The following is a 111,896-nucleotide window of genomic DNA, read 5'->3' on the forward strand; positions in this document are numbered from 1 at the left end:
CCCTGTACTTTAGCTTGCTGAGGCAAGTGTCCTTTAAAAACCTAAAAAGTCCGAACATAAGGAATTTGACATTTCACCAACCAACCAGACACATTCACATAATCGAAACAGATGTATTTCCGACCAAAAAGACCCAGAGAAGGGCAATTAGCCAACAAGTCATTTTGTCACAGGATTATAGTCAGTAAGATGACCAGCGCTCCTGGCTGGATGCCACCATGCAGGGCTGACACTCTGTCCAGACCCGAGTGGACCCTCCAGGACACCATTAGAGCCCTGGAAGCATTAACAAGCATTAGGACGGTTTCCTGCTTGATGGACATTAGAGGATAATTGCTCTGCTCTGACTGATCTCGTTAGCCAAATGACATAAGCCTGACTTCCTCATAGTGCAGAGAGGAGAAAAAAAAACAATTTGTTGATGGTTCATCATTATAACCAAACTGGAGGAACCAGAGCCTGTACCTAGCAGAACGAGAAGGAGTGGATTGGGTCTTGATATGAGGTTACGTGCTGGTGGTTCTAGTGTGGTTATAAACACAGATACGCGAGGTCAGGACAAGGCCAAATCCAAATCTCACGAAAGAAGGTTGAGATCATTTCTTATTCAACACGCGTGCTCTACATACAGTGAGATCTATATTAACAGCCTCGAGAAGAATGGATACTCAAACCAGGTGTGAAAGGCTGGTGATGGCAGCCTCTGCAGGTGGGAAGGGGACACCCACCAGGGTGGCAGGCTACAGCTGCCAGTGACTGCCAGCCCCCTGAAGCAGTAGATAGGATGTAGGAGCATGCCGCTGGCTGGAAACATTTCACATTTACATTGGCCAAAGGGACTCCAGGCTTTAACCGCGAGCGTGGAGATGAGATCAGCGCTACTATCCTCTTAACAAAACTGGTTGAATCAACATTAATACAGCATCACCTGCTAGCATATTGTGAAATCATTGTGTTGAATTTCTGGTCAAACGTATTTATAAAATGGCATCCATTGCATGCTTTGTAATTCTGAACTACTCGATATTTGACTGAAAGGTCAGTTCACTTCAATGTATCATCAGCATTTTAAGTTAATTAATAGGGTTGAAAGTAATTACAGCCATAGCCCCAAAGGGTAGTGAAGTACATTTTGGTGTCAGACAATGAAAGTGTGAAAAGAAAAAAAAGTTCATGAATCTCAACACCACATAATAATTCATAATACACAAGCATAATCTCTCGTCACAGGTGAATGTTTTGCTGTCCTCACACACTCTCAAAACACCAGAGATTTTAAATGCATTCCTGAGGCTAGTCAGGATAGAATATTTGAACTAGCAATAAAGTGAATTTATCATAATTCATGTGCTGTTCTGGGATGATCTTGGTAGAATGAGATGCAGTGGCATGCTTGTTATCACCCTCCTTATTAGTGCCGTACTTCTGGGGATTGGCCCTGCCAACGGTGTGCTGGAACACAGCGCTAATTAGTGTTGATGGTGTTTTAAGGGTGTTTCGGTGATCATGGTAACCACTGGTAAGACCAAGAGCATCAAGCAAACTATCAGGGCACTGTGGTCATAACCCAAGTTGCCTTTCAATATTCCGTCAATACTAAACTTACATTCGTTATATTGAATGCTTGTGCCTGGAAGTGTTCAAGCTCTTTCCTAATGTCTTCATTTTTATTTATTATCCTTGACAGGCAGGGCTGCATCACGTTAAAAAAACAGGAGTAGCAAAAATCATAACAAATACTTTTTAAGAGTAAAGGGTATTCCAGTGTTTTAAAATGTTTCATTCTGAATAAAGACATGTATTATGTGACACTGGCTGAGTGCATGCTGAGTACTGATTAGTTTAAGCAAGGCTACCAAATGGTAAATCATCCGAGCGCATCTACTTGAACAGTTTCACAACCCTCTTAAAAGCAGCTCCAAGATGCTGACGCGGACATGCTGAAACGTGCATTCTAGGCTTGATGCAGAGCAGCACTTGAGGAGATCCGTCCTGAGTGAGGCGTAGGTCTGTGGTCTGTGGTGGGCTCTCTATGGGGCACGCTTCCTCTGCCCTGCTGTGCCTGTGGTGAGGGCCTGACTCTCAGCGCTAAGGAGTGGCACATGACTTCAGCACTAATGAATGTGTGTGTGTAGGTGGTAGATGCATTAAATCATTTACACAGCAAATTAGATTGTACGAGGGTGGTGATTCTGTCCCAGGAAATGTGCCGGGTTAGGGGCCGTCTGAAATGTGGCGGCAAACATGAAAAACCTGCTCACCTTTGAAATGACTGCAGCTCATGAACTCCATATAGCTTGCTGTGCCTTACATTTCTGCTCTTTTATGTGCTCTCTCTCTCTCTCTCTCTCTCTCTCTCTCTCTCTCTCTCTCATAAACACATACATACACCACCCCACAGAGACGCACACACAAAATGTTGTGATTGCCTCCCTTTTGACGTTCATGTCAAATACATTCATTTGTCCTCCCTCTAGAGTAAAAGGGCAAAATCCACAGTTTGCTGTGTTCGAGCCACACTCATACATCTCAAGGTACCACGGACATCGCCGCGGACACTCGGAGGCCGTCATCGCCCGGTGCGGTGCAAGCCAATTGGCTCTGCAATTGCTGCCACGCCGGTGAGGGGAGCGTCTGTCCCTGAGCAAATTTCGCAGGACCCCTCTGTCCCACTTATGTCAAGAGTCAGCACTCTCGCTTCGAAGGCCAGGAGGACACCGTCCAATAAATCAGGGGATCATAAAGAAAGAGCAGAGGCACGGTGATTTATGCCCTTGGCTTGGACCACCCTGTCTGAACGCCAACCAGGCCACAGTGGTACCAACGGCAGCTGCACAGGGGGGACTTGGCATCCCTCTATGTGGGTCACGCAGAGTTTTATGGAGGACATGAGGCCAAAAATGCAGAGAGGGGACTTCTCTGAAGGTGCCAACCTAAACCAGGTGAAGGTGTTCACTCAGCCAGGAGTGGACAGTGCACACATACAGGACCTGGCATTACCCTTAAGGGTGCGATGTGGGCAGATGAGGCGATAACTAGGGAGTATCCAAGCACAGGAAACACTATTTTGTCCAATAGTTGTGAAGACACAGCGTTAAATTCACATCTTTAGAGAAGTTACGTGAATTGTAATCTCAAAAGGGTCAAAACTGGCGTGATGTAATATTGGTAGTGTACAGTAGATGGTGCTAAAATACACAGGTCACTCTCTCACTCTGTCTCTCTGTCTCTCTCTCTCTCTCTCTTTCTCTCTCTCCACTGCATTATGTCACTCTGCTTTGATGCCAGGTATAAAACAAGAATGTCCATTCACACACACACACACACAAACAAAATATTTGCTTTATGTTATTTGACTGACTGAGATACTCTACTCCATGAAATATCCACCATATCCAGAGGCTGCCAAATACAAAATTAAAGAGGTAGTACAGTCCACATGGTAAAACTTCATGCACAATTCAAAATCATGGCTGTTCTTTTCTTTTGGCAAACTTACTATCAATGTAATTTAGCTGTTTACACCAATAGTTAAAAAGGTCATTTAAAAAGTCATGCAACTCAGAAAGCCTTCAGTGTAAATAACGCTACGTAGCATGCAACAATTTACTCGTGCCATGGCCCTGATAACACTGAAGTCTGTTATTTCAACTTTCAGAGCTTGGTCCGACAGATAAGGCTGATTCGGGTGCCCTTTAAGCCAACGAGGTAGACCCATGCTGGTTTTAATGAGAGACCCATTTCATGCACGGTGGTCTGAAACCCTCGAATACACTCTGAGCCTTTCTTTGCTCACAGTGGTACGTTTTGCTTTCTTTCTTCCTTAACGGTTCCCAGTGTCATGGGATGTGGGGGTGCTCAGATGTCATTAGCAGAGAGAATTCATCAGACGTTGAAACAGAATATGCTCCCTGCTCAGATTGTAATGAATTGAGATTAGGTCTGATTATTATCAGAACCTATTTGTTAGTGGTGCTAATGCCTATGTGAACACCTCCTTCAAGAAACGCTGGAAGCTTCCCAGGCAGAGACGGACTTTCCATCGGGAGGTCTCCATGTGTGGGCTGCTCAGAGAGCTTTCGAAATATAACACCATATAAATATTCAAATATTGAAGCGTTTATTGGCTCACATTGGCTAATTGCATGCCCATCAGCCAATCACGGAAAGTCCCCCCCCCCCCCCCCCCCCCCCATAAGGATATATAAGGATAAACCATAATCACAACAATCGCAAAAATGTTTACTAATGGGTACAAAATGGAGAAAGCTTTTTTAAAAGTGCAAAGGAGGGTCTGAGATAGAATATACTTCAACAATATGCAGAGAATCGTGTACTGCACTGTGAGAGTGAAGAACAGGAGAGCCGAAAAACGTACAGAAAAATGTACGTTCAGAGCGCAGAGTCTTCGATACTTCGATAACTGGCACACGGAGTTCCCACCATATGATTTCAGCGCAGATTTTCCACCTGTGGACAGGTTATACCTGTCGGTGAGTAAAACCCCAGGTCATAGCCAAATCAGCACTGCAGGGTTTGAAAATCGGTGCCATTTGTGAATTGCTCGATGACAGGATCTCGGTGACTCGTCCACAGAAGCAGAGAGCAATAGATCCAGAGTGCTGGGGACATGGCACTAAACAGCTCAGTGAGTGACATGCCAGACGTCTGGAGTCTGGGAAGACCGTGAGGAAGTGGAGACGCACCGCAGACTGAAGAAAGTACTCACCACATTCGGTGTCAAAATCAATATTTCACAGCCATTCAATTTGTGTGAATCATTCAATCATACAACTGAAATTCATCCATGTGTGTATCTATTGTGTGCCAAATACATGAAATCACAAATTACATATAGTTAATGATGTGGTAATAATATAAATTGCATCTTCTGCAAACTAATGCATTAAGTGAATATTGACTGAAGAAGTAAGTGAAAGTAACACCACAGCTGTAACGGTGTAACGGTGCTGCTATAACACCACAGCTGTAACACCACAGCTGTAGCGGTGTAACTGTGCTGCTGTAACACCACAGCTGTAACACCAAAGCTGTAACAGTGTAACGATGCTGCTGTAACACCACAGCTGTAACGGTGTAACGGTGCTGCTGTAACACCACAGCTGTAGCGGTGTAACTGTGCTGCTGTAACACCACAGCTGTAACACCAAAGCTGTAACAGTGTAACGGTGCTGCTGTAACACCACTGCTGTAACACCACAGCTGTAACGGTGCTGCTGTAACACCACAGCTGTAACACCACAGCTGTAGCGGTGTAACTGTGCTGCTGTAACACCACAGCCACATTTTATTACTTTCAAACAAACTCAGACAAGTCAAATGCTCAGACTGTTGCAAGGAACACGCTGACTGAACAGTCGTCTAATAGGCCTGTAGAATCCATCAGCTTTGCAGTGGTGAAAAAGCCCAGGATAATTTATGAGATCTCTGTGTATGGTAATGACACAGACTCAGTGGAATTGCAAGTCATTCGCCTTCATTTGTGAACGTAACTGCTTGCAATTACAGGCTATAAATAATGTCGCACGAATCCACAACAGTGCTTGAAATTCCGATGTGAAATTCTCTCGCACGATTCAGTCGATGGAGGTAATGCAGGTGCGATGGCAGACTGTGTTCAGGTATGTGTTACTGGGACGTACATCAGTACGTAAAGATAATGAAACTGGCGATTTATTCCCGACATGTCAGGATAGATTGTGTGTAGGAGTATCACAACCAAAGACATGTTTCTAATAGCTAAGAGTGGGGGAGCTTCCCTGAATTATTGAGTTTGCCTGTTATTTCTACCATGTCACAACATAATTACTTTCCTAAGGAAAAACAAAACATCATAACAAACGTGTATGACTCATGTATGCTACAGTGTAGAACAAGCTAATTATACTTCAAAATGGCACCTGTGATCCTGTTCTGCAAAACTCCAGTATGACATAATGATAGTCATAGTTATCACCAAAACACACATGTCCAGTCTAGAAAGCTGAGAGTCAAAATGAGAGAAATCAAACTGTGTTCCAGTGTGAGCCTGGAATTGCTATGCTGTGACAAATACTGTTGGTTTTATAGATCATCCATCTACTGCATTAAAAGCAAAAAGTAGCAAAAGCACTATACTCGTTTTTCCCCATGAGGCACAGAGCTGATCATAATGAAAAATAAATCTACACAAAGACACACTCAACCACTAAAATACATGCAATTTCTAATGCATATGAAAATCAATGCAAAATAGTTTTTATATGAACAATTGCCACTTTTGATGATTCACTTGCTAATGGACAGCAGTGCATAGGCGCTCAACTCCGACACAGTTTTCTGGTCGGCAGTCATAATTGCAAAGGCGACGGCCGAGAGATGGATGCGTTTGGTAATGAGTCAGCCATGAAGGCTGTTGCATTATGCAAGAATCAACATGAAGAAAGAGGGACAGCGATTTTACTTTTCTAAATTCCATGAATATATGCATACATAAAAGGTGAATGAATTTGTTCTCCAAACAGGTCATTTCAAAGCTTACAATTTTAGCTTTTGACGTCAAATAACCAAAGAGCTATCTCATGATGTTTCTATTTCGGATCTGACACCTGTAAAAATTGTGTCTCACCTCAAAGCAGTTGAGATAGCGCTTCTAGAAAAGCAGAGCCCCCAAAATTCAAAGACGTCACCATACCGCTTGAGCTCTGGAGCGCTGCGGTGGAATCTGCCCTGAAAAAATCCCAAATCTTTGAATTATTCATTACGTTGAGCTGGAGACAGAAGGACAATGACATGAGTGTTGACTCTCCTGAAGCGCTGAGACGTCTCCCCGTATTAAACTGCTTCTGAACAGTTATGCAGGGTGTGATCAGATGGGGGAGACTTGGGATCAAAATGGTGAGAGAACCTCTTCAATAGTGCATACTGGATCCCAAGAGGCTAAGCGATTAGAAGGGCTGCCAAAAGATTACTGAGGCTAGCTTGGCAAGCCAAGTGTGAGGATGAGAGGATCCTTCATAATGTGAATCTGCATAGTAGTTTTTGTTACTGTATAAATGAAGAAATGTAAAAACATTGGTTAGGGGCCGGACACATTGTCTCTTAAAATGTGTCTGAATTCATTTTTTTAACAATCAACGCCAGATTTGGATGTCAGAATAACTCTATAAAGCTTACAAAAATAGCCGATCAGATAAAGAAGGAAGATAGCTACCGTAGTTCATTGGGCATTTCAGTCTGTGGTATTACCCAGGTCAGGTCCCTCCCATGTAACCAGTCCAGATGTAATCGTGCAATCATCTCAGCACCATCTGAAATACCACTGCAATTCAGTTAGCCCTTAAGAGAGGAAGTAACCCACTGTGATGTGTTCAAGCATCGTAAGGTATGCTAGAGATTGCAGATAAAGATACTCCGTTCAGTCCCTTATGAAGAATTCATGATGGTCTCTCAGCAGGAGTGGACACACGTAAAGTCTTGGTCTGGATGACCAACGGACACCATTATCCCCTCATGACCCCTCTGCTTCGGTCCGCCAGCCAGCAGCGCTGTGGCATCCTGAGCAACTCCATCTCCTGAGGCTGTGACCTTGACCGTCTTGACCGTCTAGAGGCTGGAGTTTTTTTTCTCAACATTTGACATTTTTAAAGGGAAATTTGCAGTGTGCATATGTGTGTGTGTGTGTGTGTGTGTGTGTGTGTGTGTGTGTGTGTGTGTGTGTGTGTGTGTGTCTGCGTGTGAACAGCTCTTATCTCTCCTGTCTTTGATGCTGGTTTATACATCTTCCAGGGCTTGAGATTGATGGACAGAATGGACACATCCCTGTAATTGATCCATTTGTGAGAAAACTGCTTCTATTCATTACAAACTGGCTTTGTGAGACTGTTCCTCAGTTGGGTGGGGGGGGCATTGCTGCAATGATTCAGCCACATTTGAAAGGCATCTGTAAAGTCCATTTTCATATTTGCAGAAATACAGACATACACAGATACACAGACATGCAGGGTCATACAAATTTCACATGTGTACTATATGGTTATTCCTGTATTTCATAAGAATTCTGCTTGTCCTATGTCACACCCACTGTGTTCCTATCCAGTCAGGATATTTATCGAAATGCACATGCACACACCCGTCCTACCCATTCATAATCAACACTGCCTGATACTGATCAAGTCATGAGCAAGTAATTAGTGCATCTGTGTCCTATGTGCACTCTAACCCTGAGCTGACCTCTGTCCACTACTTCACATCACATCACATGATTGACATCCCATGTACATCTAATTACATATGGTTATTACATATGAACATTAAACAGTGCAGACAAAAAGGATTCTAAATACAAGATTCCATTTAGGTTTATTAGATATTGATTGGAGAATTATTTATTGTTTTAGTTGCACATCCATAAGGATAATCAGTTCACAAAACAAATAAATGTAAATATAAATATTGTAAGTACACAATAAATAAATGTAAACTTGCACTGAATAAAAAAAAAAACTCACTGAAAATCAGTGTGCGTTTGAGCTAACCATTTTCTAACCATTTGTCTTAAATGACCTATGTCCTTTCACTTAAAAATTATATATCCTGAGAGACTTTTTTCTGTTCTCTCACTGTCTCAGTGCCCTGAATGTCTAATGGCAAGTCTCTGCACATAATGTGTCTTGCATGAATGAACACAATGCATTCTTCCAGCAACACCCGCAACACTTTAGCCAAAGCTAAGTCATCGTTGCCTTACCGAAGCATCACAGTGTGTCAGTAAAATCTTACCATTTGCATAACACACTAATCAGCAAAACAGAAACAAATGCCTTTGATTGGCCCCACCTTGTGAAGTGTCGACTCCATTGTCAACCCGACCTCAGACTCATTTTCACCACTGGAAAAAAAACCTCAACTGAGTTCCTGGATGACTGGGGGCTGTCCCGCTGCCTCCCCCTGCATACAAATGACCGTCTCCAGCACGTAACTCTGTTTGCCACTGTCAGTGGTGATGAACGTTCCTCCTCCATGTCTGCTCTAAACTGAATGTGAACTCTCCAGAGATCCGTGCTAGATTGAGGGCCGCATTTATCGGCCAATCGACATCAACCCTAAAGAAAACTGTGAGGGAAAATCTTGGTGCACTATTTCATAGGCATGAGGTTGCATAAATGGTCGAATTTGTTTACTGTGAGACAGTAAGGATATCCCAGAATGTGGAAGCTCAATTATTGTAATTTATACTGTTACTTAAATGTTTAGCTTAAAGGCTGTTATTATTTTACATTTTTTACCTTTCCACATAGTACTTAATGGCTGGAGGCTATGAAGCGTTTCCAGCAGGAAACAGAACTCTCGAAGATTATAAGATGGGATCAAACCTGCTCTAAGAGAAAGAGACCAAGGATTCTGAGAACACACAGCAGATGTGCACCCCCGGAATTGTTCTCAGTTGCACATGGTGGACCTGCAGATTCACTACCTGTTGATGAAGTGGAATCTCTTGCAGAATCCTGATGGGGCAGAAAATCGATTGCCAAGAATGGAACAACCACTGGCCCACAGTCGTGATAAATGAAAAATGACCAAGCATTCAATTATGCAGTCTACATACAATCTGCTGACCTGGAGATAGACTACCATCTGGGATTGATGCCAAGGTGACTAAAGGTGTGATACAGGATTATCTGCCTAGATAGTTGCTTGCTTTTCTTGATCAAGGTGATTACTGATAGCACAGAAGTAAATCGTGACTGGGCCACTTGTTTCGCATTTAAAATGCTCTAAATAAAAATTTCTCTGAAATCACAAAAAACATAAAAAAAATTATAAATATGAAACAAATGTTGTTTTGTTTTGATTGTTTGTAAATAGTTTGTGAGTAGTCATTGAAAAATTTAGATTTTTCTTGGGAAACGATTTGAGCCGCACTGAATGAAAGAGAGGCAACCAACCAAACCACTATCTTGCCAAGATGTAAAGCACACAGATCAACAATGCCAAGAGGAAAGGACATCAGGACATCCGAGGACATCAGGAAGAAGGTGGTGACAGCCCATCAGTCTGAGAAAAAACTACAAGACCACCTCCAGAAGATTCCAGCTTCATCCAGCTACTGTAAGACAAATCATTTACAAATGGGGGGACACTCAGCATCACCGCAACTCTGCCCAGAAGTGGAAGGCCATCAAAACCTACACCAAAAAGCACCAGAAAAATAATAATTCAAGCAAAGGCCAACCCACACACCACCTCCAGAGAGTTGCAAACCTCTCTGACTGCATCTGGGATAAGTTTACATGCATCTACAATCAGGCGAAAAATCAATAGACAAGGCATTCATGGGTGAGTTGCTACAAGGAAGTCTCTGCTCTCAAGAAAAAACAAACTTACCTATTTAAACTTTGCCAGAGAGCACTAGGACAAACCAGAGGCTTTCTGGAAGTCCAGTCGCTGGAGTCCAAAATTGAATTATTTGGCCATAATCACTAGTGCCATATTTAGAAAAAAGTCAATACTGTATATAAAGAGAGGAACCTCCTCTCAACAGTGAAGGTGGTGGAAATTTGAAAGTCTGGGTCTGTTTTTCTGCCTTTGGACCTAGACAAAAGGAACCATGGGTCCAGTGTTAGGAACAGCACTCAGTCCCTCCCTCTGACTAATTAGCTGTACCTGCACAGAATCTCTTGCCATCAGTCAGGGAGTTGAAGCCGGGACAGAAATGGAATATGAAACAAGACAACGACCCAAAGTATTCCAGAAAAACTACCAAGGAATGGCTTTAATAGAAAGAAGATTTGAACTCTGAATTGACTCAAAGTCCAGACCTCAATCCCATAGAAATGCTGTGGCAAGATCTGAAGTGGGTGGTACATGTCAGATGTTCCTCAAAATTCTCAGTTCAGCAAGGAGTTCTGCAGGGAGGAATGGGTAAAATCTCAAAAAACACACGCGAGACACTTATTTGTGGTTACAGAAGATGTTTGGTTGCTACAAGGTATTTACCAAAAGAGTTGACATCCTTTTGTAGATTTTCAGGGGGTTTTGAGTGAGAAATTACTTTTGTTGAATTAATAATGAAAAAATTTTTTTTTTTCTGTGTCCCTCATTTGGAAGGTTTGCTTTACAAATTGAGATTTGGATGTTCATTTCAAAAGATAATTAATTAATAGATATATAAAATATTGTAGTAAAGTACACAAAGTGTACAGAGGTTCTTCATTAGCTGTGCAAGCAAAGCGCTTCTTTGAAAAAGGTCCTGCTTTCTCAGAAGTACACTTTGTGTACTTCAATACAATTTTAAATATCTCCAAGTGTCTGCATCAGGTATACTTGCATGGCCAAGACAATCTACTGCAGTTCAAACCGAGCATCCGAATGGGGAAGAAAGGTGATTTAAGTGACTTTGAACGTGACATGGTTGTTTGAGCCAGATAAGCTGGTCTGTGTATTTCAGAAACTGCTGATCTACTGGGATTTTCACGCACAACCATCTCTAGGGTTTACAGAGAAATGTCTGAAAAGAGAAAATATCCAGTGAGTGGCAGTTCTGTGGGCATAAATGCTTTGTTGATGCCAGATGTCAGAGGAGAATGGCCAGATTGGTTCCCTGATTGAATGGCAACAGTAACTTAAATAACCAGTCGATACAACCGAGGTATGCAGAAGAGCATGCAGAAGAGCATCTCTGAAAACACAATTCGTCGAACCTTGAGGTGGATGGGCTACAGCAGCAGAAGACCACACCAGGTGCCACACCTGTCAACTAAGAACAGGAAATTGAGGCTACAATTCGCACAGGCTCAATAGAATTGGACAATAGAAGATTGGAAAAACGTTACCTTGTCTGAGGAGTCTCGATTTCTGCTGCGACATTCTGATGGTAGGGTCCATCCTGTCTTGTATCAACGGTTCAGGCTGGTGGTGGTGGTGCAATGGTGTGGGAGATATTTTCCTGGCACACTTTGGGCCTATTAGTACCAGTTGAGCATCGTGTCAACACCACAGCCTACCTGAGAATTGTTGCTGACCATGTCCATCCTTTTATAACCACAGTGCACCCATCTTATAATTGTTACTTCCAGAAGGATAATGTGCTATGTCAAAAGGCGTGAATCATCTCAGGCTGGTTTCTTGTACACAACAATGAGTTCACTGTACTCGAATGGCCTCCACAATCAATAGAGCACCTTTGGGATGTGGTGGAACGGAAGATTCACATCATGGATGTGCAGCCGACAAATCTGCATGTCAATATGGACCAAACTCTCTGAGGAATGTACAATATATATATAATTATATATATAAATATATATATATATATATATATATATATATATATATATATATATATATATATATATATATATATATATAATTATTAATATTATTATTATTATACAGTATTTTGCCTGGGGATCAACAACTTTTGAACAGACTTGTGCTAATGAAATAAACAAATAAACAAAAACAAAGGAGTATTTTGGCAAATGGACTGAGGTAGCAGATTTTTATTGCCCTTTGCAGTGAAAGCCAGTCAATAAAATCTCTGCACATTGTCATTCTTATCAATATTTAATGCGCAGACATTGAAAGGTCCCTCATACTGGCCTAACCCAAGGCATTCATGACTCCCTCTCTGAAATGTGTCACAGGGAGCAAATAAACAATCTCTGGAGACTTGAGATAGAGGCGTGTGTGTGTGTGTGTGTGTGTGTGTGTGTGTGTGTGTAAGTGTCTGAGTGTGTGTGAGTGTGGATTTCTTTCCTTTCTGGGGTGTGCGGCACTGTGCATATATTTGTTTGCACACATGAGTAATGCCACTTGATCTTCTAACATCAGCCTTGTCTGTATACATAAAACCCGACCAAACCAATTGTATAACTGAAGATTTTGTCGATTAATTAGCTCCAGAGTAGCTGATGCTGGTGTCTGGAGGTAAACCTTCGATCAGTAGGAATGATAAAAGTCCTGTGCTCTTCGGAGTTGACATTGTGGACGCTGACAACAGACGGCACAGTGTATTGTGGCATATCAATTACTAGCTAACGAAAGTGTTTTTACTACCTTATTTTATTACCTTAAGCTTGGGAAAACAACATGTAAGTGGAATGAAATTCAGCAACTTAATTAAACTATGGAGGTTAGACATCAAACTGTAATTGTGTCATAATTTATTATTCCTTTTGATGTACATCAATAAAGACCCCCCAGCCCACCCCCATCTGTCCGTATCTCCAAAGGATGTTATTATAAACGAGCAATCGGAGGAGGAGCAATACGACCCACCTGAGTTTAGGAGACTGTCCAAGCATTGCAGGAATATTATAATTTATCATCAGTACTCAGTGACAGAATTGACCAACAGACAGGGTTTACGTAATGAAGTATAAATTACTCGACCCAAACAAAAAGTTAGTTGTTTAGCCTCGTGTTTGGGAGATATTACCAAACATTAATTTCTCCCCTTATCAATCAGACCCCTGCATTCTGCTGCTGGGAACACGCGAAGTGAAGATCTGAGTGTAATGCTCAGCCCATGTTCTACATCAGTGTCCTTTTGTGGCGGTCCTGGACACACACTCTTCAACAGGTTGTTTTTTCTGCTCCGACTTGAATTATATATGTGCACACTCACTGTAAAACCTCTGCAACAACTTGTATTCAACTGTACAAATTACTGTATATAAGACCAAGAAATATGGAGCAAACATTCAGCCTATATGCAGAGTAGATGCGGTATGTGAATATCGATACTGATCATGCTTATTTGCACCATATATATATATATATATATATATATATATATATATATGAACATTTTATGAGCTAAATATGTCCTTGCAAAATTAAGTGGCTATCTATGCTTGCAAAGGTAATGGAAGTGCCCCTACATGCGGTGAAATTCTACATGGCTGTTCAATGACAAATTAAATTCACCTCCTTCAATTAAATCTAATAATCCCCACTGTTTCCCTGCACTCTGACTCTTTCATCAATGTTTCGGTCCCTATCTCCTTCTTTCAGCAAGGTGGTGACGTACAGTCATGGCGCTGGGTGGCACTTCAGTGTTTCCAGCATCATGAGTGTCTAGCCAACACGTCTTCTGTCTTCATCTCCCTTGTGGGAATGAAGGACCACTGGAAAATTAGCTCTGGATGAGTGGTGAGAATGAATGCCGTGAAATCATTTCTTATCCGTCTGATTTCCAGGGGGACACCTTGTTGTAAACACAGTGATGATGTGGTGAGCACTTCTTGTACATAAATGTAACGATAGTACTAACTTTCAATAGCAGCAGCTTTTAATAAGACAGCATCAGGTCTTATTATGGTTCCTGTTGCAGGTTAGGTAAAAGGTCCAGACCAAAACACTCTGATGGTAATTTATTTCTCCAGTGACTAAATAAGTAAGTAAATAAATAAATGACTCTAATAAAGAAAGAAAATACCCAAAACAAGACGTAATTAAACATCTAAACAAAACTAAAGTGAACTTAATCTAAAACAAATTTCATCTAAAGCAAACCTAATAACAACTACAATTAATTCTGCACTCACCATTCACCCCTATCTGAACTAACAGAGGTCTGCTATTTAAATACCAATCATGCCCTCAGATTGGACTTTCTTAGTAAACAAACAATGCACAACCATGGATGCAAAACCATGTAGAATATTTCTCTGTTGCTGCCCTGATTAACCTCTGCATGTTCATAGCCCGGAATAGACATGAGCTCTGTTACAGTCTCACAGATACTGGTTGGTAAAAGAAACACATATTTACTTTCTTGTTTCTATTGTACAGACTTTACTCTAGTTGTACAAATAAACAAACAAACCCTGACGCCATACACTGGCGAGTGTAGTCCACTCCTTTCAGTCACCACCACGTTTTTGTTCACGCACACATGCAGGACTCTCCTGAAGTCTCATTAGAGTTGTAAATCTGGGAAGACACAACACCAAGGGCCCGGAGGGGTCGTCACTGGGCCCTTGGGTCACGCAGTAATGAGCTGCTAATCATGATCTGGGCTGAGGTCTTTCTGTTTGCTCCATACCTCACCATCCCAAATGTACTCTCAGGCAATCGGTATTACAAAACACAAAGGCAAACTGCGTCAACAGATAAAGGGCAGAACACAGGCAGGAAGCAACGGATCAATAACTCCTGCATTGATCCACATCTCAGAATGCAAAACAGGTGGCGGGTATGGACCACTCATATGAGCCCTGGTGGATGTCGGCTATTAAAATGTGAAGTCGGGGAGATAGAGGACTGCTGATAGATCCATTATGGTAGCTTCATGTTGACAGAGAAAATCATTCACTGTTCCAAATCAAAGGGGATTTCATTTGTCTTAAAGCAAATAAGTTGAACCAATAGGAATTAAATATTTATTTCTGTCTTAAAATGAAATATGCTTCTGTTGCTGACTGTGGAATACGTTTTTAGCACAGTTTTAGCACTGCCAATGGTATTATTTTCACTTGTATGCATACTATGGCTAAAATCACTCAGAGTAGATTCTGGCAAGGAAATATGTGCTGTAGAATATAACAAATGTTTACATCACACAACAAATCATAGTCCAACTCTCAAAGCAAAATATATTAAAATATGAATAATAATGAAACCCAAACACATTGCTAGAATGCCTGGTCCTAATTTAGAATAATGGGTGTTGTTGTATTGCTACAATATCTTAATATATACAGAATGAATGACAAGTGGACATGAGTGAGTCAGTTACGCTTCCAGAAACGAAAGACTCCCACTGACCACTAGGGTCATTTTTATCACATTTCCTTCACAAAGTATAGGATAATAACTTGAGTGATAGCTCAACTACACCGTGCCTTTGAAATGCTTATTTTCTCATTGTTGGTGGTTGTTATTTTCCCTGGTCATGACTGCTGAATTATTAGTTTTTGATTTATAGTCATTGTTGAGGATCCCAGTTGCACTTCCATGGGTTTCCAATCCCATAAATAATCATGTTGGATTAAAATGAGATTAGTGTTGAAGCGCTAATCAGAATCACTGCTCCACCCATTATCAAGTTGCTGGATAGTTCCTACATTGTTCTTGAAGCTGAGGCGGTTCTACTGATTTGGGCGAATCTGTTCCCTCCCTTACTCTCCACAAACCAGATCTGGAGTGTGTCTGGTCTCTAGCACAGAGCTGCGTGAGGAAAATAGAAAATTGAAGTCAAAAGCTGATAGAGGAACACAACTCATCTGAAGTCATCCTCACTGAGTCAGCAGACCTGTGGTTACACTATTGCAGGGTTGCCAACTCTCACGCATTGAGCGTGAGACACACATTTGACCGTCTTCACACGCTCTCACGCCATTTCCGATTTCTCACGCCGAAAAAAAAATCTAGTTTATTTACCTCTGATCCACATCTATGATTCAATGAGTTACTAGTTCGCTCTGGCGCCAACCACTGGTGATATAATACTTAATTTGTGTCCATTTTACGTTCGCCACCCCCCCCCCCCCCATCAAAAATTTACACTCGCCACCTCCTCCAGGTTCAAATCTCACTCCAAGCGATCTTCAAAAGTTGGCAACCCTGTTATTGTTATTGGAATTAAAAGTAAATAAATACATAACATAACAGTAATAAAAAACCAACATTGGAAGGTTTGGTCAGACATTAATGAAGAATTTCAGCATGGAAAGCAAAGGTTCCACAGGGGCCCTTTAATCAAACCCTTGGTTTTAGTGTTGGCCACCACAACGACATGTTGACATTCATCATCAAGACGATATGTTAACAAAGCCCCACATGACAAAGCAAGTCACCCAGCTAGCAGCCTGATTGAGAGTGACATAGCTATGTGATGACATAGCTATGTGATGACATTCACCCGGCCCTATTCTGCAAGAACAGTAGCATTTATTAATAAGAGCAATCATTCTGCCTAGAGAAAAGAAGCCTGTGTGATCTGTGGGATTAGTCTCCCATATGATGATCAATACAACGCTGCACTCGCGTGTAGGTTTTATTCGTCTCGGCTGCACATGACCCGTCTCTCGACAGGCTGTGAGTTGATGTCAGCTCTGCGTTGGGGAGCCAGTGACAGACAGTGGAGATCGGCCGCTCTCGGTCACATGCTGTCGAGCGGCAGATGGAAACACGAGCCTTCCGCACACGAGCCTTCCGCACACTGTGCCGGCTCACTTGTCTCGGCGTGAGGCAGACTGCTGCGCTCGCTTCCCCCGAACAGAGTGCTTTGTTGCGCTCGCTTCTGTTCTGATGTTTCACGAGCATTTACTTGAGAGTTTGCTGGTAATGCCTCTCCCCATAGTTGTTCATTTTCATTATCAATCAATCAACCTTTATTTAAACTCGGAGTACATTGAGGGTGGCCCTCATTTACAATGTAGCGGAGGGAATACATGGGAAAGGGATTATCATAGATAAAAATGTAACATGATTAAAAGACCCAGCATTATAACAAGATGTACAAGATACCATAAGATAAAAAAAAAAAAAAAAAAATTATATCAACTAAAACAGTGACAGGCTGTCTGAAGGTGGTTAGAGACTAGGTGTTTAAAATGACTGAGTGACACCAGCGAGCTGAGTTTTAGAGTTTCCTGTAATGAATTAGCGGGCAGGGATGTTTGTTTCTGACATCAAAACATTATATGGTAAAGTAAAACCAGAATAGCACTGAAAAACTTAATACTGCACAGTTCACTGTTGTAAGTAGATATGTGTGTAATTTATTGTGATTTTTTTCTTTTTTAGACAGACTATGGTTGCTATGGGGCTATGCTAATTGGCCGGGTGGCTAGTGTGATTGGAGTAAGTAGTACTCCATGCTGCTTTTCTGTCTTTGTGTGTGATTAAGTCAATTTAAGACACACATACACACACACACAATGCTCCCTACCAACTCAACAAAATTTAATTAAATCTCCATGAACCCAATTCTGAAACTGATTAAAACTGTCTCTTGGAGGCCAGAAATAACATTCAATGCTAACGCACCTGGCATGGCTGGAATAATCGCTCACTTAAAGCATAAAACATTTGCCCACTGAAAACTCAACATTCATGGTCATCAGAGGCTTTATAGTGAATGCTTTCTTTTTATATACCCGATGCTGCTGATAATTCCACCAACTGTTGCCCTTACTCGTTTTTTATTTTAATGTTAGGTATATGCAAACAAATATCAAAGCAAGCTTATATATATATATATATATATATATATATATATATATATATATATATATATATATATATATATATATATATATATATATATATATATATATATAATATATATACATTATAATTTCTTCTTAACTTATATGTTCAATCACAACAATATTCTTTTGTCCCTTGTAATCAAAGAAATGTTCCATTAAGGGTTCCATTAAGTGTCCCATTCCAATTGAAATCTTCTCTAGTGTTACATGAAAAACTACTAAAGTTGCCGGGATTGGACGCAGCCTTTTTAAAGGACGGCTAATCATGCCCCATCATCCTTTAAATGATGGGTGCCCACTTCAGTCTAGCCCAGTTACGAGAGACTGCATTTACATTTATATTACTTCTATTACATATATTACTTATGAAAGTGCTTTAGTTGTCTACTTAAAGTATCCTTAGCTAATATAAATAAGTTTGAGTCTAAAAATACCCTTAACCGGATACTGGCAGAGCTGAGTGTCAGTGCTAAAATCTCTAATACAATGCTACAGAATACAACAGAAATTGAAAGCAATTATTACACAAGACGGGTGTAGTCCAAATATAAAAACTTTACAAGTGCTTTTAGGCTTAATTAAAACTGCTTTTCAGTTATTTTTGAAAAAGATGTCTTCATTTGGCATTTGTGAGATTCTGGGGTTCATTCCACCAAATAAGTGCTAGAATGGAGAAATGTTTTGCTGCTTGACGCATGAATCTTGAAGGATGGTGGGAAAAACAGATCAGAGATGTACAGATCAGAGTTTGACCAACGCCAATATTTTACCTTATAGGCAAGAATCAGATATTTAAATCTGATACAACCTGCTACAGGAAGCTAGTGAAGTGAATAGAGTATTGGTGTGACTTCAGGGTGAACTTTGAAGACTTGAATGACCACTGAGTCCAGCAGTAACATAATAACCCCAACTGGTCATGGACTGTTGCACCAAGGGTTCTTGCATTCTTGTATGGAGAGATCAACGAGTTGTCAAAGGTTTTGGGGTTGCGTTATAGCTCAGTTGGTGGGTTACCAAGATATGATGTGGGTCAAACATGCCAAGATACAGCTAGAAACCTGCATGTCAGAAGGTGGTAAAGAGTATTAGGAAATCATCAGTATAGTAACTGGCAGGAGAATCCATGGGAGGAGGTTATATGAGCGAGACAACAAGTGTAGAGAGTAAAGTGTCCAGAGAGTGTTGTAGGACACTGGGGAAAAGTCTGCATGGAGACTAAGGGGACACTTTATTCTGTATATTTGGAGGTGGGGACACTTTATTCTGTATATTTGGAGGTGGGGACACTTTATTCTGTATATTTGGAGGTGGGGACACTTTATTCTGTATATTTTTCTGCATATTGTTATTTGCTTTACATTTCCGCTCCAATAACTACTGCATTTAAAGGCCATGCACCCAAACCATTGGTTAAATTTTTAAAAAGCCAGATCGTGTTCCATGGTGTTGGGTAATGTCAAGCCTTAGGCATCAGTATCAGGGGAAAAAAACCTTTCTACTCCAAGTAATGTTATATTTTGAATCGTGCTTATTGGTCTCAAATGTCAACTGTGAGTGGCAGCTAGACCGTCCAAGAATAAAATCTTCACAGGGCACATCCGTAGCACATGTAATAATATGTTATTTATAAAAGCACAAATTCATTTCAAAGTGTTCTTGCCTTCTGCGATGGATAATAATGTGATGCGGTCCCTGCCACTTGTGATCAGACATGTAATCAGGCATGTAATCATTTGCATAAGTATAATTCAAAGGTGCAAGAAAGACTGATACTGAACAATTAAAATCTTTTTTTAACACACCCTAAGAAAGCAAATCTTGCTCTCTCTGTTCAGTGTTGCTAAGGATTACAGCACAACCTAGACTACAATCTTTTGGCTACTTGTTCACTCTCACATTATGGAGCTTCGTAGTCTTGCTGAAATAATTGTCACGGACACTCTTAAACCTCTTTCCCACAATGCTCTATTTCTGTCACAATACTCTTTATAGCAATACACACTATATTCTACTGCATAGGGTTCTCATCAGCATCATTCTTTTTCTCTGCAGTAGACCTTTCTGTATTATTGCCCATATAAAACCTACGAGGGTTACTGCATGTGTTTAGTCTTACGAAAATAAATTTTATACACATTTGAAAACCAAGGAGAACTAGTATTACTGTATGCATTACACGTAATATACTCTGTATGAAGGCTGCAACTATAACTATGTTTCCATTTTCAATAGGGTCTTGTGGACAGGAGGGTCATCTTTGCTTCTTTTAGCCCATAATGCCAAACATGCTGATTCTATCTGAAATAATTCTACATCTGTAACCACTTCATCTGACATCCTCTGTACTGACATAACTGTCACCATTACAATATTGTTCAGCCTACAGGCAGCATCCGCTGGACATTTAAGTTTTAGTTAAAAAAAAACATTTAACCGTAATAAATGAATATTTAGATTATTGATTAAGTCTTTCTACAAATAAATAATTTTCACTAAGACTTTCACTGATGCTTGAAATGGAACATTGTAAATGAGCTATGAGGTGATACCAGCAGTGCAGTTGTAGCTAATCACACGCACCATCACAGCCCTGTTGCTGGAGAACCATCTAGGCCCGCAAGGCCACCGCTCCGTTTAATCCCACTAATTCTCCACACATTGATTCAGCGAGCGTTTATTAAAAAAAATAAAATAAAAAATAATCACAAGCGCCACTGCGTTTGGTGGAGAGTCGTCTCGCAGCAGTAGGGCGCTAGCACGCACCCGTACTCTCATGACAAGTCCTCTATCGGCTTGGGACCTTTCCTTCGTTCCGGCAAAGCGATTCTGGTAATTCTGTTTTCACATTTGCAAAGAAAGAACAGACAATTGATTTTATCAAACGAAAGAAAATCAGAGACAGTAGACAAATGATTGATTTTTCTAATGCTATAAGAATGTACATAGTAATGAGTTATGGGTTTTCTGTTTTCTTCAGGTGTGTGAGCGTTATCGGCGAACAATCTGCTTGGTCGAGCTAAGGATCACCCCTCCCAGGGTGATTCACACCTACGGTTCACCCGACACACCTGTGGTGAAGGAGAGGTGCTGAGACTACGCTTGGTTGGTCCACTGCACATGTCAAGACTCCCTGGAACGCACCATAACGCAGGTATTTGGCTGAACCCTTCAGCTTCGCTGAGATTTCATTTTCTGGAGATTATTTCCTCACTGAAGAATGTGGGGAAGATGACAAAGAAGTGCACAGATCATTAAAGTTGCCCGAGTTCACAAATCATTACCAGGACTCTGCATTTTCATGAAGGATCAACTGTCCTGAGATTCGCAGTGTGGAAGCCGTTGTCAGGATTTCTGAAAACAGTACCTATCTGCGGATGGCTCCTCGGGCCCTATAGACACCATGGTGATCTCAGAACATCTTTTGTGCTCAGCGTGTTATCAGCAGTGGGAAGGAGAGCAATGAGGTTCGCTGTGCAACACAAGAGCATAAAGGAGACCACAGCCTGCAGTAGAAAATTAAACTCCATCTTCCTTTTAGACTTTAATGGTCTCGGGGTTATCGGTGTTGGCATTGCTGTTAACGGGGTAGATATGGTGGATGTTATGAGGTGAAAGGTCACAAGGTGAATGGTTAACTTGTGGAGAAGGAAATGAAATGAGAAGATTTGAAGCTCTAGAGTGAAGTGGGCCATTTCATTATTATGCTTTAGATCACAAGCACAGATATCAGGATTTCACGTGAATCCATTTATTTAGTCTCTAATATGATGCTTTGCTTAATTTGTATTTGTTGTGTTTCATTGTTGCGTTTCATTTATTGGTTGATACACTTGAAAAACAACTTTCAAATTTAGTAAATATGTCAGTAAGAAATTCAGTAAACAGCGCTGCTGAAGAACTTCTGTGACACTGAATTTTCAATACGTACCATTCAACTCCAGAAAACAGCCAAAAGTTCAACAATTCGAACATGCAACATTTCAGAAAATCCTGAAATACAAATATCGAAAATGGACTAACAAGAACAAACCAGGCAAACTGGGGAAATCACACAAGTAACAAAACAACTCAAAATTGCAATCCACAATGAATTGGCAAAACTTCACGAGGACATGCTGGTAGTTCTTAAATAGTCCAGAGTGACTGGCAGTGATGGCGAACAGGTGTATGTGGGTGGAGCCAGTGATCAATGACGTTGGGGGAGGCTCCACAATTAATAAGTGATATCTGTATTGAACTAATTAGTTTCATTTGATTATTTACAAATTAATCGACTAATTTATTTAATTAATCGATGGATAAATAAATACATGTCCGAAATGTTACAATATGATCCTACATGCATTATACATGCATATAACAGCAAAAGCCTAAAGAAAATAATAAAACTTTCATTTGTGGTGTTACTTCTATTGCATATGTCAATATGCATCATTCTTTTAGGACCTGATATAAAAATGCTCGCAACTGCTGGCCGTGTTTGCAGTGCAGATCTTTATTGTGCCATCTCCACCAGCTTTGTAGCCCTGGAAGTGGAAATGGGCCCCCTGGTTCCACTGATGCAGCTGAATAATGACTTGGCTTCACTGATGGTCTTTTTGGTTTTGCTGTGGCTACCCACCGTGTTCGCATTCATCGCCACTTGGACTGGTTTACTGCTTGCACCATGAATAATGCAAACTGGTTATTGCATTCTGATCTGTGTCGTGTCTTCTATAAAGCACATCTTTAGACATATAAAACAAGTAGGTAGGTCTGTGTTCATATACACAGTGGCAAACACTCGTTAGATTACGATTTAAAGTAAAATGCACATATAATTGTTGAAAATGTAGGCTTCACAAGCTATTGAAAGATTGCATTTAGCATATTATGTATTTCTGTGCCCCTTTCGCTGTTAATGGCCATGTTTTGACACAATTAGATCCGACATGGGTTTGCTGTGAAATTGGTCTGTTCTGCCTTGTTGCAAGCACCATTCATAAAAAAACCTTATTTTGATAACTAATAACAAACATTTGTTTTTATATAGGCAGAAAGATAATGGTAGAACATATAACCGGGCTAACCCTATTGTCATTGCTTTGTGTGTCAAGGCCAAGATAAGTGTTTTTACCCATATCAATTCATTTTGGAGTCATTGAAAAGCAGTGACATATTTCACCTTATCTGTCTGCTACCTTATGAAGCATTTCATGCTTTCTATAATAAATTATCTTAACAAATACACATAGAAACCTATTAGCTTGTGTATAAAGAAATTTCAGCAAATTTCAAACGTTATATCTTGCTTCCATACATTATTTTCAGTTATATTCAGTTATGTTCAAGTAAGTGCAAGGGGGAGTGACAGTGAAAAAGCACAAGAACACCAATTTGTGGAACATTCTGGAAGATCTATGCTTTAAGAGTCGTGAGTAATATGTCTCCTCACTCTGTAAACATAGCCCGGTTCATAAATGCGATACATGGGCCAGACTTTCAAGGATGCACGGAGACTGTTGGGAATACAAGTCGTCGTCTCCTCTCTTGTCCTGCAATTCATGTGTGCTGTAAACATTTCTCTCTTCGTGTTTGTCAGACGCTTGTCAGTAATGAATATAAAACAGCAGGGAAGAGACATTTTCTGGCACCTCTGTTTATGTTGCATTGTGTTTGAAATGAAATGATTACAGCGTTGAAAAACTTAAATTCACCATACCGAATTATAAAAATTTATTTCAGGTTGACTTTTAGTAGTAGTAAACTTTAACTGTTGGATGGTGAACAAGGAGCTTTAGTACTTCCTACACAGAGGCCATCTGTGTCTCAGTATAAAGTTTCAGAGCCTTCTGCACATACACATCATACTGAGTAGAGAAACATTTGTCATATATCTATTTAAATGTAGATTTCTGCAACACCTCCAAGAGTGTGATAGATTCTGTGAATGTGTCACCTAAGTGCACCTAAACACCGAAATGGATTCCCATATCTTCCCATATCTCACTTGCTTCGATACTTGCTATACATCTGCCTGTATATAATATCCATCACTGGACGCTTCAGCTGAGCTGAGTATCTAAGTCCTTATACTGCATCACATCTATTTTTTGTGCTGGTCCTCATAAATGAAAGGCAGCTAGAGCCAGTTTACAGACCTAATTCCCCAGCCCAGCGCAAAGCCCATCCATCAGCAGTCCAGGAGTCTCTACACCACCCCCTCCACCACCACCCCCACCTCTCCACCCCCAACCCTCCCCTGCCCCATGTTGATGGTGAGTCTTGGGGGGACCCAGGGGGCCTGATCCAGTGCTAATGACTCAGAGGGAAGGGCAAGATGTGTCTGGGGAAAACAGATTAAAATGAGGCCTGGGGCTGACGCCTGGGGCTGTGTGGCTGTCTGAATATCGTTCGGTATTTACCGAAGAGTCTTCGGCGGCGCTGCGGACAACATCGGGATTGAGGCGCCGAACTTTAAGGATGCCGGAGAGCGTTACCATGCACACGGCAGCACGGGCGAGGTGACTCATTTGAAAGAGGCAGCGTACGAGCGGTTCTTCCTGGACAGGAGAAGGCAGGAAAATGACTAATCCCACTGTCTTGGGGATTTTCATCCTATCCATCATATTGTCTGGCGAGTGACAAGTGAGTCTCTGGGAGAGAAAGAAAGAGAGAAATAGACTCACCACCGTACAGAAAGATGTGTTGTGCACACCAGGATCAAAGGCGTGTGGTGAAGGGTGCATCTCTTGCAATTCTGAAGAAACTTAGAGATGGGTGGATACTGCATCCATCGCAAGGCAAGAAAACCTGTGTCCAGCAATGTACAGCAATACTGATTTCTCATGCAACATTTTGTCTCAGCAAAGGCTCGATATTTCAGACGCGCTACTGTATCTCCTCAGCTGTTCCGTTTCCACTCCAGTAACTATAGAGTGATCCAAACTCAGCCCGAGTCTACTGTGCCAAAGCCCCGATGCTGCCTAACCGCCTCCGCCAAGATCAAGAACACTGACATGGGAGCCTCGCAGAAGCTGAAGGGTAAATCTACTGAGGCCACGCTCTCATTTTCCTGTCAAAATGCACTAAAATAACAAGTTCACTGAAATTCCTGAATGAATAATTGAAAAGCATTCAGTTCTGACAAGGTAGCTGAAGGGCTGGTGTTCCAGAAACCAAAACTATATATCATCGCTGTAGCTGACAATATATTATATTTTCATTCTGGTTACATCAACTAGCCACATCCACTGACACCCCACTGAATGTAGTAATAAAAGATAATTGCTATATAATGTCATAGAAACCCATCATAAGGCATTTTGACAGCACAGACTTCATTTTTCAGCATTTAAACACCTATTTAGCTATTCTATGTTTCAGTAAAGTAAACAAAAGCTGGCCTGAGCCCACGCTCGTGAATCACGACGATCCATCTGCCACACAGGAATTGATGGTTGGGGTGTGTCAGGAAGTGAAGTCATACAGCCGTGCCATACAAAGGCCAATGATGTGTAGTGGTGGCCATACCATCACTGCATCCTCTGGCTGCTGAATGCCTAAAAAAAGGTAAAACCATTTTAATGGCATGTCTCTTCATTTAGGTGACCTGAATGTAATGTAATAGCATTAGCCAAATACTTGAAATGGTCTAGTGTGGAGACCATGGTTCTCTGATCTGCCCAACGACCGGGGGGGGCGCAGTGGTCTCCCCATTTGCTGAATTGACTCTCACCTTATACATATGCCACTCTTTTCGTGTGGGCTGTAAGGGTGTGTGAGAGCCCAGTGACAGAATGAGGGTATAACCCTGTGTAGGCCTGCCCTGCCAAACTCTAACAAGATAGATTACCCCCCTCAAAGTGATGGGCAACCTCTGAGTACACAAATAACATGTGGCCGATTTGCGGTGATGGATTACTTGTCAAATGACATATTGAGCCTGTTCAACATTCAAGGAGGCAAATATAGTTCCCTCCATTCCCCCGGTTTATAGCTTTTTTAGCAGTTTATAGCTGCTACAGCTGTGGTGGCTTTGCTAAAAGCTACAGGCCTCCTACACGGCGTGTGTCATTATTCAGGCCTGATGGTACTTCTGAAGCTTTTTACCTGGCTTTTTTAGGCGGCTGTAAGTGTCAGCAGCTCTGACGGTTTCGCTTGTCTGTAGCTGGTATCAGGGCGTCAGGGCGGCATGATGATTAACTGCTGTATTGGGTTAGTATCTGGGCTCACTGATGTCTTCACAGGGAACTATCGAACAAATGACAGGAGGAGGAGACCCAGTCTGGTGTGGTATATCAGGCAAAGAAATATTATGTGAGTTATTGGGCCACTCATTTAGTCACACTCACACACACACACACACACACACACACACACACATATTCATAAAAAAAAACTGTTACATTTGAATTTGGTTCCTGTTTTGGAAAGTTCCTCAGAAAATAATTGCTCCTCACGATAATAGATAAGCTTCTAATTAGCTCGTTTGTGTTTATAACCTCGAGCATGTGCTTGTAGCCGTCTGAGTACAGCAGTCAGAGGGTTGGAGAGCATCCTGTGAGCACTTCAGTGCCCCTCGTTTGTCTGTGATTTCTTTCCTGTCTCGCTGTGAGGCAGATACATGAGATACAGATGCAGAGACACCAATATCCCTCAGAGCAAGTTGCTGAGTACAGTTTTTCCTCTTCGTCAGTAATAATGGCTTTAGACGAGCAGAGACAAAGGTTCTGACAAACACTGGGCATACAGACTAGAGCTTTAAAAAGCCCAAATCTTTTGAAGGCAACAATAATGTTGCGAATAATAGCAAAATCTAGAGTTCTTCTCATGGGAGATTCTCTGTAGATTTGAACTAAACTGCTTTTCCCGCTCTGTGTCTGTCGTGCCACAGTGACCTTTACCCTCTTTTCAAGGTTATTTTTATACTCTGTGCTATAGCGTAATTCCTTTTTCCTTTTTCTCTTTACTATCCGGCACATCCAGTGGCGCCTGCTTCAAATAATCTCCGCATGTGTAGCTGGGAACAGAGGCGTTTGCTCTCTTGGGTGCACTACATGCACTGTGTCACATGTGTGTGTGTGTGTGTGTGTGTGTGTCCTCAGCACTGTCTCTGTCCCAATGGGTCCTGCTTCAAGGACACAGCCCCATCCGCCTGGCTAAGGGGGGCGCCGGCATTCCGTATTAGCATAATGGGTGTGAAAAACAGCACCTCAGAACAGCTGCTCTTCCGCTCCTGCTGGCCCCCGCCATTCTGGCCCCCGCCATTCTGGGCCCCGCCATTCTGGCCCCCGCCATTCTGGCCCCCACCATTCTGAGCCCCCGCCATTCTGGCCCCCACCATTCTGGGCCCCGCCATTCTGGCCCCCGCCATTCTGGCCCCCACCATTCTGAGCCCCCGCCATTCTGGCCCCCACCATTCTGGGCCCCGCCATTCTGGCCCCCACCATTCTGGGCCCCACCATTCTGGGCCCCTCCATTCTGGGCCCCCACCATTCTTGGCCCCGCCATTCTGGGCCCCCGTCATTCTGGGCCCCACCATTCTGGGCCCCGCCATTCTGGGCCCCACCATTCTGGGCCCCACCATTCTGGACCCCACCATTCTGGGCCCCCACCATTCTGGGCCCCACCATTCTGGCCCCCGCCATTCTGGGCCCGCCATTCTGGGCCCCGCTATTCTTCACTGCTTTGGTTTGGAAGTTGAACATTATTCAATGCGCGGTACTGCTAGGGTTCAAATGTGAGCCCCAACACTGTACAGTCCACTTTGACAACAGAGTCACTCTGAACATCAACAGTACCCATAAACCCTCCTGAGGGCCGGTGTTCTTGCTTTTTGTAAGGAATGCCACCTGATCTGTCTTAATCAACCTCACCTGCCCCTCATTACCACACCCCCTTCAGCCTTACTTAAGCACTTCACCAGCACATCTCAGTTGCGAAGTATTGCCGACTCATGCCGCGTACCAAGCCTTTCTATATCCTGTCTGCTCTCCTGTGTCCTGACCCTCGCTTACGTCCCCGACCTTGTCTCCTGCCTAACCCCTCTGTACCTCCTGACTTCTGCTCCCCCGGTATGACCCTGGACCGTCCTGACCACGCCAAGAGAACGCTGTTACTGACCCTAGTACTCGTGATTCACCTGCCTGTGTTTGTACCAGCGTCTCATTTAAATAAAAGCGGTGTTCTTCCGCATTTGGATCCCTCTCTGCCTGTTCAATACGTTACAGAAATACTTCGCCTTCAAATGGATCCAGCAGAAGCAACCATCGCGACTCTCACTGAAACGGTTCGCCAACTCACGGATATCATACGGAGTCAGGGAATTAACATCGCTGCCCTTCAGGAGGCTGTCTGCCTCGTCACGACCTCTGCTCCCACCTCCGTGAGTGTTCCTGCAGCAGAACCGGAACGCTACGATGGATCTCCTGATCGCTGTCGAAATTTCCTCATGCAATGCTCCATATACTTCACGTATCATCCAGCCCGGTTCCAAGCCGAGTTACACAGAGTCCACTTTATCCTGTCGTTCCTCACGGGAGTAGCAGGCGCCTGGGGTACAGCGTTGTGGGAAAGCCAGGACCCTGCCCTCCAGTCGGAGAGTCAGTTCACCACAGTGTTCCGGGCTGTTTTCGATCATCCCGCGGACGGACGTGATGTGGGAGATCGGCTCTACGAACTCAAACAAGGACAACGCAGTGCTGCCGATTATGCTCGGGAGTTTCGTACGCTAGCTGCAGGAAGCGGTTGGAGTGAGTCTGCCTTGAAAACGGTTTTCCGCCGTGGTCTGCGAGACGACGTCCAGGTTGAACTCGCCTGTCGTAGTGAAGCCCTCACTTTATCAGAGTTTATCCAAGCGTCGATTAACGTTGACAAGTTGTTGTTGACTTACCACTCCAGTAAGACTGACGCTCCTGTCGCTACGTCTGGTGCACCACCTTCCAATGTATGTGCTCCGAGTCTTCGAATGTCAGACGAGTTCGTGCAGCTGGGCAGGTCCCCACTAACATGCCGATTGTTACTGAAGTATAGTCAAGTTAGCTTACCCGTACAAGTATCTTGGGGCGGCATAAATACTAACCTGTCTGCGTTAGTTGATTCGGGTGCAGCGGGCGATTTCATAGACCAGGACCTCGCCTACCACCTACACCTTCCCACTGTACCTATAGATCCCCCCGTGAGAGTGAATTCGCTGAATGGACAGCCTATAGGAGAGGGCGTGATTACGCTACGTACCTGCCCCGTAGAGTTGCGGGTTGGTCTGTTCCATAGTGAAATGAGAGAGTTCTTCCTCATATCCACGCCCCGAGATCCCGTCATACTCGGGTTTCCGTGGCTATCAATGCACGACCCTGAAATTTCCTGGAAGAAGCGAGAACTCGTACGTTGGAATGAGAATTGTCTTAGTAAGTGCATGCACCTACCACTCAGGTCCTCCTCGGTGGAAAGCCCCGACACTCCTCTCTCTGACGTCATCCCCGAGCAGTATCGCGCATTCGCTGACGTCTTCGACAAGGACAGTGCCTGTCGTCTGCCTCCTCATCGTCCCTGTGATTGCGCAATCGACCTCCTGCCTGGAGCCCCCTTACCTCGTAAGACGAAACCTTACCCTCTATCTCGCCCTGAAGATCAGGCGATGGAGTCCTACATCACCGAGGCTCTGCAGAAGGGGTTTATTCGACCATCTACCTCCCCGGTTGCTGCTGGTTTCTTTTTCATCGAAAAGAAGGATGGGGGATTACGACCTTGTATTGACTATCGTGCCTTAAACGCCGTAACGACGAAAAATGCTTACCCTCTCCCCTTTATCACAGCCTCCCAAGAGCGTCTGATGGGGGCGAATATGTTCACCAAGCTGGACTTACGCAGCGCTTACAACTTGATCCGTATTCGAGAGGGCGATGAGTGGAAGACAGCCTTTGTTACCGCCAGAGGGCACTACGAGTACTTAGTAATGCCGTATGGACTAACTAACAGCCCCGCAGTGTTCCAAGCGTTTATGGACGACATCTTCCGTGACCTGATCGATGACTTCGTGTTCGTTTATATAGACGATATCCTGATTTATTCCCCGTCTGCTTCTGAACATAGCCGACATGTCTCTGCAGTCTTGCAACGCCTTCGTGAGCATAATCTTTACGTGAAGGCGGAGAAATGTGAATTTCATCGCTCCTCGGTGACGTTTCTAGGATGTACGCTGTCCCCTGGCCAGATCTCTATGGATGCGCAGAAAGTAGAAGCTGTCTTAAACTGGCCGACCCCTCGTTCCACGAAAGAGCTGCAGCGATTCCTGGGATTCGCTAACTTCTGTCGCCGTTTCATCCGAGGATTTGGTGAGTTGGCTACCCCTCTCACGAATCTCTTAAAGGGGGGGAGGAATCGGAAATTCACCTGGACTGCTGAAGAGGAACAGGCGTTCTCACTCCTCAAAAAGGCGTTCACGTCAGCCCCCATTCTGCACCTTCCTGACCCCCAACTCCAGTTCATCGTGGAAGTCGACGCCTCCGAGGTCGGAGTGGGCGCTGTTCTCTCTCAAAGGCAGGGAAGCCCGCCGAAACTATACCCCTGCGCCTACTTCTCCAAAAAGCTGACCCCCGCGGAAATGAACTACGACGTGGGAGACCGGGAACTCCTGGCGATTAAACTCGCGCTCGAACAGTGGCGTCATTGGTTAGAGGGAGCGGAACACCCCTTCATTGTTTATACTGATCACAAGAACCTTGAATACCTGAAATCAGCCAGACGTCTAAACCCGCGACAAGCAAGGTGGGCACTGTTTTTCTCCCGGTTTCGTTTCACTGTCTCATACAGACCCGGGTCAAAGAACATCAAAGCCGATGCCCTGTCACGGATCCACGAAAAGGACGAAGCCACTCATGAACCTGGACGTATTCTGCCAGAGTCCTGTTTCCTCGCAGCTATTCGCTGGGCAGTACAAGCAGAATTAGACGAGGCTTTGCGCACTGAACCCAGTCCGGTGGAATGTCCGGAGGGGAAACAATATGTGCCCGTATCCCTTCGGGGACGCATCCTACAACTCGCACACGATACAGCGGGCACAGGCCACCCAGGTATTACACGCACACGACACCTGATCTCTCAGCGTTACTGGTGGCCGTCCTGGGAGGATGACGTTCGTGATTATGTGCTGGCGTGTTCCGTTTGTGCTCAGACCCGTACTCCCCGTGCACTTCCAGCAGGAGAACTCCTTCCTTTACCTGTTCCTCACCGGCCATGGACGCACCTCGCGGTTGACTTTGTGACAGATTTGCCCACATCGGGAGGTAATACTGTTGTTACGGTAATCGTAGATCGATTCTCTAAAATGTGCCGTCTCATTCCTTGCCCCAAATTACCCACTGCCATGGATACAGCTCTTAACCTCTTCCATTACGTATTCCGTATTTATGGTTTACCCGAGGATATCGTCTCAGATAGAGGGACACAGTTTACGTCTCGAGTCTGGAAGCAGTTCTGCAAACTCCTTGGCATTACTGTTAGTCTGACTTCAGGCCACCACCCCCAGTCTAACGGAGAGGTTGAGCGTTACAATCAGGAGTTAGGGAGGTTTCTCCGACAGTACTGCGTTTCTCAACATGACTGGCATAAATACCTCCCATGGGCAGAGTACGCCCGGAATTCCATTATACACACCGCGACCAAACTCACACCCTTTCAATGTGTATACGGTTACCAACCTGCGTTTTTCCCGTGGGACAAGACACCGGCTGATGTCCCCGCCCTGGACGAATGGTTTAAACACAGTGCCCGTACATGGGAGCTAGCGCATGTACACTTGCGGCGTGCCCTACACACGCGCCGGCTCAATGCAAACCGTCGTCGTCTCCCCGCATTGATTTACCACCCGGGACAGAGAGTATGGCTGTCGACACAGAACCTGAACTTGAAGCAACGATGTAAAAAACTCAGTCCACGGTATATCGGTCCATTTAAAGTGCTCAGCAGAGTTAATGCCGTTACCTACAAGCTTCTTTTGCCGTCACATTACCGTATTAACCCTGTTTTCCACGTCTCTCTCCTGAAACCGGTTCACTACAGCCCATTCACCGTGCCCCCTGTGTATGATAAACCTCCGGACCCTCTGGAAATCGACGGTCGTCCAGCGTACATCGTCCGGGAGCTTTTGGAGTCCCGGCGCCGGCGAGGAGGTCTGCAATATTTAGTGGATTGGGAGGGATATGGCCCCGAGGAACGGGCCTGGATTCCAGCGAGGGATGTCCTCTGCCCCACGATGATCGCAGATTTCCACGCTACACATCCTAACTTTCCTGCCCCTCGGCGCCGCGGTCGCCCCCCAGCACGTCGTAGAGCGTCAGGTGCCGCTCCTTTGAGGGGGGGTACTGTAAGGAATGCCACCTGATCTGTCTTAATCAACCTCACCTGCCCCTCATTACCACACTCCCTTCAGCCTTACTTAAGCACTTCACCAGCACATCTCAGTTGCGAAGTATTGCCGACTCATGCCGCGTACCAAGCCTTTCTATATCCTGTCTGCTCTCCTGTGTCCTGACCCTCGCTTACGTCCCCGACCTTGTCTCCTGCCTAACCCCTCTGTACCTCCTGACTTCTGCTCCCCCGGTATGACCCTGGACCGTCCTGACCACGCCAAGAGAACGCTGTTACTGACCCTAGTACTCGTGATTCACCTGCCTGTGTTTGTACCAGCGTCTCATTTAAATAAAAGCGGTGTTCTTCCGCATTTGGATCCCTCTCTGCCTGTTCAATACGTTACACTTTTAAGGACGACCCTCACTTGCTAGGAGGTGCAGCCCCAGAGTAATCTTTACTTCCACTTAGTTTAATTCAATTAAGTTTTATTCTTTTTCACCCCAAACTACTTTCACTAGCTGGCTATCGTGTGAGGAAAATGTTTTGAAAACCTTAGTGATGGATGTGAAAAATGTACAAGTAAGCTTTTGTTTTTTGTTTTGGTGTGATTCCCTTCTCAGAGAGTAAATGTATCAGAGTGTGTGTGTGTGTGTGTGTGTGTGTGTGTGAGCGTATTGAGTCGAGTAACTCTGAGCTGCAGGGAACTGCAGTCCCAGCAGGATGTCGGGGAGCTGTGCACACGCGTTCCGTTCGGACAGACTGAACGCGGTCGGAACTCTGAGCAGTGTTCATTACCAGGACCAAACTCCCTTCCTCGGGGTGAGAAGACAGACTCAGTGTGTGCCTTGGTTGGTTGTTTATTTATGAGTTAGCTCCGTTTTTGATTTTCATTGAACGCAGTCAATAAGATCTACCACAGGATACTTTATGGAATTGCTGTAAATTATTACTTAGCAGCTTTTAAAATGTATTTAAGTCTAGCACACAACTTGTGTAGGGAGGATAGCTCTACTGAGGGTATGTTTTTATCTTCCTGTCAAAACACACTAGCATAGCAGGTATTTCAGCATGAATAGCAGGAAAACATTCAGTTCTGACAGGGCTGCTCAAGGAGTAAAAATTGTGTGTCATCACAGAAGTTAACATTAAGATATTAATCACACTTACTGCAACAGTGGTGACTGCATAACATTACCAATTAAATACCTAGGCACCATATATAAACTCACTGAGTACAAGCTACCTACAAGGCAATGTCTACCATGAATTAAAAAACGCACAGTATGCCATCACGTTATACGGATGAATTGATGACATGTTACAGGGCTTGGCTACATGAAAACCTAAAGTCTGCCTCTTTAATTAGCTTGTGCTCTGCATTTGTTGCAAATGACACCTTACTAGCATAATTTTCAGTATATTTCAGTACAAAATGAAACTGGAATCTCCAGTGTCTAGTCTCCAGTGTTGCTTTGAGCATTATGTGATTCAGCCCATTAGGTAGGAAAAGGATTTGCTTAGCTGACCCTTGAACTGCCACTTGCACAGGCAGGGGCAACAGCTTGCATCCCACACGACAAACACAGCAATGGGTCAGCTTCTCTTACCCGTGTAACAGGCCACCTCCCCCCAGCACCCCCACAAGCCTTGACTCAGGCAATACGGCACAATTCATCCACCCTCGATTTTAAGCGACTTCCACCATGCGGATCGTGTCTTGTTTTCGTTTTTTTTTCCTCTTTCTCCTCTAAAACTCTGTGCTCCGCACTCCAGGAACGTTTCTTCTCCCTCCTTCTGTCGGGGTGAAACAGTCAAAACCCTTAAAGAAGCGCTGGGTGAACGCCGCATTTGGCAGCTCTGTGCGATTCCCGGCACACAGCACACAGCGCCGTGGAGCGACGGCAGGCTGTTGGGGCCTGGCCCGCCTCCACCCGACCTGGCCCGCCTCCACCCGACCTCCTTCTCCGTCAGCTGCCTTCCCACTAATGGGCTTCACTGTAGCGCAACTGTGTTTGCAAATGCATTGGAGGCGTACCGCACCTCGGAGAGCAGGTACCGCACCTCGGAGCGCGGGTACCGCACTGAAGCAGCTGAGCAGACACGAGCGCTTCTGCTTTTAAAAACTCATTCGAGTTTCTTGGCTGGAAACGCTGAGGATGAGGATGGTACACACCTGATGTATATCTTCAACATGTTTTGTATATCATTTATATGTAGTGCATGATTTAAAATAATTTTTGAAAACAATGAAGCCACTTTAATGTAATTCAGTCTTTTTTTTGTCACTCATTATTTCATTCGAGGGAGAAGACCAAGAACAGGTGTTTACCTCATTTATGGGCAAGCAGAATTCTTTCCTGTGAGGCTGTAAATTGTGTAACCACCTTAGTAGACCGTACCCAGTGAACTTTAACAGCTGCCCTGCTACGGCCGCACATAAGATGTTTACATGGCTGGAAACTCTGCTAAATCTAAATGCCCTTTCCCCTGAGAGCAGGGTGAGCTATTTTGCAGAAGAATTACTGTCAAACTGCCGAAGCTCTGATCTAAATAAATCCAACATTGCTTACAATCAATGTATAAGCCATGTGGCACCTAACTGTGCTCTTTGACTGGCAGTTCAGATCCTTGTTAACTGTTTGGTAGAAAACATCTCCTCATAGTCTTTACATTCTATCTGGTTCACATTTAAGCAAATGACTTCTGTAATGCACAGATGCAGCACACATGTGACAACCTAAAAAAATTATGAATGTTTACAATGACTTATTTTTTTTCACTAAACGTGTGTGTCTTTATGGGGTGTGTGTGATCTGAATTATAATACATTCAAACAATTGAGAGTCTACAAAACCGACAAACTCTGCCACAGATTGTGGTTCATGAATATTCAAGGACGCCCCGCGTACATAGGAAAGGCTGTGAGCTCTTTAAAGAGCACTCTGTTAATTACTGGTCCTCCATAAATGAGGATCACATTCCTCTGTCTCACCCCTTCCAGTATCTAATTAAAGCAATCTGGCAATGTTTTCCTCATAGAAATTCTGCAAGGAGTTCAATTAATTGCGTTTTAAAATAGAGCTGGATGAATTAACAGTCTTTTTACATGATGCATGGCAGTGTATCATAAAACGACGTGAGAAAGGGGTTGGCTGGTGGTATTCTCCATGGAGAGTTATGATGAATCCTGCATTTATATAGGAGAGGCAACAGTTCTTTATGTAAGCACTTCATCTTTATTCTAGTCATCTCATCTTAAAATCAAATGTTTGCTTTAGCAGACAATTTTCTCTAATTATGTATTCATTCTTACCAAGGAGCATGAAGAGTGTTTGCAGTCTTCGTGTGCATAAAAGATAAATAGTCATAAAAAGTCAATAATAATGTCAGAAATGGAGCAGGCGTATTAAAGTGAGACAAACGATGTAGTCGGATTGCTCTGAAGGCCCAGACTGTCGTTCCAGCCGAGCTGACGTGCAGGTTTGAGCAGATATTTTCTGAGGTAACAGACAGAAGATTTGGAAGATTTAAGAGAAAGCTAAAACATGGACGTAAGGTGAAGGTTACATTGAATATTTGGTGATGATCACAGTTCAACATATCTATCACAAGGACGTTTGAGTTTGAAGAGTTCTCATCTGAAGAACGAGCTTGGCCCCCTCGATTTGCTTTTTGATTATATAAAAAAAAAAACCTCAGCACAGGTGCGTTTACGTGCCAATGCGAGACTCTGTACTGTATATCTTGGGCCATTTTGCCCATAAGCACTGCAGTCTTCTTTGCATGCAGGCAAACTATGAACCTTTTTCCTTACCATTCATTCAGCTTTAAACCCAGGAAAACCCACGTGGTAAAGTGAATTCCATCTTGTACACTGAATTCACTCTGCATTTGCAGCATTTTATTTATCTGGACCGGTTACTTAAGTAGCAGCCAGGATCTTGTGAATTCTGGGTCACAGAATCACATGGTGAAGTGGGAGAAAGTCCTTTAGGTTTAAAGGGAAATTAACTCGTTCTCGGGACGAACACCTTCACACGCCTCGGTGCCCCGCGCACGGGGGAAGCTCATCCACTTACACCATTTGCATGTCCGTAGTGATGGGTATGACTGGTGCACAATGGACTGTGCTGCCAAAAAGGATTTCATGAGGTCACGGGCAGGTGAGAGGCCTCAGGATTTTATTAAAACGTTTCAGGAAGCAGGCTCGGTGAAACTGCGTTCGGGCAGCAGTAAAGACCCAATTAGAATGTGAAATATGGGTTCCGTGAGAAAAGCAACTGGGCTTGTGCTAAATGGGACGGTTGACACGATCCATGCTCATTGCTAATTGATGCACTGGTCACATGGTTGGTCATGTGACAGAGCCAGCTCCACTTTTAGCTTGTGGGAGCAGGCGCAGGGCTGGAATGTGGTTGCCACAGTACTTCTAGGTTGCTACGCTGTTGGAAATACCAGAGGGTGCTTAAAACATCCCAATTTTCAAGAATGTCTTCAAGACATATGATATTGGCAGGGTGCTCCACACAGCCCAAACACCACAAAAACACACACCCTTACCACGCTTCTCATTCTGAGCAATAGAACATTCAACTTTATTCATTAACTACGCTAAAACACCAAGAACAGCCATTGCGTGATAACTATTTCCAACCCCCCCAAAATAGCACGATAAGCATCTATTGATAACAGTAATGCATTTGGCACACAGGCAGAGGAGTCAGAGGGACACAGAAAACTAGTTAGCCTACAGTAGCAGCCGCCTCCAATTAGCTGTACTTAATCTCATGATCTGTTTACTACACAATCTATGTCTCAGCCAGGTACATTAATTATGTCAATTAATATAGATTTCAAGTACAATGGATTTCAATTACTGTAGGAATGCTGATACATTTTGTGATGTATGCGCAGTAGGTCCGTCTACACAGAAAATGGAAACTGAGAGACATCATTTTCTCATGCCTGGCTCCGCCCCCATCGTCCCTGACCAGTCTCAGCATTTCTATGCCCTCCTAGTTATCTGTAACCCCACCCCTCATTAGTATTCCCAGGTATTTAATACATTGAACATGTATTTAAATCCTAGTTTCTATGTAGTCTGTGCTGATCATTGTTTTGTGTGGCAGCCCTGTTGTGTGTGTACATAAGTTTTCTACTGTTGTTTGCTTTAGTCTTTGCAAGATTATGATGAATGACTCTTTAACAGATTTGACCTTGGCCTGTTTATATGACCCTGATTTTGCCATTGCGCTGTGTGTGTGTGTGTATGTGTGTGTGTGTGTGTGTGTGTGTCCACCTCTTCTCTCCATGGTGCCCCCGATGTTACACATTTCCAACATAAATGAATTTAAAAAATCTTTAGATAAATGAATTAATCATATCCCAGATACAAACTGAGCATCAAAAATGTTAATGAAACTTTGTGGACCTTTGTGTCACATCGTATTCCTGATGACTGATGGTCAAACAGACACGTCCGTGCTTTTCATGGGAACAGAAATTGGCATTTCTGGTATTTAACCTAAGGGGCAGATTTTCAGGGTCCAGAACATAATGGCTAATACGATGGGAACTTGATTAGATTCAGCCATCCAATTACTTCCCACGTTATTATCATTACAGCAGGCTGTTACCTAAAGCCTTGCATTGTCTTCATCATTTTCCATGCCTCTATTGATATGAATGGGCTTGTGAGTAGATTGAACCATAAGTGTCATAAATGCTGTGTTATGAACACGTAATATCCTCGTAATTCTGACATTTTGTCCCCAGTGATATATCTACATAAAATGTGTTTATAGTAATCCATAAAGAATAATTCGCCTCAAAAGTGAAACTACATAATTAAGGTTGACTGCTGATGACATTCAACTTAATTTAATTTTCACTCTGCTTTCTGTGCTTCTGCTGTTGAGGGTCAAATCCATTGAATTCAAAGGTTTAAGATCCAGGGCGGTATTGTCAACCTGCGGTACCAAAGTGATATTCAGCCATATCAGCAAACAGGCTCTCCCAGTGGCCTGGAATTAAACACCTTAATGACACGTCCCCCAGCAGAGGGACGAGCGGTAGTAACTTACACTGTCCATCACTTTCCATTAACTTCTTTTTATCCACAAAGAGTCAATGTGTCACCCCAATTTAACTCACTGGCATGAACTAAATGACCAGTGCGATATTGACCAAGACATAGAAATGTTTCATTCTGAAAACATTAATGTGATTCACAGTCGGAACCAGGAAAAGAATGAAAGTAATTCTGCCTTGAATATAATGGAAAGACCTCATACTAAATTGAATTATGGAGTATTAAGTCAAATAGAGAGGGTGAATCTACACAGAATGTTAGAGATGTAGGTGTCGTGCCTGAAATAAGGAAAAAAATGGTTATATTGTGTTCTTTCCACTTTTGTTTCATTCAAAAATTCTGTTGGCTTTGAAAAATCAGTAATGCTTATGCTATGCTTATACAAATCTTTAATCTATATTTGAATCTATCCAAAATAAACCTGTTTGTTGTGTGGATTCTGCCTTCCTCTTATTACACTCTTCTTATTGCTCACAATCCTGTTATTATAAATAAATATACAAGCCTTAATATGTCTACTATCTTCAGATAGAAAATCACCGTACAGTTCATGATATCGTCTTTGCATTCCAAGCTTGTCATAGGAGAGATGTCAGGTACAAGGTACTTTAGCAAGTGCAAATGCAAACTCTTTCTCTCCAACCGCTCTATGCGGGGACACACAAACTGTGCCCCGAAGCACAACCCAAGAGCCCATTCTACCCATTTTCATGGCGTGGCACATATAGAAGTCATGCATTATTCATAAAGCACTCCTAAACTTCCTTTGCATCAAAAGCTCCATTGCTTCATATGAACTGACAAGGCATGAAGGAAGAGGATTGAAACTGAGTAGTGGGGACAGCGGTGGGAATCACTGTTACAGACAGCAGACAGAGCCAGTGTGAAACCAGGGGACGACATGCCTAGAGTTCCATACAATATAGGGTTTACACTGAGGTCAGAGGTTGGGCTTCATGGCATCATTATTGAAAAGGGGTTTCTTTAAAGCTGTTACTTGTTAAATTAGATCACAGCTGAAGACACGGTGGTTTGATGTCCGGACATCCCTTATGCAATGTTTTTGTTCATTTTCAAACAATGCAGGGGATCTATCACATCTACTAGTCAAAATGTCATTTCTTAAGATGTTCACACACATGCTGAAGCCCTTTCACCATGTCACGGCTTATGAGATTTTGAGGCGCCTGACCAGTTTCCTTAAAATGAGGTTTTAGGTTTTCGTGACTTTTCCCTCTGAGATTTCCCTTATTAATCATCATTGTGCTACACACAGCATCCCATTTCTGTCCTCCCGGCCTGTTCTGTTTTCCTTCACTTAGATGAGCAAGTTTAGAGGAGATGGAGGCCTGGGAATCTATTGCATCTGTTGCTATGTGACATCAGGAAGGATGGATGGATGGATGGATGGATGGATGGATGGATGGATGGATGGATGGATGGATGAATGGATGGATGGATGGATGGATGGATGGATGGATGACTTTGTCCTGAATGTAAAGACTGTTGGTCCAATGAAATGTGATACATAATAGCTCTCCATGAGTATGCAGACATCACATCAAGTGGAGCATATTTCTCTTTGAAACTACTAACAATATCAAACCCCAAAAAAAGCAAAAACAAACAAAAAAGTCTGAGAATACCTAGGCTAAGTACGATGGAATGGATGGACTGGAAAGATAAGGAAGTTTCGAATTGGAGAAACTACATTTAGGTTTGCTAAGCATCCAGTGTGCATGAAATGTGAGGTCAGTTATGATGCTATGATGGATGATACTCATAGCTTACATGATGTAAGATATGCTTAGTCACTGTATCAGGGTTTTATTAGGCAGGCTGGGTTCTCTAATAATGACTCAGAACTACTACTAGTAAATGTTTGTTTATGTCTGAACCAAATGTAATACATGTTAGAGAATGCAAAGTCAACTCAAAAGGCAAGATAGCATTGCTGACAAGCAAAAAGAAGTGTAATGTTCAGCTAATTAACAAAATGAGATAACATTAGCAGAATTTAGGAGAAGAAAGCATTAATCAAACTCTAATTAATACAAGGGTCCATCAGAAAACCACAGAAGACAAGAACAGAGAGACTCTAGGAAGGGTTAAGAGCTTTTGTCTCACAGATTAACCCCTGTTCCAATCTGACATGCCTTATAAATTTAACATGCTGTCATAGGCTTTGAATAGAGACAAAGGTTCCTCTTAAAAGCCAGTTCGTTTTTTCCATAAGCTTCAACAACTTCTCCTCCGACCTCCTGCTGAGATGAACCATTTGAACTTGGGTGAAGGAATGAAGGAGTAACTTATTACAGCCACACACCCGATATCTTTTATATTCATGCCTTGCTGTTGGACGTTTTGAAGCTTCTGCACCGTGCACTGTGATGTTCTGACTCTCACAGATCCCTCACTTTGAGGTCAGGCCCCTGCCTGGCATAGACACTGTGTGACGCTGGGTGCGAGGCGAAGGACGAGACACAGATCCTTGCTTTAGCAAACGTCACGTTTATTGACTACAACTATTGCGCAATACAGCGCACGTAAAACAGACACTCACACTGAAACGTGTAGACCTTAGACAACGACGAGCACAAGACACTGCGCGAACGCACATTAAATAGACAGACCACATCAACCCCACGTGATGACGAGACGAGCCACAGGTGAGACGGATAATGACAAGACGCACCCGAACCCACGGAGCTACACTGACGCAGACGAATAGACGCAGACCACGTTAACACACGCCCCAAAGGAAGGGTTCGGGGACCGTAACGTGACACACTGTTCATTCTTTAACCAAGCCAGCGTTGTTTAATTTAATCCCACAAGTCCTCAAGCCTGTAAAATACAACTATGCATTTTCAAGATATTAAAGCTATTCAATTTGTTTTCAGAGCTTACACACAAGGCATGAGCATTATTCATTATATTTTTAGATACAGTAATGAAAATAACTAGTCAAAGGAGGAGATTGGCGAATATAACGGGGAGGGGGGGGGGGGGGGGGCTTGGTCAATAGGAAGGACAGGGAGTGCGATATAGACAAATATTGAGGAGTGAAAATGGCCACAAGAAGAGGGAGACGGTGGAAAAATCGGGGAAGTCCAGTTCTGTTTGACCTTGGCCTTACTGAAACAGATGCATCTCCTTCAACCTTGAAAATCCCTGAAGTCAAAGGGAAAAAAACAGAGGCTCTTCCTTTTTGTCCATCCAGGCATGTTGATTTCACAAAGGGCCCTGTGGACCTTGGCCTGATGCAGCTCCTTTCATTCCACTACTAGACATTATCTTGGTAAATGGGCTGGAACAGAAAAGGGTTCAATGTGGAAAATTGTCCGCTGACTTAAATCCTAAAAATCAACTCCAAACCTCACGAGAAAAGACATAAGATAATGTCAGTAACGCAAAGAAGCTGTTCAAACTTCACACCACACCAATGCAAAATTTTCACATTAGACTACTTAAATAGCTGGATCTTTTAATTATATGGCTATTGGTACTGAAATAAACTGGATGGGTCAGTCAACAATGGAAACAGCTGAAGGTAGCATCTGTACGCAGGTTAAATGCACTTTAGCAACAACAGAAACACATTCTAGTCAAGAGCCACCACTGTCTCAAGCCGCAGCTCCAGTTATGGCCTAATGAATATCCCACATTAGTGCAAAATCACAAAGGCAATCAAAGGATTTAACAAAACATAATTGTTCACCATCCCATGCGAGTCCAAGCATGCGTAACAATGGACAAATCTAATGAGAGGGAAATTCTCACTCGGTTTAACAAAAAGGAGTTATAAATATGGCAGCCAGCTTTACGACCACAACATGGTGCCTCTTTGTATTTGAAAGATAATTTTCACTCCTTTTTTTTCCAGGGCGTTTTAATCAAACTGGCACAGTGCCCAGTGCTTATCGGTGCTGGCTTTTATGACTCCGTGATTTACACACACTTTTGGCACATTGACGATGTGACTCGGACTCAGACACCCTCCATACTGGTGTGTTCAGTGTTTACACACGGAGGGGTGAAAGCAAGGTCAAGGGGCAGTCCCATTCATGTCCACCAAAACATCCCAAACCTATACAGAAGCTGGTCTCCAACACACACTTGGAAATGAACTAGCACTCGCTGTGGCAAAGGACAGAAGACATCAGAGATGTTACGACAAGACACCAGAGATGTCATAACAGACACCAGAGACTTCACGACAAGACAGCAAAGATGTCACGACAAGACACCAGAGATGTCATGATAGACACCAGAGATGTCATGATAGACACCAGAGACTTCACGACAAGACAGCAGAGATGTCATGATAGACACGAGAGATGTCATGACAAGACACCAATGTCATGACAGACACAAAGACGTCATGAAAAGACACCAAAGATGTTATGACACCAGAAGTGTCACTTCAGACACCAGAGATGTCAGTTCAGACCCCAGAGATGTTATGATATACACCAGAAATATCACGACAGACATCAGTGATGTTATAACAGACACGAGAGACTTCATGACAAGACACCAGAGATGTCACGACAGACACCAGAGATGTCATGACAGACACTAGAGATGTCACGACAGACACTAGAGATGTCACGACAGACACCAGAGATGTCACGACAGACACCAGAGATGTCACGACAGACACTAGAGATGTCACGACAGACACCAGAGATGTCATGACAGACACTAGAGATGTCACGACAGACACCAGAGATGTCACGACAGACACCAGAGATGTCACGACAGACACTAGAGATGTCACGACAGACACCAGAGATGTCATGACAGACACTAAAGATGTCACGACAGACACCAGAGATGTCACGACAGACACCAGAGATGTCACGACAGACACTAGAGATGTCACGACAGACACCAGAGATGTCATGACAGACACTAGAGATGTCACGACAGACACCAGAGATGTCATGACAGACACTAGAGATGTCATGACAGACACTAGAGATGTCACAACAGACACCAGAGATGTCATGACAGACACTAGAGATGTCATGACAGACACTAGAGATGTCACGACAGACACCAGAGATGTCATGACAGACACCAGAGATGTCATGACAGACACCAGAGATGTCACGACAGACACCAGAGATTTCATGACAGACACCAGAGATGTCATGACAGACACTAGAGATGTCACGACAGACACCAGAATGGTTTAGTCCCATTCATCTGCGGATCTATGCCATCCCCATACAGTCACATTCCAGTGTGTTGGCCTACATTGACTTGAATGAGTGCAGCACTGCCTGCTAAGCATTTAGACTACATTTCACTAGTGTGTTTGTTTACTTTAGCTTAACTAAGTCTAATGCCCCATGATTAAATATGGGATCAATGTTTCATTTTTAACTACTTAAATGTTTTCTTTAGATATTTAATCTTTCTGCTAGGATTAGCATGCTATTCATGTGCAGGTATTGTAACGCTGGAGGCTTTAAGTGAAAAGAGGGCGGACCCAAACGCAGAGAGGAGCGAGATTTATTCATCTCAAATCCAAAATCCGAGTCACGGTCACAGTCCATGGCCATAACGTGAGAGCAGTCCGACAAAGCCACAAAACTCCCATACAACGAACTAGAAGACATAATCTACAATACACATAATGCACTTTAACACACAGCTGAAATATGACACCAGGAACATTGGCTTGACAATACAAAATAACCAACATGAGGCATACATACTAACACTAAACAATAAACACATGAATCTACTAATGAGAGGCGGGGTTACAAAACACAAGGAGGGACCAAGACTGACAGCTCATACATGGCTACATAAACCAAACATTCATGATTGACAGGTGAGGGCAGGTGTATTCATGGCATGTATAGCATAAAGAAAGCAGAAAAAAGCTTTAACCTGTTGCTGTTCTTTGGGGTCAGTATTATAAATAAGGAAATGTACAACGCACTTACTGACCTTTGTTAGGTTATCCACTGAATCAGATGATGACTGACAATTTGAAAAGACATTTCTTTCATAGTGGTCAAGTGACAAATGTTTAATTAGGACGGGGGATTTGTGCTAATGCCCTGCCTTTGTGGGAGGGAGAACAGAGCAGATTTGCTTCAGGCTTCCTGAATACAGGCTAATTTTCTTTCAAATGAGTCAATAAAAAGCATTTCGTGTCAGCTGCTGAAGCACAAAAATGAGATTAATTTTCATCTCTGCTTGAGAGAAAGAAAATGTCAAAGATTTGTCAAGAAAAAATGTGATAGAAATGGTTTTGAAATACTAATTTATTATATGCTTGGAAGCTTTTTCTTCTGCAATTCCTACATTACTGGAACAAAATGTATTATCTTTTCTTCTCCTTCAGTTTCTTATCTAAATCCCTAAATGCATCAAGTATCGCTTGGGATGAACCGTCCAAATCTTCCAGCCATTCTAACAGAACCATATGAAACTCTACACTGCAGATACCCCAAACGGTCCTGCTCATCTTCAGACATCATGGAGCAGTGATGAAGGAATCAAACATGCTTCAGGCTCTCCAGCAGAAACAGGCACAGACACCATTACACGCAACTTGGGGCTATTCTCCCTGCAAAAATTAGGGGAACCGGAGCGATGGTTGCCATGACACTGCATTTGATGGGCACATGCCGCCTCTGATGGGATTAACGTGCTAGGTGTGACAGGCAGCACGTGGAGGGGGCGCCAAACAAGAACCAATTAACCCCATCACTGTCTGCACCCTCCACCGCAACACACAAGCCACAGAAAGCAGCACGCCTTATCAGTACCACCTGCCAATCACGGCATGATCTTCACAGACCCGGAGACGCCCCGTCGCTCTGACCGCCGCTCCTAGGAAATGTACCTTGTTCTCCACAAATGACTTCCCATTGTCTGGCGTCCTGCCTTGTATCCTTAGACAAAGACCCACGAGAAAGACTCTGTAGATGTGAGAACAGGACACAACCTTTCGCAAGGTGCAGTGATATTGTGCATCCGAATTAGAAACACTGCACTGCCAAATTTGATGAACACATCAGGATTTTTTTGTGGAGTTGCAAGGTGTATAACAGCAAACACACACGTAAGTACAAGGAGATTCGCTAGTAGACCACATGAGACGTGTTCTCACTCAGGCATAGTCACTCTACTGCACACAAAAGTCCCCATTAGTGCCAACTGGGAAATACACTAGCTGTTTCTGTGAAAAATGAAGACTGGAAAATGCATAACCACAGTTTTAATAAAAAACAGTGTAACTGTTGTGCAGTGGCATTTAACAGGGACTGACACAGAAAGAGCACCGCGGTTGAGCGTAAGTGAAAACGCTGCCGGCGTTAACAGCAACATGTAATTGAAAATACAAACTAAAGAACTAAAGATTTTTTCAGGATTCGGTTTAACCGTCGGACCGTGGCGGTGACAAAAATTGGCACAAGAACTTAGCATGAGGGTAATGAATAAGGCAGATAACAGACTAACTGCAGTGGCAGCACTGAATAAATAGTCTGTGATAATGTGCCCATGGATGGCCTGAGGTAGTGACATGTCATCACTCAGTCGAGGAGCTGTGCAAATTAGCGAGGGCAGCATAGCTTAGAAGGCAAGAGAGGAGCTGAGACGTGTGAGAGGGAGGAGGGTTGAGGGCCAGACTGCTTCAGGACTGAAATCTCCCACGCGACATGTTGTGCGGGCCACAATGGTCCCGAAGAGCCTGTGTATTGATAATCTGCTGTTGAAGAGATGTGCTGAAAAAAGAGTCCCAACAGTTCATGCTGCTCTGAGAACAGAGAGGTTAGCAACTCTGGTTCCTAATTAAGGAAGAACGCGGTACACTTGAACACCGTGAAATGGTAATAAGTTGCAAAAACTATTGCCGTTCAATCTGATCCATGAGAACAAGCTGTTTCACAATTACGTCCGTGCACATCATTGTTATTTTGAGCATTCATATGTGTTTTGCTTTTTAAATAAACTTATTTATACAAATTAACTTGAATGACTACTGAGACACAATTAAAAACCATGTACTTTTTCAAAGGCAGCAGACTGTAGACCAAGCCAGTATTCCAAAAGCAGCATAGTGTTAATGTAATTTTACTGTTAATCATAATCATAATATAATGTAAGCTGTTAGAAAGCAATTCCCACTCTATAACTCATAATACCCATAGTCCTCTAATTCTAATGTTCTTAACTCACACACGGTCATTTGAACCGCCATTACCTGCATCAGTGCACGAACGAGGCCGCTGGCTGATCCTGTCAGATGATCTGCTACAGAGCACGTTCACGTCAAACACAAGCGTGCGAAATGAGGGTGCGTGAAGCATTAGACCTGTTCAAAATGAAACAATGCTCTCTAAAGTCATATCAGATCTGTTCATCATTATTGTGTTTAAAATGTGATGTGCCAACAGACTACCTGAAGAAAAAATTAAATATACATTCTTGCTTTCAATTCTACAGTGAATACAACACTTAAACTGTGACCTTGGAATGGTCATGGTTATACATGAACACTCTCTAACCCAAAAACCAAGGTGGTGGTGGAGCAGAACCTGTAGCCCGTTTGGCTAGCTGAGCAGAGACAGGACGCCACAGTAGATCCCGTGACTGACTAGCCAGACTGAACGGCTTCATTCTGCTGACGTGTTACCGTATTTACACGTGAACATTGTCCCAGCAGGCTTTGAACGGTTGGTCACGCGTTCTGTTGGCTATTTCACAGCTCCGCCACGTTCACTGTCCTCCTCTGCATCCGTTTGACACAGTTTTCACATGTTCGGTCAGAGGCCTGACACGCAAGCTTGGCGGTGCCCACCTCCATTTTCTCTGTGGTGGCACATATTCAGAGAGAGCAGGAGCTCAATCACATTCACAGCCTAAGGGGCAAACTGCTTTCTTCTGAACCTGCCCTCCCCCACCGCTGAATGAGAGAGAAAGAGACAACCCTCGGTGTGTGTGTGTGTGTGTGTGTGTGTGTGTGTGTGTGTGTGTAACAGAGAGAGAGAGAGAGAGAGAGAGAGAGAGAGAGAGAGAGAGTTAGCTGCTGCTAAAGCCTTGGGATCATAAGAAGAATAGAATAGAATAGAATAGAATCTGTTTTGTTTTAGTATGGCAGTATTGTAAAAGGAAAATGTCATCAATTTCTGATCTTAATTCTACAGAACTTGTAGCACATTTCTCAAGATACGTTCTTTATTACTGTTGTAACAGATTCATTTCTGTCTTAGTAAGACCCAACGTATTGATTTTATATATAAAATAATGTAATGTGGGTCAACAGATATTTTATGCTTTCATTACATCAGTGTTAAGCAGTGTTAAGCCCCTTCTGAAGTTTGTGTTCAAGTCTCCTTAGGTGGAGACAGCACTGCTCAATCAGACAGGCAGTTGCACAGATTGTCCCCTCCTGGACAATCCAATTCATTAGGCGAACACATATCTGACATGAACGAATGACTGTCTTCTGACTGAAGACTAATTAAAATGGCTCTTTCTATTTCATGGGGCCATCTGCTGAGGAGAAGAAACCAGGTGGAGTAGTGTGCTAGTGAACACATTCATAAAAGAAGGTTCCCCTGCAGATCTATAAACCTCACTGGGTTCTTCTTGGTAGCTAATGGTGTTTTTATAGCCGTCACGCTCAAGAGTATAATTGAATAACTTAATCCAACTACTGTCTTTTACGGACACACAAGCTTGAAGGAGATAAATCCATAGTGTAATTAAATTCTCAACTTTGTGTCTGCGTGGGAATATCTCTTTACCAGGCCTCTGCGTCCAGAAACACATTAACAGCCCTGCAGTGTGTAATTGGTGTGGTTTTATGCTGTCATTAGTTTACACAATCTCGATCCCTGAGCAGTTCAAGTCATCAGCAACCAATTGGGTCTTAAAGTCCACATCTGTCAGAGGCTTGGCACATATTCCTGGTATTTATATCTTTTTTAACTCCCCTCCATCAAAATACCAACATCTCTTCTTCTCCTAGAATATGGTCTTACTGTTTCAGTCTTATCACAATTCACCACAACAGAGCTCAGTTACAGGATGCAATCTGCCACCGTCAGCAGTCAGTGACATAAGTGCAGAGATCCAATTTGTTGTATTGCCTTCAGTGTGGGCGTGCATGTCTGTGTGCATTTAGAACTGGCCCTGCAGCTCATGTCAAACACTGCCATGGATTCATTTCTGAATTTTCATTCGTCTTCAAGAGTGTCTGGAGCACCTTCGACATCATTTCTTCTCAAAGCGTTACACTCGAGCATCATAATAAATTTAAGCTGATGTTGGAAGACAGAGATGTTCTTTCATCTAGGACGTAAAACATCGGTAAGGTTCTGTACTTGTGCTGAGACTCCCGTGTTGTTTAGATTACTTTAAACATAGAATGTGAAGTTTAAAAAAAAAAAAAATTCTTACAGTAAACTACAAAGATGAAAACTTTTTATTCATAAGTATGTGTTGATGCAAACTGAAGAGTCTGTACACATTCTTACAAAGCATTAGAAAACTGTACAATATAAAGCTGAACCAAAATGTTACATATTTGAACTTGTAAAAAAAGTATATAAATGGTAAACCGTAAATAAGTTAAAAGAACAGAATAAATATAACGCACATTAGTTTGGATGAGGAACACATGCAACAGTGTCAAAAAGCCAGAGTCTCTTTAGAGAAACAAAGGACAAATTCAGTTGAAAATGTCATTTTTCAATATCACAAATTCCATTCTAAACCATTGCAAATCATCTAAGATACATCCTCCCTAAATTTTTCCTTTGAAAAATGGCAATCACATTTCACATCAGACACATACTGCTCATATTTGTCAAGATAAAGATCACAAATATTACCAGTAGTCAAAGATAAATCACTAGACCAAGTCATTATTGTGTGTTAACTGATTATATTTTTATCTTTGAAAAATCGCTTAAGTTGAATGAAAAGCCGAACCGTTCAAAGCTAAAGTAGTTACTCTGATCTGAACAAGCCTGGTCAGATGTCCTACTGAGACGTGTTACGTTACACTACACCGCCCAAGTGCCATGAAGCAATCAGTTATGGATAGATAAATTTGTTTATGTGAAAAGGGTTAACGGTGCTCTGCAATGCTTGGAAATGCCAGTCCATGTGTGAAGAGGTGTGTTTTGAGCTTGGCTTTGTTTCTTAGGACCACATGACGTCCCTGAGCCTGACCGATGAAGTGAAGTATAGCCACCTATCTGTATGTAGTGTTGCTATCTCGGGTGTATCACGTCAACCTCACCGCCCATTGTGGAGAAAACTGCTCTTATCTACAGTGAACCAAACAGGACCACAGCTGGAGATGAACGAGGTAGGGAGTGTGGACCTTGTGCGAAAAAAAAGTGAACAGTTTATTTATACATAAACAACAATAGTGACAGGGGGAAGGGGAGGGGCTAATAAGGAGGTAATTGAGCCCTAATAAGTGATCGGTGTGTGTGATTGATGGACGACCGTGAGCTGGCTCGGTACCGACAGGGACGTGATACAGATTTTACTGTTTGATTTTGAAAAGTAAAAAGACACAGACACACATACACCGCAAAGTGTCCTGAGGCATGTCTGAGAGAGGTTCCATTTATGAAGTGTCTATGTGCCTCCAGTGAGCAAATCTCTGGACCCAGGGGGAGGACCTTACTGTCTGTGAGCCAATTACAACATAGCAGAACGGCCATAACTACACAAAACCGTATCAGACAGACCGGCACAGGATGGAGCTGCTTTGCTAATTTAGAATAAATGACAATGCTTGCACTGCGCTATGTCTATATTATTATACAACCGAACACAGGCACAGAGCCTCAGGGGCCTTGTCCAGTTTCACACCGTATTTGACGGTCTAACCAAACGATGGACCTGCTTCATTGCCCATCGTACACCCTCCAGGCGAAACCTAAGGCATTGGTTCTTTCAGATTGCATAAAAAAAAAACACAAACTACGTTTAAGCAGGAAACCGCCTCACGTAAGCATACCCTGTAAATATGCTCATATGTGGGTTATATCTGGACAATCGCTTGAAAGGAGCTCGTTGGCGTCCTGCTTAAACACGGGGGCGCCACCGATAGTGTCACACGATATCAATGTTTCGTGTTGAACTTGCAAGAATCAGTGGTGGCTGATGAGTTAGCCGTTACAGAAGGCCCTTGTACATAAACGATAGCGAACGCAAGCAGCTCCATGGGAGGGCATCGTAAAGAAAAGGCAAGCGATTTAAGAATGGCAATAAATTACCTTATTGCTTTTTTTTCTCCACATTGTGAATTTTAATATCCAAAACATTATTTTTTACATACTGAGGGGTCATATAAACAGAGCATACACTAAATTACGCTGCAAAATACTTTAGGTAAACTGTTTCTCAAAAGGAATACGATAAGGGATTTGCCTGGGTGTCAATACTAGCACCAATCAGAAAAGACATACTTCTTGAATTTGCTCAGATCAAGGCACTTCCTGGTAACGTAAATTCATATTTCATGTTGTTCTCTGTTTCATTAATCATCTCTTCATATTTCATCATCTACCTCTTGGCACTCTAAGCAACTTTGATGTCTGTTTTCAGTATATTGATCAGAATGTGATGTTTTGACCCAGCATGGGAGCTAGCGCAGACTCCCCCAAAGACCTATCTATCTTCTCCACAGAATGACATGCTGAATGAGATGTCAGGTCCTGTCCTGGACCTTCTCATCTCTACATCAGAATGTAGGTCTCCAAAGAGAGTCGGAAAATAATTCTGCTGCTGTTCTATCACACCTCCATCTCCTGCTCGGGGGACGTCGGTGCCATGATGTCGAAGCAGGTCTCCATCATTACCCGGGACTTGCATAGGTTGACACAGAGCTCCAGTTCGCCGGTGACTTCAGCCAGGGCCTCCAGGTAGTCCTGAGAGTCCTGGTCCAGATCCGGATCCACGTCAACTGAGGGCAGAAGAATATGAGATGGGAACATCAGAACTAAAGAGTTTCAGGCACACATAACACAAAAGCACAATGTGGCTAGGCAGAAAATAGACATGTAATCAATCGTGCCATCTGTGGGGTCAAGGCAGTTTGCACTGAATGAGACTCGCTGGCCTGACGGGTAGCTTGATAGGGTGGAGAAAGGTTCTGATGCAGAGTGGTGTGTGAGGGGGTGGGGGCCACGGGGAAGACGGCTTACAGACACACTGGTCTCATTCCACCGGCTGCTGAAGAGGACCTTGATTTATAAAGCATGACTGGCCCAATCATGGCTTTACCCAAGACAGCAGTCACAGATGAATGGTAAACACCTCCTGGCCAGAGGGCTACGGCTGATTGCAGAAGGGAAAATAATGCTTTATTGATTCAAGGACACACAGCATTCTTACACCCAAATGCACACACTCACACACACACACACACACACACACACACACACACACACACACACACACACACACACACACACACACACACACACACACACACACACACACACACACACACACACACACACAGGCTCACATGCTTTCATTCTTATTCTCATACATGTCCCCTTCATGCACTTTCAATTTCAATTGCAATTTCAATACTAGTCTTGCTTCTGTAACATTAAGATTTTAATAGCGTCCTTTGTTTGCTGAGGCGATGTTTCTTTTCCTCTGTTCCATTTCACTTCTGAACAGAGTGTAAACAGATGCAAACACGGACCCTGAACTTCTAGATCTTTTGCCCTGTGGGCTGGTGGTTATCTTGCAAAATAAAAAAGTCTGCTATGCTAATAACATCATTTGGTTTCATTTTCCTAAATCATTTCCTTCCATGCTCTGAAAAGGAACTGGAACTTGTGTTCATAACATGACCTGTATAATATAACCAGACTATGCTGCTGTGATGACTCAGAGCTTAGGCTCTGCTGATCTACAGACACAGGTGTGCACACAGATTCGTGCATGTTCACAGCAGCTAAAGCGCCTGGTGGGGTGATTCCTCTATTTGATTCTCGTTGGCTTTTCTTTACAGGGCTCTCGTGATGCTTAAGTGTTTAGGATAAAAAGTAGCACAAGGTTGGCTGGTGCAAACTGAAAATGAACATTTGAATTAGCCAAGTAAGTAAATGTATACATATCATCACAGAAAATAAACAAAAACAAAAAGAAAACCCTGAAATTAACATATGGTAAAATATACCATAGACATTAGTATATAAAGTATAATAATTTACCATTCTCATACAATAAGACAAAATTATTAAATTGTTAGGAAAGAAAAATGATTAAATGTGCCAAACCATGACTGCCATTAACTCATCACTGCACAGTTAATCCATGAGTGCAAAGTTCAAACATCCAAATTAAAGTCTGGCCTTCAAATGTATCTAGCCTGGATTTGATGTTGGGTCGAACCCTTGGCACTATTACACATTCTAATAGCACATTACTGTATGGAGCCAAAATAATGTCCCTGCTAACAGCTGAACACGTGCCAGCAGCTATCAGCCTGGACAGTGTCATATTACTCTGACCAAAGAACGCCCCAGCCAGGGGAAATGATGAAAGCACATTGTCTTTATAACACCTCACAGACGGCCGTTATTCTGTCATTAGTGCCTATTACAACCCAAGCTTATTTAAATTAACTGAATTTTATACATTTTTTATTACACAGGAAAGCAAAATAATAAGTGATCTAATGTCACGGCAGTGCTGTGGTTCATTAAAGCCACCCAACACTGCATTTGACTACTTTTGTAGGCCACACGTGGATTTCGTGCCATTTGTTAAGTTGGTGGACACAAACTATTGCGCGTGCAACAAGGTGGTTGGAATGACACAGCAGACCTGTGGCATTTCAGATCCACAGATGTAATGATATTCTCAAACCCATTTGGGATCAAAACCACACCTGTACCTCCTTATTGCTGCTCTTATTACCAACTCAAGCACGTCACGGAATGCACAACAGGCACATAAAATGTTCAGGTTCTCACTGTGGGACTTTGTATCTATTGTATCTTTGTATCTACTAATAACTAACTAACTAACTAACTAACTAACTAACTAACTATATATATATATATATTGCTCTCCAAACACATTTTATTCTCAAAATTTCTGGGAGGTCTCCTTAGAGTGCCATATATTTTGGCATGGCTTGAACTTCCCTGACATGTATGTCTGTCACTGTGTGATTTTCATAATTTCTGAAGGCCTGCCCTTTCTGCATGTTCACTGCGATGACGAAAGTGTCACTGCATTGTATCTCCAAGCTCATGCTCACTTTTAAAGGGAACGAGAGTTAATCTGATTGGATATTGTAGAGGCACACCTAACCACACCTGTTGATCATGTATTCTGTCTAACCCAGCCCTGTTTTTGTAACTGTGCCACTCTGCACTGGATTAGTGTCTCTGCTGCCAGTCATGGATCTCTGCCTGGCCCACATGTGCCTGTGCCTCGTGCCCTGTTTCTGTTAGCGGGGGGACACTCACACTCTCCGGCCCACTTGGCCGGTTCCAGCATCAGCTGGGCCTTGGCGTCCTCCAGCTCCCTCTTCAGCCGGTCGTGCTTGACCCGAAGCTCCCGGAGCCTCTGATGCCGCTTCTCCAACATGCGCAGGCGAGCACCGAAGTACTGCAAGCCCTGCGGGGACAGAGGGAGAGGCGGTGGTGGTGGTGGCGGTGGTGTAGGTGGGGTTTGAGTCAAGGCTGAACTGGGATCAGTTGGCAGCGGACCATGTGGCGGTGCCGGTAGTGCCCCGGGCTCCTGGGGCTGGTGCGTGTGTGCTCCTCCTCGGGAGCAGCTCTACTGCACCAGAGATTAAGGCCAACCGAGTCACACGTGTTAAGTGCAGGTTCGTTGGTGAGAAATGAATTTTTTGTGTAATCTCTCACTAGTCTCCATATTTCCTGGAGAAATTTTTATTTAAGGAACTTAAGAACCAGGCTATTACAGCCGGCCAGAACAGAACAGTATATGTCCTACCACTGAGGCTCATTTCAATATATTTCTCTTTTTGATGTTAGTGTTATTCTTTTGCTGTTGTTTTTTTACATAAAATCTTAACTTCACACTATGTGTGAATCTTTTGCTCTTGTAAATTTGAATTGCGTTGCACTTTCGGCATTACCACTTGTGAAATTTTCACAAAACTGGCCACATTCACACATAAATAAACGTTCCTTTTCAACATCTTGAAATGGCTGACAGGGAAGAAGGAGAAATCAATACATTTGAGTATGCTAATAGAAATATAATATAGACACAGAGTTGAACTCGCTGTATCTGTCTCAGGAGATTAACTATCTGTATCTGTACCCAAATAACATATTTGAGATGACTCCAAATGTCATAAAACTCCTTCCCCGTCCCATAAAAACACACGAGTGAAAAGCAGTTGGTTGAGTGTAAGCTTCTGAGATCTGAAAGATGAACTGGAGATCATAATTTCTTAATTGAAAATAAATCATGGCACCTTCCGATAGAGTTAACGTCTTCTCCACACAATGGGCATGGCAACTGGGGTCGGACTCGTGCTCGAGGTTAATGACCCGTGGATGTGCAGCACGGAATGGGACATAAAGAGCCATCAGGCAGGCCACAGACTGAGCGGCCACACCTCATTCATCACTGAACCTCTCTCTGTCTCTCTCTCTCTCAGCCATGGTGCCAGCCTAGCCAAGCTCGAGCTATCAGTCATTTCCGAATCCATTAGGAGCCATCGGTAATTGTTCCTGAGATAACCTCCACACATGCAAATGCCACACAGAGCCCCAGCAAGGACCAAGAGAAATACTGGAGACTCCAGCTCATGCTTATGATTTTTAATTAATGTCATGCTCAATTAGGAGCGATGAGACACCACATTGTGGATGAGCTATGCCCAGGACACAGAAATGAACTTTAGGCATTCTCAAAGGATGAGAGCTTTTATTGTAATAACTCTCTATAGCCCAAGATGTAGCTATCTTAAACTGTTCTGTTGCTTAACGTGAGGGCAGTGGTCAAACAACTGCACTACACCGCATTCTAAGTGCTTAGTCATTGCCAAATGTCCTCGATACAGTTTAAACAGACATGGCATAAGAAAAGAGTATTGACACCTCTAACACAACAGACGAAATCAATGTGAATTCGGTGAGCGTATACGTCTAAACGACCATCCAACAAAGCACCCAAAACGGTAAAGAACAGAAATGCTCTCACCTCTGTGACCGAGCCCTCCTTGCACCTCTGAACCCGTTCCACGTCGTCTATCTCGTACACCTTAATCTCAAAGGCCTCCTTCAAGGAGCCTCCGAGTGGAGGCAGGTCCACCCACTGGCCTGCAGCACCTGCCTTCCTGCCCAGAGAGGACGTGTCCGGCAGGGGAGCAGGGATCAGCCGCCGTCGCTGCAGGCCTGGGGAGGTCAGACAGGGCAATGCTCTACATCTGGGCCGAAGATGTACACCAGGAACATCCACGGGCTTGTGAGCATGCTTTGAAATATGCATGAGGCTTGAATGCAGTTATTTAAAAGTAGAAGTGACTTCAAAAAAGTGGTGGGCTCCAGTACGGGGCTGATTATGTATGCATTAAGGGCAATACTGTATCTTCTGCTTCTATTATGGCCTACCAGAGCTGAGCAAAACGAATGCCCCTTCAGGTAGGCTACACAAGAATACATTATTAAACTCCACGATATTATTGAACCTGTGTTATACAGCAGTTTGTGATAAGGATAAGAACGGAAAAGTCCATATGCAAGCATGGCGCACAGTCGTTCACAGAAACGTCCCCGGTTTACAGTTCAGTCATGCATCAGTCTACTGTGAGCTGCACTGATGAACATAGAAATTGTGCCTATGCAGGTATGAAATACAAGGTTACATTACAATTCATTGCTAAAAAGCAATCCTATTCAGAAACATGTAGGTGGGAGGATGCGGTAGGGTGTCAGCGGTATTGTCAGAGCCGTGCACATGCACACACACTGTTAACCGAAGCAATGTCAGCATAAGCGGTGAATGTCCTTGAAAACATTACAAAGTACCAGCCTTCTAATCTCATTCTTAAATTCAATAGCTCGGATGAAAGAAAGGACATCGGAATCTACAAGCAATGGCTGAGTTTTCCCAGTATCTATGGCAACCATCATTTTTTTGGGAAGTTCAACGTGAAAAGCATTAGATCCTGGGTGCCTTGGAGGTGAAACCTACCATTGGCTCTCTTTTTGGGAGACTTTGAGACCTTGGTTCGACTGGCAGTGGAGACCCCACTTTCGCTCATGGAGTCATGGGCCGATGAGGCACTGCCCGTGGTTTCACTATCCCTTATCATGCTTTCATAGCCGCTGCTGCCTCCGCTGTGGTAGAAGAGTGCGGTGCGGCCCATGGCTGGGGGCAGCTCCCCGCTAAGAACACTGCTGTTGTCACTGCCGTGCCCGCTGCTGTATCGTTGGGGCCGGCGTGGGGCAGTAATCTTGCTGTAGGGTGAGGGCAGCAGGGCGGACAGTGAGGGTTCACATGGATTTGGTCCAAAGTCACTGTAGCTGCTTGCCGGATCACCGGGCCCCTTGATGTGTTTCTTCGAGCTGCCCGACACTAATTCGCTGACCCGACTGTTAGCTGCTCGAACGGCTTGTTTGGTGCCCATGATGGTCCCCCGGCCTGGCTTGTTATTCGTCCCAGTGACGGAACGAGTTGGGGTTTTCCCACTTGGAGGTAGGCTGGTGTTCCGTGCGGTTGAAGTGGATAGCGATTTGGTGGAGCTCAGCGGTTTGGACCCATTTGTAGACAAGGATCTCGTCTTGTTTCCATTGCCAGCAAAGGCTCTAGAAGTTGCATTAGCTTTGATCTGTCCTAGCTTCGTCACTCCAAGAGTAGTGGTTGACGGAGGAGAGGTGGATGAAGGTGTAGAGCTAGAAACCCCAAGTTTGGGTCCGGTCCTGTTGGATTTACCATTGCCACCCAAATTGGCACTACTGCTTTCTCTCAATGTTCCCTGTTTAGATCCAACTGATGTTAAGCTGTCACATCTTTCAAGGGAATAAAGACTGCCAAAGTATCTTCCAGTATCGCATTTGGCCCCCCGTGCTGTCTTTAAGCTGGAAGATTTGTAACTAAAGGACTCCCCTCTAAACCGAACATCAAAATCCTCCTCTGAGACCGATGCTTTGGATGAACAAGACTTGGCTGCATCGTTGGCCCACGATTTTAAGGCACCAGGAGACAGCAAAACCCGGGTCCTCTGGTCCAGGCTGGATTTACGGAGTGGTGGGGTGGGAGGCGACATGCTTCCAGATTTTGGGAGCAAGCTGCCCTTCTGTCCACTTGCTCTCTTACCCAAAGACGAGAATCTCGATCCGGTGCTTGTTTGTACGGTATCATGACTCCACTTGGACTCTATGGAGTTTTGAGGCATTGAGACCATGCCGAGCGTCGTAGCTCCTCGTCTGAGCTGTGGCATTCTGCTCAGGCTTTCACCTTTCTTACCGCTGGACTTCTCACAGCCGTCCACCACCCTCTGAGATGAGGAGGATACAGGTATTTTGGGTGACCGTGGTACACTGTTACTATTTGCACTCGTCTTTCTAGATGGGAGCCCACTCGTTCCACTTTTAGGAGGCTTGCCAAAAGAGATAATCTCTGTGTTTCTTGAGTCTAACTGACCACTGATGTGCATCCACTGGTCATCTGTCCTGCTTCCTTGCCGCTGAAACTCACGGCCACAGCTGACGTTTGAGGCCACGGATGAGGTAGGTTTGTTCTTCCTAGGGAGGCTAGAATGGGCAGTGTTGGGCATCTGGATGGGTTGTGAGGGGATGAGGGTGTTCGACTTCACTGGCTTTGGAACTCTGAGGGATGGTCTGATGGTGTCATGAGGTGGGCGGTGCTTATTCATGACCGTTTTGTCACATGCTATTGATTCATAGTCCAACTCTGAAAGACATATTGCACTGTGACTAAAGGAGCTCTTTGTGCCTTGCTGGGAGAAGGAATCCATGCGTACAACAGCAGGTAACTTCATTGTAGATTTATTATCAGGTCCTATGCATATGCCTTTTAATGTAAGGCTTTTTGCTGAATATTTGCCTTCGATGTTCATGCTATCGTCGGTTGTTTTGCTCACCCAGGCACCTTTGCAAGCAGACAGGTCGTGTCTTGATGCTGTTTGGCTTATATGTGTGCTATCCATTTCTGAAGAGTAAGCGTCAAACTCATCGTTGATGCTGCTGATTATGCTGACGGGCCGTGAGCCAGGGGCTAGAGCTTGCAAGGAACAGTCGCTGTTGAAGCTTATAATGCTAGAAGGCCGGCCGTTGTCTGGAACCAGACCGGTAGGCAGCTCCTCTACCACAGTGAACACCAGCTCATCTTCCCCATTTAGCTCCACAGGCTGCTGCAATGTGACGGTAGTCCTTATAACATCTCTGTCTAAACACCTGCTTCTTAGGGCTGCTCTGAGGTGGCTCACCTCCATTGGACTCCGAGTGGTATGATTCGCCCAATCGGTCACCGGAGAACCAGTGCGCTCCCCCTGCCTGAGGGTTTGCTGGCTCATACCCACTGGAGGAGTTCTTGTGGCTAAGCCACTATCGTTAGCCAAATCTGAGGTTCTGTGCAGTGAGAGGGAAGCATGAGGTTTTGGTAAAGGTCCTTTGTTGAGGTAGACCTTCTCTCGTACGACTGGCTCAGAGTCTTGTGCTGAAGATCCACTAAGCTCAGACATAGCTCCATTTGAGGGTAATTTGGAATGTTCCATTTGATCAGGCTTCTGGGGGGAGGCCTTAGGTGACTTGGGAGATACCGCAGTTGCTTCTGTTACTTTAATAGCTCCACTCTGAGCCTTAGGGACCGTCTGAGATCCTTTTACCTCACCTGTAAAAGCAGGTGTGCTCTCACTTCCATCAATGCACTCAAGTCGCTCTTGTAACTCTGCAAAAGTGTTACATTTTAAGTGATCCCTGTCTGATGTGGAAGCCTCTTTCACACGCCTTTTGTTCAGCGAAGGAATTATGGGAACAAAAGCCGGAGGGCCCTCGTTGTCACTGAGTTCACGGTCGGAATAAGGGGCCCCTCCTGGTCCCACGTAGATAACCGTATCGCAGGAGTGCTCACTGCTGGAGGAGTAATCTGGGTCACTGGACAGAAGGGCGGGGTGATCCGGGTCTAGGGCCACTGTCCTGGGGTGGAAGGGCTTCAGGTGAGATGGCCGTCGAATTTGTCCCTCCTCACAAGAACTCTCTCCTCCTGAGGAACTGGACGCATACTGAGAGGGTGAAAAGAAGATATGGAATATGGAAATGCAGAAATTAGCAAAATGTCGCAATGCACAATAAATTTAATTCCTCCACGTGTGGATATGTCAATATTATAAAAGCTTAAGTGGACAGTCCCAAGGTGAATGAACAATTAGTGCAGTATATTGTATTCTTGGCTTATGTGATACAAAGAACTTCACATAATCTGTCAAATATTAATAAAAGATGTCAAAATCTGTTGGAAATATGCTTCTGTAATATTAAAGCCTGAATGACATTCCCCCTCAGGAGCAGTAACACTGATTACTACTGGAACATGTCATTGAAAAACTCCTTCCATAAATTAATGTTGAAAAAAGAATTAACATCATAAACCTGAATTGCTGAGATTATCTCAGTGGAATCGAGTCAGGCAGACACATTAGATGACTGCTAATGACCCTTCTGTGAAATACCTCACCAAATATATATATAAAATACTTCACCAAACACACACACACACACACACACACACACACACACACACACACACACACACACACACACACACACACACACACACACACACACACACAGACTGACAGACTGAGACACACACACACACACAAATACCTTGGACTTTTTCTTCCTCATGCGGTGGATGCGGGAGGCGAGCTGCACAGTGGAGAGTGACTCAGCATAATTGGCAGGGGAGTCAGAGATGTGGGCAATCATGGTGGTTCTGCAGTTGATGTTACCCAGGGACTCCCTCAGAAGCATGGTGAGCTTGCTGTCCCTGAATTATACATTACAAAAATCCCCTCGTTAGACCAAAAGAATGCCAGACCAAGTGTAATCCCATCCCCTCGTTAGCTCAGAAGAACACCAGACCAAGTGTAATTCCATCCTCTTTCCCCTAAGATCAGAGAAAACTGATGTTACTGCACAAGGATGCAGGTCACAGAGAGTGTACTATACAGAATTAGCCTTTAAATTAAGTGATTTCAACTCTAAGCACCCTGTTTTATTCTGCTGGAGTGGGTGTGCCCTTGGATATATACATTTTTCAACATACAGAATATCAAAAATATCTTGCCCCAGTTTCTTTCTTCTGTACTCCAGACGCTTCCATTTTCCTCATTCAGTAAACATCTCTTGCCTTCCCGAACTACATTCCTGTCAGTACCCTTCTCCTCCCCCTCTTCCTCCAGCTTATTTATTTATCTCCAACCAGACTAATTGTCCTGCGTGATCTGAAGGGAGTGAGAACTGTATTTCTATCGTGTAGGGTCGTCAGTGTGGTCCCACGTTCTCAGACACATCCCTTCACCTTAATGTCGTACTCCACTGGCTATGTGGTAAATAATGATGTTGAGCATGACACAACTGTAAGGGACATGTTTGACACACCTGTAAGGGACATGTTTGACACACCTGTAAGGGACATGTTTGACACACCTGTAAGGGACATGCTTGACACACCTGTAAGGGACATGTTTGACACACCTGTAAGGGACATGCTTGACACACCTGTAAGGGACATGTTTGACACACCTGTAAGGGACATGCTTGGCCCCATTAACCAAAGCGAGGATGACGTTTCCAAGAGCCGTCAGTGACAAACACTGACCACCTCCTCCATCCCTCGTTCGGCTGAGGTCAGATTCACAACTGCCCAGGTCCAGAAGATGCAGACGACTGCGTCCTCCTGACACTACAGATGAGAGAGAGGCTGTATGTATTCATAAAGACCCCTGGTCCCGGTGTTCAATACAAACAAATCTAAACATGCCACCCTTTGTAACAAAGATGTCTGTGCAGAATATTACACTCCATGGAATTAACAAGGGTTAGATTTAAATTGCAAGTTGATCCTGCACAATGTATCCACAGCAATGCAGGTAACGTTATTCACAGATGTCATTTATCTCTGAGGTTTACTGTGAACAGTAAAATGAGATTATGTACCCATGTTGTTCACCAGACTAAAACCCGTCCAATGTTATTAAGGAAGGGGGATGATGCTCTTATTTCTCACATAAGTCAGCATTTAAACTTGCATCAGCAAATTTTACAGACTAGGTGCCCAGTCCTGTGAGTTTGATTGAAGCAGGAAATGCAAACTAGCCTCTTCCTCACGCCCAGCTCTATAAAGATTCCAGATGAGACTTAAGCCTCATTAGATATTGAAATTTATTCTGGCAGCGGCCAGTGCCCAGCCTGCATTCTACAACCAGGGGTGAAATTTTAATGATCAGCTGAATGTTTATCTAGTTTGATATGTGAGCTATCCATATTTATCAGCAGTGCTGTTGAGTCATTATCATCATGGCCAAATGTAACTAATTAATATACAATATGCGCACACTGAGGAAACATAATAGAAGTTCTGCCAGTGTCAAACATCTGCAGTGGAGGTCAGTGATGAACGGAGAATATGTTCTCTGTGATGAAATGTAACCCTTTATATATGGGAGAAAATGTGTAATATCACACACACACACACACACACACACACACACACACACACACACACTCGCACGCACGCACGCACGCACACACACACACACACACACACACACACACACACACACACACACACACACACACACTCACTCACTCACTCACTCACTCACTCACTCACTCACACACTCACACACTCACACACTCACTCACTCACACACTCACTCACTCACACACACACACACACACACACACACACACACACACACACACACACACACACACACACACACAGGCTAAATGAGGTCGTACTTGCTGCCTTGGCACTCTTCTCCGTGCGGTACTGGGTGACGTGGAGGGTGAAGAGCATGTGTGAGTTCCATCTCTCCTCTTCAGCACAGTCAGGCCTGCTGACGCTACGTGCGGCCAAGGCTGCGTCCAGGAAGAAGGCGGCCCGCTCTGCAGAACACGCACGCTGCTCACTCTGGTTCTGTAGCTGCAAAACCAGAAACACCAAGACGATAATCAGCCAGATGGACCATGTTCCCAGACGTAAGTCTAAATTTGCTACTCAAGTAGTCAAGGGATATAAGTAAGTAAAATAAATGAGTGTACCTGGGATCCGGAGACAGGGTCCTCTCTTAGGTAGACCCCGGCTCCCTGGCTGTCTTGGGAGGTACCCGCAGACGAGTGAGCTAGAAGATCTGTCAGAACCTCCTCTCTGCTGCTGATCTCCACGGCGGACACGCGGACGGAGAACCGCGCCCCGGCCTTCTCCTTCTTTTCCTCAATGAGCTTGAAGAGCCAAGAGATTGCACAAGGTGCCACTCCCAGACTCTGGGTGGAGCTATCTCGGCCAATCATGGTGTAAGTTTTGCCTGTTGAAATACATAAATGTGAGACCCGTCACAGTGACCCAACACGCGATGTCAGAAACTGACCAGCAATGACGAGAAAGATACTACAGGAAACTTGAAGACCTGAGAATAACCTGAAACCCTCTGAGGACATCAAGATGACTTACGGAGTCAACCAGAGGACTTCAAACATGCATAGGGCACTCAACCTTAATCATATACTGGGCTTTCTGCCAAGAACCAATTAACAGTAATATCCTCTTGGTAAAATACAAGTTATATTTATATACCAATACAAATAGAGCACAAAGATTGGTCTAGCCCTTTGTGAACCTTGCAAGGATAAAGAAACCAAGCATGTCTCCACACTAAATATATATAATTATATATTAAGTAATAAGTAATTTCACGTTTAATGCTAATACCTAAAATATTAAATCTAAAAGTGAAGAGGTAAAATGTGTAAAGAGATTTGTCATAATTAACCAGATATTAAACCGTGAGCTTTGCCAGGAGGAAACAAAGAGCAAAACTAATTGTGAGGTATTGGTGACACAGCAAGAGACGGGAAGCCTCTCGCAGTCAGGGACCACACAAAAGGGTATTATTTCTTATAATAAAATACTTAAATACTAACACTAGTTTAGACGAATAAACCTGAATTCTCACATTAAATAATACTAAACAAACATTGAGTACAGGTGTGTGACACAGGGAGAAGAAATAGCAGATAGGTGCTGACCGAGGTTGGCATGTCCAAAACAGAAGATGCAGCCATCTGCCCCGTTGACCACGGACTGAATGACCTCTGCCACGGTGCCCGAGCACACCTCAGCCTGCAGACACAGAGCGGAACTCACCAACATGAGCACAAATGACACAGATCATCAAACTCTCTGCTACAAAAGACACGGCACATGGACACGATGATCGGAGCCTATTCACTCAGTCTCAGCATGCCAACATGAGACGTATATAAATTGTTACAGCAAACCATGGCAGGCATTCTGTAATCTATCGGCAATATAAACTTAAATTAAACCTAATTCCATTTGTGACAATTCAAACTGTAAAATAATAATAAAATTAAAAAGATAAAATACAACTTTAAAAAATATAGAGGGTATATTACGGGTTCAAAGATGTTTCTATGCGTTGCATCACATCTCTGGGGTCCTGGGGTTCTACTAGCCCCTCCCACTGTTCCTAGAAAGCAGCCTGCAACGTCGCGAGCTACCTCTGTTGTTACAGATTCAAATTATGTCATTCTATGCTGCTCCACATACAGTGTACTGTTGTTACGTAACACCATTTTCAACTGCATGATGATAATCTTCCCATTCTATTTGAGTGAGAAATATAAAGACGTATGAAAACTCACTATGAAGGTTTCGAATGATAGAATCGTGTATATGTGAATACGTCCCTAAGGAAAGCTCCAGCGTGTGATTGCCTGTGATTCTGGCTTCTTCAAAGCCTTCGCTCCTTTGAACAATGTGGGACAGTCACTAACCCAAGAAAATGTATGTTGTCAAAAACAGGAAGCCTTGGGAATCCGCTACAATACCACATAGCGTGAATGAGAATGCAGAGGAGTGATTCTTTAACACACTGCAACACACTGCAGCTTTGGCCCAATGCTGGAACACTCTTGCACATCAGAGTGATATTCTGAGGTCCAATATCCTGGATTCCTTCTATATGTTCCCTCAGAAATATACGCTTTCTGCCAATTTCTCTTTAAAAGCAATGGTTTGATCTCATCTTGGATGATGTCCACTCACACGTATATCTTTTGACTTTGCAAGGAAATAGTGCCGGATACCGAGGTGCTCAAAGAACCTCTCAGGGAGGACTTAGTCCTGCGGTTTATTAACTAGAATAAAAAAACCTTACCTGCGAAGCGTCCTGGGTGAAAACCGCATCGAAGTTGAACATCTTTGGGGCGGCAGCAGCCGCGAAGCGCCTCTGGGCTCCAGAGGGAAGAGCGCTGGCGGGGGGCTCGCAGAAGGTCAGCTGCTTCTTATGGGTGTCCAGCTTCAGGAAGGACATGGACTCGGAGGTGTCTCCTGCTCCTTTGGCAGGGCATATGCGCACCATCACCTTAACCTGGGAGGTAAAGAAACAGACTCTTAGGGAATCACATATTTAAAATGTATGCGCTTCATGCTGAGAAACCAGCTAGTCAGGAAAGTCAGTGATGGATGTCCTGCAAGCCCCGTCTTGCTGTGTCCATTACAAAACCTGTCTACTCCTGTGACGCTCAGCATTGTTTGAGGTAACAGTTTTGATCGCAGCATGGTGCACCAACATCTTCAGTTTCTTTGCCAAGGATTACCCTCATATTACCAATACTTGGAAAGGCTTCAAGTTGGCAACAGCCTGGGACTGAATGCCAAAAAACACTATTCATAGCTCTATCGTGCTGTAATGCAAGAGAGAAGTGGGATTCTCCCTGCAGTGGTAAGACAGCCCACACACTGATGAGACACCCACTGACATTAGTGTCCCCTGTCTCCACTAACACTAGAGTGTCCACTGTCTCCACTGACACTGGTCTCCACTGTCTCCACTGACACTAGACTCTCCACTGTCTCCACTGACACTAGTCTCCACTAACACTAAATCAAATCAAATCAAATATATTTGTATAGCGCTTTTCACAGGAAAAACTCCCTATGATGGTGGGGAATAGGAAGAAACCTCGGGAGGACCAAGACTCAAAAGGGAACCCATCCTCCATTGGGCGGCCCGTTAACACACAAATTACACAAAAACAAATTATACAGATGAATACACAAGTCACAAACAAATCACACAATCAGGCTAAGTATAAGGTAACTAGAATGAAAGACTAGACTGGACTAGATACTAGACTAGACTAGACACTAGACTCTCCACTGTCTCCACTGACACTAGACTCTCCACTGTCTCCACTGACACTAGACTCTCCACTGTCTCCACTGACACTAGAGTCTCCACTGACCAAGACCTCCAAAGGCAGAAAACACCTCCTCATCATGAGAGGACAGATTATCTAAGGTGTGGGTAACATTATTTAACCACTCAAATATGAATTCCCATGTTATCAGTGCAGAGTAGTCCCACAAACATAAGCTTACAGCAGGGTGAAACTTGGTACAATGCTGGGCAACACATTATATGTTGTGGTTCTCAACACATCTCATGTGAACATGTTCATTGAAATGCGAGATATCTGTAGCAGTTTTTTTGGGAACTGTGTGCTGCAGAAAACACCTCTCCAGCATGTCTGCTAACCAAATCAATGTTTTGGATCTCAAACAACAGATTCAGCATTTCACTCTCTTGAAGGTGCAGGTAATGTTAATGCCTGACCCCCCCCCACACACACACACACGTACACACATGCACGCACACACACACACACGCGCGCGCACACACACACACACACACACACACACACACACACACACACACACACACACACACACACACACACACACACACTCTGCCGATTAGCAGCTCTCCGATCTCATCCTCCTTGCACATGGGACTAAAATTATAGATCTCGTGGAATTCCAAATTACCTCCCAAGCTTTCTAAATACTGCAGACTACCATTTAATCCACTGAAAACAAAATGTATTGTGGCACCCTATAATAACGCTATGTTGTTTAGAAACATTCAGCGAAAGCACTTTGTAATAGTTTACGGCTGAATCCCAATAAGCCAACCCCATGTTTTGGTAAGGTTCATGGAGCAGCCCGATAGAATGGGAACTCTCCGCTTTTCTAGAGCCGAGGTGTTCAGATGAAGGTCCTGGTCCACTCTCTCTTTACCTGGTAGTCAGGTGTGACGACAAACTGGCCAACCGTTTACACCAGTGGTTCCCAAACTTTTTCTGCCGTGCCCCCCTTTAGTAGATAAGAATATTTTTGCGCCCCCCCCCCCCCCCCCCCCCTACACACACACCCGCATATTGACACATGTGCACATGTTTTAAGCCTGGTTTATACTTGACGCGTCGCGAGGGTCCGCGCGGCGAAAAAATGACGTAATCGCGGTGGCGCCGCACGTGCGCGAGGCCTCACGCGCCGTCGTTTCGCGAGGTCGTGCACCTCTCGAATTTTGTAACTTCGCGCAAGCAGCGCCTCAGCGCAATGAACAAAGTCATGTTTGCCGGGTTCATACACCATTACAAGGTGGAATTAAAGCACTTGTACGTCACTTTCAAGGTCCATTTCAATATTACCCAGAACGTTAAACTTAATTAAGTTAAATATTTATACATATACACGAAATGATTTGAAATAATTCCCTTTTTTATCACATTAGGCCTATTTAATGGTGGTTTATTTTCAAAACACCCAATCTTAACGTCTTCACGTTCTCTCATGTTTCATCCTGGAATTACAAGAGGCTCGTATTTGTTAACATAATACAAGAGAACTGTTCAGTCAGACAGTCATTTGTTGTGAAACAAAGTAGTTACAATTTCAAGCATTTTCAAGTAGCCTAAATTTCAGCACTTTCAAACCTGAAACACAAAGCAACATTAAAATTCGTCAGGTAAATGTTCCTTCCCCTGTTGTTGAGGGGTGTTTCTTTATACTACCACATATCGTTACGGAGAACACTACAAAGAATGTGACGTGGCTAGTATAAACGCCTCCACCATTCACGCAAATTCATTGATGTATATTTCTATTTATATAAATCTATGTATATATATATATATATATATATATATATATATATATATATATATGTGTGTGTGTGTGTGTGTGTGTGTGTGTGTGTGTGTGTGTGTGTGTGTGTATTTACTTATTTTGATGCCTGGTGTAGCGTCAGGTAAAAATGTTTTCACCGGTTTTGCAGGGGTTTTTTATTCTCCACTGCCACCTATCGTTTCAGAGAACACTGGAGTGAAGTTCGCGCAAGTATAAACGCCTCCACCGTTCATGCAGGGTCGTGCGAGGTGGGCAGAGTCACGCTATACGGTCACTCGCGAAAGTAGGTCACTCGGTCACTCGCGAAACCAGGCTTTACTTCCAAGCTCCGCGCCCCCCCTGCAATAGCTCGGCGCCCCACCTAGGGTGCGCGCCCCCCACTTTGGGAACCACTGGGTTACACTAATCATTTAATCAAATACAAGAGATTACATAATCCAGGACAAGATTTTGATTCAAGGTCACTGTTCTAGAAAATCCCTACTGAACATAATGTCCAGCTGGGACCAAACAGCTTCTGGAGCACACCATGTCTAAAACGTTCAACACTGCTCAGCTCTCCCACTGATCTCACGGGTCACCAGTCTACAACCATCACAATCATCACAAGGCTCAGGTGTCGATCCAATCATGCAGCAATCTCCTCTCCCTGCAAAGCAATCCATAAGTAAACCTATAAAAAATATGTAACTCCAATGATAAGCTAGTTATGTATGTTAATTTTAATTAATTGCAAAGACAAAAGTCAGTGCCCGGTCCAAAAACCAAAAACGTTCATGGAAGTCATTTAATGATCTCACACTCTAGGACGGCACACAGCTACTAAACACCATAGTAATACTTAACTTGCCCTGGGGTCTAACAATGACTCCCAGCGCAGAGATCGACTGTGACAAAGTCCATTAGCTTAGCATTCAAGCCTGCCAACAGCTACTTGGCTAACTGCTGCTAATGAGTGAGGCCTGTTCAGTGCATTCACTGGACGACCAACAGGTGAAAATTTATGTAGGACTGCCAACTCTCACGCATTATGCAATTCTAATCTCATACAGTACTCTCATATATTGAAACACTCATGAAGATGAAACCTGTTTTGCTGTTCACGAAGCTGCTACTTTGCTACATTTGCTGCTTCAACTGATAAAAAAAAGCCTGATTTGGCAATGGTGGTTTTTCATGTTCTTAGAAAAACATGCAAGTGAAAGAATAGTAAGTAGTAAGTAATTGTTGGACCAGATATTTCATAGGTCATTAGGATCTGAACTGGCAAGGTTACACCAAGAATCTAGCCAGAAGTTATTAAGGTAGAACTTCAGCAAAACACCAAATGACGTCTATGAAGAGTATAGATGTAGCGGTGAAGGAAAAGTAGGAAAATCACTAGGCATGGTGAACATGTAAAAAACGTAAAAATTCCAGTGAACATAGACAATAAACTAAAACATTCATTGTCATTGTCATTAATATACTGTAGCTGCCGCCTTTGTGGTGTTAACTTTTTGATTAAAGTTATCTTTGAATCTAACATGTGTTCATGCATTCTGGATTCTCTTCTGCATCTCATCATTGCCCGGATAATCTTTGCTTTTGTATAATGTGCTTTAATCCCTGGCCTTACGTGTTTCTATGAACTTCCAGTGAGCTCCTGTTTCCAACACTGACAGTAAGAGTGCATTCACCCTTATAAGACTACTCATTTTGCAGCACAAATCCATTTCCTTTCAGTTCTAAACGAGTGTCTATCCTCCACACCTCCACTCTTTCGCATTTCCACTTGCCTCGGCGCCTGTTGGCAATGTGCCGCAACTCAGTGGACCTCATTAAGAAACTCATTAAAATTTTGCAGCTGTCAATTTTCAATGCCTATTGTGCATTTTCGGTTCGTGAATTAGACTTCTTGATGTATACCAATTGGACAGGACGGCGCTCGAATGTTATAGTGAATGCAAGGTGCCTTGGCCGAGCTTTGTAGGGGATCCGGGGACACACCTGGCATCTGATGCACCAATTTAAGGGTCCCAGAAGGTCTCCTCTGTGGAGTTAAACTGAGACGGCTGATGTCAGTGCCCTTCGTGAGAGGGCTGTGGGAAGCCATCTTCCAGTAGGTTTCACTGCACAATAAAACTGCGCCATCTGTTGCTGTTTCTGAGTCAACCGGTCCGTTGTTCCTCACTCCTCAGGGAGAGGCGCTGCGGATTTATCTGCCCAAGGATCGCGCACATACCTCAGCTACCAACTTAGTAGGTGAGTCAGTACGGACTCACACGGGCCCTTTCAGCTGGGCTATCAGAGGAGGTCATTTTGCGGTCGTATCCGGCCACAGCGGCGCTTAAACCTTCAGGGTTATCAGGGGGTGTTGGACGAGCTGGTAGCTGGATGCGGAGATGCCATGCTGGGGTATGAACCTACAGGTCCTGCCTGTGAATAGCTCCAGTTAGATGCTCCAGTTAGTGCACTGGTAACAACACTAGCTCACATTGGCAGCTAGTCACTGCACTAATTGTGATGTTGCTAAAAGCAGACAACCAGATGTCTTGCAGGTGTCACCCACACCTTCTGCTACTGTGCTGCAAAACTGTAGTGGAAGAGATGGGTGGCTGTGCTATTTTAGAGCCACTTCAGAGTAATATGCAACAACACATACAACACCACTTCATTGTGGGATTTGACACTAAGGCTTGGCAAACACTGGCTTCTTGGTGAGTCACCAATAGTTCATTGTGCTATGATCATCTGAACCCTGCCACATTGCTAGGAGAGAGACGCACCTCTAATAAAATATAATGTCTTATTACTTTCAGCACTTAAGATCCTCAATCCTGCCCATATGGGGAATGTAACCTGTAAAAATCACTACAGATTACAGAATACATGAGCATAAATGCAATCTGTAATATATTCCATTAGAATGCTCAAAGTAAATACTTTGGATTGCTTCTGCAGTCATATTTAAATTTATTTTTCTATTAAATATGTCATGATGTCATGTCAGGGCAATGTCGGTTATGCCGACGCTTGTCTGTGTGTGTCTACGAGTCAAACGTCTTGAATAATTGCCTCTCATTGTGTCTTGTGAAAATGTTTATTCCCTCAGATCCTTTTGAGACAAAGCTTCTCGGTAACATCCCGTCCTGCCTCTGCGATCTGGGTCGCTCCAACAGATGCCAGCGTGGGGACAGAACGTCTGCATTCATCTGCGTGCCCCCTGACGTGACCCTCCGACCTGACACTTTTTCCCACTCCCACATGACCATAAAACGCTCAGAGACAGGAATGCCGTCTGGTATTCCAAAGCAGCTTCTCAGAATTCCAGAGTCCTGGGAATGAAGGTTACTGGTCTGTCCCGAGATGTTACACACAGTCTGCTTTGATGGCGACTTGACAGCTGGCCAAAGCAGCATTCTTACAACCTTCTTAAACCAAAATGGTTCTTACGACCTTCTTAAACCAAAATATACAAAACTACATTGCTGTGTCCCCAATGCCACAGTTGAAGCACCTGGCCGAAATTCCCAGCTTTCGGACTTGACTGTACCTTTCCCATGCCGGGGGTGTCTTTGCCCTTCGAGCTGGCCCTGAGCAGATATGGTGGAGCGGGTGGAGGAGAGAGTTGCAGGGCGGAGCTGAAGCCATCGGTGTAGAAGAATGGTTCATCAGGGTCAGGCGGAGATGGGGGCGGGGGCGGCTGAGCCTTCTTCCGTTTGGAGAGGTTTAGCTTCTGAGCAGCCCTGCAGAAGAAAAAAAAAAGGTTAAACTTAAGTTTCTACCGTGAGCCAGCAGTAAAGGATGAATGCAAGCTTTAGATGTTTGCTATACCCATGAGTAAAAATGAGCTTCAAAACAACTTCCTTTCCATGAAAAAAAGACTTTCAAGCTATATTCTATACCACTGCCTAACAAGATAAGACATTCCCCTCATCTTATGAGGAGCAGATCAGGATCAAAGCCATGACTAAATGATGCAAAGAATACCATTGAGCAGAGGAAGCACTAGGAACCTTAGCTTTCAGCAGTGTGTATGCACTAAGCCACCATTTCTGAGCACACAATGCCAAAAGCACATTTATCGGTCAGAACAGAAGGGCGTTAAGACTGCACTGTGTGCCATCACAAGTTCCACTGGAAGATGAACTGTACTGTACATGTGTGTATGTGGATGGTAAAGTGTAGGGTTACGGGAAGTAAAATGAAATAGCTGAACTGCATAAGAGAGTGGGAGTCAGAATGGTTTGTAGCTCAGAGATTTAAAAAAACTACACGAGTCACTGCACACTGTGGTGCACACACTCTTCCTCAGTCTCGTCCCGCGCGTGTGTGCCCACAGCCCACAGGGAGGGAAAGGTATATAAGACAAGTACTGGGTTTTCTCATAAGGGTTTTAGAAGCTGTTGGTTTGGCAGACATGCATTTTAAAAGGGTTAAATGTTTCGGCGTTCGATTTTGCCTGCATTACAGAAAAGGTTGTAAGGTCTGATAGGTGAGCACCCTGAAACCACCAATTATTACTATTTCTAAAGTAATGAGCCAATCGGTCAGTCTGGCATAAGCCTGAAGCTGATTTAACTTAAAGGGAATGAATGTTGGTTAAGTAATGTGAATGAGGCTGAATTGGCCTCATTTCTTCTTGGGTCTTTTCAAGGTTTGTTAAATTGGTTAATGTCATCCTTCCATCTTTGATGGTTATTTAGGAAAATTTGAGGTTGATTCTAAAGAATTGGTCTCAAACCTCTGCAAAGTCATAGTAGAGTGGAGAGTAATTAATGCTCAGCTTTCTGAAGTCAGTGATAAGCCACAGTTGAAAACAGACAATTTTGCCTCTGTGTAGGGATTCGTCTGAATGACCCACACCATTAGGGCCCACGCCGCCCTCTTGACCTGTCAGAGCTGACCTATTAGCATTACATTTTGACTGTACAATGTGAAAAAAAAGTGAAATGCTTCATGTCATGTTCTGTAAACAACTTAAGATACTGTAAAGCAAGTACCTGTTCATGTTTTAAAATGACTTAGTATGCGGCTCACGGGGTTGGAAAACAGGAGTCTGATCTCATTAAAAACTTTTGTTCTCGGTCTCGGACAAATGCTCTTCTTTTACCCCACAACACCCCCTCCCACTACCGCTCTCTCTCTCTCTCTCTCTCTCTCTCTCTCTCTCTCTCTCTCTCTCTCTCTTTACTTGCTCCTTCTTCAGCCTACCTTCTTCAGTGTAGTCCCTTCAGGGGTGCAAAATCACAGAATACACTGTGTAATTACAGCCTCCGTGAAGGGCGCAGAGGCAGGCCCTTGTGGGATTTGCATGTGTGTGTCTGAGCATGCGTATGTGTGAAAGAAAGAGAAGCAGTAAGAGTGTGTATAGGTGTGTGTGTGTGAGTGTGTGTGTGTGTGTGTGTGTGTGTGTGTGTGAGAGAGAGAGAGAGAGAGAGAGAGAGCAAACGAGAGAGATCAGAACCTGCAGTATTCAGTATGGAAGACACATCTGTGGAATTGTGGTGATGTATAGTCACATTAAAAATGTAAAAATCAAATATATAGAGGCTAAACACATGCCAGCAGTCGTAATGCAAATTTCTCTGTCCTCTGTGGAAGAAATATTGAATTTCCATCAGAGGTGTGAACGAGGACGGCAAGATGAGGAGGAGGGAGAGGGAGGGGGGTTGGGGCAGATAAAAAAAAACAGGGCCAGAAAAAAACGTTGAGAGAAAGGAGGGTGTTCTCGCCCCGGACCCACCTCTGGAGACAAAGCCTTTCCTATTTGAAGCCTCACCTCTCTCATACACACATACACACACACACACATACCCCTCCAACATAAAGAGAGGACCCACGCCCACACATGGGAATTGGAGGGCGGGGGGTTACTTCACTGAGCCAGGCATGCCAAGCTCCTGAAAAGCTTCCCACACTTTCAGAACCCATCCACAACTAATACAGGGCAGAGAGCGGCCAGCCTTGAAAGCCACGACACGCAAACACGAAGGGATTGAGATATCTGTCAGGCGTGGTGGACGCCGCCGACCCACGAAAAAAAAACACACACACACATCGTGCGCTAGACTGACTGAGACATGCTAGACTAGACTCTGCGAGGAAGCAGCCAGCCACCTGTTAAATCTCCCCCTGTCCCTGGGCTCACGGCTCTCTCCCTCACCACATGCTAATGTTAGGGAACTCACCGGGAACTGGGACCCACCTCACAAAAATGTAACTGACAAATTAGGACAAAATCGAATTAACTTGGACACAAAAATATATTCTAATGGGGGTTTCAATTAATTGACATTGCAAAGGGACCTCAAATTCATAATGTATATGCTATCAGGCATTTGACGAAATCACATTAAACAAAATCTGTGTTGGGGTAGGGGTCAGTGAAGGGGTTGGAACTGCTGCCCCCGATCATACAAAAATCGGCAAATGGGTGTACTTACAATTCTTTCCAATCCATTGTCTCTTTTTAGAGTTCATAACAGCAAAGAGGTTAGAGACACTGTTCCTGTCCTCATCTGTTCCAGACCGGTACCAGGGAGCTCCATGGTTGCCAACCCGAGCGGGGCAGAGGTAAACAGGAGGAGCGGGCGGGCGGCGTGTGGGGTACCAGGAGCAGGGGCAGGAGACGCACGCAGGAGGACGGGGCTCTCATCAGAGACGCAGGCGAGACAGGCAGCGAGCGCACAGGGGACGCGTACACCGGCTAGGGGGAGAGGGGAGATATGACCTGTCCTTAACGCTGGCGCTGAACATGACGGGAGTTTACCCAGCACGTGTTTACCCGGTGAGTTCATCCATCAGAAGAGCGTTCTGGGTTTCATACAGGTGGTCTACCGTCAGTTTAGTTCCTGGCTACGGGCGGTGAGTGGCGTGTGAAAGAGGAATCCTCAGAAGGTTCGCTCTGCATCTCCTCACCGTGCTGCACATGCAGGCGTCTGCCTCTCTCAACAGCAGCTGAGACTAAGAATAATTTTATCCATCCCTGCTCTTCACCATGGTCAAAGTTCCTTCTTATTCCATGGTTTTGACTCAAAGTGTCTCTCTCTCTCTCTCTCTCTCTCTCTCTCTCTCTCTCTACTTTTGCTTTCTCTTTCTTCCTTCTCCCTTATCTTCTTGGTTCCTCTGTTCCTGGACTCTCCTTTCACCCCAGACCGTTGGTTCCCCCCGTGCGCTGAGCCCGGCCCCACGTGGACTCCCCTCTCCGCTCCGCTGTACTGTCCTCTCTTCCGGTGGACTCAAGGATGACAGGAGTCCCGCCGCACGCGGAAAAGGCGGAAAAAAAAACCCCAAACCGAAATGGCAAATCCACCGGGAAGTGGGAACGGGAGACGATTCCTGCTCCTGCTGTTGCTGGGAAACCCTGGCAGAAGTCCAACGGTCCCTCCTCTCCTCTCCAGTCTGCTCCTCTCCACGTCTCCCTCAATCAGTGCATGACTCTCACCTCCCTCTCTCCCTCTCTCTCTCTCTCTCTCTCCTCCCCGCCCAGCCCCCCTTTCTCACACACTTCTCAGACGCAGCGGCAGTGCACAACTGCTGCGCAAAGCGACTCTGATAGGCAGCACACTCTTGGTATACGCACACACATACGCCCGAGCACGCACACACACACACACACACACACACACACACACACACACACACACACACACGCACACACACACGCACACAAACACACGTAGATACGCACATTTTCTTTCTCTGGATCATACAAGCAACTCCAATATACAGCACTCACACACACCATCACGCCCCCACGATATGTATGACATGAATACTTCATGAGCACATGGGAGCTCCATATTCTGATTCTGTTGGACTTCAAAGAGATTAGGGTAGTGGGTGGAGGGGTGTGGATGGGGTTTGTATGTATAGTTACACCAGCACTTAAGTGTACTTCCTATTATAAAAACACACATATATAACCAAACACACACGGATGGCTCTAGACAATACAGAGCATTATGGGAAATTAAGGGGTGTCAGGAAAAAGATGGAGCATCGTCCAAATTAAAGCTTCTGAGATGGATGAAGGGATGCTTTACTGAGGACGGATAGCAGTACTGAAGGATAAATCAATGTGTAGATAAAGCAGACAAAGACTGTGTACAGATTACAGGAGCGGGTGAGTTATGACATGTTAATCAAGGCCTCAGCCAGCAGGCTGATATTAATGTTTTTACAAACCGCTCTGGTCAGCTTCTTTTAACCTGTGTGGTTAGATAACAAAGAGCGGGCACCCCAAGCTAACTGTACAAAACATGGATGTTAATACTTATCTGGACATTCTTATTTGGTAGAGATTTAGAAAAATTGTGATTTGTTTAAATTGATTCATCATACTTTGGAACCCCATGGCCAAATGTGCATTTTCTAATCAATAAATTTAGCATCACCCTATCAAAAAAAGAAAAGCTTGAAGTGTCTGCTAGGTGTGCCTCCCAAACTAATTCTAGATCTCCAAATTCTTGCTAACAGTAATGAGTAAAGTAATCGGTCAGTCTGGCATAAGCCTGAAGCTGATTTAACTTAGAGGGAATGAATGTTGGTTAAGTAATGTGAATGAGGCTGAATTGGCCTCATTTCTTCTTGGGTCTTTTCAAGGTTTGTTAAATTGGTTAATGTCATCCTTCCATCTTTGATGGTTATTTAGGAAAATTTGAGGTTGATTCTAAAGAATTGGTCTCTGCAATGCAATAGTGGAGTGGAGAGTAATTAATGCTCAGCTCTCTGAAGTGAATGGTAACCCATAATTGAAAACAAACCCCTTTTTGTCTCTGTGCAGGGATTTGTCTGAATGCCCGAAAGCTACGAGGAACCATGCCACGCTCCCGACTGGCCAGAGTCGAGCTATTGGTCGTGTCCTCATGATAGCGTAGCGGAATTAGGGGTTTGGTGTGACCTTAAGTCCTTAACTGCACAGAGGGCAACTTTTCAAAAGCAGAATTTAATCACACAGCTGTGGCTTAAAACAGGTGCTTAGAGCAACAGGAGGATTGAGTGGCCGATAAGAGGTTATATGACAGCCTTCCAAAAGAGAGGCTTAAATGGAAAACGGATCCAATCCAAATCTGTGAATGACAGAGTGATGAAGTGTTTGGGTGCAATTGGTATCCGTCATTGTGAGAGATGGTGGGTTTCACAGCACGAGAATGGAAAGACAGTTAAGACCCAGTTTTGATTAAGGTTTCAATGATCCTACTTCTTGTTTGTTCTAAACACCAGCTGACAGCTATAATGTGGTGTGTAAGGACATCCATCCCACTTGCTTTACGAGGGTGCTTTGGCCCAGCTAGAGATAAGATTTGCTAACACTGAGCAAGGAAAATATGGATTCACAAGTCGGTGGGATACGTTAGAATATAAGATTGTACAAAACAGGCCAAGCACCAGCGTTACATTTCAAAACAAAATAAATAGTACAAAAAAGAGCCATTTAAAACTCAGGAGAAATCATGGGAGGAAAGAGTTTTTACAAATTTTACTTTCTTATCAAATGTATATGTGTCCATGAAATCACTGCATGGTGTAGCAACATGAACCAGACAGCTCAAATTGAGATATCCACCAGCTATCGTAAGACATGTGAGGGGCAGAAGCCATCATCCCAGGCCATCATTTCAGGGATATAATGCAGACCGATTAGGTGCTGACATTTGAGTCTGAATTGAAGATTTCTCTAGATTCTTAATGAAACAAAAAGATACAGAAGATAACATGAGGAAGAATTTTTATACATTTTGAAAATGTAAACATTTATACACAAAAACTCCCTTTTCTGTTAGGGTTAGTACAACTTTTTTTGCCTTCATCCCTTCAGCTTTTGTAAACATCCACGTTAAAGCAGGAATCTTAAATTATAAAGGCTTTCACAGAGCCACTTGCTAGGGCAATCAATCCGTGATCTCTTTCATTTGCCCTGAGTGCCTCTTGTCAAAGATAAAGCCACTAATGTGTCTATGGGTTACAAGTGAGCGCTAATGGAGACTCTAACTTAAAACCTTTAAATATACAGCATGGGGGCTAGGTAACTGTGGCTAAGTCCCGAGTGCCATACCCCAAGGATTCACTTCCTCCTCGCCTCACCTGTTTGTACATGCACCACCTGCTGGGCGGCCATTTTCTTTTCTGCCAAAACCTTTGTTCTTTGCATTGCTAGCTGACAGCTGCTTCTGGTGATATCATAGGCCCACTGATGCATGGCTTATTGGATGTTTAATGCGTGGGGGCCCCATCCCAAGGGACGTACAGGGCTTTTGTTGTGTAATGCCAGGGGGCAGCAGCTCCATGCCCAGGCAATGCTTTCCGGAGCACACTAGCATGTCTGGATATGTTATCAACAATCAGCACCCAGTGGGCCCCTCTGACCCCACTGCGGTGCACATAGGTAGTACAATCCCCCCCCAGAACTTTTTTTCTTTGATTGAAGTCTCCCAGAGGGGTTTACCGATCGAGATGGGTACGAGGGACTTCAGCTGGAGGCTACATATGGAGCTGGCACTAATCAAACATTAACACTAATGTGACCACCCACAGGTCGAACAGTGGTTGATGGCAGTAAGCTACAGGGGCTCAGCTGTGTGGAGAACAAGGCGGTTCTGTTATTGAGCAGACCTACATCTTTCTCTCTTCAATTCAGCCACTAGGGAGAATCAAATTTGGGTACCGTGGAGCGACCCCCTTAATTTTCGATGCTCAGACTGACTGGAAAACATCAAACACTCTGGCTCGGGCACACCAGGGCCGCCACTATCCACTGTCAATATTTGGATGAAAAGTATTCCTTCATTGTTCTTTATTTCATATTCCCCTTAACCTCTTGAATGCGAAAGAGACCCAATCTACAGTGTCCATGATTTTTTCATGTGGCGAGCACCATGATAAAAGCTAAAAAAAAAAAAGGAGGGGGGGGGGGGGTGCTTTTTAAAAGTGAAAAAAAGCAGGTAATCTCAAGTGATCTTATTAGCATTCAGCCATTGCAGCCTGGAGTGTGAAATGAGAGAGGCAGGATTAGGCAGGTAGGGCAGGAGAGGAGGGGCTGGGGGAGGGGGCGGGCTTACACAAGGGGGCGGGGCCTAGACGCAGATGAACGCAGAGGGCTACGTAAAGTATTTCTGGCAGATAGCCAGCCCGAAACCCGATAAATTACAGTGAATAAATTTCAAAGTGAAATGATTGCAGAAGCCACACTGGACTTGTTTCCGAAAGCCTCCAATTCCCAAAGTGGCGGTTCTCTGTGGGTACAAAATAAATTAAACTGTTAAACACTAAATGAGCAGTATTCACATTTGAATGATAATAGCAGTTTGAAGCATAACTGAGCACAAAGGGAGGATAAGACACTAAACAGCTACAACTGAGCCATTAGGCAGCTATGCGCCAGTACTTTATATGAGTGTGCCAGTTTTTCAAATTTTAGAGTGCAACTTCTCGGTAAATGTAGACAGTTCTTACATTATTTAAGGCTGGGCCTTATAACGCCCACCAAATGCTATTTCTGAATAAAGCAGACGAGACGTTAATTCATAAAGACCAAAATGTATGCTTCTCACAGATGAGGAGGAACACTATTAGCCTACAGGTTATGAAATAAGGGGTTGTAGTAGGGTTACGTGAATACCTCAGGAGATTATCATAATTCTTGTGCATACTGCATATCTATCTGTGAGTCCCACCTATAGGGTCAACTCTGAACATATACTCTGAACTCTGAACTCATCTTCATAAACATGAGTCGTGAAAAGACTGACGACACATGAGTTTGATACATGAGCTTTGATCCAAACGTAAGATGAGCTGTAAGCTGTAAGAAATCTTTAATATGTACCAGTGTAAAGGTGACAGGAGAGTAGCTTCATGACTGTTTTAGTCAAGATTAAGGAACAAGTAGGTTAAGAAACACTGGAATTATTTTTTTACTCTTTAGATCCACCTTACGCTCCTACCCATTAACAAAATGCACAATTTTAAGATCAATGGTGTCTAGTGAAATTCAACTGCAATTTTCAAGCATTACCAGAGCTACTACATCTTCACCTTTGAGTGATATAGTAGGCTGTTTATTATTAGCACATCAGTATTTAACAAGTTGTTCTTAAACGTGAAGCGTTTGGTAGCTGTCTCGGGGTGGGAGTGTGATTGCATGCAGAAGCCTGGACAGAAGATAAGGAGAGGACGCTCGACGCTGATACCTCCCTGGAAAATACACTGATTTGTTCTACTTAGCAAATTACAATGACATACCATTAGATTTCCATTCCCCCCAGAGAGACGTATTGTCAAATTATGTTGCCCAAGTACTCTACCCTCCAAATTCTCCTCAGTACTGCAGTGTCGTTTGGCCACAGTGAGAATCAAACTCCTGTTTCTGGAGTTTTGCTCATTACAAAATTTCTAAATAATGATATTATTGATGTGTAAACACTTAGAATGTGATTCTTAATTATTTGATTCTGTGAGAATAGTGTTGGAGTGTTTTCACTCCAACATACAGTATATACACACATATACTGTCAGTTGACAGTTGACAAATTAGCAACAATTAACTAGCTATTTTACTTAGCTCTCTAAGTATTGTCAAATTATGTTGCCCAAGTACTCTACCCTCCAAATTCTTCTCAGTACTGCAGTGTCGTTTGGCCATAGTGTGTGGTTTGGCCAACACGCGAAGACTGAAGGTCTACGCTAGAGACAAACACCATTTCAACGTGCACCCATTTTACGAGTTTACAGTAATATTCGATAGGAGCAAAATAACCAACGCAATGATAAACATACATAATTTGGCTCATTATCTGCGCGGCCTCTCCGCCTCTTCTGGTTCATCAGTCACATTTATTGCAATCAGCAGATGGGACGCAGACAGGCTAAAAATAATGATGTTGCTTTACTCTTCTTGCAGCCTGTCTCTGATGCTGGATGACAGGTGAGTGGGAGGAAACAGTTCTCCTCCTGAACTTTCTTCATGGTGCTACAGTGGTGTGTTTATGACACATGTCACACTTCCACCGATGAAGCGTGTGAGACTCTAATTTTCTCTGTCTTTTGTGTGCGTCCTTGTTCATTTTGTCCCTCCCTCCTGACCTCTGATTTCTCTTTGCAAAGTTTCACTCACTGACAATGTATCTCACTGTAAGCAACTCTGTTTGCAGGAATGCTCTGACTTCACATTTCCTAACAGTGGTGCTGAATTCTGTACTAAAGTCCACAAGCGCTTGCTAACAGCACACAGCTGACTGTGGGTACATTCCTCCTGAACTTTCTTCATTGTGCTACAGTGGCGTGTTTATGACACACATCACACTTCCACAAGCGTGTGAGACTCATTTTCTCTGTCTTTTGTGTGCGTCCTTCATTTTGTCCCTCCCTCCTGATCCCTCACACTGATTTCTCTCTTCACTTCAGAGAAGCAGAATGAAATGTAATTATGGCTTTAGTCTCTGTCAAGTCAACCGTGTGTGTAAACATATACGGGGCTACACAACTGCAAGCGTACATGACCACGCACCAACACAAACACACACACTGGAGAAGAGAAAAGCAGAGGGAGAGAGAGAAAAAAAGAGAGAGAGAGAGAGTGAGAGAGAGAGGGAGAGAGAGATTCTAACACAAACGCTTGGATCTATGCTTGCTTCTACTTTTACTCAGTTCTGAGAGTGTTCAACACGCTTTTATGAGGTACTTGTCAGGAAGGAGAAAAGGGACTGAGAAATAATGCTGGAAATAGAGAGAGAGAGAGAGAGAGAGAGAGAGAGAGAGAGAGAGAGAGAGGAGTAGGGAGTCTGAGGGGCAACATGAGAGAAACAATGAGCAAGAAGGAGAAAACGAGAATGTTGCAGAGAGCCACAGAGGAGCAGAAGCACGTGCAGATGGAGAGAATGAGAGAAGGAGAGACAGAGAGGACAACGCACAAGGACAGCGAGTGCTTCTTTATGCTCAGGCTCAGAGCGGGCGGGGCACCCGGAGCCCCTGGCACGGACCGGCCTGACGGGAACGGCCACGAGGCGCTACGCCTGCCAGCAACACTTACGCGGTCTGGGGAATGACAAGCCAGCTCGTGCCCTGCAAGCACAGCTAGAAGAGTTCAGGCTCCATAAACAAATAAGGCATATGGGAGCCAGGCATGTTTATAGGTTCCCAAAGAATTTATGGCAGAAGCAGAATCAGACTGTAGATTTAGTGCATTTGCTTGTGTGTGCGCATGTGTGTGTGTGTGTATGTGTGTGTCGGAGCACGATTGTGCGTGTTTGAGAGCGATGTGTACGTCTGAGGGTGTGAGAGTGTGATTGTGGGTGAGTGTGTATGTGTGAGTATGCGTCTGTGTGAGTGTTCATTTGTGTGTGTGTGTGTGTGTGTGTGTGTGTGTGTGTGCAGGTACGAGAAAACACCATTACAGCGTTGCTTGTTATCAAAGGTCATGGCACAGGCAGTAAAGTACCAGCAACATAACAAGGTGCTACAAGCTAAAAATAACATGTAAATCAATATCAGGGAGACATTTTTGTTTGAATTGCATGTGTCTAGCTTTACGTACACATGTGACTTTTGAATTAGCCAAAAGAGACCAAAGCTGGAAAATAATAAAATAAGTCTAAGTGTCTTCTAGTCCTCAACCCAATGAACAGCTTAACGGCTTATACTGTGTCTTGCAGTAGGCCTATTGTGAAAAAGAAAGATGCTGAACTCGTCAAACTGCTGTTTTCTGTGATTAGTGTTTTTGTTTTGTTTCAGCGCTTAACATCGCTTGGTTTAAGCCCTCAACGCTGTTGCCTCGCCCCTACGTGACTGCACGCTGTACACGTGAAGACAGGGAAATTAGGGATCCACTAGGAATGCATTCAGCAAGCACTAAGGACAACTGTTCAGCTGAGCAATTTAGCTTACATACGCATGGAAATAGGTCTACATAATGTGACACAAAGCTCCAATTAAAATGGTTAAAAGTGTTTTCAGAACAAGAGAGTAGCATTTTGGCAAAAACTCGCAAGCGGAAGAGTATCAGTCCAATGTCAGCCAGAGATCCAGAAAACAATCACCACAGGGTGAGAGAGCGACTCAAGGGGCATCAGAGCAACTCAAGGGGCAAGAGAGCAACTCAAGGGGCAAGAGAGCAACTCGAGACAAACTTCCCCTTTGTAATGTTCAGTTGATGTTCTTAAGTCCTTGCAATAAAACAGGATACATACATATTCATGGACACCCAGACATTTGCAGGGACTAACAATGTATGTCATCGTTAACATCTCTGTGCTTAATTGCACCTATTTGCAGGAATGCTTACATTCCTGTCAGTGGCGCTGAATTCTGTAGTAAAGTCCACAAGCGTTTGCTAAAAGCACACAGCTGCCCTGCGGGGCCAGAGACGTCGAGCACATGAACCGTGGTCACCTCTGCGTCGTTTTTGACGGGCACTGCAATTACACGCAATTTCTTTCTAACACAACAAGCGGCAGATCTGTCTGCCTCCGTTTGAATAATTCACCATGGCACACGGCTCAGAACAGCCTCTCCAACAGCACAGCGATTCACCATGGCACACGGCTCAGAACAGCCTCTCCAACAGCACAGCGATTCCTGCACATGCGGCTAGCAGACCTGAGTGATAAAACCTACGGGGAAACGAACAGTGGGCAGGTGCGTCTGAGCATCAAGGCGGCAGCAGGTGGCCCGGTCTCCGCTCCGAGGAGGCACAAACACTCCCCTCTTATCTGGGGCTCTATGAACACTATGTCTGTCTCACTCCCTCAAAATCACCGACTCACATGCTCCCAGCAACCCCCCCCCCGCTACACCATGGCAACAGCCTGCCTTGAAATTTAAAGCAAATGCCATGTATGTGACACGTTGTGTTGTGTACACATGCCAAGCTGTTGTGTTTTGGTCTGGATTATTGCACACAGGTCAATTTCTGTGGGTCTGATTAATAGAATTTGAATATTATAATTATTATACATATATATTATACATATACATATACATAAGTTCTACTGGAATTTAGATGATGCCAAACATCAGTGTTCAGAATTGGATGATTGTGTGTACAGAGGTTACAGTTTCATCCAATAACCAGTGCTTGACACACACATTAAATATGTCGTCTCATATCTCTTATTTAAAGAGAGGAGTTTACTACGGCAAACATAAAAACAAAAAATAAAATGAATCCTAATCACATATTCCATGAAACGAGAAAGACAGAAAACAGCTGTTGACATTTAGTACCTTCGGCTCATGCTAAATTGGATTCATAACCTTTAAACATTGTAGTAATGTTTTGTTTTGTTTTTTCTGTTAACATAGGATTGTGTAATGTAATACAAAATGTTAACCAAAAGCTAAATTTGTCCCCCTCACGATCCTAAATGTAAATAAGTGTACACAATTTCTAACAGATGATTTCAATAAATTAAAAAAGCAACATCTAAAAGGTCAACAAAAGTATCTGTGTGTATGTGCGTGGATGGGTGTGTGCGTACATGTGTGTCCTCTCACTCCCTCTAGCTTGTTTACTACCCTGTCAAATCATAACACCGCCATAACAGCCCTTGCGTTCTCAAGCAGCGTTTGGTCAACCACTGGGGTCGACGGGTCTAGCATCCCACCTCAGAGGGCACCACGCTGACAGCCCCACGCTTCATGCTGACAGCCTCTTCCTGTGCAGTAGCACCAGAGACAAGCTTAAGCAAACAACACCGTTATGCAGCATGGCTGCGTTTTTCGCCGTCACCGACGTGCCGCGGTCCAACCCTCTCTGTCTACGAATGCCAAAGGAAGGACCCAGATTCGTTTTCCCCGGAGCGAGAGAAAGCTTCTAAAAAGCCAGGCTTCCAGAAAATTACACGCTGCCATTCACCCTCTCTCGTTCTCCGCCTGTTCCACCTTCACTCCCACCACTGTGCAACCATGGCAACTTTCCTTGGGAGACCTTGGACAAGGTGTGCGTGTGCCTACTGGTAAGTCAAGGCCAAAGCGTGAGCGTTAACAGACTACAGAGCTGCTGCCCCTCCCCTGCCTGCCTGAAAGGCCGAAGCCATACGCAGAGTGCCCACAGGCGATCTGCTGAGCGATATGCAGTAAAACACTTTGTTTGTCAGTCTCAGTTCATTTGCAAAATGGCCTTACCTCAAATGGTTATTGTGTGAGTAGGAAATATGCATCTCACCACGTGAGGAGAGAGTAGAAACCACCTGACCGCCCGGTCAGGCCGACTGCTCTTTCTCCCTCAGCAGTCACACCAAATGACTGATCTCTATATCGACGGGATATGCATGAATTAACATAATAAATGACAGTAATAAAACACACAGGTCCAAAGACCCGAACCGAACATTGATAATCTAATTGTATGCATGGTCACAAAACAATTAGAGTCCAACACATCTAAGTAACTCATCCTATTCACAGACACAGTCTCATCCTTCTGTATATACACACACGTACACACACACACAAACACACACACAGAAAGAAATTGTAGTATGTGTATATTTGTATAAGTGTCACTGTGACCAGTAATTTGATCACAAATGAGAAAACTGCAACTGTGAGCTCTTCTACTAGTTTAGTGTAGGCTGTAACCACTTTTTTTTACTGAGAACTGAACAGTGATATTTTTGCTTTAACAGGCAGTAATGTGTGTTTCCATCTATAATCTGAAAAAAATGTATGCTTGTGGATAATCTGAAAAAATGGATGATTGTAGATACAGTATTATAAAGCACTTCTCAAAATTAAGGATGTTTCTTGTACTACATATCTGTAGTAAGCACAAAAACAAAAATTGAAAAAAAGAATCCTCATCAAAAACACCGCATAATCCATGAAAAGAGAAAGACAGAAAATAGCTATAGTCATCTAGTACACACACTTTAGCATACACACTTCTGACTCGGTCTAAATTGTTTCTTAAAAGCAGTAAGCTTTCCCAAAAAAATCATGACTATATCCACTTGGTACTCTAAGCTAGTATCATTACCATGTGATACATAGGTGTTCTCCTGGAGGGCATCTTTTTGCTAGCTAAGCATGGTCCTCCGCCTTTAAGGCACTTCTGTGCCGGTTCTGACTGATGACACTGCCCCTCGTTAAGGTGTGCAGCCTCCCACGTCTCTGCGGGGTCAACAGGCAGGAGAACTGCTTCGTGCTGACAGGATGGCCGGAGGCTACGGGGAGCGTCAGGTTTCGGGGAGCGAGGAGGACGTGGAGGCGCTAAAGGAGACGCAGCGTTACGCCTGCGGCCATGAAGCTCTCCCAGGGCCGTAGCGCGATCCCCACCCCTACGCCTGGAGGGTGTAAACGCATATGGTTCCTGTCTGAAGATGTAGTGAAGGGTTGCAGGGGGCGCTGGGCTCACCTGAGGAAGAAGGAGGTTGCGGAGCCGGCATGGGGCGCAGGAGAGGTTGTGGGCCGGGCTGGCGGTGGTGTGGGCCGGGCTGGCGGTGGTGTGGGCTGGCTGTGGGTGGTGGTGTGCCTGTGTGCTGCTAGAGCCAGGGGCGGAGCAGGACTGGAATGGCCGAAGCGATACGCCTCACAGGACGCTGTATCCTTATTGGCAGTCTGACCCTACAGAGAGACAATAGGAGAGGGGACAAGAGAGGACTTAAGTGAGACAGGAAATGACGATACAAACTAATTTTCCGTTATTCCAGGGGATTATCTTGGCAGCACCAGCAGTTACCTGAATGACTTGGCTGAAAACGACTGTAGTAAAAGAAAAGGAGGAAAGCATGAATGAACAACGGAATGAACGAACCAATCCCAGACATATCAACCACTCAGCAGGGCAGAACGTTTAGCACTCCTGAAGACTTTATTAGTGTATACCTCTATATCGACTTTCAAAATGAGTTCATGTTATTGGGGCTTATTAAACTACACTGATCCATGCTCACATAACCACTGGTTAACAGGATTACGCACACAAGTGCTCTAAACCACAAACACCACCAGGCGGTAGTTTCAGTCAGGGCATGAGACCCAAGTGTTTTGAGCCTAGGGGTTTTTCCTCTAGTACGGCCAGACTTGAGCTTAACATTATTCAAGGGTTACTATGTAATTGGTGGTTACCTAAGGGAAGCAGAGAAGGAGTCATCAATCATTCAACCGAGCCGTATACTTTTATAAGATCACCATGCACCAGGTCTGTTTCACAGTGAGGCTGCCTAACATAACAACCTACAGTATTATAACAGTACCAGTTCACGTGTTCACGTTCACCAGTAAAAAAGCATTTTAACCAAGACACCAAGATCCAAAAATCATCCGTTCTGCTTGTCTTTCAATACCCTGAAACGAGTAAATCGTCCACGCTTAGTGAGTGAAGGGTCTAAAGCTAGAGGCCTGGGCCTGATGGTGCCCGTAACATAACATTTAAAGTGTTATTAGAACTAAAGCACATGGCTTAATAAACCTGAGATGGAAGAAATACGCCCAGCCTGGCGATATGAACATTCTTTAGCCCTGAAGGCCCGTCCCTAATAGCACGTCAAATAAAACGCAGTGGCACCACATCAAATACAAATGTGTGCTGAGGTTTCTGACCAGCATCTGTTTGGCCGTGACAGAGGCACTGGGTCATATCCGGAACATTTTAGCCAGCTGTTTGGACTGAACCACCAGCAGCAGGAACAGAGCAAAGAAGGAACCCAAAGCTTGTCAACTCATCACCACACCAATACTTATGTATCTGCATACTGACACGCCCACCTGCACTGACACACTAATCCAGCACAGACCACGCATAAATAATGCTGCATGAATCCATGAAATTCAAACATTTCACTCTTATATTAATATTGTAAAAGGTTAATTAATTTTCTATCGAAATTTGCAATTTATTACCAGCTTGTGCTGCATGACTGGTTGTTAACTATCTTGAACAAGAATGCTGTGACATGCTGGTAATATATATACAGATCTTGAAGAGCAGATCCCAGAGATATTAACGCCAGGCAGGCAGTGGGTCATAGCTTCTGCATACTGCCAATTAATATCATGGTAAATGTACTCATTTATATTTCTTACAAAACGTCTGCCAGCAGCCATGGAATGGGACTAATAAACCCTTCATTACATCTTATAGAGCAATGACCCCTTTGATGCTGTAATACTCTTCTGCGGACGATTCTATTTCACAGGGCTTTGCTTCTTAGAGCCTCTGAACTGTAAGTGCATATCTCTGTCGGCTACAGATTTGTGGCAGCATCGGGATAGTCTGTCCTAGATGTAAAGAGCATAGACTAGGAACGAGGCATGAAGAACAACGCACGGTTCCTGCGGAAAGAGACAGCGGGGTCGAAGGAGACGCGGGAACCCGGAAAACTGGGAGGCCCGTGATCTGCTGACAGTCTGATGGTGAGATAACGAGCACAGAAGAATTGAGAACGGTGGCCCTGGAGAACGGCGTCTGCAACACCCACCGCAGCTGTGTGCGATAATCCGTGTCCCCTCACACTTGTACTAATTACACCGCCACGTCAGCGTTCGCCATTAGGGCCCGGCAGGGATGCTGGGATGGACATTTTGAGTCCAAAATGGAAGGCTTGTTTTTTTCCCCTAATTAAGTTGAACTTGCGTTAAGGTGCTTCAGAAATCCCAAGTGTGAAACTACCAGAGTGGATCGATAAATGGAGGGCTCAGCGGGGTGGACATTAATTTCAATTAATGCCAATAAGGTGGTATATTCGATATAGCACATTAGCATACCTTATATCATGCTGTCATCAACGTTAAAAGCCTTAGACTTTATAGTCAAGCACAGCTGAAGCACTTACATGAGCTGTACTGACTGAATCACCCAAATTAATTATCCTATCGCACTTTCTCTGTCTCACATATACAAACACACACACACATGGATGATCAGTCTTATTTCTCACTCTCTTTTGCTCACTGACTCACACTCTTGTAAACTCTCACCTTCTCTCTCACTCTCTTTCTCTCTCTCTCTCTCTCTCTCTCTCTCTCTCTCTCTCTCTCTCTCTCTCTCTCATGATTCCTTTACACACCAAACACACACAAGGGTGTCATCTAGGCACCACTACACTCTCAACACATGGGAACACAATGAAATCCTTCTGGCAACCCAAATCCATTTAGAGTGTGCATCAGATGACAAAAAGACCTCGGGGCCACCAATACAGCAATCAAAAAAACTGTTGTTTCTGTGTGTGACCTACTGGACACAGACTCAGCAAATCTCCAGATTAAGTGGCTCAAATGGCAGCGCCGGTGTAAGGCTGATCATATCTTCTAGGGCTTCTTTTCCAGGAAGAGGACCTTCAGAACGAATACAGTTGGAAGTCGTGAGACACACCGCACTCTGCTTTTCCGCAGCACCCGATGCCCTCGTGTCCTTCCCAGAGGTTCGGAGTCATGACAGGTTAAGGGTGGGGGTGGGGGGGGGGGGGGCACCTGGGGGGGTTCGATCCGGCCCTACGTGCGCAGTCGAGCACGCGCCCGTCCCAGATGGACGTCAGCTGCCTTTTTCTCACCTTGGGTGAGGCTGCAGTCCCATCTGTTGACAATTTGCAGTGCTGGCTTCCTGCCACATGCTCAGAGCATCTCGACGCGGGGCCGTCCATGTCCCAAATTAGACAGGCTGCCAGAGGAAGCCTATTAGTTCGCTGTAGGTGACATACAGGCCTGGGAACGAACGGACCAAACTGGCCCTGAACTGCAGAAAAACAGGATCCACATCCCCCTGTCTGTCCACGAGATCAACTTAAATGAGGTGCGGTGAAACGTAGCCCCTGGCTGCCGGTGGGTGTAACTACACTCTCAGGCTGTTTCACTAATGGGCTGGACCGATGGCCACGTGTCAGCCATGTGGCACGCGTGTGCACATGCCTCGTTCAATCAAGGCCGCCACACTCGAAACATCTCACCGCAACAAACGGTCAGCAAAGGGACGAAGCAACCTTGTGTTTTGTGCACGTTGGATAGGTTGTGCCATTCAAGGTCTAATTGCTTTCAGCCCCTGTGAGATGGTCGTCCTCTTCTGCCTTTGATACAAGGCCAGACAGCGTGCCTTCACTTCAACACTGACACACCGAATGTGCAAGGGGACTGTGGGAATAGACTTACCGCCTTTTGACAAGATTAAAGGTGATATCTGTATGTCCAGACCGAGGTCCTGATTTACTTAAAGGTACTTTTTGCATCCAAAAATACATTAAACACTTGATACAACACAAAAACATCCGTCCAAGAATAGTGCTTCTTTCAAATGAGCAAAACTGCATGTTTGACTGTTTTGCAAATTTGCCTTAATGAATATGAATGTGTGCATTTCTGCACAAGGGTGCAAAATACAAGTGGGTTAAAATATTGCACCTTCAAGACATCTTTAGCCTGAAAGGACTTTTGAGAGTGGAGATGACGTGTGCAGAATTAATGCAGATGAGGGTCTTTCTGTTGTGTATTTCAAAGGTGACTCCAGAAAGATGTTGAAGGCTGATAATTCTAACATTGTGTCAGGACAGTAAAATAATCAGACCAGTGCCATCTTCCGACACCATTCATTCATTCTATTATTTATTCAGTACTTACAACACTTACAAATCAGAAATTTTAGTTTCAATTCATGTTTCACTTAATTGTGGCTATTGATTTATTGAACATTAAACGCATTTAGCCCATTTAAACATTGTCTTAACTTTTGCTGCTTTCTTCCACAAATGTTTTCTTTGGAAATCACCTTTACTGGTGACACATCTCAAAAACTTCAGGTGTTATTTTGCATTTCATTGATTTAAAAGAAAATTTGCAATTTTTGAGAAATTGGGTGTAATTCTATTAATGTAGTTTGGGTAAATCGGTAATACTGCTGCGTTATCATATCATTCATCACTACAATAAGCCAAAAAATAATAAAGACTTCAACATGGTAGACTATTGTACTCACCCAGAACAAAATGGAAAATGCTGAATTTGCCTGGAAAATCTGATAATCCCATTGTAGTCCCATTAACAGATGACCAAGACCCTCTCCCCTGAATATTAATTTCTGTACAGTTTTTAAACATCTGGTTTTAAGAAATGATGAGTATTCAGTTCTCTTCATAGTGCATTGTCAAAGGTCTTTGTAGCTGAAACACTACATTGTACTCTATATGTGCAGACCATGTACTAAACAAAAGCTCACATTTTTGTGATTCTGTAATCATAAACCAAACCAAGATACCACAGCATGTCTGCAATCGGGAGTTTTCACAGAACTACAAAAGTCACAGTCACATGCCCGAGAACACAGTGAGTCGGCTGGGTGCTGAACATTGAACATGCAGTGCTTATCAATGACGGAACAGAAATCTTCAACGTTTCGCCTCATAATCAGATAACTAACATAATTAGCAACCGAGACATCTAAGAGAGTCAGACGTTGAGAGTTAACGTGAAGAACTTGGACTTGGTTAAACCTGTACGCTGACTTAAGCTTTCGGGTTTGACCTTGTAGGCAGATTAAGTTTCACACGTGAATTATGCATCCAATTTTGCAGAGTGCATTGAAACGAAGCTAAAACTACATACTGTCATATAATGTTAGTTCACCCTTAAACGTAGCAGTTATCATCATATATAATACATGGCTGGCCTAAGGTATTAAGGTCAGAGTTTGGCATTCCCAATACTAATGGTGCAGCACAACACTCTGTATCCTGAAGGGAATGTCAAGTAGCCTCCAGAAGGCCAAAGGCAGAGATGGCAGTCCACAGAATAATGATCCATTTCCAATGTTCAGTCATTTAGTTAGCATGCCAAGGGAAATATATTTTATTAGACAATATTACTTGCTTTGAGTAAGTGTGCGGTGGGCAAGTGTTCCTTTCCTGTCCAAGGAATTGAGGCAGAAGTAGCTGATGCTCAAATTTAACCTCTTTCATTTTATTTTTATGGAGAGCCACGTGTAGATTTTCTATCATCCTTCTACCCAGCAGTCATGTGTATTTTCACACATAAATACACCCCAGAACGTCATTGAACGTTTTCTGTTGAGGTCACGCTATTCCTGGTTAAAACTACACATGACCTCATAATGTCATTTTGCTGCAAAAATTCAAAAAAGATGCTCCTCATATTAATAACAGTAGGTCTGAAGCAGGATTGTGTTGTACCATTTCAACATCTAATTTAACACTCAGCACATTTCCCCAATTTTGACACAGGATATTAATTTCGCAATAATAACATACAGAATTCTGTCCTATTAACACAATTTCCTCCTGAACAGATGGCATGCCATTCTCGCAGCAGAAGATTCTCCAGGTTTGCTATGACATCCATTTAACCTCAATAATATTTGAGCCTTGGCCCTGAACTTGAACAGAGCCCTATGACAAGATTATAATCAACCCCATTACACGTTTTGATGAAGGTCTCCCATATGAAAAATCCTCCTGGAACTCAGGATAACGCTATAGGCCAAACGTCCGCGAAACCACACTCATAGGGACACGGATTGGGATTGCAAGACTAAGACAGCCACTGTGTGGTGAACGTCATGTTTATGTAGGTCCACCCACCTAACGCCCAACGGATAACAGCGTTTGCTGTGCAGTCCCACAGCCGATCGAATCGGTATAAGTGAAGAAGAACTATCCCCGACTGCCGACAGCCAAGCTTACACACCACACCGATCAGGTCAAAGCTTCCATACGGCAAGATAATATGGAGCTGCAAACCTGACCTTGTGCGTTGCCGGCCCATTAACTCTGCCTGCCTTGCAACGTCAGGCTGCGTTTCGGACACTTACCTGCGAGTGTTGGTGCTGATATCCTCCGCTGACTCTTGACACACTCCACACCCCCTCTAAATAAAGCTGTGCATGGGTGCTCCACGGGGCGACCGTGGAGAGGCAGGTCGGCTTGGCGTCCATCCCGGCGCCGGTGCTCTTGATCCAGCCCATTTCGCTCTGCTTCACACCGGCTGCTGGAGCTCTCTGCCCGGAGGCACACGCCAAACTCTGGTCTAGACGCTCCCAGGAAGGGCGGGACGGCAGGAGGTTCGAGGTGGTCCTGGGCTGCTGGTCAGGGGGGCAGTCTCGCCCTAGGGCGGAACGCAGGGCCAGGAGCCTCAGCCGGTTCAGGTGAATCCCGCACTGCTCGCAGTGGCTGTCGGCGGCCTGGTCCTTCAAAGAACGTTCCAGAGCCTGGAGCTTATCGAGGGGGAAGGCCGTGAAGCCCAAGTCCTGAAAGTAGGAAAGGGATCTGACTCAGAGCAGCTCCAACGTTCAGTGGTGGTCATCTTGTTCTGCAATTACTTCATTACCAACCGGCATGATCACAACTTTCAAACCTAATTTTTTGTTTTCCTTTCAAAAAAGTTGAGGATATATCTTAATCTATCAATGTTATAATTCATTTTTGTGTTAAAGTGCAAGTGATAAAAACATCCCACTTCAGTTGAAAAACTGAGACACAAAAGGCATTAGATTAGTTAACAGCTCCCAGATATAAAGGGATTACAGAGTCTGTAATATATAGGATATTGAGATAGTGCTGTGCTGTGTTCATGAGCTGCTGAAGGCCTCATTGATGTAAAGTTGTGAGATTATGAGAGAGTAGAGAGAGATAGAGAGATAGAGAGATAGAGCGAGAGAGAGACGGAGGGACCAATCACCAATCAGTCTACATATTTTGAGTCTTCTGTTGATGCGCAAATTTAGATAACTACAAAGTTAAAATTCAAATGTGCAAAAACCTGTGACGTCCAAAACAACACGTGTACAACACGTGAAAAACACACGAAAAGAGTCAAAAGTTCATAACGTTTAACATCCAAATCCATTAAAAAACCAGTATTAGATGGTAAACAACTGGTCTGAAACACCATACAAACAGCATTTTCAATCCGATCAAACGAACATAAACAACAACAGCAGAACGAAGAAAAAAGGCTCCTTGATTTTGACCCGAAAAGCGACCCAACCACCCTCCACAGCTGCGCTATTCTACGTCCTACATCGCCCAACAATGTGGGGACACGGGATTTAGAGGCTGTGATAAAGCCCAGTCCCCCGACTCCTGCTGTTACATCCTCACACACGCCCTGGCACCCCACATCTCTGTGTGCAGGCAGGACGTGAGGGAGTGGAGACTCTACACTCCACCACACTATGATTGAGTGCTTTTGTCTGGGTGGGGGGCGCGGGGGTGGGGGGGGGGGGATGTGAGTTTGGGCGGGGGAGACACAGGACACTGGAAAACTCGCTGCGGGGGGGAGTCCGACTAAGCCAACATGCCAGATGTCTGCAATCTGCTTCAGACATCCCAGCATGCACCACAACCTGTTTGAGCGGAGCGTCCAACCTGGCTTAGACCCTGGGCATGTTACCCACTGTGTGTCTTTGCTTAGTTCTGAAGCAGAGACATCATAGACAGAGTGTCTGGAACTCTAGGACTGCATCTGGAGTTAATATCATACATTGCTTTACATCATTGCCTAGTACAGTGGTACTAATATCCAAAACGGTCAAGCAATTGATCTACCAAAAGAAATGTGTTTTTCTATTAAAAAAAATAATGCTGGTATTTTATGGCATGACAGCTGCAAAATGTATACAGAACATCTCCCCTGATCGCTTGCCCAGCTGTAGTGCTTCTTAAAGACCATCCGCCCACGGGCGGTGCAGACAACAGCTGCTTATAAAACAGCGAGCAGACCTTCGCTTTGCTGGCGAGTGGCTCACACTGAATGAAGTTCAAAAAGTCTTGTTGCTGTCTGCTTCCCTGAAATGAATGCATTCCTGTGAGTTCTATGGGCAAAGACCGAGAGGTCACTAACCTATTATTCACAAGTCACTTGATTTCAATGAGCTGGCGCTCCCGGAGCCCCGCCCCAAGTGTGTCTTCATTGGTCCCTGCATTTTGATAGACAGGGGCACGAGCCACAAGGGGGATGCCTTTAGAAAAAAAAGTAGCCTGTGGAAAGATGTGTTGTCTTCCCATCTATCCACCACCTGTGACCCTCTTTTTATCGCCTCACCTACTGTGCCGCCTGCATAAATTGTGGACGTCTTGATCGCAGTGGTACAAACTTTGAAAAAGGCAAATGCACTAACTCAAATTTCAGGGTTCACATAAGGTAACGCTCCAATATAATGTAACGTTATGCTATTGTAATCCCCGCACTGATGACAATAACAATAATAAATACAGACGACGGTTAAATTATGTTTGCAGAGTTATTGAACATATGCACTTATAAGGTTGCTGGATTGCTTCCTAAAATGCCTCGCCAATGCGCCAAGGAGAGGAAATCACATGTAAATTACAGTTTTCTGGAAGGAGAGAATCTAAAAAAGTTCTGAGTAATCTGAGCCTAGCAGCGATGCAAAAAATTAAAAGAGAAAATTTGAAAGAAAAGTGTGAAATAACCCACTAACATGTTGAGTCCCTGTCCTTTCCAGTCACACATAATGTCCCAGCAAATAAAACATTTAACAGTTTACACCCACAGTTTAAAATTCTACAAACCAAGAAAAGCCAGTGTTAGCCCAATATGGCATTAGAGATGCAGAATGCAGAACCTGCCTCCCCGTTCTATATATCTTCGGCGATTGTTTGAGCCAGTTGGATCTGTCCTTAGTGCCTCATCCGAGTGCTGGTGGCGTTCACAACAAGCGCAGATCTGATGTGAGCCATGCTGGCACGGGGCTTCTAAACAGATCTCGGAAACCACGCAGGCAGGAGTTGGAAAAAGTTGATGGAGAATTATAAACATGTTTTACCTTGTCTTTCGGGGTTTTTCCTTTCCCACCAGCACTGACCAAACTGAGTTCTTCTCTCGGGCAGTTCTGAGCTCATGGCTCACTCCAGAATCACAACTGACTAGGGTAAGAGGGAACTCTTGCCTTCTTACGCACCAAGAACATAAATCACATAACACAATAAATGCAGTTTTCCCTTTATAATTCCAGCAGCAGATGGAGCATTTTGGGGAAAAGGAGGAGGGGTGACAGTTATTGCCTGTTTTCCAAAACCGATCTCTTAGAACACCTCTTACTGTGTTAGACATGCTTGGCTTTAAGAGTCCTATTTAGCAACCCCACTTTTAAAAAAACCACTAACAGCATGCTACGGAACAGCACATTTTAATATCCTCGCATCCTCGCATTACATGGTGATTGGTTGAGGATTTGAATCGGTAGTGCCAGACCAAAGCTAAGGTCCAGAAGGACTGGAACTGCCCGTCCCTGAGCTATGGCATGACTCGACAGGCATGTTTACTTCCAACCCCTGGGTGTCTGACTAATTTCCATATTTCCAGTCGGAAATCAACACAAGAGCTCTGCCCCAAGCAGTTCCCTCGATGGAACTCCATACAGATCTCAAATGTTTCTCGTGCATATTCATTCTGCCAGCGGGATCCTCATCAGAACACCTCGGTTCGTCCCCTAACAACGAAACCAGACACGGCCCTCAACGGGGCTTTACCCCACAGCTTTTGGCACAAGTACAAAACACACTGAGAACAATTTAAAGAGCCTGAAGCCAACACAAGCCAAGTGGGGAGTCAATAATAAGAGCAAAACGCAGAAGCAACTACGCAAGCTAAAGACAGAATAAGGCCACCACCGCCCGTGAAGTAGGTTGGTTCCTCAGACGTTTCAGGCAGCTTTATAGAACACCAGGACAGGCTGCAGCAACACTAAAACCGAGGCACTTACATCAGAGCTCATACGTTGGAGCTCTTACAGTCTCTAAACCAAAACAAGAAGTCTATGTCCATTGATTTAAACCCAATTCCCATCAAATATTTTATTCCTCTCTACCTTCATTTCTCTGTCACTCTCCCTCACTCTTCCTGGGCACATGAAAGAGTGTCTGTTGGAAATGCAATAATGTTCTTGCTGTCTGTGATCTAAAGGACTTTATTTGGTTTAAATAAGCTTTCATCTTTTGGATATCATCTAACATATGGATAAGCTGGCCGCCTCTGTCCCCAATACTGCATGATTTATTTTTTCATGGTATCATATACCATCAAATATGAAATGTTTTAATAGGCTTTTTTCATACATCCAAACCAGTCTTTAAAAAGACATTTTTCTAATATCTAAGAGTCCAGTCCTAAGAGTCAAACAAGTCAGAGAAAGTTGCTGTCTGACAAATTCTTTCCATTCAGGAGACTGATATCATTTGCACACATCTAGCGACACTAGATAGTGATGTTAATGACACAGGCATCAACGATGAGATGTGTCGAAATATTATAATGGAAGCACTTAACAGAGCAATTATGCTCGATTATGATCACATCCCAGCCAATAAGCTCCCATTATCGGCAGCAAGCACACATTTGATGGAAGCTTTTGATGATATGCGGTTACATTTTGCATTCAAGAGTCCATGTTCACAATTGCACTTTTTAATGCTTGACATAATAAGTGAAACCAAAAAACTCTCCAATTTAGAGGTGCAATTCATATTCCCAGAACTAATTTCATGGAGATTTGCAAACAAACAAATGATGGTACTGAGGTAAATTAGATCACTGTGATTATCTTGTTGCTTCTGTCCACTGGGGCCTACTCACCCTGTTTTGTACACTCCGAAACATATTTTCTAAATTAATCTCTGGTTGATTTTTTTATTTATTTTATGTGCATCGAAGATTTTGGCAATTTGGCAACTGACAATATCGACAAAATTAAAATATCAAACAATCTTGAGTTGTTCTTTAATAAATAACTGTTATGCTGACTGACAGCAATTGTTTACATACATACATACATACGCAATGACCAAAAGCAGAAAATGACGTTCTTGCAATTCTATATGCGGGAGGAACATTACACGGAGCACTTAATGGTGTGTGTCATGACTGCACCGGAGCGAAGAATTATCACAGTCAAACTACTTGCACCTGCATGAAGAATCAGCATGATAAGGCATATCTAGTCTCGCCGTGAGGCATAATTAATAAAGATAAACATAAATCACAGGTGGTGGGGGGAAGGGGGGGGGGGGGTGTAAATGAAAATTGACATCGTAAATGCCATCAGAAACTTCAGCACTGAATCTGCACGATTAAAGACCCAAATTCCGATGTATGTTGGTTCAGCAGGTTTTCTCCAGGCGTCAGTGTGAGCAGCTGTATCAGCGATCGATACCATTAATTCTAGTGACGAACTCCGGGCATATATGGTGCCCTGTTATGTAAAATCAAGCCCTCACTGAAGAGTCATTAGCGTTCCAGCACCGCACATCAGTCAGGCTAATTAGGCAGGTGATTAATATAATCATTCAGCAGCATGAATCATGTGAAACATTCAATTTCTCCGATTGCACTAAAATAATCTCCTCCCACACGTGACCGCTGTTTCCGTCCCTTATACCTGTTTTCTGGTTTATATCCAGGGGATCCTGTGGGTGCTATTAGAAGGTTTTCATTGGACACCTAGAAAATATCATGTGAACACATTGATAAGAAAAATATACATTTGGGTAGTATTTAGGAACATTTGAAAATTCAGTCCACAGACTAATGCTAATCCAAATGTTGAGGATTACACCTCAGCTTTAGTATTAATTTATTTTACAGTTATATTGTTTGGATTGTGTACAGAGGCAAAGCAAATGTGTAAATGATGTAATAGGAGAAAGATGTGTCAAATTAAGCTGTCAGAACGTGATTTTCTTATAATAGTAACAACAAAGTAATTGTCTTTAGACTTAATTAGTATAAACATAGGCACAAACCGCATATCACATCTATTAATGTTGTCTTCATAAACAAAACTAGCTGCTAGCACTTCAATAACATTTAGAGCATGTTTGTCTGGATGAATATTTAATCCGCCAACAGTGGAGTGCTGTTAGCATTTTCTGTACCTATTTATGTTTTTGCTGTTATTTCTGGGAATGGGTAATGAGTTTGTTTAGTACAGCCCCTCTGCTGTTCTCCGTATTGCTCCATTCACGTAGGTTAAGTCAAACAAAACGAGAGCAACCATTTGATGAGTAACAGCTTAGCATAAAACTCAGCTAATCAATGCATGGCTCCTCATGTAGGAGTCCACTGGACAAAGGAGAAACAGACCTTAGCAAAGTGCTCCTTTTATTCCACATTATAAAGTGGAGTGACACAATCTCCCTGCGTAGTGAAAAGCTAGAGAACAGACACAGTCTGACCTTGTGGAAAATCAGAACTCATCCTCAGTCAAACAAATTATCATAACAGAGTGAAGCATGTACAGACACAGGTAATTTCCCTCCCAAAATCCATATCTGACCTGGCCTGTCACACACACATGCAGCACAGATAAGCTATCCCATAATGCAGCAGAGGAGGGTCCGATTACATGTTCCACATCAACAAGGCAATGATAACTTCCCATTTTAGACACCTCACTCTGGATTTTAGCGTTTATGGTTCTGTTTTTCAAATCAAGGTCAAAGGCAAACACTCCCGGCCTCCAGCCGACAAACATCAAATACACTTTTCCACTGCACCTATTGTCCTCATGTCATTTCCTGTTTTCGCAGGAAATGACACCTCCTTTTAAAGATAACAAACTGTAAAGCAATCCTGATGTAACTATTTTTGTGTTATGAAGTCGGGGCCCCTGTCATTTCGCTTGTATTGTTTATATTTCAGCTCTCTGAAAAGTGCAGCGTCCAGCTGTGTTTCCCTCTCCGTGGACACGCATCACCTCTCTGAGCCGCTAACACCACAACGCCGCTAAGTCCAACACACGCCCAATCAAAAACACTGAAGCTGTAGCCATGGATACCCCACGTAACAAGCTAGGTTAAGGCAGGCAGCACGTGCAATTCTACGACCTGTGACCTCAAATGGCGACAGCGATAGTTAGAGTCCTTTGTTGATAGAGGGTGAGAAGTTAAGATTTGTAATGAACTAGAGTGTTTGATCACATCCGATAGCACAGCCTTAGGGGGGCTTTATGGCGCTGCTGTAAAAATTGGAGGTTTGTCTATACAGCTGAGAGCTGGCGCGTTCACACCGTAAAGTGTCTGCATTGACATGCCTTTGTAAGCTCATTACACCTTGGATAGAGTCTGTGGTTTATATTCAGATGGTTACGGCCCAGTGTAGGTCAGGCAGTAATGAGAAAGGTAGGGTGTTAAATGTATGCATGTTTTGTGTGTGAGTGTGTGCAGGGGTATACAACCACACACAAAATATATTATATTATTATAAGTCCAAATTACCAATCCTGAATGGCAAGACAATTTTAATAGATGAGGGCGAGTACACACCGAGATTAGACACAACTTCTTGGTAAAGTTTTATCCATATAAAATTTTGAATACTGTACTAAATAAAAAATAAATATACCGAATACCTGTTTAAAGCCAGCATGCCAGATATATACATCCTTTATGCTGAATGCCTGAACTATAACATACATTTAAAATTAGCATTTGAGAAACATTCTTCATTGCTGATATATTTAGTTTGTATATTAGTTTACACCAAGACTTCAGAGGGGAAAAGGCATATCTCCTCCACACACCTGTGCAGTGTTGCACCTCACCAAATGTCAACATTTTACATCCAAATCCTGAAGTTATCAAAAATGTCAGCCAATCTACACAGGCTCACGTTACACAGACTGTAGTGTGTTGAAGAGATAAGAGAGTTGAAAGACACACGCTAATAACCAGGGGTAGCAGCAAACGACAATACAGGTGATAATGCACGGGAGAAACAATTTGAGCTGAAGCTCACTCACAGAGGCAAATGGTAACGTTCAAAGAAATGATGATGATAATACTTTATTATCAGATCAGATCTGAAACTTGTCTTGCATACAAACAGTAGCTCCATTAACACATAAGCAACACATAGGACACAAACATTGTACAGTACGTATACCATTTACTCATATTTCAACACCTTTTAAAGTTATAGATTAAGTTCTTTGTTTAAATTAAGGATTGACTGATGTACAAAAGAATTCTTCAGTCTAACCTTATTGAACCTTGGAACACTATAACGCCGCCCCGATGGGAGAAGTACATATTCGCTCTTCAAAACATGATTAGTACCAAAAATTATGTTTTTAGCCAGCCGCATTGTGTTGGTATGATAAGTGGTCTCATATGATCTTTCTAGAGGCTGTCCCACAATTTTTGAACATATCTTAATCAAATATTTCAATCCTGACTTTACAGATATGGACAAGCAATTATACCACACAGCATTGCAATACTGCAGAACACTCAAAATAACAGCAGTATAAATGCAAATGGCTTTTAGGAATGGTCCGAATCACAAAGCCGATCATGGAGAATTGTTCTGGAATGTTCTGAGTGGGTTGTGCTCCTATCGTAGCATGGGGCTGTAGAGCAGATCTCAGTAGGAGTGAACTCTAAACGTGCTCTAACTTTACTGCTCCAGTAGTTCTCTGGAGTGAGCAAGGCGGGGCTCGTAAAGCCAGTGTGAGTGCCTCAGCCTTGACAGGGCACACGGGGGCTCTTAGGACAACGTACCACATTAAACCACTGCGAGTCTGTAACAAAACACACTCCCGGGCATCCCTCTAAAACCGGTGAGTAAGACACTAAATGTTTATAGCACCCCCAGTGTTCGAGAACATTACAGCACGCCAAAGTAATCTATAAATAACCAGAACATACTGTATTGCTTTAGACAGTCTGGCACAAAAGTAGACGTAAGCTCGGGAATTTCTATTGTGTGTGTTGAAGGGTCAGAGGGAGAGAGCACAGCCTCTCAGCGACAAAGAAGGCTACATCAGCTGACAGACGTGGTAACCATGGTAATATCGTTTGTATTAATAGCATTTTATTTTTTTCTCCCTCGAACACACTGTTTTAAATATATATTACACATACTCCATATAAGTAATTGAAGTCTGAAATTAATTAAGTGCTTCTGCCCTTAAGTAACCATGATCACTAGTGGTTCGGACTGAATTCTGACTCTTGGATCTAGCCAACAGAGGGCTGGTTGATGGAGGTTTTGACTGGCGACAGACCAGAATTAAAGCCCGCGAAAGAAGCATTGATTTGTTTCACGGCTCACTTGGCCTGTCATTCATCCTCCCCCGGTCCTGTTCCCTCAGCGTATCTGTCCCAGAGCCTCCATGGTGCGACCCCCACCCACCTCCACCTCCACCCACCCCCATCTCTGCTCACTCCAGGACTCCGCGTGGTCCCCCCCCCCCCCCCCCCCCCACCGCCGGGCCCCGACAGACCCAGTCAGAATCCCATTCCCTCGGGTTAATGACAAGCTCTGATGGCAGCAATTACAGAGCTCTCTATCTCCTAGTCCACTCGTCCTTATCCAGGTGTCTCTCTTTTGTTGACACCCCCCCCCCCCCCCAATCTCTACACTCCACTCCCTTTTTATTTTTTTTAAAGCCTCCTACTTTCACGCTGGCTCGATGACAGTCATTTCAGACTCTTTCATGCTCCTGTCCCTCGCCGTGCTCTCTCCGTTCAGAACCTCATTCGTCCGTCTCCCCATATCTCACTGAACTTGAGGGAGTGGAGAAATGACTTTCAAGCAGTAAACGAGGAAGATTTGACGCTGCCAGGTTCGAGCTGGCATTGCAGCCGTGACCCAGCGATGAGAAAATGAATCCGCTGTAACTACGGCACTCTCGGTTTTACCGATGCCGTCGCTGCGTAACGTTTTGCGGAATTTTCACGTTGCATACAATTAAAAATCTGATCTAAAATAGGACGTAAAATATCTACACTCCCTTTTTTTTTAGCGTTAGCATGCGGTCTCAGCATGCAGCCTGGAGCTTGAGGCGTACAGGCTGAACGCTCGACTTTATGGGCCACTTCCTTCACGTGTCTCCACTCCACACACTCATCACTCATCATGCGCTAGTGAGCTCCTACTCAGAAGTGATTAATGCAAATTCTGCGCTGAATTCACACCCCAGGAGAGCTTCCATTCTGTCCCCTCTCCCTCCGATTCCACACATAATCAAAGGTTACCCTCGTTAGCTTGGTTTCGCATGAAGCACTGATGCTGAGTGCCCTTTAAAAAAGCCTAGCCATTTAAAAAAAAAGCACATAAGACCCCAGACGAAGAGTTAGGATGTCTCTAATGAAGCCTTCTTCAGTACTGCACGGTGGTCATGGTCTGCTCTGGTGTGATCGAGCAGAATGAACTTCCTGTCCGAAAAGCGGAGCCCCTCAATGTCTTCAAAGGGCGACTGAAAACTCAACTCTTTGAAAAGTACCTTAATTAATCCTAATCAACTGACAATATAATTAAAGAAGATTATATTCGTACTTGTGAATTGTGTTGTATTTTATAGCTTCATTTGTAACTCTAGGCAACTGACGCACCTTCACTCAGGTTAAAAGCGCCTGCTAAATGCCATTAGTATAATACGTAGATGAAGAAGAACAGAAGGGTGGATGTGCTCAGGTGTTCAGTGCAGACGCAGCTCACAGGTAAACACACGAGTCCCCCACACAGCACGAGTCCACTCTTCACAAACGAGGTTCATCCTGACTGTCACAATGCACGCTGCATTCCAGCAGAATGAATGACACTTATAACCCATGTGTCACATTGCTGTTGGCCATTATTCTCTGGCTTACATGTGAAAGTAATCCAATGGTATTAATGGATTAAGGCCCCATGCAGGCAATTTGGCACGGTTCACTCACAGGGTAGTGTTGTCACCACGAAGAGCTCCAAGCTGCTGTTTGTTCTGTTGCTTATGCTTGTTAAGGCCACGGGATGTCACTTGGGACAATAAAATGATTTTCTCCTTCGAAGTTTCTGTGATAGTGAGGGGATTGTGTAAGGTTTGCCATTAGCAGTCTCATTCTGGTGGCAAGCTCCTTGAGTTGTTACAATTTCCTCTGTCTGTGAAACACACGCTGGAAAAAAAAAGAGATAATTTCTGTCTCTTGCAATTTGCTTCTGTAAATTGGGCCATCAACAGTCACATACGTATTCTCTCACCTTTAGTGTGCGCGACTGGAATAACAACCCCACTGAAGGTGGCCAGGAACCCATTTACCATAAAATATGTCAGGAAATGCACATGTTTATAGCCATTATTCCTTATAACCTCTCACGAGGGATCAGGAAAGTCACAGTAACGTTTATCTTGTTGTTTCTTCAAAACTACCTTTATGTCACCCAGGACCAGATGCCATATGCCCCAGGCTGTGTTTCACATCTAAAAAGCTTTTTTCCTCTAATTCATGTCAGTTATAAGTCAAACCACTGTTATATTATAGATCTACATTTTACTTACCTTTTATTACAAGATATTATTTTCCTGTCATTTCATTCAGGGTTTTACTATTCCCAATGTGGCACTAATAATGGAAAATGGATGGAGAGAGCATGACTGAAGCAGTTCACATACAGCTATGGCAGCCGTGCTCAATAAAGATGCTTTCTTTCTGCATTCCTGACTCAACTTCCTTAACAACCGGTGTCCCATCACTTAGACAGACTGATCTGTGAAGGACGAGCTGAAACCCCCTCAGGGTAGACGGCATAATCAGCGCGGGGAGGAGTCGTCCTAGACGGCAGCGTCTCGGTGTGCACGACGGCATCCACATCTCAGAGTAAGCAATAAAGCAATAAAGCCTGCCATTCTAGGACCAATGGCCTGCCATTCTAGGACCAATGGCCTGCCATTCTAGGACCAATGGCCTCAAAAGTATTCCGGGTGACAGATCTTCGGGTTTTACTTATTAGTAGCCGTAGAGAGGCAGACACAGCCAGGAGATGCAGGAGACACACACCGTAGAGATGGAGGAGACACACACCGCAGAGATGCAGGAGACACACACAACGCAGATGCAGGAGACACACACAACACAGATGCAGGAGACACACACCACGCAGATACAGGAGACACACACCACGCAGATACAGGAGACACACACCACGCAGATACAGGAGACACACACCACGCAGATACAGGAGACACACACCACGCAGATGCAAGAGACACACACAACGCAGATGCAGGAGACACACACCACGCAGATACAGGAGACACACACCACGCAGATGCAGGAGACACACACCACGCAGATACAGGAGACACACACCACGCAGATACAGGAGACACACACCATGCAGATGCAGGAGACACACACCACGCATATACAGGAGACACACACCACGCAGATACAGGAGACACACACCACGCAGATGCAGGAGACACACACCACACAGATACAGGAGACACACACCACACAGATACAGGAGACACACACCACGCAGATACAGGAGACACACACCACGCAGATGCAGGAGACACACACCACGCAGATACAGGAGACAAACACCACGCAGATGCAGGAGACACACACCACACAGATGCAGGAGACACACACCACGCATATACAGGAGACACACACCACGCAGATACAGGAGACACACACCACGCAGATGCAGGAGACACACACCACGCAGATACAGGAGACAAACACCACGCAGATACAGGAGACACACACCACACAGATGCAGGAGACACACACCACGCATATACAGGAGACACACACCACGCAGATACAGGAGACACACACCACGCAGATGCAGGAGACACACACCACACAGATACAGGAGACACACACCACGCAGATACAGGAGACACACACCACGCAGATACAGGAGACACACACCACGCAGATGCAGGAGACACACACCACACAGATACAGGAGACACACACCACACAGATACAGGAGACACACACCACGCAGATACAGGAGACACACCACGCAGATACAGGAGACACACACCACACAGATACAGGAGATAGAAGAGGAGAAGGCCGAGTGGTGAACACTCTGCGAAAAAAAAAACTCTCACTTCCACCTGCATTTTTCAGCCCATAAAAGTTATGCTGCAGCACATTACAGGCCATAAAAAGTGTAAGAGTGAGTCAAAAGGTCACCTGCTAGCCTGGCAAAGACGAAGCAGACCAAGGAGCAGCCTGGGAGAGAGCCAGGTGAGTCTTCACCACGTGACGAGCAACCACAGCTCCCCTGAGTGAGTCTGGCACTCACACCACCCATAAACCCCAGTCACGCTCCCCGAGCAGAGAGCTGAGGCAGCAGACACGTGGGCAGGGTGAAACTCTCATCACACGGACCAGCACGTCTGCTCCTTTCGAGAAAAACGAGGGGAAACCCCTTGGAGATCATCTTGCTCAAATCGTATACGAGTTGCGGGTATTTTTCTTTTTTTTTGCTTGTTGTTGAGTGGACGACTTTATGTACTGTCATTATGGCGGAGTGATGAATGCGACAGGAAAATAGACGACAATATCTAACTGCTCCTCCAGGCGTCACTGTTTACCCAACAGTTTATACATTCTCAGTTTCTGTGAGGGTTTCCGTGCTAGTTGTGAATTAGGATCACTTAAAGAAAGACTTAGAGGACCACGAATGAGAAGAAGACACAAGACGTGCGGTCAGCCACAACCCTGCTCATTCTCAGGCTCTCAGGAATGTGCAGGACAGCATCAGAGGTCACAGTCAAGGTATAAAACACCATCCTGCTATTCACACACAGGAGAATAAACGCCTACATACTGCAGGACAAGACTAGATGTTTACATCAGTATGTTAAAATGCACTATGGTGTACACAATTTCTTGTTTGCACAAACATTTATATTTCCTTCACAAGATTCACTTATAGTCTCTTGTACAGGACACTGGCTAATTTATCCAAATATTTCAGTCCAATGCATTTTACACGGATAATACATAACGTTTGCCAAGATTTGTATTTGTATTAATATTGATTAATTTACATGTGATTTACAACTCCAGTCTAAAGGGAGTGAAAATGCCCTGTAATTCCACATATATGTGACACAGGTCAGCATACGAGGACTGATGCCTATTCTGCCAAAGCTTGCATATTAAACATTCTCTACACCGGTTTAGTACGTTTCAAACACCGCACAATCAATGTTGTCAATGCTGACCTTTCTACAAAATGTCTGCCTTCCCACAAATTATTTTTCTACAGAAAACGCCTCACAGGGGGTCCAGCTTTGAGCGTGGTACGTAGAGGGCAGTGTTTGTTTAGCGTTGGAGTCATTGAAGTGGCAAACGTCCAAAAGAAATTAACAGCGAGCAAAAAAGAGAGCTGGTGTGTTATAATTGTCTTGTGAGCACTGCCCAGTTCCACGGTGCCCTTTATCCAGACGGAGGGAGACTGTGAAAATCAACCGTAGGCTCGGCCTCCCAAATGAGAGCGTATTTGAACACTGTGAAAAGAACTAACCTAAGCTCCTTATGGCTCCTCACATTTCGCAAGAAGCGTCCATTCGCTGCTTAGCTTCCCTTAAACGCTTCTGTTCCCAAACACAGCCCTGTTGGCTGACGATTTTTTTTGCGTTTTACTGCTCTTACACATGAAAGACGACATCGTCTGAACCCAAAGTGCCAGCGGAGAGGACACACAAAGATGTGTTTTCATCCCCCAGGACATCCAGGTGGTATTGGCCTGGGTTAATATTGATCCATATGTACTCCTGTTCTCGTTGTCAAATGTAAAATTGTTGTTTGCACAAGGTACATGGCAACATAATGAATTATATACATATTTGTATACATGTGAATGCTTAAAACCTGATTGCTCAATGACCTCCTCTTGCATTGAAACACAGTGTTATACATATACATGAGCAAGAAGAGAGTAATTAGAGTAGATAATGACAGAACCACTGCTGTTGTGTGATGGATCATCCTCAAGCAACAGCACAGAGATAAATGCACTTTTATAGCGATTAACTGAACCAACCATACCACAAGGTTTTGGCTGGTAGAATGCTATAACATCTTCATACTTTTAAACGTCAAATGGACCAGAAATCGATTAGTTGAAGCAAAGAGCATATGGTTCACTTCAAAGTTCATTCAGGGACATTAAACATAAAAACAGGATGCTACTGTAATGTAAGGACTGGCCCGTCAGCACGAGGGTCTGCACAGTCCGTGGTGACGTGAGGAAACAGGAAAAACACTTTTCATAGAGCAGTGGGAGGGTAAGAACTGGTATTTTCCTACTTGGAGGCCATCTTAGACATTGTTTCTCAAACACAATGAATACAGGTGGTGAGTGTATACAGGCATGACAAGAACAACCGGGAAGCAGATGGGTTTGCTACTCAGTCACAGTGTGGACAGGAACTAAAGAGTAATACAGGAAACATTAAACGGGTCTATTCTCAATTAAGCAGACAGCAGTTAACCTTGTGCCATGTCTAGGCCTAGCAAGGCTGAGGCTCGGTATCATTTACAGAAAACGCCTTCAAATCTTTCAATGTCACAGACATTTCTTCTCTTTCTTTTAAAGGATGAGCATTGGTACATACATTGGTACATTGGTGCTGTAACAGTGGAATGTTATGTTCATTTGATATGGATTTAATACGGCGATGATCAGAACAGACTAACGAATGAGTCTGATGTTACCGGGAGGACAGAAGACAGGTATGAGCACTTCCTGTTCTTCTCAAAGAGTGAAGACCATCCAGGTGGACTACACGCGTCCGTATGTGACTATGCATATATTGATCACTCTGTTTCTTAGTTTAGGGAGAGACAAAAACACCCCCCAGGATGGTCAAGGGGCTACCTCACACCACTATTGTAATGACGCATTTGCAGTTGCATGGAGACAGAAGACTTGTTTTGGGTTGACCTCAATGTTAAAACTGTTTCTGTAATATATCACTGAATTCTCAGTTAAGATAAGATAAGAAACACGTCTAAACTCCTTGCAAATAATAGTCTCAACCTTATGAAACTAAAAATGTTAGAATGACATGTTTTTGTATTAGATTTGTTTAGATAGATTGATTAGATATGCATGTGATTTGACAGAGACATGCCAAATTTTCTGTATAAGTACTTTACTCTGTTTTTGCAGTCCAGTTATTCTGTAATTTAACTTTTAAGGAAACATCAAAGTGGCCTTGCTTCAACTCTGTAGACTGCCTCCACTACAGATATGCCATTTATAATCAGGATGGATATTGCTGAGGAAGTGCATGACTGCTTACAGTTCTGTATCTCAGCACTTCTTTCCTGGAATATAACCATATGAAGTGAGACATCACTCACTATTCATAGCCTCATAAAATCCTGCTGAATAGGTCACCTTTGCCTACTCTAACATATTCCATATTCCACATGTTCCAACTTATAATGCTATTAAAATATATATTCTCAACAGCCATATTCTTTGAAATATTAATTATTTGGAAACACACTGTAGGTGATCTATTAAACTAGTATAGCTTGAATATAACCAATCTGTTTCTATGTACAGCCTGTGTTAGCCACCCTAACCCTACTTGAATAAGAACTGTCGGATCACAACTCAAACAAGTTGAACATGAACTGTTAGTCAAAACCGACTTAAGCAAAAAGTCGGAACTGAACAAACGGCCGAACGGACCCAAAGTGACTAAAATCTGAAAGACTTGAACATTTTGGATTTGGTGTCCATTCAACCCTGAAAAAATCAGATTTGTGTCGGACTTGAGTTAGGAAAGTAGCCTGGAGTGCTTTGATTAGACTGATGTGAGTTAGGTTCACTGTTATTTGATAGGAGCCATTAAATAATAATTTATTCATCATCTCCAAAGGCATAAACCACAGGATGTACTGTTAGAGACTGAAATAAATATACCAACCTCTATCGTTCCCGGTTCGGCCAGCCTGTTCAGATCACTCGCGATCATTTGACATCTCTGACACGGGCTGCCACCGTCGTCCTTTCTCTCTGAACGGCTTAACTCCCTAACCGACACCGAACCGGCGCCCTCCGGGTTCGGCCGGTTCCCGCACTGAACTTCTTCGGCCGAGTGAAGTCTTTTCCTGGGACCGAGTCCCGAGCGCTGTGCGGGCTCATGACCCGCTGGGCTGCCAACAACCTGAAGCAGACACACAAGAGTGGTACCGAAGAGAATCACTGTGCACTTTGTAAGAAAGCGTGTTCTCCCTCTTCTATTAAAACATCCATCCAGATTTCGGACTCATCTTACCGTAGACCCAGACCCACTGTGTTCCAGGTTGCGTCTCCCAACCCAAATCGGATGGTTTGTGAACATGTTTTTAAAATGGACCTATATATTTCCCTTCCTTCCTTTGACTGGTCGGTTTTCCATAACGTTTTCTATATAACTACCCCCCCCCTCAATTTTGTAATATTAATAACTTTAATTAATCACAAGAGAAATTGCCTAAAAGCATCTGATCCTACAAAGTTGCAGCCCACAGGTCGGCGGATCAAACCGAGCCGCTGATGGGGAGACGCGCACGTGCCGGTTCTGCTGCACTGGGTTCTGAGACGCTGAGATAGTCTAGTAGGCGGTCCACGCAATTTACTAGCCCATTAGATCATTTAGGGCACTAGATTTATCTGTTGTCATGTCTATTTTTTAGCCTTTACACTTTCTAAGATCTATTTCACTTAACTATATATAACCGCATACCATTAATCGTATTCTCTATTAAAAGACATGAAATACAAGATATAGTTCTAGACTAATAAGTTTAATAACTTCATCACATTACATGCGATTAAGTCTATAGTTTTTTTATTCTGTAAATGTTGCTGGGGGCTACTAAGAGACCAGACATGCTTACTCCCAATTTTAATCTAATTTTAATTTTATTTCTTATCCTCCCTCGTTTCCTCCTCACTCTTGTACTGCTGTAACAGGTCCATTTGCCTGAGGGGATCAATAGTCTAATCTCAACTCTCAGCACCCCATAAGCGTAGGAACGATGTTATTCACCGAGACATTAGCGCCCCCTTACGACTATACTCTGCATTGACAAAACTGTCTAATAAAGGTACTTTACATATTGTTTCACATACATTTAAGAAGACATGCTGTATTTTACAGGCAATAGAGCGACACAACTGCAAGACTTCTAAAACATCCAGGCCTAACTGAGATCTAAGAAGATACATTTAATAATTAACTAGTAATGTGATCCATCGTTGTCTTTGTTTTTTTTCATGGATCCAAATTCAAAAAGGTAAATCAAAAATGAACAACGCGTATATTGCAATTGCAAACTATAGTCTAGCCTTTCCTGAAACGACACCTCTGGTCTGTATGGTGCCGCTCTGTAATTTCGATACAGAGAAGCTACATTAAATTATTTCAGATAAGTAACGAAAGCTTTGCTGTTTGTCCAAAATTGTTTAAAATACGTTCCTACCTTTTGCTTTCTTTTCAAAAGGTGACTCGTAAATCCAAATATGCCATCAGTATCCACAAGTGAGGCGTTGGGTTCTACAGGTGTTGTGGTCTGCTGCACATCCTCTAGAACCCGTGTTGGATCTTGCAAAGCCATAAGAACCCGTTTCTTGTTTTAACCTCTCTTCACCCGGGACGGCAAATTACTTTCTCGCATTTCTGGTACTTTGGTTAGAATTAAGGCACAACCGAACACAGCACGTGTCATCCTTTGCAGTCTAAAGGCAATGGGCACATCTGGTCATTGCGCGTGCCGAAGGAAAGTGCGCGCGACGCGTGCGGAGCTGCGCGTGAAGTCCCGGTCCCTCCTCCACCTGTTTTAATCAGCCATTAAAACGGCCCAGTCAGTTCACTGAAGCCCGTTATGGGCATGTGTGCATCATAACCTATTGCCAAAGACATAAGTAAAATAATTATGTATTATTTTACCTTTTAATAATAACACTCAAAACCCTTGGTCCCGATGACTGTTAATCTACCAAGTCGTCCCTGCTGTTAATAAAGTTTCAAGTGTCGGTAAACGAAGTCACGAATCACTTGAGCACAATGCTTAATTGAGTCGATGGTCTATTATTCACTGGGCAGATTTTTAAGGTGAAATGTAGACATTAACCTCGGCCTCGCCATAATAATCTTATCACCGCCAAACAGGGGTTCCGCTCAGATAACCAGACAGCAGCAGGTCTGCTGATCTTAGCAGAGGCGTTTATGGCGAGCCTCGGTGGTTCTCACACAAGGTATGTGGGCCTGGTCCTGCTGATTATTTTATTACAATAGTGTTCATTAA

The 111,896-nt window shown here is 43.9% G+C and overlaps 1 protein-coding gene across 1 annotated transcript; it reads right to left on the bottom strand.

Moving 5' to 3' along the window:
• Positions 1 to 49,193: 49,193 nt before the first annotated feature.
• Positions 49,194 to 111,335, bottom strand: kif26aa (kinesin family member 26Aa). The gene is made up of 15 exons (XM_077017604.1): positions 111,072 to 111,335; positions 109,532 to 109,771; positions 92,642 to 93,076; positions 86,243 to 86,451; positions 71,441 to 71,633; positions 65,090 to 65,302; positions 63,936 to 64,029; positions 62,952 to 63,214; positions 62,649 to 62,832; positions 61,428 to 61,587; positions 60,507 to 60,669; positions 56,851 to 59,902; positions 55,858 to 56,051; positions 54,144 to 54,294; positions 49,194 to 51,610 (listed from the first exon to the last, which is right to left on the bottom strand). The coding sequence occupies exons 1-15, from the start codon at positions 111,204 to 111,206 to the stop codon at positions 51,441 to 51,443; spliced, it is 5,856 nt and encodes a 1,951-aa protein (XP_076873719.1). The 5' UTR covers positions 111,207 to 111,335; the 3' UTR covers positions 49,194 to 51,440.
• Between the last annotated feature and the right edge of the window lie 561 nt (positions 111,336 to 111,896).

This window comes from Brachyhypopomus gauderio, chromosome 9 (assembly GCF_052324685.1).
Source record: "Brachyhypopomus gauderio isolate BG-103 chromosome 9, BGAUD_0.2, whole genome shotgun sequence".
NCBI lineage: Eukaryota > Metazoa > Chordata > Actinopteri > Gymnotiformes > Hypopomidae > Brachyhypopomus > Brachyhypopomus gauderio.

Bases quoted from the DNA above. Each gene is read 5' to 3' on its own strand.
- kif26aa (XM_077017604.1), bottom strand. From the start codon at position 111,206: ATGGCTTTGCAAGATCCAACACGGGTTCTAGAGGATGTGCAGCAGACC. The intron at 64,030-65,089 runs GTAAGGTTTTTT...CTGTGTCTGCAG, and splicing joins TCACCCAGGACGCTTCGCAG to GCTGAGGTGTGCTCGGGCAC. The intron at 61,588-62,648 runs GTACGACCTCAT...TCTCATCTGTAG, and splicing joins GAAGAGTGCCAAGGCAGCAA to TGTCAGGAGGACGCAGTCGT.